Source organism: Panthera pardus, unplaced genomic scaffold, assembly GCF_024362965.1.
Source record: "Panthera pardus isolate Hobbes unplaced genomic scaffold, ASM2436296v1 HiC_scaffold_22, whole genome shotgun sequence".
NCBI classification, from domain to species: Eukaryota; Metazoa; Chordata; class Mammalia; order Carnivora; family Felidae; genus Panthera; species Panthera pardus.
The window spans coordinates 39373281-39517459 of record NW_026526788.1 but is presented as its reverse complement, the minus strand read 5'-3'; the positions used below and the strand labels follow the sequence as shown (position 1 = coordinate 39517459).

The 144179-nt window shown below is 46.4% G+C and overlaps 1 protein-coding gene across 1 annotated transcript; it reads right to left on the bottom strand.

The window, feature by feature from the left end:
* Positions 1 to 43064: 43064 nt before the first annotated feature.
* Positions 43065 to 108282, bottom strand: SH2D4B (SH2 domain containing 4B). The gene is made up of 7 exons (XM_053909645.1): positions 105228 to 108282; positions 103708 to 103855; positions 89324 to 89471; positions 75969 to 76185; positions 73799 to 73923; positions 49906 to 50126; positions 43065 to 45691 (listed from the first exon to the last, which is right to left on the bottom strand). The coding sequence occupies exons 1-7, from the start codon at positions 105326 to 105328 to the stop codon at positions 45599 to 45601; spliced, it is 1053 nt and encodes a 350-aa protein (XP_053765620.1). The 5' UTR covers positions 105329 to 108282; the 3' UTR covers positions 43065 to 45598.
* Positions 108283 to 144179: the final 35897 nt, after the last annotated feature.

Here is a 144179-nt window from a genome sequence, read left to right as displayed (position 1 = left end):
GGCATCCTGGTTTAGAATTTCTGGGGGACGGGTGCCTGGGTGCCTCAGTTGGTTAAGCATCTGACTCTCACTTTTGGCTCAGGTCATGATCTCACAGTTTCATGAGTTCGAGCCCCCCGTTGGGCTCTGCACTGACAGCTTAGGATTCTCTGTCTCTCCCTCTCTCTCTGGCCCTCCCCCACTCATGCTGTCTCTGTCTGTCTCAAAATAAATAAACTTAGAAAAAAAAAAAAAAAAAGAACTTCCAGGAGAGAGTCCTGATATTCCAATAGTTATTTTTTTTTTCATGTTTGTTTATTTTGAGAGAGAGACAGGGAGGCAGAGAGACAGGGAGAGAGGGAGAATCCCAAGCAGGTTCCATGCTGTCAGCGCAGAGCCCAGCATAGGGCTCGATCTCAGGTACTGCAAGATCATGGCCTGAGTCAAAATCAAGAGTCCGACGCTTAACTTACCGAGTCACTCAGGGACCCCTCCAGTAATTCTTGTCATCAAGGAAGTTTGAAAAACTTTGCAGAGGCAATTGGGAGTCATTGAAGGTTTTGGAGCAGGGTCATAACATAAATAGTCATGCTTCTGCAAGATTAATTAGGTGGCTCTGTGGAAATCAGACTGTCCGCATCAAGCTGTAAAGAGCTCTGATAAGGGGTACCTGGGAAGGTATCTCTAAGATCTGAGTGGAGGGGTGAGACGTGTAGGTCCTGCAGCCATTTCTGCCTCTCATGATGCCTCCTTCCTGTCCCCAGTTGAGAGGAACGGCATGCACATATGACACAGCAGGGGGACGATTGGGTTGTCCCTCTAGGGATTTAGCACTGGTGTCTGAAAGAGTCTCTGCCTCATCTCCCTGGTCTACCCCTGCCCAGATCAAAGCCCACCCCTACCCTGATGTCCTGAGCAGAGCACATCTCCTCCTCCTTTGAGTACTCGTGTCACCTGTCCTTGACCTCTCCTCCAACCCTAGTTAATTCCTTCCATCCTAAATCAGGGAGGTACGTGTCTACTTCACCACTAGACTATAAAGTCTGTTAGGAATTGAGACTCCAGCTCATTCATTTTTGTTTCTACCCAAGATTCCTTGGACATAGACTACAACACATTGGTCTGGGCATCCAAATGTATTTCTCTAACTACAACTCCACTTGTTCCACGGAAACTCTGAATCCTCTAAACTTTCTTCCAGCCAATTCTCTAAGTGGCCAGGAGGTTTCTTATATGAGCTTTGAGAATGAGACCTCTTAGCTACCATGGGACACCTGCAACTTACCTCTTGTCTTCTGTCTTCCAAGAGCTGTTACAATATCTCTTTCCTTTACCTACTCAAAGAGTGGGGCAAGGCCCAGTGCCCTGCATGGCCCAGTTGCTGCTCGTTAGGCACTGAAGCTCAATGGCAAGTACATGGGAAGTCAATGTCACTGCCACCCCCAGTTCTAAATCTATCCATGCCTTGTCTTTTCTGTGTCCCACAAAGACACAGTCAACACGTTTATTCATTCGGTATAGGTGACTGTGCATCTGCTTGGTGCCAGGGCCATTAAGATACAACCCATTCAGACTCACTTAAGACATCTGTCAGAAGTGCCTGGAATGAAGGCCTGTCTTCCTTGGAATCCCACATCAACCCTCAAAAGGACCCTCTTGGCCTGAAGCCATACATATGCATGATGATGCTCTCTTCCTCCATCAAAATGTCAAGAGAGACCCAATATCTTCCTGTGAATTAACTCTAGGGTCAAATCCCACCTCCATACAGTCCTCCAGACCATGCTAACTCCCAGAATAAACATACCTTAGGCCCACACTAACAAATGTCTCTTGAATATTAAATGAATGTCTTTCCCACACAAATTCTAAACAAAGACATCCTCTCTGCTCTCCTCCTTGACCCTTCATACACATTCTCCTAAACACACTAAGAAGGCTTCATGGCTCTTAAAGGACTTTCAGCACTATGGTTGAGGGCCTCATAGCATCAGGGAGAAGTAATTAGAGAGTACAATTATATTAATCCTCTTTTACAAATGAGGCAAGTGAGACTCAGAGAAGTTAAGAGCTTCTCAGAACTGGGAGAATTGGATGTGGTATTTGAATCCAGGTTCTTTGCTCCTCGTTGCTGTGTTTTTTTTCATTCCACCTTCTCTAGGGGTGAGGAAAAGGCCCCTTGATCAAGGACCTACTCTGGTCCAGGTGTCTTATATGCTTCATCTCATCTAATCCTTGCAGTGGCCCCATGAGACAGATGTCATCACCCCCATTTTATAAATGGGGTGACTGAGATACAGGGTGGTCAAGTAACTTGCCAAGATCATCCAGCAAATAGGTGATGGGAGCAGGATTCCTATTTAGGTCACCTGGATCTGAAACCCATGACTTTGCCCCTCACCACATTGCCCTGCCATGTAGAAAACTCTATATCCTATGACTTTCTCATTAGAAAACCAGCCCTCATGCTACTACAATCCTCATAAATAAGTTACCCACCCCCCAGTCAATTAAGACATGAGCAGAAAGGGATACTGTAATTCCCAGACTGCTAACCAGCTGAGTAGAGCACGCTGTGTAGCTGGTCTGTGCTGTCCCTGTGTGATATCATACAAATTCCCAGCAACCACCAATCTTAAAAGTTAACAAGTGCATTAGCCCAGAGATCTCGCTGTAGGACTCAATGCCCTTCCACATCATAAAAGCACCTAAAAGGGGCACCTGGGTGGCTCAGTTGGTTGAGGGACCAGCTCTTGGTTTAGGCTCAGGTCATGATCTCACCATTTGTGAGATCAGGCCCCACCTCGGGCTCTACACCAACAGCACAGAGCCTCCTTGGGATTCTCTCTCCCTCTCTCTCTGCCCCTCCTTCCCCTCCTTGCACCCTCTCTCTCTCTTTCTCAAAATAAACAAGTAAACATTAAAAACAATTTTTAAGTATCTAAAATCACCAAACTTCTAGGAGTTTAACTGGAAATTGAAAGGGTTGTTGTAAAATCATATTTGTAGAAGCTTTATTATGATGTAAATTATACCCACTACAAACTCAGATTTTAGCTCATTTTTCAGACAGGCAGTGGTATAGACTTTCTTAGGTCTTCCCTCCTACAGTTTTACTTTCCACTGGGAAGTAGAAAGAGAGAAAAGGAAGTGGTAGGTGAGGTGGACTTGAGATCACGGTGGGGGCAAAGCATCTGGGTCACAGGGCAGAATGCACGAGGACCTCATTTGGGGACCACAGGAACCCCTCCAGGGTGATTTCCAACAGACACTGCCTTGCCTTTCTCACTTTTCCACCTCTCATTCTTCCCACCCCTGTCATTGTCCTGTGCACCGAGTGGGGCAATGAAGGGTGTTGAGGACACCAGCCCACCTGACTGCTATTCCAGAGAAATCCTCATGCTTCCAGGGCCAGCCTCCTCCAGGTGCTGAGCACAGGCCGGAGTACTTCCACTATTTCACAATCCTCTGGATGAGGGACCATAAGGCAAGCTGAAGGCCAAGCACAAACTAGTACCCCACCCCCCCCCCACCCCCACCCCTGCCACCTAGGGTAGGATATGTGTTATATTCCTCAGGCACTCCTGGCTGCCCAATGATAAAGGAAAGGGAAGGAAAACCGATGGTTAACTGATGAGTCTCCATCAGTTTACAAATATCTCATCAATAGCCTAATCTCTAGGAATTCCCTACTGTCTTAAAGATAATGCTTTGCTAGAAGGAAAAACCACTTTAGCTTGACAATTGCCAGGCCTCCAGTAATCTATGAGTCTTCTTTAGCATATGGAAATCCCTTCAAGAAACTTCCTCTTGACTTTTCTCCCCCAATTCCACAGTATATAAGCAGTCACTCTTCACAACCCCAGTGCAGCTCTTTCTGCCCACAGGGCCATGCTTTACTAAAATCACTTTTTTGCACCAAAGACATCTTCAAGAATTCTTTCTTGGCCATCAGCTCCGAACCCCCTTCGCCTCCACACCCCCTCACTCTCGTGCATGGGTTTGCCCATGCTTCCTCCTCCATCCCTTCTAACATGCTTTCCATAATTCGGAGATTCTTCGTGTTTTGTCTCCTGCGAGTTCATTTACTTTTCCTGTAAGGCGTTCCCCTAGGATTTGAGCACAGACTCAAAATGCGCTGCGTCTGCCTTCTTGAGCTCCTACGCCGTTTCTCCAACACTGCCCTGACTCCAGCTTTCTCCCGGGTGTACCAAGTACTTTTCCTAAAACACTGCATGTTTGAAACCAAGCTACTGTTATGTGCCCACAATAGAGGCGGGTAAAAGACAGCTGGCTTCAAGAAGCACCCTATAAGAATCAGGACCAGAGTTGAGTGGCACGGAGAGGTTTCTGAAAAGGCAGCATCATCTCATCGTGCCCCACATTGGGCTTCCTTGTCTTCCTCCACTGCCTTCTCCTTACAGATGCTCTGTTCTGGTTAATGGACTCATCATTCGTTCAGTCACTCAGTCCAGAGAGTGGGGGACAGCCCTGAACTCTTACAACCAATCAGCAGTCAAGTGCTGTCAATTTTGTCCCTTTGATATGTCTCAAACATGCCCTCTTCTTTCTATCCCTAGATGATATTACCTGATTCCAGCCCTTCTCCTCTCCCTCGTGGATGATTGCAGTGGCTTCCTCACTGGGCTGCCTGCTGTGGTTTTCCCCTGAATAATCCAATCCTCCCTCAACTCTGCTGCCTCAGGGGTCTTGAGAAAATGCAAACTCTAACCTCTAAAAGCATTGTATTTGCTAGCGCCCTCCTGCAGCTTTCTGTCCCTCCAGCCCCAGGACTGTGCAGACTCTAAGCATTTTCCTTCTTGCACCTGGCAATATACAGCCATTCCCAGGTGCAGAGACAGACCGTGCTAGTTCCTACCCATATCCCTCAGTGCGGTCTGGTCTCTTCATCTATATTTGCCCTGCCCAGGGCTCCCAAAACGTTGCCAATCACCTGCCAGGGAAATCCCTATTGTTCTTCAAAGTCCTCTTCAGGTATGGTCTGATGAACCAACACTTACCTAACACATCTAATCTCCCCTTAGCACTAACTAGTCCTTCCTCTATATGCTCTATATACTTGAGCAAACGTGTTTACCTCCTGTCTGTCTCCCTGGACTACTCAAAAACAGACGTCTTGCTTTCTTTGTCACACATCCAGAGGTCCTGTCCCCCTGAATGAACAGAACTCAATTCAACCAACCAACTCATTGCAGAAAACCTGAAGTTCATCACTTTGTGAAAAGAGTCTGAGTACGTACTTCTCTATCATCCTTGAAAATGATATTTAAAAGTAAAAGATGACGACACATTTCAAGGTAAGGTAAAATTACTCACTCTCATCCTAGGTACTGGCAAATGGCACAAGGTGCCCCGAGATTAACAGGGAAAGAAGATCAAGCTACTGAGTGGGGCAGCGACCATAGGACAAGTCACTGGGTTCCAACATACAATGAATTTTATGGGAAAGATTTGGGAATATTATTCTGTGGCACAGGATATGATTCCCCAACATGGAGAGTAAAGAGGACAATGAACCCCAAAAATGCATCAAGAGGCTATTATAGGACTAGCATTTTGTTAAACATTTTATAAACATTGGATCCCTCAACAGTCATGTAAGATACATGTTATTAGTGATTTGCAAATAAAGAATTGGGTTAAATACAGAAAATAGTCCTAGTTTTATGCTAATAAACGAGAAAATAAGAATTTAAACTCAAATCTGACTAGTTCAAAGACTTCCCAGACTAAATGTCAAATCAAAATAAAGAACATAAAAGTCATAATATAAAATGATGGGCAATAAGAAAGGAACACCCCAAAATCATAACTATAGTGGTTAGGATTAAGGTCAGCTTCAGTTAACAGTGACATAAAATGACAGTGGCTTAAAGCGGGTTTATGTTTGTCTTATTTCAAAGTCTGAAGGCGGGCAGGCCAGGGCCAGGTTAGTGTCTGCAGCATCATCAGTCACTACCATTCCCAGGGGACAGCCCTCCTGCTCATGTCCCATCATGAAGCTCCAGCCATCACATCCATATTCCAAGAAGCAAGGACAGAAGGAGAGGAAGAAGGGGCAAAGCACTCCGGAAGCTATTATACAACAATGCCATTTACCCTTATTGCCTGGAACCTAATTACGCGCCTTCATCTGAATGCAGAGGAGGATGGGAAATGTAGTCTTATTCAATGCAGCCATGTGCCCTGGTAAAAAATCAAAACTTATGTGAAACGGAAAATGGAAATTAGGGTAAACAAGTAACTGCCTCTGCCACAGGCACTTAATACTAAATGTATTATAAATATTGTTTCAAAATTATTGTATTAATATGCCACTGTTCCTACAAAAGAAAATGCATCCATTTGTATATTAATGTGGGCTCACTCAGAAAGACTCCAACCTTTATTTGCAAACCTGGCAAGTCAGAAAGTATGAAAGTAAATGATGATTACTTTCCTCATGGCTTGGGTTCAAGTGAGGAGGGGGAAAGTGAGTTTTATCATTAATTATGATAATAGAGAAAATGTGGTTACTCGGAGCACACATCACATTTAATGGGGGATTGCTGAAGGCATTTGCTCTACTGTTAGATACAAGGCAAGGATGCCATTTTCACAACTCTTAACACTACGAGAGATAATAGCCAATCAGTTAGATAAGAGGAGGAAATCACAGTAAGAGCAAAATAGAACGTATGGCTTTTATATCAACAGAGAAAAACTCAATCTACCCAACGAAACACAGAAAAGAGGAAAAACAAACAAAACAAATGGAAAATATGACCTAAGATGGCAAATAAGTTCTAATCTGATAATAGTAAACCCAAATGGGTTAAACTTACCAATTTAAAATGAGACTCTCCACATTGGATTAAAGAAAACAATATCTACCAACATGTTGTCTTAGATACATTTCAAACCAAGAAATAGAGAAAAGCTAAAAAGTATTTAAATGAGGAGAGATATACCAGGCAAATATGAAACCAAAAAAAGGCTGGGAGAGCAGTTTCAATACCTGACAAAATGGAATTCAAAGACCAAAGAGTAATGTTACATATATATTGATCAAAAGAAATAGTAGGGTAAAAAAATATAATGATGAATATTTATATATCTTACAATATAATTGTAATAATAATTCAAAATATACAAAGCAATAACCTCCAGGATTGTGGGAAGAGATTTATAAATCAACAATTACAGTTAAGAATTTAATATCCCCTTCTCAGAAACTGATAAATAAAGCCATAAAAATTGAGCAAAAGTAGAGACTATCTGGATAATGCAATTATTGAAGATAGAGGACTTCATACCCAATAAGTACAGAGTATGCATTCTTTCTAATTACATATTTAACCTGCACCAAGAAATGACCATCTATAACACCATGGAAGTGTCAATAAATTCTAAAAGGTATATTCTACTATGACAAAGGTATGTATGTTCTCTACTCAGATTCCAATAGAGACTACTAACAAAACATTAAGTTCAAAATTCTATGTATCAGGAAATAGGATTAGATATGACTAATAACTTTTGGTCTAACAAATCATAACTGAAATTAATAAATGCTCTAAGACTCAGTAACAATTAAGACACTCCATTTCAAAATCTGTGGGAATAGAAGAACTTTCCAGATACTCATAAATTCATCTAAACAGTAAAAACAGAAATTGAAAAGCTCCAATTCAAGAAATTGCAAAAAGGCAAAAATAAATGAAATTGGTAACTAAAAAATAGACATTGTACAAAACCAAAAGCTAGTTCTTTGAAGAAATTAACAACATAGAACTTTGGCAACACTGATCAGAACAAAACGGGGAAAATTAAAAAGTGGAATGATAGGAAACACCTACAGGCACAATATAAATAAAATAATAAATAAAACAACTACACATGAATAAATCTTAAAACCTGAGATAAAGTAAGAGATTTCTTGACAATACTTCTGGGAGGAGCAGAACGTGGGTCTGACCCAGTGAGAAGCAATAGCCCACAGCCCCAGATCCCTGCCCCACCGACTAAGGGTCTGAGCCCAGATGCCAGAAGTCCACCTGCCATTCTTCATACCCCAAGGCTCATCTCTGAGAAGACACCCACCTTCCATCACTCTAGTCTCAGAATTTTCTGAAACTCAGATGTGACCAGATAGCACCCTTTGGTGGTTCTGAGACACTCACAGCCAAGGGGAGGCTAAGGACACATGACACCTGAATATGACATGGTATCTCTGATGCAATCCTGAAACTGAAAGGCCCCTTAGGTAAAAACTCAAAAAAGCTGAATAAAGTATGGACTTCAGTTAAAAATAATATATCAATAGGGGCACCTGGGTAGCTTAGTTGACTGAGCGTCTGACTTTGGCTCAGGTCATGATCTCACAGTTCATGAGTTCAATCCCCACATTGGGCTCTGTGCTGACAGTTCAGAGCCTGGAGCCTGCTTCGGATTCTGTGCCTCCCACTCTCTCTCTGCCCCTCCCCTGCTTGTGCTCTGTCTGTCTGTCTATCTCTCTCTCTCAAATATAAACAGCAAAAAAAATTTTTTTTAATAATAATAATATATCAATATTGGTTCATACATTGTAATCAATGTATCCAGTTATTATAAGATATTAATAATAGGGGAAACTGGGTGTGGGATACATGGGAATTCTCTGTTCTCTCTTGGCAATTTTTCTGTAAATCTAAAAACTATTGTAAAATGAACAGTTATTAAATTAAAAAGAAACTAGTAGAGGGGGAAAAAAACTTTCAATAATTTCCCAACACTTCTTTTCTTTTTTTAAATTTTTTTAAATGTTTCATTTATTTTTGAGACAGAGACAGGGCATGAGCAGGGGAGGGGCAGAGAGAGAGGGAGACACAGAATCCGAAGCAGGCTCCAGGCTCTGAGATGTCAGCACAGAGCCCGACGCAGGGCTCAAACCACGAGATCATGGCCTGAGCCGAAGTCAGACACTTAACCGACTAAGCCACCCAGGCGCCCCCCTCCCCCAACACTTCTAAATTCCAGTCCCTTATCTTGGGAAATGTAGCCCTTTGTGTGATGACATTCCTAGGGGACAGAGATCAGTAATCAGGGCTGCAAGAGAGAGATGGAAAGAAATGGAAAGCCTGCTTCTTGTCACTTATCCAGGCTACAGGACAGAAAGTGGGTGGAACACTTTAAAAAAATTTTTTTTAATGTTTATATATATTTGAGAGAGAGACAGAGACACAGCGTGAGTCAGGGAGGGGCAGACAGAAACAGAGTCTGAAGCAAGCTCCAGGCTCTGAGCTGTCAGCACAGAGCCTGACGTGGGGCTCGAACTCACAAGCCATGAGATCATGACCTGAGCCAAAGTCAGATGCTTAACCGACTGAGCCACACAGGTGCCCCTGGGTAGAACACTTTAAAGACAGAGCCTGGGAAAGAAAGAAAAAAGAAATAGCTTAGGCTTGGGAAGCGTCCTAATTTTGATCAGCAAAACGTTCCCCAAAAGGAGCCCTGGCATGCCTTGAGAACACGTAGTCACAGCTATAGGGACATCTGCTACTCTGCACCCTAAGCTTGAGACCTACGGAGTTGCAGCAGCCCAGGCTAGAACCCCAACAGTGGCCCAGTAGGGGGTCCTTCCACCATCCAAAGCATTAAGACATGATCAATCATGGTTCAGTCATCTCTAAAGAGCCTACCTGGCTCACAGGCTGCTCTCCATGGCCGCAGCCCCAGATCATTTTCAGATCATCCTCAACCCTTGGCTGGCCATACCAAACACTAGACAACCGCCATGGGTCCTTGCCCAAGCTTGCCCCTTTCAGGTCAAGTTCCCAGGGCTCAGTCCAAACTCACTCACAGATTGCCACAATTTTATGAGAGAGTGCTAGAACAGAATAGATGAGTTCTATACTTCCAGCTCTAAAAAATTTTCTGAATTTCTCCATGAACTCTACAAAACTGGACTGTTAAATCTCCTTCTTCCTACTTCAGACTCCTCATCTTCAATTCCTCTGTAGCTCTGCTGGAAATGAATGAAACCCCCTAAGAGCCTCCAGTTTTCTTTCTACCCAGACCCCATGAAAAGAGAATTCTGTGCTTGAAAATGGGTGGGCTGCAGGAGAAATGCCAGGTGGCCACACAGAGAAGCTACTTTGCAAGTTACATTTCCACCTACATCCCCCTCATTCATCTTTTGGCAAAGAGCAGAGAGAGGATTAAGAATGAGGAGGATTCCATCAAGTCAGGCAAAATTAATTAGCTGCAATTTCACTGCTGAGCTGCCAGGTAAATTTCACAGTGTAATCACTCCAAGTTCCTGCATTAACACGACAATAACACCTTATAAGCATTCAATATCCCATTTCCCTCCATGCATGGTCAAGCCTAAGAATTAGGTACTAGCCCAGCCGCCATGCTTGGTTTAGATCTGGGAAGAATCAAATTTTGTAGAATGGTTCTCGTAAAGAAACACAATAGCTGCTATCTCCATTTTCCCTCCTCTCCACTCACCTCTCCACTCTGGAAAGAGGTTGGACTCCTCTCTCTGGGCCTGCGAGCGAGGCTGGCTAGCAGTGTGGTAGAGTAGAAAGCACGCGGGTGTTGGCCATTAACCCACTATGTCACTTTAGGCATTTTGCTCAGACTCGCTGGATCTTAGTTTCCTCACCTGTAAAACAGGAACAATAGCATAGTCTTGTGTGCCTCCAGGCCCATTAGGAGAATCACATTAGATTATGGAATATTGTTTACACTTTGCTAATGGAACAGTGGTTCAGTCACTAAGGAGAAAGAAGGAAGGAAGGAAGGAAGGAAGGAAGGAAGGAAGGAAGGAAGGAAGGAAGGAAAAGAAAGAAAAGAAAGAAAGAAAGAAAGAAAGAAAGAAAGAAAGAAAGAAAGAAGAAAAAGCATGAGGGGAAGACTCAGTTATTTAGAAATGAGCACTCACACACCCACACTGCACATTCACCTCCCAGCCTAAGATCTGGCTAAGTGTCAAGGTCAGCATGAATACTGGTGGCTACAGATGTGGGTGGGGTGTCTATTCCCCACTTCCCAGAGCTGATGTTCAAGCAAAATACACATTATTCCTCAGCTAATATTCCTTAGCTGTTATTCTTCTGAAAAAGCTGACATTTCTGCTGTTGGACCTTCCCCAAAACATCAATAGCTAGTTATTTATCTCTAATGGCTCAAGGGAAGAAACACAGCAATCCCATAATTAACCAATGAGGTTGACAAGACAGCTTGCACTGTAGCCTGGACGGCCACAAGGAACGTCACCCAGGGTCTGGCCAATGATACACAGCCACGTGGACAAGCTTTGGGGCCAGGCCAGCTGGAGTTAGAATGCAGGCTCTGCAACTACACCTTTCTGAAGTTTCCTCACCTTTATGAGGGAATGATAGTACCTATGTTATTGGATTATTGAGATGCACCTAATACAGCACCTGACACAAAATTAGTGCCCAGTATAGCCCTCCATGGCAACAACCATGTGGCACCCACCCAATTGCAGCTTACTGACTGGCTGATTTCCATTTAAGGAAACTGAAGATACGGGAAGAAAAACTTGAGGGGATTGGAGGCTTGTGGTATTTGGATTACACTTAATGGCCCAGAAAGCATAGAGGGGAAGCAAAGCTTGGACCCCAGTAGCAGCTTCCCACATACGAGAAGAAGCAAAGTGAACTGGAAGAAGGACATCCATCCACCCTGACCATGACTCACCAGTCTGAACACCTTCTACACCACCTGCGCCTGTCTCAGAGAACACTAGCCACTGGGAAGTTTTCTTTGTGTCAAATGAAACCTTGTCAGTAGACCAGTGTAGGCTCGAGGTCTGCCCTCTGCTGCTACATAGAGCAGTTCTACATCTGCTTCCAAATGGTGGCCCTACAAAAGCACCTCCTAATGTTTATTTATTTGGGGGGGGGGGGGGGCAGAGCACGAAAGGGGAGGGACAGATAGAGAGGGAGACACAGAATCTAAAGCAGGCTCCAGGCTCCAAGCTGTCAGCACAGAGCCCCATGCGAGGCTTGAACCCACCAACCGTGAGATCATGACCTGAGCCAAAATTGAGAGCCACTTAACTGAGTCACCCCGACACCCCTACGAAAGCACCTCTTGTCTCCACTAAGGACTCCCCATTCCTTCCTCAGTCCCCAAAGACCAAACAGAAACTCTGTTGCCCACTACTTAATCGCAAGGGCTCTGAAGTCAGATGGATGTGGAGTGAATCTAGTTGGGGCCCGATCCGGCTATTTGACCTTCCTAAGACTTAACGCCTCTTCTGTAATACAGAGAATTTAATAGAGAAGACACCTGATAGAGTCCGGTGCACAATGTGAACACTGGTCTTAACTCATATTCAGCACTTAATACATGTTGGGAATTTTGATAAAATGGAGAATTTACAGGAGAAGATATAGCTAATAGAGTTTTATGCACAATGCCAGCATAAGTCCTAATGCATATTAAGTATTCCATTAAATACTAGTATTATTCTTCCTTCAAACTCTTATATATTTATGATTCTGACACCTTTAACTGTTCAACTACATATATATATGGCTCCCTGTAAGTGTCTAGTTTCCTCCTACCTCACTGGCTGATACCACTCAGTGTCCTTTGTTAATTCAGGTTGTTTGTATGCCTCCAAATGGTAGGGTGCCTGGGCTTTGTCCTAGCCCCTCAAACCTCCTCTTTCTACCCCTGGCTTCTAATAACATCCTTATGTCTAGGACTGCCCCAACTGTGTTAACTCTAGCTCATACCTTTCCATTGAGCTCTACACTTACATATCCAATTATTTACTAGACATTTCCATTCGGATATTGTGTAGTAAAAAAGTTAACCTTGCCCCCCCAAAAAATATCTAGTCTTTGCCATTCACTTCTGGGAGCTTATCTGTAAGTCCTTGGAATATCCTGACTGATAGGAGTGTCTTTATTTTCCTGAGAGCTTTGGATGGCACCAAATAGTCTAACAACGTGATTTAGGTTACATAGTATCAGCATAACCAAAGAGACTGGAAATTAAGATCAGCCCCATGAGTACTCATTCATGCCTATGTGATGAGCCCTCTGAATGCCAAGGCCCAGGTGAGCCCCCTGGTTGGCAATACTCCATGCATATTGTCACACATTGATATTGGGAGAGAAATACTATCCTGACTTCACAGGGAAAGGACACGGAAGTTCCATATTTGGTACTTCTGGACTCTGCTATGAGCTTCTTCCATTGACTGATTCTAATCTGTATCCTTGCCTTGTAATAGCCCATAAACATGAGTAAAACAGCTTTCCGTGAACTCCAAGAGTCCTTCTAGTGAATTATCAAATATGAAGGTGGTTTTAAAAGTCCCCAAGCTTGAGCACCTGGGTGGCTCAGTCGGTAGAGCGTCCGACTTTGGCTCGGGTCATGATCTCACAGTTTGTGAGTTCGAGCCCCGTGTCAGGCTCTGTGCTGACAGCTCAGAGCCTGGAGCCTGCTTCGGATTCTGTGTCTCCCTCTCTCTCTGCTCCTCCCCTGCTCATGCTCTCTCTCTCTCTCTCTCTCTCTCTCTGTGTCTCTCTCTCTCCTTCAAAAAAATAAATAAAAACATTTTTAAAAATTTTTTTAAAAAGTCCCCAAGCTTACAGCTGGTGTCAGAAGTGTGGGTGATCTGATATGCACCCACTTCAGAGTGGGCAAACTCCTATGGGTTCTAACTAGCATCTCAAACCTAATGTAACCAAAACAAGAACCTTGATCTTTCCTTCCAAAAAATAAACTAACAATATTTTTTTTAATCTTCAGAACACGACTCCTAATATCTTGCTCATCTCCAGAAGACCAGCAGAAGAAAATGGGACGTGGGAAATAGGCATTGGGGGCGCTTCTTACAGGCCAAGACTGGAAGCAGGACCTATCACCAAACGCACATGCCACAGGTTGAAACTTAATCAGAGTCATACCCAGCATCAAGGGTGGCTAGGAAATATACAAGCCTTGGGTTCCTAGAAGAAGAAAGGGCTTAGTTAGCCATCCCTGCCATACATCCCATCAATTTAGGACTAGTACTCAATCCCTTATCTCTGTTCTTCAAACACCTAGGTCTATTCCACCTCAGGCTGCCCACCACTGTTCTCTTTGCCTGGCTCTCTGCGTGGCTGGCTCCTTCTTATCATCTCGACCTTAGCTTAAATGTCAGATCCTCAAAGAGGGCTTTCCTGGCCACTCGATCTAAAGGCGCCTCCACTCACCGGGGACTTTCTGACATACCCCACTGTTTCAATTTTGTATTGCCCTTATATCAGCATCTGAATCTGCCTTGTTATTTCCACACTTGTTTATTACCATGTCTACATTAGATTAAGAAATTCATGAGTGCCTGGCCCTGGCAGATGCTAATGAATATTTTTGAATAAAAGAATGAACGAATGAATGCTTTTCTTCCACTCTTCTCTCCAGTCCAGTGAATACCATTATGATCATTACTCTAAACTCTTTATCGGGCCTATTGCTTATCTCTGTTTCATTTAGTTCTTTTCCTGAGGTTTTGTCTTCTTCTTTTATTTGGACCATATTCCTTGTCTCTTCATTTTGCTTGACTTTCTGTATTTGTTTCTATATTGAGGTGGAACAGCTACTTCTCCTCGACTTGAAAGAATGTTCTTGTGTATGGTCATGCCTCGGATAGACTGTGTATGGCTGGTGACTTTGGCTGGCCTGGGCTGGGGGTCCTGCGCACTCTATCCTGGAGTCACCCAGGCAGGATGGCATGGGGGTGAAGTGGGCATGGGCCAGGGTGTCCCAAGGCTCTCTGCATAGAGGGCACCCTGCCAGGTGGCTGGAGTCAAGGTGAGATGCAGGCTGAGGGGTCCCAGGGTGCCCTGCGCAAGAGGTGCTCTGACAGGGTGGCTGGGGAATCCCAAAATGCTCTGTGCAAGGAGCAACTTGGCAGAACAGCTGTAGCTGAAGTGGGTGTAAGTTGAGGTGTCCCAGGGGACGCCCTGGCCAGGTGGCTGGAAGCAGGTGTGAACCAGGAAGTCCCACAGTGCTCTGTGCCAGGGGTGCCCCAGAAAGCCATCTGGACCTTAAGTAGTATGGGCCTGGAGTATCCTGGGGTGCTTTGTACCTGCGTCGCCTTGGCACAATGGCCTGAGCTGTAATGAGTGCTGACCAGGAGTGTCCTAGGGGCCGCTTTGGTGGGATGGCTGGGGCTGGTGGGCCTGGCAGCCCGGAGCTCACTGAGGCAGCAGGCAGGCTATGGTGCCTGGACCTTGCTCCTGTCAGTGCTATCAAGGCCAAGGGGAAATATAAACTGTGGTGCTTGCCAACTCCTCCAACCCATCACCTGGCGGGGTTCTAGAACTGGATCTTTAATACACTAGTTGTTCTTTTACTTTTTAGGTTTTTTTTTTAAGTTTATTTATTTATTTTGAGAGAGAGGCAAGGAGGGACAGAGAGGGGGGAGGGAGAGAGAGAATATCCCAATATCCCAAGCAGGCTCCGCACTGTCAGTGCAGAGCCCAATGCAGGGCTTGAACTCACAAACTGTAAAGATCATGACTGGAACTGCAAAACCAAGAGTCAGATGCTTAACCCACTGAGATACCCAGGTGCCCCCTTGTTGTTCTTTTAAATCATGGCTTTTTTCCTGTGCCTCGGGGTAGATGAATGTGCTCCCTCCCTCTGTGCTGTCCCTCCCCACTGCAGTCCCCGGTGTCGGAGGTAGGGGTCCCTTCATATCTCCTTCTCTCCTGCCATTCTAGCTTTTGCTGTATAGAAGCTGTCCAGTCAGCCCTCAGTTCTTCTTGAGGAAGAATCACTTTATGAATAGATGTAGCTTTGGTGCGCCCATGGAGGAGGTGAGTTCAAGGTCTTCCTACATTGCCATCTTGGACTAGAATCTGAATGAATGCTTTTCTGTGCATGCTTCAATTTCCCAAACATCATGTGAAGAGTGCAGCCCAGTCCACAGGATGAGATCTCTGTACAGCAAGAACACCCATCTTTTCTCTGGTTCTGCTATCTCTCTCGTAGCAGAGCCCACGTTCCCGAAGCAGACCCTTCAGCCTTTTTTGGGGTGAGCCTAAATTCTGCCTCTTCTGACTGACCTGTACCTGACTAGTTGATGTTAAGGGCCAAATAGTGAACTTGGGATGCATTCATGCTAAAATTTATTTTATTTTATCTAAATGATACAGTTTGTCTCTGAAGGTCTATTCAATGGCCCATTGTATTGGTTCTTCCATCCAAACTGGGTCAGTACATGAAGTGGTGCCCCACCCCCCACAGAAAGAGAAAGCAAAATAGCATTCTTTCACTCCACCTATCAACCTTGCCCCCAAACAGCAGGCAGACCCTGTCCTTGTTCAATTAACTCCAGACAGAATTAAATAGGACCTTGAGTGCACCTGCCGTTGGCATTCACTGTGAGTCTCAGATTCTCAAGGTTTTGTTCACCCTGACGCTGCCTGGGTGAACTCCCATTCACCTGTGTCCCTCCTCCCACCTTTCCTATATGTACCCTCTGGAGTCTCAGGAATTTCTGCAGGGGTCTCTGCTGTCAGTCACTGGGCCATCAAACAGGCCAAGATTTTAAACACGACTCCTTCTAGCTGTATGGCTCTGGGTCACAGTGTCCTCCTCTGTTAAGATGGGGCAATCATGCTCATTTGGAGGGCTGTTGTAAGATCAAAGATGGTGAAATGAGGAGTGTCGGGGTGGCTCGTCAGTTGAGGGTCCGATTCTTGATTTCGGCTCAGGTCATGATCCCAGGGTCATGGGATTGAGCCCCATGTTGGGCTCCATGCTGAGCCCGGAGCCTGCTTAAGATTCTCTCTCTATCCCTGTCCCTCCCTCCAACTTGTGCTCACTCTCTCTCTCTCTCTAATAAAATAAAAACTTTTTTTTTAATTTAAAGAAGATGAAATGTATAAAGCATATAGAGCCTGACACAGAGCAGGACCCCAAAGGAAAGTTCACATCCTTGAAACAATACACGCTTTATGGGTTCACCGCTTCCTTTACGGCGCTGGCATCCAGCGCTGCCTGGGATGAGGGAGGACAGCTGACTGCCCCTACTTAGAAAGGTTCAAAATGGCCAAACCTCAACCGTCACCTCAAACAGGGGCAGAGCACTGACTCTCCTCCAAGGATGGGTTTCCAGTTTATGATGGTGCCTAACAGTTCATGATAGGGTTTGGTGGGCTCAAGCCCTGCCGAGGCAAGGGTCAGGGGTCAGAAGTGAGAGCTGATCAGGGTGTAGAACGCACCTGCTGACCCTGGGTTCTTACTGAATTCTTGGCCCCTCTGTAGGCTATAGGCCTATAGGTCTGGTCTATAGGCCCGACCGATGTCAGGTTCTGAGAGCTTCCGTAGGGCAAGCAAGAGAACCTGCAAGCCACCCGAGATACCGTTCTACAGACAGGCCTGGGTCCCGTGTCCCCAGCAGAAGGCAGACTGTGCCGCAGGGACATGGGCTGCTCTCTCCTTACTTAGAGACAGGTGAGAAGCCCATAGGACTGCATGCTGCTCGGGCACAGCTAGAATGAAGCCACGTCGGCACAGGAGTCAACCACAGCCACCTCACACCCTCCCATCGCCACCCACCAGCTCAGAGGTGTCTCTGCCCCGAGGGACCCCTTCTGCACAGGTTGCAGAGAAGGCCTTCACAATGATGGTATAAAAGGCAGCCCAAAGGTATTTCCTCCAGGAAGAAAGGTAGCCAGGAAAGAAGGAAAGAAAGAAATCTTAGTCTTTTCACTGTAGCATTTTCTTTTTTCCTCTCGTATAAATCGTAGCTGAAAGGTCACTCTGAGATTGATGGCTTTCTTAGAAATGTGCTTTCTTTCCGCTCCTCAGTCGTGGGGTCTGCATGTCACAAGATAGAGAGGCTAATGCGGTGACTACTCTTATGAGAGCTTAAATTGCAACAACATAAATAGCTAAAATAAAACTTCCCAGGACTCGGAGGCTCTGGCCTTTCGAAAAATCGAATTTCTAGGTTGTTCCGCTTTCAGATGTCCTTCTAATTCTGACTTTTGAAAAGAACCCTAAACCCTGAGTGAGGGGCTGGTTTTCCCACAGCCTCTCAGGAGGCTGTGGTTCCAGTTCTTCCATCCACATAGCCATCATATACCCACCCACCCATCCGTCCGTCCATCCGTCCATCCACTCAGGCATTCATCTGTTCTCCCAACGACTGGCTGGTTACCAGGCTCTGTCCTGTAAAGTAGGGACATAGCAGTAAACTCACAGATCTGGTCCCCAGTCCCGTGGAACTGCCTCTCCAGACAAATACAGACAAGTCCACTAGCATAGCAGCATGATTCATTAGAAATATGCTATAACCAGGGCGCCTGGGTGGCTCAGTCAGTTAAGTGTCCAACTTCAAGCTCAGGTCATGATCTCACAGTCCGTGAGTTCGAGCCCCACGTCGGGCTCTGTGCTGACAGCCCGGAGCCTGAAGCCTGCTTCGGATTCTGTGTCTCCCTCTCTCTCTGCCCCTTCCCTGCTCACTCTGTTTCTCTCTCTTTCAAAAAAATTATTTAAAAAAAAAAAAGAAAGAAATATGCTATAACCCAGTTTAGAAATAGCTGTGTCTTATTGCCCCAAAGAGATAGCCAGGGCTTTCAGTCTGAAGGCTTGGGCCTCCTTTACCCGTGGGATGAGTGCATGAGTAAGCTTTTGTGTTCAAAAATCTGGGCAAGTGATCTCACACCGGTCACTGAGGGCCGCCCTATAGCCACTGTCTTCAGCCTGCACAAAACTTGAAAAGACATTGGACCTGGGTGGGTGGGAGACTTGGTGTGTGGTGTTGATGTTAACCACTCGCCCTCTGCAGCTGGGTTTGTGAACCTTCTCTATGCTCAATGAAGACGGGTTGGGCTGGCGGTAGCTCTCAATCTTGACTACAGGGTAGAATCACCTGGAAGTTTTAAGTCACTATGGCCAGAGTACATCTAAGCCAATTAAGTCAGAAAATCTGGAGGTGAGAGCCAATGATCAGTAGTGTCCCAAGTTCCCCAGGAGACTCCAGTGAGAACTAGTCTAAGGGGGCCCTTTGGAACCACCAAGGGAACTGGCCCCTTTGGACATTAGGGGTTGAATACAGTGTTGTTCCAGCCCTTCAGGATCAGCTGCATAAGGGGAAGGGCTTGGGTTTCCACTCCTATTGAGACTAGAACATCTTCACAGCAGACTTCCCAGGGAAGCAGTGGCATCATTAGCCGATAAAGCAAAGAAAAGGAAACTGGCAACAACCATGGATGTAAAAAGCCTCTGGTACTTGTCTAGGGAAAGCCCAGAAATGACTGGGCCTGTTTATGAGTGAATCTCAGAGCTGGATTTTATATGATTTAGAAAAAATAGGAAATATGTCACTTTTTGTACCTCAAGTATCATGTAAGTCATTCATTTCTCTCTTTTTTTTAATGTTTATTTTAGAGAGAGAGAGAGACAGAGTGTGAGTGAGGGAGGGGCAGAGAGAGAGGGAGACAGAATCTGAAGCAGGCTCCAGGCTCTGAGCTGTCAGCACAGAGCCTGACGTGGGGCTCGAACTCATCAACCGTGAGATCATGACCTGATGCTTAACCCATTGAGCCACCCTGGCGCCCCAGTCATTCATTTCTTTTATCCACTCAGTGGTCATACAGGGTAGCAAGTGCTGAGAGGGAGGGAGACCCCTAATGTGGCAGCACAGAAGGGGGTCACCAAGCTGGTTAGCACTTCCTTTACCAACATCCTTCAGCCACCTGCATGTGCCCCGCTCAGCTCCCAGCCATGCCCCACCAGGTCACATCCATTTGGCAAGAACTGGCAATGGTATAGAGGGGTATCAGGGCCCTCAGAGAGCTGGATACTTTAACCCTCTCCCTGGACCTTGGGCTCCAGGCAGCTGAGTCCCCCTCGGATTGTTAGAGTTCTTCCTCTGAGGACAGATCCCAGGGTAGACGCTCTTCCTCACTCTCCCCTTCCTCCTGCCCTCTTGCCCACTGTCCTCACCCCATGCTCCAGCCTCCTTCCCAGGACAAGGAACTATAAAACATCTGAAATGATTGCTCAGTCCCTTCTTTTTGGCAAAGAGACTTCCATCCCATTCTTCTGAATTTCTCCTCTTGGCAGCTAAGCCCAGACCCCAATTTTTTCCTGCAGCATATGGCTTTAAGAACCCTCCCTTGTTTACTGTTGGGACTATTGGCTGTATTTTATAGAAATAAAAAACTATAAGCTTGTTCTCTCTGTTGGCACAGCCAACACGGAACAGCTGGCAGCTTTGTAAATGACTCCAGTAAATCCCAGCTCTGTAGTGGGGCAAAGATTCCCACAGCCCAGTGCTTTGCAGCCTCAGCTGCAAATGGGATCACCTGGATGGTTTTTTTTATAAATAAGATGCCTGGGTCTCCACCCCACCCCCAGAGATTTTGTTTTAATTAGTCTGCAAGAGGTGAGGAGGGCCATGTGTAAGGATTGCCTTTCCCCCCATCCTATGTGATTCTAACATATGACCGGGGTTGAGAAGCAGCCGTGAAACAGATCAACACCTTCTCTGCCAGGAGTCTTGCCTCATCATTGAGGAGAGCACCTCTGAAGTGCCATGATCAGGGGTGAGACAGGATGAAATAAAGCCACATTACTCACTATCCTCCGGGGTATGTGCAGGTCCCCACCTGGTGTTCTCGCTGCCTCCAAACCCACTGTGAGTTGGTAGAGGCATTGCCGGGGCCAACCCTATCTCAATGCAAGTGCATTTTCCAGGATAAATTATCTTTGCCTGGTGTGCTTCTCAGTCAGCAAACCTTTTCTAAGCATGCACGCTAGGAGAGATACACACACATCAGACCCAGCCCTTGCCTTTCCTCAAAAAACCCAATGTCCAGCAGGGCCTGGGTGGCTCAGTCAGTTGAGCGTCTGACTCTTGATTTTGGCTCAGGGCATGGTCTTGCAGTTTGTGGGTTCGAGTCCCGTGTTAGCCTCTACACTGGTGGTCTGGAGCCTGCTTGGGATTCTCTGTCTCTCTCTCTCTCTCTTTCAAAATAAATAAATAAACTTAAAAAAAAAAAAACCCTTGTCCAACTGGGTAGATGAGCACGTGACCAAGAGCTGATTTGTATGCCAATGCCCATGAATTCCGTGGGCATACAGTGGGCTTTCAGAGAAGGGCCAACAGTGTGTGCTACAGTAGAGGATGCTCCCTGGAGGAGGCAGGCCGAAGGTAGGCTGGGTGGAAGGTAGAGAAAAGAAGCTAAAGAAAAGGCTTCTAAGAAGGGGCAACCCAGTAAGCAAAGCCCAAGGACAAGAAAAGGCATGATAGTATGGGGAGGAGACAATGGGTGAAACGGAAAGAGAAAATGGCTCTGGGGTTTATTCCTTCCCACTAACCCTAGGGCCGCCCCCTTGTCCGAGCCGCCGCCATCTCCCCTCTGGATTTGTGCATCTGCCTCCTCCCTCCCTACACACCCTCTACTGCTGGGGGGCGTAGGTAGTAGCGGGTGACCCTGCGCTGACCCATAATTTAAACTATCGGGGAGGGAGCCAAGATGGCAGAACAGCATGGAAGTTTTTTGAGTGTCTCGCATTCATGAAATACAGCCAGACCAACACTAAACCATCCTGCCCACCTAGAAAACTGATCTGAGGATTCACACAACAATCTGCACAACCTGAACCACAGAATTCAGCAGGTGCGCGGTGCAAGGAGGTGAACCGGGGGAGAGAGAGGCCACGGCGGGCAGGGAGGTGCTCTTGCGTGTGGAGAGAGGACAGAGACCGGGGTGGGGAGGGTGGAGAATATGGGAAAAGCAGCTGGAGAGAAAGCAGAAAATTGGAAACAGCTGCAGGGACTAAACTGAAAAGGCAGAAAGGAGAAAGGAGAGGGTTTAATCTCCATTAAAACTGTAAACAGGGCGAGCACAGAGTCTGCAACTCCACAGCTCCATACCTGGCGGTGCTCTGGTGGGAAGGGCGAATCCCCAGAAGCAGAGTGGGGTCCGGGAGGTTCTCGGGCCACACGGGGAAAAGCGGTTCCACTGCTAGAAGGACATTTGGTAGAGGCTTGAGGCAACCTGGTCCCAGCAGACCCCAGAGAACGACCGCATTCGCTGGTGCTAGAACAAGGTCATTAAGGGTGAAGCCTGGTGCCAGTTGTGTGTTGTGATTTTCCATAATCCCTGAAACGCTGCTGTTACACTGTCTCGCGAACTTTTTTATGGGGCCGGCTGGCACCTGGCCGCAGTCTGTGGGCTTCGGCAGCAGCACGGTCCTGCGAACATTCCTGGGTGCGGCCGGCATTCGGCCATTGCTCCGTGAGACCCTCCACAGAGGGGCGGAACGGGTCAAAGCCACAGTCCTTCGGAAGTAAGGGGCCGGGGAAAACAGCTGCATCTGAGACAAAACTCGGGAGAGAGGTACTGCCTGGGGCTTGCTAACAGACAGTGAAAAAGCGGGGAGTGGACGAAAGCTCCAGACAGAGGACGGGTGCACGATTGCTGATCAGGAGAACAGAGTTCCGATACTAGAGACTGGGTAACTGGGTGACGCCATTTTCACTGCTCCCGCGCATGCACATTCGCACCTACGAGCACCACAACAATCCATCCCAGTAGGCTAGCAGCGCCATCTAGTGGAGAATGGAGCCATTACACTGAGCCCCACCCAATTGGGCCAGCCTCACTCTTCAAGAATACAAGTCTCACCGCCTGCTTAGTTTATGGACTATAAAGAGCTTCGTAGTCTGACTTCTAGCGGAAAACGAAGTAATTTCAATCATATTTGAATCTGTTAGCAGGTCCATCTATTCCATTTTTTTTCTCTTTTTCACTTTTTTCTTGAATACAGAAAGAGAAAAAATTCATTTTTATTTTCAATTTTTATTAAAAATGTTTTTCTTTAATTTTTATTACTATATTTTTTACTTTTGCACAAATATTTTCAAATTCTATTTTATTTCCATCATTTTATTTTAATCTACTTCAGTGTATTCACTTTTTCAAATTTTCAAACGATTTCCTTTTTTTTCTTTTTCTTTTTTTCTCTTTTTCATTTCTTTTCTTTTTCTTGAATACAGAAAGAGAAAAAATTCATTTTTATTTTCAATTTTTATTAAAAATATTTTATTTAATTTTTTCTACTATATTCTTTACTTTTGTGTAAATTTTTTCAAATTCTATCTTACTTCCATCATTTCACTTTAGTCTACTGCAGTGTATTCGTTTTTTCAAATTTTCAAACGATTTCCTTTTCTGTTCTTCTTCTCTTTCCTTTTTCCTCCGTTTTTTCTTTAGTCGATCAAGCCACTTTCAACACCCAGACCAAAACACACCTAGGATCTAGCATTATTTATTTGATTTTGTGTGTGTGTTTTTAGTTTTTTAACTTTAATATTATTTAATTTTAATTTTTTTAATTTTAATTTCTTCTACCTCATTAACTCCTTTTCTCCATTCAAAATGATGAACGATTCACCCCCAAAAGAAAGAGCAGGAAGAAACAACAGCCAGGGATTTAACCAACACAGATACAAGCAACATGTCTGAATCAGAATTTAGAATCACAATAATAAGAAAACTAGCTGCAGTTGAAAATAGATTAGAATCCCTTTCTGAGGAGACAAAATAAGTAAAAACTAGTCAGGATGAAATAAAAAATGCTATAACTGAGCTACAATCATGACGGTTGCTGCAGCGGCAAGGATGGATGAGGCAGAACAGAGAATCAGCGATATAGAGGACAAACTTATAGAAAATAATGAAGCAGAAAAAAAGAGGGAGATTAAGGCAAAAGAACACGATTTAAGAATTAGAGAAATCAGTGACTCATTAAAAAGGAACAACATCAGAATCATAGGGGTCCCAGAAGAGGAAGAGAGAGAATTAGGGGTAGAAGGTTTATGTGAGCAAATCATAGCGGACAACGTTCCTAACCTGGGGAAAGACACAGACATCAAAATCCAGGAAGCACAGTGGACCCCCATTAGATTCAACAAAAACCGACCATCAACAAGGCATATCATAGGCAAATTCACAAAATACTCAGTCAAGGAGAGAATCATGAAAGCAGCAAGGGAACAAAAGTCCCTAATATACAAGGGAAGACAGATCAGGTTTGCAGCAGACCTATCCACAGAAACATTGCAGGCCCGAAAGGAGTGGCGGGATATATTCAGTGTGCTGAATCAGAAAAATATGCAGCCAAGAATTCTTTCCCCAGCAAAGCTGTCATTCAAAATAGGAGAGATAAAAAGTTTCCCAGACAAACAAAAATTAAAGGAGTTTGGTGACCACTAAACCAGCCCTGTAAGAAATTTTAAGGGTGACTCTCTGAGGGGAGAAAAGATGAAAATATATAAATAAATAAATAAATAAATAAATAAATAAATAAATAAATACCAAAAGCAACAAAGATTAGAAAGGACCAGAGAACGCCACCAGAAACTCCAACTATACAAGCAACATAATGGCAATAAATATATTTCAGTACTCACTCTAAACATCAATGGACTCAATGCTTCAATCAAAAGACATAGGGTGACAGAATGGATAAGAAAACAAGATCCATCTATATGCTGTTTACAAGAGACCCACTTTAGACCTAAAGACACCTTCAGATTGAAAGTAAGGGGATGGAGAACCATCTATCATGCTAATGGTCAACAAAAGAAAGCCAGAGTAGCCATACTTATATCAGACAATCTACACTTTAAAATAAAGACTGTATCAAGAGATGCAGAAGGGCATTATATCATAATCAAGGGGTCTATCCACCAAGAAGACCTAACAATTGTAAACATTTGTGTGCCAAATGTAGAAGCACCCAAATATATAAATCAATTAATCACAAACATAAAGAAACTCATCAATAGTAATACCATAATAGTAGGAGACTTCAACACCCCACTCACAGCAATGGACAGATCACCTAATCAAAAAATCAACAAGGAAACAATGGCTTTGAATAACACATTGGACCGGATGGACTTAACAGATATATTCAGAACATTTCATCCTAAAGCAGCAGAATATACATTCTTCTCCGGTTAACATGGAACGTTCTCCAGAATAGACCATATACTGGGACACAAATCAGCCCTCAGCAAGTACAAAAAGATCGAGATCATACTGTGTATATTTTCAGACCACAACACTATGCAACTCGAAATCAACCACAAGAAAAAATTTGGAAAGGTAACAAATACTTGGAGACTGAAGAACATCCTACTAAAGAATGAATGGGCTAACCAAGAAGTTAAAGAGGAAATTAAAAGGTATATGGAAGCCAATGAAAATGATAACACCACAACCCAAAACCTCTGGGATGCAGCAAAGCGGTCATAAGAGGAAAGTATATACCAATCCAGGCCTTCCTAAAGAAGGAAGAAAGGTCTCAGATACACAACCTGACCTTATACCTTAAAGAACTGAAAAAAGAACAGCAAATAAAACCCCAAACCAGCAGAAGACAGGAAAAAATAAAGATTAGAGCAGAAATTAATGCCATCAAAACCAAAAAAACAGTAGAATAGATCAATGAAACCAGAAGCTGGTTCTTTGAAAGAATTAACAAAATTGATAAACCACTAGCCAGTTTGATCAAGAAGAAAAAGGAAAGGACCCAAATAAATAAAATCAAGAATGAAAGAGGAGAGATCACAACCAACACAGCAGAAATAAAAACAATAATAAGAGAATATTATGAGCAATTATATGCCAATAAAATGGGCAATCTGGAAGAAATGGACAAATTCCTAGAAACATATACACTACCAAAACTGAAACAGGAAGAAGGAAATCGAATTAGTAATCAAAAATCTCCCAAAAAACAAGAGTCCAGGGCCAGATGGCTTTCCAGGGGAATTCTACCAAACATTTAAGGAAGAGTTAACACCTATTCTCTTGAAGCTGTTCCAAAAAATGGAAATGGAAGGAAAACTTCCAAACTCATTCTATGAAGCCAGCATTACCTTGATTCCAAAATCAGACAGAGACCCCGCTAAAAAGGAGAACTACAGACCAATTTCCCTGATGAACCTGGATGCAAAAATCCTTAACAAGATATTAGCCAACTGGCTCCAACAATACATTAAAAAGAATTATTCACCACAACCAAGTGGGATTTATACCTGGGATGCAGGGCTCCAACAATACCTTAAATAAAATTATTCATCACACCCAAGTGGGATTTATACCTGGGATGCAGGGCTGATTCAATATCTGCAAAACAATTAATGTGATTCATCACATCAATAAAAGAAAGGACAAGAACCATATGATCCTCTCAATAGATGCAGAGAAAGCATTTGACAAGATACAGCATTCTTTCTTGATAAAAACCCTCAAGAAAGTAGGGATAGAAGGATCATACCTTGAGATCACAAAAGCCATATATGAATGACCCAACACTAATATCATCCTCAATGGGGAAAAACTGAGAGCTTTTCCCCTAAGGTCAGGAACAAGACAGGGATGTCCACTCTCACCACTGTTATTCAACATAGCATTGGAAGTCTTAGCCTCTGCAATCAGACAACACAAAGAAATAAAAGGCATCCAAATCAGCCAGGAGGAGGTCAAACTTTCACTCTTCGCAGATGACATGATACTCTATATGGAAAACCCTAAAGATTCCACCAAAAAACTGCTAGAACTGATTCATGAATTCAGCAAAGTTGCAGGATATAAAATCAACACACAGAAATCGGTTGCATTCCTATACACTAACAATGAAGCGACAGAAAGAGAAATCAAGGAAATCGATCCCATTTACAGTTGCACCAAAAACCATAAAATACCTAGGAATAAATCTAACCAAAGAGGTGAAAAATCTATACACTGAAAACTATAGAAAGCTTATGAAAGAAATTGAAGAAGACACAAAAAAATGGAAAAAGATTCCATGCTCCTGGATAGGAAGAACAAATATTGTTAAAATGTCGATACTACCCAAAGCAATCTACATATTCAATGCAAATACTATCAAAATAACACCAGCATTCTTCACAGAGCTAGAACAAATAATCCTAAAATTTGTATGGAACCAGAAAAGACCCCGAATAGCCAAAGCGATCTTGAAAAAGAAAACCAAAGCAGGAGGCATCACAATCCCGGGCTTCAAGCTATACTACAAAGCTGTAATCATCAAGACAGTATGGTACTGCCACAAGAACAGACATTCAGATCAATGGAACAGAATAGAGAACCCAGAAATGGACCCACAAGTGTATGGCCAGCTAATCTTTGACAAAGCAGGAAAGAATATCCAATGGAATAAAGACAGTCTCTTCAGCAAGTGATGCTGGGAAAACTGGATGGCAACATGCAGAAGAATGAACCTGGACCACTTTCTTGCACCATACACAAAAATAAACTCAAAATGGATGAAAGACCTAAATTTAAGACAGGAAGCCATCAAAATTCTCAAGGAGAAAGCAGGCAAAAACCTCTTTGATCTTGGCCGCAGCAACTTCTTACTCAACATGTCTCCGGAGGCAAGGGAAACAAAAGCAAAAATGAACTACTGGGACCTCATCAAAATAAAAAGCCTCTGCACAGCAAAGGAAACAATCAGCAAAACTAAAAGGCAACCGACAGAATGGGAGAAGATATTTGCAAATGACATATCAGATAAAGGGTTAGTATCCAAAATCTATAAAGAACTTATCAAACTCAACACCCAAAGAACAAATAATCCAGTGAAGAAATGGGCAAAAGACATGAATAGACACTTCTCCAAAGAAGACATCCAGATGGCCAATCGACACATGAAAAAATGCTCAACATCACTCATCATCAGTGAAATACAAATCAAAACCACAATGAGATACCACCTCACACCTGTCAGAATGGCTAACATGAACAACTCAGGCAACAACAGATGTTGGCGAGGATGCAGAGAAAGAGGATCTCTTTTGCATTGGTGGGAATGCAAGCTGGTGCGGCCACTCTGGAGAACAGTATGGAGGTTCCTCAAAAAATTAAAAATAGATCTACCCTATGACCCAGTAATTGCACTACTAGGTATTTATCCAAGGGATACAGGTGTGCTGTTTCAAAGGGACACATGCACCCCCATGTTTATAGCAGCACTATCAACAATAGCCAAAGTATGGAAAGAGCCCAAATGTCCACTGATGGATGAATGGATAAAGATGTAGTATATATATACAATGGAGTATTACTTGGCAATCAAAAAGAATGAAATCTTGCCATTTGCAACTACATGGGTAGAACTGGAGGGTATTATGCTAAGTGAAATTAGTCAGAGAAAGACAAATATCGTATGACTTCACTCATATGAGGACTTTAAGAGACAAAACAGATGAACATAAGGGAAGGGAAACAAAAATAATATAAAAACAGGGAGGGGAACAAAGCATAATAGACTCACAAATATGGAGAACAAACAGAGGGTTACTAGAGGGGTGTGGGAAGGGGGATGGGCTAAATGGGTAAGGGGCATTAAGGAATCTACTCCTGAAATCATTGTTGCACTATTTGCTAACTAATTTGGATGTAAATTTTAAAAAAATAAAATTAATTAAAAAAAAGAAACTAATAACAGGGGGGAAATAAGTAAATAAATAAACAAACAATCAGCACAGCACATCCGGCCAAACTAACAAAAATTCCTTAGCATCAGCTGATTTCTAGACCATGTTCAAACATCCCACGTCTTTCACAGACATCCTTTTTATAGGCAATCTGTTCAGCTCAGGATTCAAACAGTGTCCACACATTACATTGGGTTGATCTGTCTCTTAAGTTTCTTCTCATCTACAACTTACTGCCCCGCCCCCACTTTTTTATGCCATTTCTTTTTTGAAGAAGTCAGGTCATTTGTCCTATAGGATTTCTCTCATTCTGAATTTGGCTTACTACATCCTCATATGAGGCTTAATTAAAAAAAAAAAAAAAGGCAAAGAATTACCAGCACAGGTGAGAAGCAGGAGACCTGACTGGGAAATGTTCTCTAAAGGCACAGAACATCCAAAACATTAGCTTCCTTTTATTTTTTTTTTAAATCTTAATGTTTTTATTTATTTTTGAAAGAGAAAGAGACAGCGCGTGGGCAGGGGAGGGGCAGAGAGAGGGGGAGACACAGAGTCCACAGCAGGCTCCAGGCTCTGAGCTGCCAGCACAGAGCCCGACAATGGGCTTGAACCCATGAACCACAAGATCATGACCTGAGCCAAAGTCAGATCCCTAACTGACTGAGCCACCCAGGTGCCCCTTGCTTCCTTTTTTACTTACCCTTCAAGTTGTGGTTTGGAGCGAGAGGGAAAGTAGGGTGCAACTATTTCCATCCCAAGTCCACCCACAGTTTCAGGCTTTGGGCATATGGTGAGAAAAATACTTAATGGAAAGAAAGGACACATCATATAGGAGGAAATGGCATTGAGGTTTGAACTTGCTCAGAGGAGGTGAAATTAAAGCATTAGAAGAAGCTTTTCCGGTGGCCTCATCTTCCACTGGCACCTTCCCTGAGGAAGATCAAAGCCCGGCTCAATCATAGCCAGTGGCCTGCATTGCCCCCTGAGGTGAACTTCCCTCAGCAGCAATGATGGAATCTCAGCCCAAATTCTGTCCAGATCTCTGAAGAAGGCAAGAGTGCAGGAATGGCTTCCAGAATACTCTACATGATGACATATCCACATCCTCTCATGAAGGTATAGGACCACCAGTTCCATTACCCGGTGAACACGTCCTACTGCACCTGGCCCCAGAAATAAATGGAGAACAGAGAAGGAGAAACATGGTCTGACGTGTACTGAGCCAGAAGTCAATCTGTGAGAAAGTTCTCAAGCCATCATATGTGTACAATTGACAGTGGAAGCCAGAATTCTCACTGCCGATTAGCCAAAATGGAAGTGCTCTCCTTTCAAAAACATACTCAAGGATGCAGTGTATAGAGTTATAAATGTACCCTATACCTTCTCAGTGTTGATGAAAATTGAGTGAAACACAATTTTTTTCAGACTTCCTATTTGAAAAGCACAATCCTGTAGCAAGGCTATAAACAAATGAGTATGTATGTGTGTGTCTGAAGTCACGTGGTACATATACATCCCAAATGCCTTAAATTTTGATCAACTTTGTTAGAAGAAACAGGAGATTATCCTTTTAATTCTTTGCATGGAAAATGACAGTTCTTGGGCAAGATGATCAAAGAATATGAAGCCAAGAAAAAGGTAGGAAGGTGTAAGTACTCTAGACGAGTGGTAGGCACTTGTTTAGCAAACATTATTCCACCTTGAATTTGAAGATGTTTGTGGTGTTTGGCAACTTATTCAAATTTGTGTTTTGTTGGGATTTCTTTTCACATCTTAAATATTCACTTTTGTACCAGAAAAAAAAAAAAGGCGGGAAAAAAAAAAAGGAAAGCTATAAAATAAATGAATTAAGGAGTGATAATTAGCTTTGCACAGTTTCATTTAACAAAAAAATCCTTTAAATAGACAATGTGTTCTCCCAGGGCATTTTAATTACTACTTCATAGACTGTTACAGCTTGAAAAGACCTTCATCCTTAGTCCTGCACCTTAGTCCTCAGACAGCTGGGGAAACTAAGGTGGAGAAAAGAACCAGGAACCAAAATCGCACTGTGAGGTCGCGGCAGAGGTAGAGTTAGAACCCAGGCCCCTTGCCCTTGACCACAAGCTCCCGCCTCCATGTGCTTGCTGGCTTGCAACTTGCAGAGAAGTGTGCAGGCTCTTCCAGGGGGGTTTGTAGCATGGCTTACTCGGAAACACACACACTGACAAAGCCCCCTGCATTTCTGCGCCACAGCACTGCGGGATCATGGGCCCCGGTCCAAGAAATCAGACGGCAAGAGTTTTTCACCTAGGCATGGTCTCCCCTACACTCACCATGTTGGGGGGTCTGCAGCTAGAGAGGTCGGCAGATGCAGCAGGTGCCCCTGCTGGACAAACAGAGTATCACAGTCCTGCCCGCCCTCCCTATTACTGCCCGCCCATCCCCAGCAGTTGGAAACCTATACATAAGCTATGGGGCCAAAGTGAAACAACCGTCCACATAGAGGGGAAATGAAATATTCCATGAGACATTGTTCATGTTCATGTTCAATTGAAACTATGGCCATCAGAATTCCATCCACGAGATCCTGAAAGGATGAAACCCAGGTAGCCTAGTCCAGAGCAGTGCCTTGAAATTTAATGTGAGCGTGGGGCACCTGGGTGGCTCAGTCGGTTAAGCATCCGTCTTTGGCTCAGGTGGCGATCTGGTGGCTCGTGGGTTTGAGCTCCACGTCGGGCTCTGTGCTGACAGCTCAGAGCCTGGAGCCTGCTTCAGATTCTGTGTCTCCTCCTCTCTCTGCCCCTCCCCCACTCATGCTCTGTCTCTCTGTCTCATTAAACATTAAAAGAGCTTTTTTAAGAAATTTAAGGTGAACAGATTTGTTCACCTGGGGATCTTGTGGAAATGCAAATTTTGATTAGCTGGGCTCCAGGTGGAGCCTGGGACCCTGCATCACTAAACAAGGTCACCAGCGATACGATTGCTGGCTCAAGGGCCACACTCTGAGTAGCAAGATTGTAGACGAAAGTGCATAAACTTTGGAGTCAGATGGAATGGTCTGAACCCCAATTTTCCCACTTACCAGCTGTGTGATCTCAGACAAATGACTTAACCGTCTTGAACCTTGAAGTCCCTGTCTGTAAAATGGGCGTGTCCATACCTTCCTCACCGCATTTTGCCTGGATTGTGTGGCTACCATATATAAGTACCCAGGATGGTCTCCAGTGTGTAATGGGCGTGCAGTGAAAGGCGAGTATTACCAGCACCACTATGCGAATTTTCTCCCAATAGGCTCATGTCCTCAGCAGCTCACTGCTCGTGGATGCTAGTAAAAGGCTTTGATTTACACAAACATGGAAATCATAGCATCTCACACTTATGGACGTCAGAGTCATTTATTAGCCCCCTCATTGCCAAGGCGAGATCCACCTATAACTGTGAACGCCGAGGCTTTTGTTCAGTTAGAGCTGAATTCTTAACAGGGGTCTTAGGCGTCCCTGATGAATGTACATCTTCTCTCACATCCAAACTGGAAAGACACAGAAGAAATAAGATTGATGCCTCATCGCCACACTGGAAGTGAGCCGTATTTCACCTGTGCTCCAGGCAGACACTGAAACGTGACCTGCAAATAAAATCTTCAGTGAGCCCAGAGGGAAGGACTCAATGCTATGGAGCTAGAAGGTCTGGGTTCATATACCAGCATCAATGTTTTGTCATTGGGTCACCTCAAACAACCTTTAAGTCACAGGAGCCTCAGTTTTCTTACCTGTAAGGAGTTGACAAACAGAACGCATAAGTTAGACAGAGAATGGGAACTGCTTTGAAAAGGACCATCCCCACTGCCTTGGCTCCTCTTGTGTCAGAGGGGTTGGAAGTCCAGAAAAACCAGGACCCTTTCTTCATGGTTAGTTCTGGGTCCCAGGTTCCAGGAAGTTAGAGGCAGGAGATGTTACAGAAACGTTCATTTGAAAATAAAATATACTACAATTTATCATATGGCCAAAGAGTTTCAGTCACTGAGCATCGAAGGCCCATCTCCCCATCTGGGTTACATCTGGAAGAAAAAGCAACAGAAACACAGGCCCATCTCCATCGCAGAACCCATGAGATCCTTCTGCTCTGGCCTCTCCAGCTCATCCCTGACTCTGTGTCCAATAAATGTCAAACTTCCTTAGCTCCTGGTGCCCCTTCCACCTCCGTGGCTTTTCACATGCCCCTTCCCCTTGCCCTTTCCCTCCATCCTCCCCAGACTTTTGACCCAAGGCCAGTCAGCCCTCTTGGCTACAACAGAATCTGCCTCCAGGTGACTTCAGCACTAAAGTAGCCTGCCAGAGGAGCTCCCAGCATCACTGAGAAGCCTAGGCAGGTGGTTGGGAATGATGGAAAATCACAGTCAGAACCGCGGCCAAGACCGCAGTGCAAAACAGTTCAGGGCCGACCCCTCCACTGCCAAGCACCAGAAGCCATAGGTGTGGGCCTCACCGTCACCACCTGCAGTGGGCTGACTGCCCCCACACTGCCACCATCACCAGTCCAATAAGAAATGTGACTCAGCAGCTGCAAAGCCAAGTTCAGACCGATCTGTCCAAATGGGCAAGTCTGGGGGACTTTGCCCTTCTTATAAGGAGGGGCAGAGAACAGGAAAATTGGGCTTTTCAACTTCCGTGGTGGGCCACACAGCCTGCATTGCAGCCAGACTCGCTCAGGTAAAGGGCTCAGATGCCAGGCAGCCAGAAACAGAATAGACACGACGACTCTACACGAGCATCCCTGTGGCGCCAAAACTCCCCAGACACGCTTTTCTGTGTGTGTCACACGCACACATTCACTCACCCACAGTCCCTGACCTGTGTTCCCAGCACCCCTTAAGCTTAATCATATGGTTCTGTATTTTTCTGACTAGGTTGCTGTGACTTAGGATACACTCCCCCCAAAGCAGACCTTCAGAAGAGGAATCACAGAGCAGGGATTTATGAAGGCAATTCCTGGGGGAAGATCGGTGTGGGGAGAAGGGAGGACAGGACAGGAAGCGGAGAAAGCTGAGCCAGGAGGAGATCTCAGACGGAAGTGAAGCAGAGGGTGGCTTCGGGCTGACCCCTCGGGAATTCACGAGGGTCATCTGCACCTCAGAAGTGTCCCACCCCCAGACAAGGGGCTGGGCTCCCACACTTCATGCCCAACAGGCATTGATTAGTGGCAGCCAGGGTGGGAGAGGGAAATTAATGTAAACCCCAAGGCACATCCTTGCAAAGTGGCTCCAGTCACCCTAGTAGAGTCCTTCGAGAAGAGCAGCAGACACAAGCTATTAAAAACATGATGTTGACAGCAGCGATGGTAAAGTGGGGTCCAAGGAGGTGGGAGAGAGCTCTGCCACTCTCCGCTCCAAGGGGCCCACTGGACTGGGAGCCCCCTTGAAAGCACTGCCTGTGGCTGATTTGTCCCTACGTTCCCAGCACCCCACATAGGGCAGGAGCTTAGCAGCATCCTGGAAATGTCAAAAAGTGAATAAATGCTGGCTATAATCGGCACATTTGCTGCTGGGATGCAAAATGAAGCAACAGAGATGAGCACAGACCCGACCGGAGGCAAGCAAGTGCAGGTCAGGGATTCCAATCTGGATTTACACTCCATTCTCGTGCAAGTCCTGAGCACACTGTCTCTGCCAAAGGGAAAAAAACTCTTGGAGTTTCCAAGGTGAAAGGACCCCTGCCATTAGAAAGGATCCAGTGTGGAGTGTGCATTTGTCTGTAGAAGGTGAACAAGCATATGGAGTTCTCAGACACAGCCAGTCTACAACTATCCATCCTCTTCGGAGGAGGATAGAAGCTGGAGCTAATGCAGATGGCTTTCAGAAGTCACATAAAATACCCAAAGGACACGGGCGATTTGCTACAGCAGGTCACTTCTCTTCACCTGCTAGCAAGTGGAAGGCAGGACTGGACAGGCTCATAAGCCCCTGACAGATGTGCTTTCACTGGAGAGCCCCCCAAGGAATTCATCCAGGCTGACTCTGGAAGGAGGGCTATTTTTAATCCTATGTCTTTGAATTGGCAACCTCAGAGAAAGAGCAGAGCCTGGAGGCAATCTCTCTCTCCCATTTTAGGCTGAAGAAGCAGCAGGGAGCGATTTAGCAAAGGCTTTGATCTGGGAGGCTAGAGAGAGCTGGGTCCTCCTAGTCTGAGGCATAGGTGTGGCAGAACACCAAGAGAGGGGACCAACAAGTAAGGCCCTCCTTAGGGACACCATGGCCCAAGTCTTGTCATCAGGAAGTCAATGCTTTTTAACATCGCCATTGGCTTCTAGAGTTAAGGGCCACTGTGATGGTTATTTTTATGTCATCTGGCTGAGCCACAGTGCCAGATATGTCACCAAAGACTACTCTGGATCTTTCTGTGAGGGTGTTTTTAGATGGGATTAACATTTAAATGAGTGGACTTTGAATAAAGCAGATTGCTTTCTGTATTGAGGGTGGGCCTCATCCAATCAGTTGGAGGCCTAAATAGAACAAAAGACTGACCTCCCCTGAGCAAGCGGAAAATCTGCAGTAGTCTTTGGACTGAACTGTAACTTCAGGTTCATTTCTCCAAAGACAAACCCTGCAGATAGATATACATCCGTGTGTGTGTGTGTGTGTGTGTGTGTGTGTGTGTGTGTGTGTGTGTGTATTTGTCTTGGGACTGTCTTATTTGTGGCCCTAACTTGTCAATAAAAGTGATGTTTCTATTTAAATATATATATGAATGTACCTAGAAGGATAGTCCCAGGAGGTTGCACAGTCTCCACACATCTGGATAGAGAGAGCTCAGAAAGCAGACAGATCTTTTCCTGTGTGCCTTTCACAGAGGGTGGACCTACTGGGGCTTTGAAGCCAGACCAGGACTATCAGTAGTGGCAGTGTGAATGTCATGGCTGGGAACAAGATGGGAACGTCCACCAACACCCAGCAGGAAAGCAGGACAGACCCCAACATCACATAGGGCTACGTCCAGTGGACGTTGACTCTGAAGGAACAGTTCCTGAAAGGAAGACCCCGAGCCAGCCCCATCCCACCCAGGAGTAGTCACAAACCCCCCGCCCCCAGTGCTTTAAATCCACGCAGGGAAGAAGACAGGATTGTGAATTGACTGAGTTTAACCTGAAATAACCAATTTTATTTCAGCAGAATGAGAATTTGACATAAATTAGTTTTAGTTACAGAAAATTAAAGGTTCATTTCTTGCACAGTTACCTGAAGTTATGAAGGTTATAAATGTCATCATCCCCACAAATGCAGTATGTCCACACTATCCTGTGCCCCACAGAGGGCAAATTTAGCCTCTGACACACAGAGTCCCCCATGTCCTTCAAATATATTGATACAGAGACCCCAGCTCAGACCAACAGTGTCCACATAACTAGGGCAGGCATTGCTTGCTCATTTGTTTGTTTGTTTTAAAGATCCCTGGATTATTCTCATGTACCACTGGAAACTACTTTAGATCTTCCTGTTCATGCCCGGTATGTGATCCTGTGTCTAGACAATTTACTGGCTGGACAGACAGAAGCAGACAATTGCGGATCTTTCCCCTCATTGCTAGTGTGTTTTCCGTCCTGTTGTGGCCAAATTTCAAATATGGCCATATCAGACTCAGCCAGAAGTCTCAACTATAGTTGAATTTCACTTCTTCCTCCTAATTTGCTAGAAATCACACTAGTGGTTCATCCCATGCTCAGATGAACCAGTGAGGAAACGACAACAGCCATTTTGAATGGCCACCCCCTCATCCTGCCAACACTGTAGAACTACTGCGTGGAGACTCTGGACAGAGCTTCCTGAGGGGCGGGACCCAGGCTTCATGTTCCTCCAGCAGTAGGGGCTTGAGGGACCTGCGCGGGAGCCCTGAGCCTCCAGAGATGCTCAGAGTGTACTGACTCCAGTTGTGTGTTTCTCTGATGACCCTCACAAATCTCCCATGGTTACTTTGTCTTTGGAGACCCACAAAAGGATCAAACGGTCACAGTCAGGACCGAAATATCCCAAGAATGGGTTCCTTGCTAAACATGAAACTAAATAGAAAATCCATCAAAATGGGCACATCAGAGTATAGAGGATGAGGCAGTCTGCCATCCCGGGGTCCAGTGACCACTGCCATGCTGTCTGTCTCCTCAGGTAAGGAGGGAAAGGTGAGCGTCACCTGGTGGTGGTGGCAGGCACCGAAACACTAGAGCCAAGTTGAAAAGCTGGAAGTTAGGTAATGAGATAATGGTGTCTGCCTTCAAAGCAAGATGAAGAGGCCCATTCACAGACTTTCCGAGGGGGACTGGAAAGGTGACAGGGGTGGATGGAACAGGAAAGCAGGCAGGGATATACCTCTGGATGTGTGAGAGGACTCAGGGTTGGCAAAGAATGCTGGGACACCATCAGACTAACTTTGCCCCCCAGATACACCTTTGGCCCCCTCTACCTTGGAGACTGACCTGGGTAGATTTCACCCAGAGTTTCAGACCTTCTGGCTTTAGGCGGTGCAGCCACTGGGGCACGCTGCAGAGATTAGAAGGAAGGAGGAGGGTGAGGTCAGGGTATTTATTTATTGCCCCAGGGACCTGCCTGCAAGGTCACCTGAGTCCAGCTCTGTCTCTGGTCACCTGCATGTGGATCTCCTTCCTCATATGGCACCTGCTTCCTCCCCTGTCATTGGGGGTGAGCTAGGGAGGGAGACAGCTGGAAAGCTACTAAGCCATAGGTCACTGCACTTTCCAGTTGGCTCCCCTACACCCCCACCTTTGGGAATGAAGCCTCATCAGATGGCCCTGTATTGGGCTCCCTCTTCTTTCCTATTAAGGGATCTGACTAATATAGACACCAACAGCCCCTAGGTCTGCTTCTGGCCACTCTCAGATGTCTGTGGCAAAAGACAGAATACATATTCAATGGTATTGAAAAATGATTCTATCTGAAGAAGTAACAGGGACACAAGAAAAAGCTTGTAAGAGCCCATGAAATGTATCTCTAACTTTTTCTCCTTTTTGAGCCACCATCGTACTTTTCAGTACAATTGGCTAAAAAATTAGTGCTCAGGGCTTTTTAAATTGCTGGGAGAAATGGTACCTCCCTTAAACCAATAATTGAATTGCTTAATTGAGAACATAAATCTCTATTGTGAATACTGACAGTTTCTCTTTAAGGGCCATGTGTGGTACACCTATCAGCCCAGGCTCTATTGTTTTATAGATGTGTCAGGTAAGTGCTTTTAACACAAAGTATTCCTTCCTTGGTATGCACTAAGTAATAAAAGTTAAGTTGTTCCTAAAATGATTTTGTGTTTCTGTTTCAACTATGAGTTAACGTCTGCTTTTTAAGGTTAAGAACGTGTCTAATGCAGAGCGTCATTAATTAGTTTCCCGATGGCCCATTTGTTCAGGGATTCCATGCCTCTTGAACAAATTGCTAAGCTGTTAATGGAAAACGATGTTTTGTTAGGCAGACTTGGGGAAGTGTCAGATTTGTTCCTAAAACACTGTGCTAGAGTCAGACTTTGGGCTACTAGCTCACAGATGTTTTTTATGGATGTAGTTATTTATTAGAATACTAATTTTTGTGTTTCATTGTAATATTTTGGCTGTTCTGTTTGTTTTATCGGCTTATATGTGTGTCATACTTTTCATAAATCCTTAGAAACCAAAAATGAGGGGGGAGGTTTGATTATCCCAAAGAAATGTCTATAGCTCTGTTCAACAACAAACAACCAGTAGAAACATGATGCTGCAAAGAATACCCAGGCCACATATAAGGGGGTGGGTTCCCTCCTCTCATCGAATTGCCTGGCAGCTGCCCAGGGCAGAAAGAACCATCAGAAAATGGTGAAATGAAAGGCAATAATGACAGCCAATCAGAAAAAAACAAATGGAAAACCCACCAAAAATCCATGAAGATATGAGAATAAAAGAGAAATTGCCCAGAGACGTTCCAGCAGAGGACATAAAAGGTAGTCAGCAATACTGATTAAAGCAATATTGATTAAAGGATTCAGGAAAAGACGTATAAGGAACAAACCAAGTTATGGAAGGTTATGCTGAATTTTTGGTCAACACCCAAGTTATATGCACAAATTGCTGTTGCCCCATAGGCTTGCAGAAGTGTCCAAGGCACCTGGCCAATGGCTGAGAATCTGGGCAGAATGTGTCCCCAGTGATGAATTTGGTCATGCAAATGTTTAGTTGGTATGATAAGGGAGGAGTAGAGAATAGTATCCTAGAGAGCGGCCCTCAGGCCTTCGTTCACACACACACACACACACACACACACACACACACACACACACACACACAGCCCATGTTTGGGTCTGAATGACCCCTTTGGATCATATTTAAGGCTTTTGACCCTCAAACACACATGCACAGACACTTATGCACCTTCATGCCTCCGAACCTTTGCTTATGACACTTGTTTCCTCTTCCTGGCAGCCTCTCCTCCTCCTCCTCCTCCCCCTCCTCCTCCTCCTCCTCCTCCTCCTCCTCCTCCTCCTCCTCCTCCTCCTCCTCCTCCCCCCCCCCTCCTCCTCCCCTTCCTCCTCCTCCTCCTCCTCTTTTTATTTGAGAGAAAGAGCACATGCATGAACACACACACATGATTGAGGAGGGGCAAAGGGATTCTTTCTTAAGAAAGAATCTTAAGTAGGCTCCACACCCATTGCAGGGCTCAATCTCATAACTATAGTGAAATCATGACCTGAGCGAAAATCAAGAGTCAGACGCTTAACCAACTGAGCCACCCAGGTGCCCCCTGGCAGCCTCTTCTATTCTTCTGCCATTTAAATTTAGGTTTATATTGATAGCCCCAAAGAATTACTCTCCCCAGTATCCTCCGCTGTCTCCTCCTGTCTGCAGAGGAGGCGAGGGGGGAGTAGGATAGGTGTCCATGGAGGGTAGAAGCCCCTTAGCAAATGGGTTAAGGGTCCACCATAAACAAGCTCCACTGCCCCCCCCCACTCTACAGGACGCGGGTGTTCCTGAGGCCTCCTCCTTCAGCCTCCCTTGAGGGGGTCCCTCTGAACACTGGGCCTCTGACATTGGGTGCCCCCGGGATAAGAAATTTCCCTTCAGAAAAGCAGCCGGCGCACCATTTTTGAATCTGCCTCTGGCTCTGCAAAGACCGCTTTACACAGTCTTCTGGGGGATGAGCTCGTAGCCCAGCCAGTCCAGAAGCTCATTCTCTGAGACGAGGGTGTAAGTGCACACACTGCGACTCATGACACGGACTTGCACAGCTGCTCTTAGCGTGGTCAAGGGGGAGAAGACATTCAGCTCTTATTAAGTGCTTCTCATGGACCCCATGCTTCACAGATATCATCGTTTTAAAGCCCACCAGCTAAAGCCCACCTAGAGCATACGTGTAACCCAAGTTAGGTTTATTAGCTTATTGCGACAAGAAAGAGCATAGACCAGAGGAACCATGAACTTCTCGTAAGGCGGGAGTTAGGCAAGGTTTCTTATTGAGATTGGGAACGGCTTGGGCAGGGATTGGTCAGAATCTGTAAACCAGGGAGTTTTCCTAGCGGGATGATTTTCACAATGGCCAGAAGGCAGAAGCAGCCCAAATGTCCACGGATGGATCAATGAATAAGCACAACGTGATACATACATACAAGGGGATACTACTCAGCCTTCAAAAGGAAGACAATACTTACACATGCTACAACACGGACGAACCTTGGAGAAATCATGCCAAGTGACAAAAAGCCAAATACAGAATGATTCCACTTATATAAGCTACCTAGAGTTATCCAATTAAAACAGACAGAAAGTAGAAGGCTGATTCCCAGGGGCCAGAGGGAGAGGAGAATGGGGAGTTATTGTTTAATGGGTACCGAGCATCAGTTTTACAAGATGAAGTGTTCCGTGCACGGGCAGGGTGCCGAGTGCATTCAAATGGTAAATTTTATGTTACGTATATTTTACCATAATAAAAAAAAGTCACGCAGAGTGACCGCTAGATCAGCGCATCCGACGTCCTGTGAGAACACACGAGTCTGCACAAACAAGCTAAAAGAGTTTGGGCTCAGGCAGTTCTCTGGCCTGCTGTGGCTGAGTTCAGTCTACATTTGGCAAGTCACAGAACAGCTTGGCCAAGATGTGATTTCTGTTTTAATTCTCAGTTTGCCCATCCCACCCTAGCTATTAGATGGGCTGTCTCTGACCTTTTCAGTCTCGTTGGTTGGTTGGTTCGTTCCTCTCGACAACTGAAAATAGTGGGTTCGAGATTCCAACCCAAGGAAGCCATCATTTAGCTCAGCCTGTGATTTTCGACTCTAGGGCTCCTGTCAAGGATAAAGCAAGGCTTTGAGATCTGCATAGTCCGTTTGTCCCGAATCTATAACACACACAACCCAACAACATCCACTGTTCCACGCATGATAAAACATACCAGTAAATATGACATTGTCGGACCTCGGTGACCGCACAGACAGGAGGGCAAAACAGACATAGGCACAGTTAAGTGTAAGAAAGGATGATAAATTTAGAGGCAAATGATTCGATGTCCACGTGAAGCATCTATATAACTGTGATAGTTACTGGCTTACATTTGGTTAAAACCCTTTGTCAAAGAAATGAGCCTCCTTTCTGGTTACCAGAGAGGGGGTGAGATGTATTGTATTTCAAATAGGAACGCTGTCGGAAAATGTAACACATTTTGTTCAGGGTATAAATATAGTGTGAGAATCGCTCCTAAGAGTAGATTTAGATAAAGCAGACCAAAAGAGCAAAATAATTCGTGACATATGCACGTAATTTAAAGCCAGGGTCAGCAAGCATTCTCTGTAAAGGGCCAGACGGTAACTATTTCAGGCTTTCCAGGCCCTACACAGCCAAAGACGCGATGTCAACAAATGAGCATGGCTCTCTTCCAATAAAACTTTCTTTATGAGTGCTGAAATTTGAATGTAATAAAATTTTCACAGGTCATAAAATGTTATTCTTCTTTTTAACTTTTTTTCCAACCACTTGAAAATGTACAAACCACTCTTGGCTCTTACTTAGGCTGTAGAAACATAGGGCCTCAGGCCAAATTTGGGCTGTAGCAATGGTTTGCAAAGCCCTGCTTTCAAAGCTGGTTTCTCAAAGTGTGGCAGACAGTTCAGCAACATCAGCAGCACCCAAGGGCTCATTAGAAATACAGAACCTCAAGCCCCACCCCAGATGCACGCAAGGAGAATCTGCATTTTAAGAACATCCCTTTGTGTCTGATTTGCACACCCGAGTTTGAGAAGCACTGGTTTAAGGTCTACGCGGACTCTGAAGCCAGATTGGCAAATCCCAGCTCTAAAATACGAATTCCCAGAAAGGTAACGCTGGGGAGGTCCTAAACTTCTCTGTGCTTCAGTTTCCCCATGCGCAAGGTGGAGATGATAGTATTGTCTGCCTCAGCATGATTGTGAGTACACACACACACACACACACACACACACACACAGCTGAAACAGAATTTGTCATTACTATTACAAAATCTCATATCATGTGACAGTTGATGCTTGAACCACATGGGTTTGAACTACACGGGTACACTTACACATGTTTTTTTTTCCCCAATAAATACAGTGCTCTAAATGTATTTTCTCTTCAGTATGATTTTCTTCTTTTTCTATTTTTTTTATTATTATCTTTTTTATTTTAGAGATGGAGGGGGAGCATGAGCATGGGAAAGGGCCAAAGGGAGAGGGAGAGAGAGAGAGAGAGAGAGAGAGAGAGAGAGAGAGAGAACCTCAAGCAGGTTCCATGCTCAGCACAGAGCCCGACATAGGACTCAATCCCACAACCCTAGGATCATGACCTGAGCCACAATCAAGAGTCAGACACTCAACCAACTGAACCATCCAGGTGCCCCCAGTATGATTTTCTTAATAACATTTTCTTTTCTCTAGGTTCTTTATTGTAAAAAATACAGTATATGATACATATAAAAAGTAGGTGTTTCATTGGCTGTTTATGTTATTGGTAAGGCTTCTGTGAACAACAGGCTATTAGTAGTTAAGTCTGAGGTTACTCAAAAGCTATATGTGGATTTTTGAGCGTGTGGGAGGCCGGTACCCCTCACCCCCACATTATTCAAGGGTCGACTACATTTTCACAGGCCACCATCTGAGACAGTCACCATTTACCCCATTTCACAGAGGAAACTATGGCCCAGAGAATTGGAAACATTTGTCTAGGGTCACCGAACAGAGGTCTTTCTGGCTCCAGATTTGGTCCTCAGGCTAAGGAAGGGTTCGAGGGTATAAAAAAGGGCCGCACTCCCCAGGTACCCGGGTCTTCATGTCCAGGGCTCCATTCCCACTCCCAGAAGCCACTTGCAGCCTATGCTCCCCAGACCCCTGCACCCCAGGTGTCCAGCTCCCCAGCTCAGCCACGTAGGGCTCTCCCTGACCGGGACTCCAAGTCACCCTTCCATTCGTCGACGTTTATCTTCCGATAAGTTGCCTAGTGTTTTTTACAACTTCTCTTTCTAGTTCCAGACTGTAAATTTTCTCTCTGCGGAATCTTGTAGCTGACTGACTGTTTTTCATTATATTTGCAGGGCTCGGGGAGGGAAAAAAAAAAAAAAAAAAAAAAAAAAAAGCCAATCCCTTTATTTGAGAATCCTGACATTTATTAGCATAATAAAACTCTCAAGATGAAATTGCAGTTTTCCAGACAGTAATTTCATTTGCAGGACAACTTACGAGGAATTTATTTTAAGGCCAGGTAAAACCTAAAATATATGAGATGTGCAGAAAGTGCAGGCCCCAAACAGAATGAAATAAATGTGTTAGGCATGGAAAACCCAGCTGTTGTCTCTCACATATTAATTAGGAGCGACAGAAACAACAGCTCAGGGGTTCAGGTTCTCAACCCTTGGTCTGCTTTCAGAGCTGCTGCTAGTTCTTGGAATAAGAAGCTCCCTCTAACACCTTGAAAATCAACACCATGTTCCCCTGACACATCGCTGCTGAGCCCAGAATAATTGTTGCTGTTAGTGGGGTTGTTATTAGCAATGCCTTCCATTTAGATGAAGCTTTCCTACTGCGCATGTAACTGACCCTCCAAAAAAACCAGTGACGGCCACACAAAAAGCTCTCTTCTCAGTATACTGAGAAGCTTTCATGGGGTTAACTGACTTGAACAAAGTCACATAGTTTGTAAGTAGCATGGCCAAAACTAAAATTCAGCTCGTCTGAGGCCACTCGACATCTAATAGAAGAAAATCGAACCATAATCGGTAATAGTTTTAAAGCACTTCCGTATTCAGGAAGCCAGCTTCCTGCCTTCTCTTGGTTTTATTCATTCAGGGGCCCTGTGAGATGGCAGAAGGGCGCCAGGTTGCAAAGCTGACATTATCGAACACATCTGTACGATGGGGCCTTCCCTGGCTTTCCCTAAGAGGCAGAGCCTGCAGCAAATGCCTCTGTGGTGTCATTCAGCTCAAGAGTGCCATCCTGGGGGGGAGCAGGAGAGCGAGGCAGGGAAGGAGGGGGGCCACACAGGAGGGGGTGGGCCTCATCCGGCCGCTCCTTGGTTCCATCGGGACTAGTTGCTCAGTCTTGCAGGACTGTTTTCCCAGAGGTCATAGGAAGAGCTGCCGGTCCAAACAGCACCCCCGGAGGAGGAAGACAGAAGAACTAATCCTCAAGCTGCTGTCTCCCATTGATGCAAGCTTCACCACATGGGGAGTTAACTGCCCTGCTCCTGCTGGTTTTCTGGTGTCTTCTGCGTCTGCAGCCATAGGGGATGAGAGGCCCAGAGCCCCACGTGGGGCCAGGTGGCATTGGCTCATCTCAAATGAAGCTGATGGGCCCAGTGGCGAAAAACAGAGTCCACGCAGAACTGATTGCAGTGATGGTGACCAGGGCATAATAAGCAGCCAAGGATGTGACGAGTAGAAGAGGCAAGAGAGGAAATGGAGTATAAGAGATAACATGACGGAAGAGACGCATGATGTGAGAGGTGACGTAAGATATGTGTGACGTGACCATCAAGTAATGTATGCCCGTCCACCGACAAGGCACAAAGTCCATCCATCCTCCCACTCCCGCCAAATACAGGGCTTCTAGCATTACAATACTAGTAAGGTCCAGGGTGGGGAGTTGAACGCAAGTCTGCTTGATGCCACTATAATATTCCCATCACAACATGCTGTCTCTACGCATATGTCCATAAACGTGAAGGCAGAGTGTGGGCAAAGACACTGCCCCTGAGAGTTATTCAGGGGTCACTGGAAGAATCCTGTCGATATGAAAAACATAGCGAGAGTAAGTGAACACAAGGATCAATGTCCAAAGGACCGTAAAGGCAGAAGTAATCATTTGAATAACCTGCATAAAGAGGGGTAAATCCTAGAGAGCAAAGGCTTTTTTGGATTTATAATTCACCCCAGGTTTTGGGCACATTTATTGGGAGTGCATGAAACCACTGCCTCAATATTGTAAAACCAGGGTCAAGATAAGCTTCCAAGACCAAGCAGGGGTGGCAAATAAGGAAGGCAGGGCAGTATCCGTCACCTATTCTGGAAGCTGGGTCTCAGAAGCCTTGGGTAATTCCAACGATAAAATCAATGAGGGCAATAACATACACCATTAAAGACGCAGCGTCTATATTTTCCATATAAATTCTTTGCAACGTTTCTTCCATCCTCTCCATGACTTTATAAACAGAACAGGTAGGAAATAACTTACTAGAAATGACTGCTGATTAGTGTTGGAAAACTTTCAGAAGAACTGCATTCATTCAAACAAATATTTATTGAATGTCTACCATATGTTAAAATTAGAGTTCGGCACTGGAATTATTTTCGATTATTAAAACATGGTCCGTGTGCTCTAGGAGCTCGATTTAGGGCAGATAGGCTTCTCTTCTGAAGTCATAACTAAACTCTTCGTGAAAGAGTTGCAGCAGCTATTTGCAATTTCTGTCCTGGGCATCGGGACAGGGACCGATAGCACATATGCCATATATTTCATATCCCTTGAGGCATACTAATCTACTTAATCCACTGGATGGTGGTGGATATTCCAGAAGGCCATAAGGAAGGATTTGAGCTGGGAAATTCTTAAGTTGAGTTCAAAAACTGGATGCCCAAAGAAGTCCAATTGGTAAGGGGGAAAAAAATCATTCAAACAACAGATGGTAGTCTGGCGGGCTGTCCCTCTGTCCACAGGGTTCCTGCAGCAGCTCTCCCCCTGAAACAGTGATAATTTCCTCCTAAAAGGGAAAACAAAAAGGAAAGAGCACTTATAATCAAGCAAGGGAAATAAACATCCGCCAGAGAGAGACCAGTTCAAGATAGAAAGTCTATGAATATGTATCTGCCTTCTCCTCACTCAAATTTATAGAAATGACAGGAAAAAAAATCTGCTTTTAAAAAGAAGTAAATCCATATTGGGAAAATGGAAAGAAATCCAACACGGGAAAATAAGAAGGAAGGCCATCCACAAAGCTAAATGTTAAAGAGTACTGAAAAACCAAAAGACCTACAGGATGAGATTGTCAGAGGAGGTAACGTAGGGCAGGGGCTGGGGAACCCCAGACAGCAAAGGTCTTTGCCTTGGGCAGATCAGAAGTGAGGAGAGACCACCAAAGCTCCTACACTCCCATGCCCAAAAGATGAGCTAGCTACTCACTATCAACTCCAACCCTTACAGCACGGAGAGAACAGATTTGGGAAATAGGGACTACATCCATTGATGGATAAACAGGAAATTTCAAGTTCAGACACCACCTCATAGCTCAAAATCTATAAATATTTAAGGAAAAATCACACCTATAAAAGAAAGATGCCAAACTCAACAACAGAATGGACACTGAAGAGAAGGTCAAGTTTATAAAACAAACAGAAGGAGCTTTTAAGGGATGGGTATTAATCTCCTCAGGAGAACATAAGAACATAAATCATCCATGAAATAAGAATGGGCTATATTTTTTTCAAAATTAAAGAACCTGGAAATGAAAAGAATGCCCGTTTAAATAAAAATTTCCATAGAAGACCTAAGGGGCAGGATGGACATAACTAAAGAGCGATTCTGTTGCTGGAAGAATTGACACATCAGTAAGAAAGGAGATGTCTAAGTAGAAAATGGACAGAAGACAGGAACAGACAATCCCCAGCAGAAATCCAAGTGGCCAGTAAACATATGAAAAGATCCTCTGTGCCAGCAGGAATCAGAGAAATGCAAGCTAATCAACAAGGAGATACAGCATCTGCCCATCTAATGGGAAAAAATTAAAATGACTGATAATCCCCAGGGCTGGCAGCAGTGTGGGGAAACAGCCTCATCTCGCTTTGGCAGAAGCATGAATTGGCGCTATGTTTTTGGAGGGCAATCTGGCAGATCTTTTCAAATTAAAATGTGCATACTCTTCTATCCAGCAATCCCAGTTCGAGGGATCCATCCAGAGAAATCCTTGCACATGCGCCCTAAGTGACATAGACACAGACAAGCAAATCTCTGCAGCCCCATTTGTGATTGTGGGAGCCTGGAAGCTGACTAAGTGGCCATTGCGGAACACCATGGGGCACGTACAAGGATGTGGTGCGTGGACTGAATAGAAACGTTTCAGTAACAGCCAACGTCCTGATCACTTACAAATGTCAGGTATACTGTTTCGGCAATTTACACAGTGCTCTCTCAGTGAAACCTGCCAGTGACCCTAAGGAGGCGAGTGCTATTTTGAAACCCATTTTACTGAGGAGGAAACTAAAGCATCAAATCATCAGTAGTTGCCCGCAATCACACACAGTAATGAAGTTGGGATTTAAAACTTAGCAGCCTGCTTCCAGGGACCATGCTTTCAAAAAATATACCGTATGATATATTGTGTTAAACAAAACAATCATATTGCTGAGCTATTAAGTAAAGAATTGTCCAGTTTATGTGAAAATTAACACAACTATGTATTTCCTTATGTACATAAATTTCTATGTTAATACCCAGGAAATACTCGGATAGATACATGGCAAACTAATAATTCAAGGTGGAGGATGAAAGTGGGGATTTTAATATTTATTTTTGAGGGACAGAGACAAAGTGTGAGTGGGAGAGGGGCAGAGAGAGAGAAGCAGAATCCGAAGCAGGCTCCAAGCTCTGAACTGTCAGCACAGAGCCCCACGTGGGGTTTAAACCCACGAACCGTGAGATCATGACCTGAGCCAAAGTCAGCCGCTTAACCGACTGAGCCACCCAGGGGAAGTGGGGATATTAAATGAACAAGGCACAGGGCGCCTGGGTGGCTCAGTCAGTTAAGTGGCGGACTTCACCTTAGGTCATATCTCATGGTTTGTCAGTTTGAGCCCCGCATCAAGGTCTGTGCTGACGGTGCGGGGCCTGCTTCGGATTCTCGCTCTCTCCCTCTCTCTCTCTGCCCCTCCCCTGCTTGCGCTCTCTCTCTCAAAATAAATAAATAAACTTAAAAAAATATTTAAAGAACAAGGCTTTCACCTTGTACTGTATCTGATTTTTCTTAGAATGTAATCATAAATTAGTTGTGTAATTAAAATTTTAATTTACACACGCTGGCCATCAGATTGCCACATGGGCATAGATGAGCTCTCCCTTTTGTGAAAGAAACAAAATTGGATTGGCAGTCTCCAACCCCAGATTCGGAAGAGAATAAAGACCTTCAAAGATACTGTTCAAGCCTTCCCGTGCAGGAACCATAGCATAGCACCTCCGAGAGACGGACCTTTTCCCTTTGCCTAAACACTTCCAGGGGCAAGAAGTTCATCGCTGCTCAAAGCACATTATATTTGATAGGGGAAACCAAGCAGTTGTGGTACAGAGGGAAAAGGCACAAGCTTTAGAGGCAGACAGCCTGAGGATTAACTGCTGGACCTAGTGGTACCAGCCACGAAAACTTAGGGAGGCTACCCAAGCTCCCTGGCTTTGGTTTCCTGATCTGTGAAATATGCCTCCCTCACAGAGCTGCCATGAAGATTACGTGAGACCATGATGTACAGCAACAGGCACAATGCCGGATACAGAGAAGGTGCCAACATCCACACATGCCCTCGCTCTCTCTTTCCTAGAATTGTTAGAAGACTGTTCCCAACACAGGTAGAAATCTGCCTTCAGGGGCACCTGGGTGGCTCAGTCGGTTAAGCGTCCGACTTCGGCTCAGGTCACGATCTCGCGGTCCGTGAGTTCGAGCCCCGTGTCGGGCTCTGTGCTGACAGCTCAGAGCCTGGAGCTTATTTCAGATTCTGTGTCTCCCTCTCTCTCTGACCCTCCCCCGTTCATGCTCTGTCTCTCTCTGTCTCAAAAATAAATAAACGTTAAAAAAAAAAATTTAAAAAAAAAAAAAGAAATCTGCCTTCAACCTGGTGAGTCCAGTTTTCCAGCCGTACTCTCCAGCCAATGTCTAGGTATTTGTAAACGGGTGACTGTCTACGTGCTTGACTTATAAGGTCAAGTCAGGAGCTGTCCTCAGAGCCCTGGGAACATCCATGAAGAGAAAACAATACAAATCCAAGACTCCCTATTACAGCAAAACCCCAGTGAGATGGTCAAGTAACCCTGAGAACCTTTCCACAGGTGCAAAGCTCAGGGAGATGGTGAGCTCCCACCACTCTGTCCCTCGGAATCCCTCCCCCACCCTTCTGGGCCATCGAGTTCCATCTTAGGCTTTCTCCCAGCTACCAGTTACCACCGTGCCAACAGCCACATCAACACAAAAGTTGCTCCTGTCTAAATATATTGTTCGGACGGCAACATCTTTCCCAATGAGAGGTCTACAGCAGGGGACAAATAACAAGAAAGGGTTCTGGAAAACAAGAACTTCCATACCGCTTCCCAGTTACAGAGCACTGTTATGTACACTGCCTTATCTAATGGTCACAGGATCTGAACTAAGTACTATTTACATCCATTTGCCTGGTTAGGAAACTCAGGTTCAGGGAGGGCTAAGGAACCTACCCAAGGTCATACACATACCAAGTGGTAAAGCTGTAGTTGGAACAAGAGACATGGTAACTCTACTAGAAAAGCTTCTCAAACCACGGGGCTGACAGCTAGGCTTCAGCTAACTCTACAGAGCTGCCAGAGACCTGCCTAGAACGTTCTCAAGCAGGACATCCTAGGGATGAGTTGTAGGTGAGATGCAGGCTTGGACTGAAGGTGAGTCAACCAGCTCCTAAGTGTTGACAGTAGGAAGCCCTCAGCTACTCGAGGTGAGAAGACGCTAGGGACCAGGTGCCTGTATCAGTCAGGGGGGAAGCCGGAGAGAAGAACAGAAGGTCCCAGAGCCTGTCTAGACAACTGTACTCTCTTCCACCCCAATGTCCCATGTTCCTGTGATCCTACAGACCTTCGGGGGCTGCCCGCTCCCTCTCCACCTCCTCTCTTAACACCTACAACCTGGCTCTCCTTCAGCTCAAGTTTCTACCAGTCCCATCTCTCAACCAGCACCCCTACGAGGGATACCTTGTGGAAATCAATGAGATCAGTGAGCGTCGCATGGCGATTGGGGTCCACTCCCAGGAAGCTGTAAAAATCTCCAGAGGCATCCACAAGAAAGTGCTTGAACCCTTTCTGCAGGCGATAGGAGAGGGTATAACCCCAGATTTTCTCACTGACCCGGACCAAAAATGCTCCCTCTGTCATGTTCTCAAGGAGATCTTCTGCATCTTCTCGGCTAATAATTCCTGGTTTAAAAAAGGGGGGAGAAAAGGCCATAGGTTCAGCAAACCTTCCCCTGCCACTCTCCTCCACTCATCCCTGCCCCTCATCCTCCTTCAAGGGTGTCAGGAAGGGAGGCTGCGGGGGGCTCAGGTACTTGCCTCATTCCACAGTGGGCTCATCTTGGCCCAGAACAAGCTGTCTGGGCAGAATTCCTACTAGGACCTGAGTTTAGCATTCTTTCCTCCAAATTATGCCACACTAACTTGGATTAACTGGGTAAGCAAAGAATTAGCAATGAGCCAGGATTATAGCATCTATCAATTACAAATAAGAGTCCTGCTTTGATAACAACACTGGAGGGACTTACGATTACTACCCCAGTTACCTTTCCTGTACCCGTGAATGAGCGCCTGAACACAGCACGTCCTCTGAAGAAGAAAGAGGGCTTCCTCCATCCACCTGCGGACACCAGGCAAACAGCTCAAAGGACAAAATTTTCTACAGTCCTTCACAATGTGCTTTCACCACAGTATGAAAGGCGGTCTGGCCCTGGAGTCAAGTATTCACCAGTGGCTATCTCCAGCAGGGCTTTTAGGGAGCTGCGCTCATCTGGATAGAGCACAGGAAGCCATGCGTGCAGTGGGTCCGCCTCTGAGGGCAGGGCAGTGGGAAGAGGGCAGGAGCCAGCAAACCTAGATTACCTACTGACCCCTGCCTTCATCCGGGCTACGGGATGTTCAGCCAACCCCTCAACTTCTGCGGTGTCCTTCGACGTTTAAGTGATCATCTTAATCCATCTACTTCGAGGGCACCTCACAACTTTCAAGTCAGATAAAGTTCGTGAAAGCCTTTCATAAATTGAGAACAACTGGGGGACATGTTGGCTGCTGTTGTCCTCTGTTATTTCGGGGGAGAGGAGGAGCACACTGTCTTGTTCACACACCCACCTGTTCACCCGCTGCATACATTCAGTGGGATCATTTACGGCAGTGACATAGCCAAGGGGTAGAAGGCAGCTGAGCTGTTCATCCCTGTGACCCAGGGACTTGTGATTTGTCCCACGCTGCACCCTGGTACTGCTTTCAATATTGTACTTTCCTGTAGTGTTCCCCTCCCCCCCACACACACACCACCATCACTCTCCTACTTATAGGTCATCTGGCCAGACTTTCCTTGTGCCCAAAGCAGAGGACATAGAGGCAATCACACTGTCACCTGTCCCCCTTTTAAAGACAGCCAACACAAATGGGGGCCACCTCTTTCCTCCTTGCCCAGGACTTATCAAGAGGCAATCAAGTGAGCCACCCTCTCCCCAACCAGGCTATTAGTAGGAAATTAGGAAGAGAGAGAGGAAGGGAAGGAAGTAGGGACCCCTTCTGCCACAGGACACCTGAAGAATCGCACACAAACCCCTCGTAGGCAGGAGGGTGCACTCTGGGGCTGTCCCCTACCCCCAGGGAAAGCATTAGTGCCTTCGGCCAGGGAAGCAGTGACAGCCAAAAGAGGGCCAAAATGGCCCACCTGGAATCTGTCACAAGACTCAGCACAGTCCCTCACCCACCTCCCTGCCCCAATATCAGAGGACCTAGATCCTAAAGGTAGCTGGGGTGGGGAAGAAAGTGAGACAGTGTAGAGCCAGCTCAGGAGGAAGAGGGACCAGCAAATGTCACCCCCAACCCCATTCCCCACACCTCAAGCTAAAGTCCAGCCCAGACTGGAAATTGGGAGAGGAGAGAAGTGTTACATGGGGTAGGAGACTGAACAATCAAACTTGAATAGGACTCGACTTTTTACCGCCCGAAAGTGACCAGTAAGACCAAAAGGACAATGTCATGTCTCTCTGCCATCTAAAACCTTTGAATAGCCCCCCTGAAATCCAGCAGAGTCCAGGCTCAGCAATGACAGGCACTGGGCTCTGGGACCCCATCTCACCCACCTCTCTAGGCTCATTCACTCACTCCCTCATGAGCCATTACTGGCTGCTGACCTCAAGCCCCCCTTGTGCAGAAGCCTCAGCCCCAGCCCAGCCCCCTTTGTCCCAGCTGACCCCAAATCCTCAATGAAGGATGTCTCTTCTCTCCTGGGAAGCACAGGCTGCTGATCACTTACACTCCGCCTTTGTGCAAGTTAGAAAAAGATGTCCTTCTGAGTGGTAGAATTTGAAAAGGGTACCCGTCTGGACCCAAATGGCCAAGCTCTCGTTTCTGCATTTCAGTCCCTCCTGCCCACAACTAGCCCTCTTGGCAAGTTCGCTTTACTCGGTGCGCAATCTGCTCAACCCTGTCAGGAAATCATTTCTACACCAGGAGGCTGCACGGGATACCCACCTTCGAGCTTTCATAACGCCCTGCCCAGAGGCTACAGTACACTAGGAAACAGGCGGTGAACGGCTCAAGGATAGAGCCTGTGGCAACTGTGGGACCCTCAGGACGGACGGACTCCGCTGCAAACGGTGTCTGGACTGACAGCCTCCAGCTGCTGCTCAGGACGCACCGCTGAAGCATATTCTCCCCAGGCTGCTTCTGGCACAGAGGGTACAAGACCGAGTGCCCTTGGGGCATCTGGGTGGCTCAGTCAGTTAAGCGTCCTAGTTTCAGCCCAGGTCATGATCCCACAGTTCGTGAGTTCGAGCCCTGCACTGGGCTCTCTGCTGTCAGCGCAGAGCCCGCTTCAGGTCCTCTGTCCCTCTCTCTCTCTGCCCCTCCCCTGCTCTCTCTCTCTCTCTCTCTCAAAAGTAAAATAAACATCAAAAAAAAAAAAAAAAAAAGACTGGGCGCCCTTGCCTCAGAGCACAAAGGTTTCTATGACTGAGCACAAGGGTACTGGAGCCACCGTGCCCACCCAGTGCAGGACTTCTGAGTGAGCAGTCCTTGCTCTGGGGTTTCCCATCAGCCTGAGCAAGACTTGACCTGAGCTGCGCTCCACTAGCAGGCTCCTCCCACAACCGCCCCTCCTTCCCTCGCTCCCTCCCCCCCTCCCTGCACCACTGTCTGAAGACTCCCCACCTTCTCCTGCTCCCTCTCCCCTTTATCCTTCATGGGCATTTCTTCCAGTAAATCCCTTGCACTTCTGGTTCCCAGAAGCCCCACACTGACACAGAAGCTGATGTCTGTGCCCCAAGGACCTGGAATTACCGAAGCAGTAATCCAGAGCATGGACTAAAACCACAGCTCAGGGACTTGTTCAACAGGTGGCCTTGGGCAGGTTACTTAAGCTTCTGAAACCCAGGGCGGTGTCCTCATCTATTAAGCAGTCGCACTAATACTATCTACGTCATAAGGTTGCTCGAGCCTACATTAAATTAATGTGTGAACGTGCTTACCACAGTGCCTGAGAACACAATGGCCATCTAATTTTTTTTTTTATATAAAAAAAGAATGCATGCAAGCAGGGGAGGGGCAGAGGGAGAGGCAGAGAAAATCCCAAGCAGGCTCCATGCTCCTTGTAGAGCACAACGCGGGGCTCGATCTCACACCGAACGGGCTGAGCCGAAATGAAGAGTCAGACACTCAACCACTTAACCGCCTGAGCCACCAGGCACCTCCACAGTGGCCGTCTAATACACGTAACTAGTTTGTCCTGGCCACACCAAGGGTGCTGCTCGTGTGCCAAGACTGGATGTCACCTTGTTCTGGTAGCAGCCTTGGTCATCGTGCTGCCAGGCTGTGCTGCCCAAGCACCCAATCCCCCCAGACTGAGGCTGCTGAGGAGGACTTCTTCTGGTGGGGACTGTACTGCCATCACCACCTCCCCCCCTCCCCCCGCAGACTCCTCCGGGTGTCTGGAATAGTAAACATGTGTGAGATCTGCCCCGCTCTTGGATACTTAACCTAGAAATCAAAATTGTAACTGGGCCCAAGACCAAAAGGAGTACAGCTTCATCGTTTAGGACAGCACCGGCCATTTCACAGCAAACCTGACCCCCAAGAGAATTAGTGGCTGGGAGCCCCGAGGGACACTTACAAGGAGAAGCTGTCACATTTTCCTGCCCCGTTCACCCTGCCCTCCCCATCTCCCTCTCTCTCTCCCTGGATGGCCTCTAAGCCAAGTGTACTGAGCCTAAGCACTAACCATACCCCAACCCATCCCACCTCTGCCCCTTCTAAACACTCCACAACCTCTTGGCTGAGGAAGAAGGGAGAGCTTCAAGTTACCCCTTCTGACTGGGGAGCAAGCACACTGCTCCCCAGGGATCATGGGAACTTTCTGCCTCAGCAATGACCAGGGCTGGCTGAGGGACATGGCCGAGGCCCCACAGCACCTGTTCTGGAATGGTCACTGGAGACTGCAACTGTAGATCCCTTCTGAGCCAATTCTCACCCACCAACGATGGGAAATGTAGCATTTCCTGTAATTTCTCTCCTTCCTCCCTTTAATAAGTATGTATTAAGCACTCTCTAGGAGCCAAGCCCCATGCTCAGCACCTGGGAGTCAGCACTGAATGAGAAACAGTTCCTGCCTCCCAGAAGTTTTGACTCTGGACAGAAGTAGAGATTGGCAGAATTTTTCTATTTTATTTTATTTTTTTTTTTTTTTTTTTAAAGAAAAGGCTCACCATAACCAGTGGTGATCAAGGCCACGGGTGCTATGGGAGCACCCAGGGGAAGCACCCCACCCAGCTCTGGTGCCAGGGGCAGAAGTGACACTTAGACTAAGACCAGAAGGGTTAAAACAGAGGGGTGAGGCAAGTATCTGTTTTGCAAAAGGGATTAGCACATGAGTCTTCATGGCAGGAGGGGAGGCCAACGTAGGAGATGGGTGGTGACAACATACACAGAGGTCGGCAGGGGCCAAGCTCCCATGCGCTCCCCAGACCATTAGAAGGATTCTGGACCTAATTCTGAGGGCAATGAGAAATGACTGGTGTTCCCTAAGCAGAAGAAGAATATGAGAATGTTCAAGGATAAAAAAATGGCCTCAGGAAGTATGAATTATAGTAGGCACACAAGCTAGCGATCTCAATGCAATGGGGGCTCCTTCATCTAAGCATTGCTTCATAGCTACATTTCCATAGCTACAGCACTGGAATCCAGCTCCCAGACCACTAGTCTGCCAGAAATGGCTTCTATATTGAAGCAGGGGGGCAAAAGGACACATTGGGGGTTACATGAAAAGCCTCATGTCACAGCCAGCATGGGACACCATCTGGGGCCTCAGTGGGCCTCATCTCCTTCAGTCTTCCTACCATCCCAATTATCATCACTTCATAACTGAGGACACTGAGGGTCAGCAAGAAAAGGGACTTCCCCAAGGTCACAGAGCTATTAAATGGTGGAGTCAGAATTTGAACTCAGGTCCTCAGACTCCAAGTCTAGTACTCTTTGCTCTACACCACGTTATCTCATGCAGAGGACAGTAAGGGCTGTGAAAGGCGCAAGAAGGAGGAGACTAATGTGGCCTGTAGAAAAGTCAGGGCAGGCCTCAAAGAGGCAACGAAGGGGGATGAGAAGCAGGCCTTGGGGGCTGCGTAGATTCCGTGGCCGTAAGCCGAGGTGGTGAGGTAAAAGGGGAGAAGGAGGGATAAAATGAGTGAAGAGTCACAGCGAAGACTAAGAAGAACGAGTCCATGGCACGTTTATAAAAATGCAACCTAAGAGAAGCCTAATTTAAGTCTCAGGACAGGAAGAGACACAGCACATGGACGGAAAGATCTAGCACGTGTATGATCTGGATCCCAGAGAAGACCGGTGAGGAGAATGGAGAGGAGGCAATATTTAAGAGTGATTCATCACAGACACATCACAGGGAAACTGCACAAAGCCACTTAACGTCTCATTTTTGTCAACCAGAGAAAAAGGCTGATTGTCTACAAAGAATGAACAATTAGACTGCTGGTTAACTCCTCAGTTGCAACAGTAGAAGCCAGAGGACAATGGGATAATATTTTCAGTGCGCTGAGAAAAAAAATAACAGTGTTTAATGAAACTATCTTTCAAGGAGGACGAAATAAAGGCATCTTCAGAAAAAAAAAAAAAAAGTTGAGAAAATTGACAATTAGGGATATTCTAAAGGACGTACTTCAGGTAGAAGAAATTGGATCCTGGATAGACCATCTGAGAGGCTAGAAGGCATGATGAGCACAGATATCGCAGGTTAAGTTAAAAGTATATGTGGACTTACAAAATAATACTAATAATTGATAGTGGAGGGTTTAAAAAAGATAGAACTTGTAATGTTGACAACATCTGATCAGTTGAGAGTAGAAATGCTGGACTTCAAAAAATCTATGTGTTTAGGGGGTACCTGGCTGGCCCAGTCGGAAGAGCACGCGACTCCTGATCTTGGGGTCGTGAGTTCAAACTCCATGTTGAGTATACAGGTTACCTAAATTTTTTTTTTTTTAATTTTTTTTTTCAACGTTTTTTATTTATTTTTGGGACAGAGAGAGACAGAGCATGAACGGGGGAGGGGCAGAGAGAGAGGGAGACACAGAATCGGAAACAGGCTCCAGGCTCCGAGCCATCAGCCCAGAGCCTGACGCGGGGCTCGAACTCACAGACCGCGAGATCGTGACCTGGCTGAAGTCGGACGCTTAACCGACTGCGCCACCCAGGCGCCCCCAGATTACCTAAATTAATAAAACTTCAAAAAATAATAAAAAACAAAAATAGGGGCAGCTGGGTGGCTCAGTTAGTTAAGCTTCCAACTCTTGATTTCGGCTCAGGTCATGATCGCACGGTTCATGATCGAGCCCCGAGTTGGGCTCTGCGCTGACAGCACGGGATTCTCTGTCTCTCCCTCTCTCTCCACCCCTCCCCCACTCACGCCGTCTCTCGTGTGCCCACTCTCTCTCAAAATGGATAAACATTAAAAATAAATAAAAATTCTGTGTGTTTAGGAAGAGGGTGACGATATACATCAACTTTAGGATACGTGAAATATGAATGTTAAATCCTCTAAACCAACCACTGAAAGACGAGCACTGAGAGCGGTATAACCTCCAAACAACGGAGATGGAAAAATGCAATGAGAGAAAAGTTTTTTTCAATGAAGCGTGAAACAAGCTAATAACTAAAAAATAACACCACTATAGTTCCGTTTATATTAAATGGAAAAGCTCACAAAGCTAAACACTACAGTGTTTAGAGATTAACATAGAAATAAGAAATGAAGCAAAGAGCTGATGGAGAAAATATTCAGGCGACAGATCACATCTGGTGGAAGGAGCAGGGGCTGCCCTGGGGACGAGCACACAGGTGCTTCCAGGATTGGTCGTGTCCCCGCTGCTGAAGCTCCCTTCATGCCCTTCACATCTGCACGTGCACACACCACGTATATTCAACATTGAATATTTTAAGTATTTAAATATCATTGCTCTGTACCTCCCCACACATTATGCTATGACATTCATTCAAAGTCGGTCAATGTCCTTTGAGGGATGGGGAGGTTATCACCTAGGAAAAAAAGGATCGCTAATGAGCTTTAAATGTCAGTGTTGGCTGTTTTGAGTCTCTAGAGCATGGTTCTCAACCCTGGCCCACTCTGACTGAGTCTTGTGTCAGTCACTTTGGGAACAACAAGCATCAGTCATGTTTACAATCTTCTCAGGTAATTCCAACTGGCAGCCAGGTTTGAGACTCGCCGAGCTAGAGTGTAAACAGTCTTGCAAGCCAGGATTGGCAAAAAGGTAAAAAGTGATTTTCACATTCTAGAAACTTCCTCTGTATTTAAAGTAATACTTGGAGGTCTGAACACAATTTAACTGACCTACTCTAGAGAGGATATGGGATAGGTCCTATGAGAAGTCTCTGCCAGATGGGAAAGAGCTTTTCCTAGGCTGGGGTGGGACAGAGGGGATGAAGGACTAAAGGGAGGGGCCCCACTCATGTTCCTGAACCCCACAGATATTGAGAAAGTAGAATATCCCCCCCGTACCGCAATTTTGCCCACACAATAGAGCCACAATTAGGGCAGAATGATGTATTTGGAGACAGAAGAGCCTGATGATGATGTCTGCCAGCCTCCCCAAGTTCCTGTGAATCGTGGAGGGGACCAAGGACCTCTACCGCGTTCTGGTGTGGGATCTGGAACATGGGGCTAGAGCAACTCTCCCATTTGGCTGCTGGCAATAGGGGCCGGATCAGCCTTCTGGAGAGCCACTGGTACCCCTAGTCAAATTAACTGCATGTATACCCTCTGGCCCAACAATTCCATTACTGAGATATATTCTAAAGAAATCGTCACACGGGTCCATAAGCATCTGGTGCAAGAGATGTAATTGGTTCTTAGACTGATCTGTGGTGCTGGTAAGTTGGGGCAATCAGGGTGTCTGTGACTCAGAGTGGATGAGCAAAACCAGGTAGATTCACCCTGAGGAATACTGTGCAGCAATTAGAAATAATAGGCCAGAGACAGGAACAGCATGGCTCTCATAACAGATGCTCAGTGAGACAGAGTGAGGAACAAGAATGATTTACCTCAGCTTTCAGGTAAATGTACTTAAGCACAGGGTAGGACAAGGTAGAATCTGTGATGGCAGCAACATCATTTTCCAATCTGTCCAAATCCCCAAATAAGAAGAAGCAGGACAAGTAAAGACGAAACCAAAAGGCCATGGGCTATGGTTACAACAGAACTAGGTAGCAAGGTGGTCCCATGAACCCCACATACAAACAGTGGTGGGAACAAATAATCAACACAAGACCTTCATGATACCAGGTGTTTCCACAGGAAGAAGAAAGAAGCAAGAGTGACCAATGGACCCGAGAGCAGTCAACAGGAACTCACTGGAAAGCAGGAGGCTAACTTTAAGAACAGCAGTCAAAACTTGGGAAGGATTTGCCTTCTGCAATCCTGGGGAAGTGCAAGAGGCCCATGGTGACACCCTCCAGAGCCACCTTCAACCACTGGGAGTGGCATAAAAATTGAGCCGGGTAGGACAAAAGAAAAGAAAGAAGGAGAAGGTCCAGACCCACGTGGGGGGAGGGGAACAGAGCCGAGCTACTCCGGAGAGGCAAGCTGCCCTGTTTGTGAGCACTTCACAAAAATAATAGAACAGGAGGCTCTGGAAAGTCCAAAACAACTCTCCAGGCTCTTGTTTCACTTGAAATGTTCAGGCAAACTAATTTCACATAAAAACTTGCCACAGAAAAGCACCAAGGTCAACACTACCATGAGAAAAAAAGAAAATAAAGAGCAGAGTAACCCCCCTCGGGTGATATATATATACAATATATATACAAGAACCGTTTGAACAGATACACAGTATTATCAGAGAGGCTGCTTATTGAGGAGGAATGGGAATGTGAGTGAAAAATAAAGGAGAGTAAGAAAATAAAACAATAAGAGACAGCCTTGTTCCTTTCCATAATGATCATAAACTGTGAGGACAAGAGACGGAAGAGGGAGCCAGTGAAATGAACCTTTAGGACTTAGGGTTTTTTGAAAAATAATCGTCATTAACAGTGTAGCCCAGGGGCGCCTGGGTGGCTCAGTCCATTAAGCATCAGACTTCAGCTCAGGTCATGATCTCCGGGTTGGTGAGCTCCAGCCCACAGTCAGGCTGTGCACTGACAGTGCAGAGTCTGCTTGGGATTGCCTCTCTCTCCCTCTCTCTCTGCCCCTCCCCAACTTGCACATGCACGCTCGCTCGCTCTCTCTCTCTCCCTCCCTCCCTCTCTCAAAATAAATCAACTTAAAAAAAAAAAAAAAAGAGCAGAGCCCAGAAAAGAGGCAAGGTAACCCCCAAACTTAGGCTTTGGGGTGGACGGTCTTCACTAACAGCTAATTGATGTCAGTTGTTAAAATTCAGAAGGCCCAGCAAGAGTCAAGGTACAGGCAAGTCAAGTTTAGGGGATAATCAGCGCGGGGAAGGGGACCCCTAAAAGCTGAGAACAAAGTCCAGAGATGAGCAACCAACCACGGCCTTTCTTTGGCTTCCTCCCAAGCCACAAGCTGCCCTTACACTCAGACACTACTTGGGGGGAAGGAGTGATGTTGGAGAGACCCCATGAGAAGGGAGAAGCAGAACTTTGAGTTTAAAATTAAGGTTGAATAGTTGCTAGAGAGTAACCGAGGTAAACTGAAAGAGACTCTTAAACCAGAGGAACGGGAAATTTTAAGGGTTTTTTTTCAGGCATTAGCAGAGTAGAGGTCCTGACGAGGTAAGATCATTTCTAAAAAGAAGTAGGGGCGCCTGGGTGGCTCAGTCTGTTGGGCGTCAGACAGCGGCTCAGGTCATGATCTCGCAGGTTGGTGAGTTTGAGCCCCGCATCCGGCTCTCTGCTGACAGCTCAGAGCCTGGAGCCTGCTTTGGATTCTGTGTCTCTCCCTCTCTCCGCCCCTCCCCTGCTTGCACTCTGCCTCTCTATCTCCCAAAAATAAATAAACATTAAAAAAAATTTTTTTTTTAAAGTAAACAAGAAGTTACACTTGTAGGTCTTTCCAGCAACAATTAAAAAGCTTGGTGGAGAGGTAGACATAAATCTACAGGTAGACCAGGGTTTCTCAACCTGGCACTGTTGACATTTTGAGCCAGATGAGGGTCTGCAGAATGCATTGTAGGATGTATAACAGCATCCCTGACCTCTACCCGCTAGATGCCAACAGCACCTTGCAGTTGTGACAACCAAATATGCCTTTAGACACTATCAGCTCTTCCCTGGGGCACAATCACCCCTGGTAAGTTGAGAACCACTCACATGGAGATAGACCCGACAGATCTCTCATTGACAATAACAACAAAAGTTAGAGCAAAATAGTCCAGGGCTCCTCTGGACTTTGGGCGTCAAAGGCAACTACAGCGCCCTCTGCTGGGCCTCTGCAGAAAAAGCCAGGGCCAAGGTCAGGGAACCTAAGCCTTCCAGGGCAGCTGCCCCCTGACGGTTGAGAAGCTAGAAACGCAGGACGGGAGGATGGCCAGGCAAGAAGTCAAGGCTTAAGGCAAGGCTTGCTATCCCTGTCCCAATACCCATTAATATCACAGGTAGGCAGGCGTCTGCACCCAGCACCCCCGCGAGGTGCAGCCAGCAGCTCCCGACTCCCTTCTTACTGCACAGAGCACGAATCCCCATGCATCCCTGTGCCTTCTTCCCCACGCCACCTAATCATCTCCCTGCATCCCATGCAGATGCTCTCAAACCTGCCAACAACTTCAAGTTGCTATCAAAATATTTATCCCACCGGTGCTAACTGTGGCAGCCCCAGGAAAGGGAAGGCACAGCTTCAAAAGACGCTCAGCTATAAGGGACCCAAAAATCCACATGTTAGCAAATTCTAAGGCCAGCCCGGGATTCAGTTCCCAGCCCCTCCTCTACCTCCATGCCCATTCCCTGAAATCATTAGCTCTGAATTGCACCTGGGTAACCAAATGAGCTCCTTTTATTTCTCTGTTAGGGTTTCTCTCTGGAAAGAAAGAAATGCAGGAGGGCCAGACACGACGGGTTTACTTTTTATGGGTCTCAATTTATCTGACGTGCATATTTCTTACAGCTCTCACTATAGCTACGCCTCACCGGCCGGCAACTCCTCCATGACGGGTTAGCTATTTCTCACTCATTTTTGTGACTTTCCTTTCTTATTGCCATACTTTCCAGACGGTATCATTAAAGAGGCTGGAATTGTTAAGCTCTTCATTCTCAACAGTTTCTTAAAGCATCCTAAAGCCACAGAGATTGTGATAAAGGAGCTCGCATGCCTTCATTTTTTATACCTCCAAATGAAATTTAACCATAGCGAACTGCTGAGACAAGGGTTTCAGCAGATGAGCTTCTTGGTTCCAGATACAGCCATACACAAGAGGCAGTATCCCACACCCATGACTGCCTGCTCCAAGCTGACATGCCAGGTTCAAATCACTAATGCCACTGTTGGTGACAGAGGGTTGCAACCACCCAGCAAAATGACCTCCCAACCTGGCTACCCAAGGATCCTGTGTAGCACTAACTTCAACTGGAAGCGTAAATCTATTATTTGATTCATGCCGGTCTTGCTGACTGGATGGACAGTTTCACTAGGACAGAGGACAGGTTTTTTTTCCTCTCTCTGATAGACATCCATCAGTCTTGCCCACTCAGGACCAGTTGCCCTTCTTCTGGCAAGGGATCCTGGACCTTCTTTTAGAAAGCCACACCCTCTCATTCATGTCTATGCAGTTGCAGTGGGATGGACTCTCTCCCATGCCAGGTATGGTCATGTGACTCAGGCCTAGCCAATCAGAGGTCTCATGCCTCTGACCATAGGGACTGGAGTCAGGAGTGAGCATGTGACCAAAGCAGACCCAACAAGGCAGGATATGGGGACTAGTATTCAGAGTATTGAGAGAAAACCATGCCCTGTGTCTCCTGGATGTCAAACTCAGCAAAAGCGAGCATGCAACCACAGGCTGATGCATTGCTTGGGAATGAAAACAACATGTAGAGCAACAGAGCTGAGAGATGGAGAAAGGCCAGGCCAACCTAAGCTCCCTGGATCAAGCAAAGCCTGAAGCTAGACATACCTTTGGATTTTTCAGTCATATAAGCAAATAAATCCTCTCTTTGATTCTATCAGTTTGATTTTTTTTCTGTTACTTGCAAATGAATGTAAGTTCTGTGAGGGCAGGGAAGTTGTCAGTTTCATTCACCGCCACATGCTCTGTACTTAGCATGTGCCTAGCACACAACAGCAGCGTAATATTAACAATCAGTAAATTAATTATGCAAATGCCTTACGCAGGGAGCCTGCCTCCTCGTGCCCCTGCCCAGGTAATTGGGTAATTCCAAACACTGACAATTCCCAGTTTCGCTCTATTTATTGCGTGAGGACTTTGCAGACTGTAGGAGACTTGGAGGGTACCCTTCAAGAATCCTGTGGGAGGGAGGCCTAGGAAACAGCAGACACTTGCCTCGGCCAAGAATAAGGTATGGCAGCTGAAACAGCTCACCCCACGACCCAGAGACGCTGGTGTCTCCTAACGGAAGAACCATCTCTCCCTGCTCAAGGAGACATTCTGGACTGGGCAGGAACTAGCTCCCTGAGTACTGCATGCCCCACGGCAGTTACTTAACTGTGAAATGGCAACAAGGCTGTTTTGCATCACAGATCCGAGCATGGACCACTGGGATTTGAACCCCACTGCCCCCCCTTACAAACAGTGGGCCTCATGCACATGGCCTCCGTTCTCTGTGCCTTAGCTTCCTCGTCTGCGAAACGAGGCTAATGCTAGCGGAAGCACACATGCGATGTTATAAGGATTAAATAAATTAACGAATGTGAGCGAGAAGCCAGCACACTTTAAACACTGTGCACCTGCCTCACGGCCAGTATTACTAGTTCTTCCAGAGAGTTGTGGGAGGACTAAATGAAACACCGGCTGTTCCATGCTTACCTGCCATAGCCAGCACAAAGCAAAAACTTAATAAATGATCTGTTACAACATAAAAGCCAGCGTGACGCCACAGGGGAGGCTAACCAACCACACCCCTGTGGATAGCAACCAGTGCACGCACACCTGAGGACCAGTACAAGGTGAAGTGCCCCCTCTCCAGGGGCGCCTGGGGGCTCAGTCGGCTAAGCACTGACTCTTGGTTTCGGCTCAGGTCATGATCTCACGGTTCGTGAGTTCGAGCCCTGTGTCAGGCTCTGTGCTAACAGTGCAGAACCTGCTTGGGAATTCTCTCTCTCCCTGCCCCCCCCCCCCCAAAATAAATAAACTTAAAAAAAAAAAAGTGCCTCCTTTCCGGGGGTGCCACCAATCCAAGCGGGACTTTGGTGCACTCCAGATGGACACAGCCCCATACGGCATACAGGGCTCAGAAGCAGACACCCAGGTTTCTGCCTCTCTGGCCGCCTCAGCCACATACCCTCATGCAAGACGATGTCTGAACATCTGCCCTGCAGCCCTGCCCCTGACCACCTCCTCACCCTGGAGAGAAGCCCCAAACACCCCAATGCCCTCTTGCAGAGCAGCAAGGGGGTGGGGAGAGAAAACCCCAAAGACCTCGTCTCCCCCAGAAGGCAGTTTAACTAAAAAAGACTACTCCACTGAGTAGGACAAAGTTAACCAAAAATGGACTAGAGTTTATTTTTTCCCTACTACCCAGAAAGGAAAAGGAGGTGATGAGAAGTTCAGGATATGGGAGAAAATGTAGAAAAGCAAGGGAACTGCATTTTCTCTGGACACTGACACCTACATCCCGACTGCACAAATGTTGGCAATGCCCCACTGTCTGCAGGGGCAGCACATTTGTGTCGATTACAGGAGAAACCATACGTTGATTGCGTATGCAAGCCATGCTGTTCTCCTCCAGGAAGCATTTCTAGGCTGTGGCAGGGGTAGGGGCCACCCTCCTGCCCTGTGCACCCCTGGAGGCTGGTGAGACGGAGTGTGAATCACAACACCCAAAAGCAGCATCCTGGTTTGAAATGAAACCTGTAAGCAAATGCTCGGGCATGTAAATCCATAAAGAACTTAATTACTAGACAGAAGGTAATTTGAGTCCAATCAACTTTTAATAATTAAGCATAAATATTAATGAATCTTCATTTCCAGAAAGTCTTCTCAACTACTATTGTAGTTGAGACTAGACCTGATTCTCCAGCAAATGCCAAAGCCACCGTATTTGTTTCTCTGGTAAGCAGAGACAGAATAACTAACAGTGGGCAGGTTAGGGGGGAAATGTCATGTGATCAGACCTAATCCCCATCAGACTGGACAATCCACAGGCTCGCTGTTTTGACCGAAGGGCTGTCTGGCCTCTGTTTACACACCCCAGCACTGGGTGCTCGCGACTCCCAGAGACAGCTTATTCCGTCTCCGGACAGCTAAGTGCTGCAAAGTTCACCAGACTGAATCAAAGTCAGCACCTTGTGCCTTTCACCGTGTACTTCACATCCTGACCTTGAGGCCTTCAACAGGTTAGGGGACGTTAGTGGTTTCAAGACAGCAGCTGTGCCCCTCGCTCTAAATTTTCCTTCTCAACCCCACGCCTGCCCTCAGGAAAATGCACAGCTGATGCTCTGGGCTGAGCAGTGGCCGTGGGTGCCAGGGCTGGGATGAACTTGGGGCTGGAAACAGGTGAGAAACTAGATAGACTACAGAGCCTAGAGCAAAGAAAGTCCCAAAAGAGCTTGCTGGAGTTGAAGAAGGGTCTAACCTATGATAGGCACTTCCCAGAGTTAGGAAGGTAGGAGGGATCTTTTGGGAACACCAGAAATACGACGGGACCGTCAGAAGAATATTAAATCAATTACATCAACAGAAATCATGGTTTATTGTTACTCTGTGCTTTTTTTAAATCCAGAAAGAAAACAAAAATTCAGTCCTCTCAAATCCAACTAGATCCCCTAGCCCTGTCCCTGCCCACACATTTTAGTCACCCCCACCTGTGGATCAAAAAGTAAAGATGGGGGGCGCCTGGGTGGCTCAGTCGGTTAAGCAGCCGACTTTGGCTCAGGTCATGATCTCGCGGTCCGTGAGTTCGAGCCCCGCGTCGGGCTCCGCGCTGACAGCTCAGAGCCTGGAGCCTGTTTCGGGTTCTGTGTCTCCCTCTCTCTGACCCTCCCCCGTTCATGCTCTGTGTCTCTCTGTCTCAAAAAATGAATAAACGTTAAAAAAAAAAAAATTTAAATGGCAGCAAAAGAGCCAAAATAAACGTGTGAGGTAGACAAGACACAAAAGGCTGAAATCAAAAACACAGAACGACAGACGGCCGAAAGGAAAGAGTTAAGACCTTGAAAATGCCATTTACAATCTACGCTTTCCCAAAGCAAAAATTAGCATTGCTCTTCTTTGTAATTATTTTTTTCCTTTTTTGAACCTTTACAGCCAGCGCCCAACCTTTTTTTTGAAAGAAGGAAAAAGATCCCTTTATTTCTTAGTTGGAACAGCTTAAGCAAGAACTTAAGAGGAAAGTAGGTCAACTGACCTACTTTTCTCCTCTTTGGAAATGTTTGCATTTGGGATCCAAGTTGGTGGAAAATTTCCATTCCACATTCTGCTGGGCAGAGGAGAACTAGCAATCTAACTTTGACATGATGGATCTGTGACAAGCCAACCATCCTTCCAAATGACCCCGTGTGTTACCCTCACAGCTTTCAAAAAACATTGCAAGAGGGGGATCATGTTCATAACGTAAGAAAATCCAGACTTTCGCTTTTTGGGGGTGGGAAGGCTAAACAGGTATCATCTTCCTTTTAAGCACAGTCATTTGATGTCATCTTTTTCTTTACTTCCATGACAGCAGAAGCATCGCCTCAGGGTGTGAGGCCACCATTTACATATTCAAATCATGATATGCATCTCCAAAGGCTACCGTGTTTATTTATTCCAGGTAACAAATGGAAGCATTTCTCCTATGCCAGGAATGTTCTAAACACTTTATAAATATTATAACTTAATCCTCATAACACAACTACAAAGTGGCTATTACTACTTTCTGCACCTGCCGGTGTCTTCGGCTATTCCAGGCTTAGCATGGATTTCGTGTCTGGGTCCACAGCTGCCCAAGTACCTCATTCTGGCTGCAGGTTCCAAACCTCACCACGGTTCCCTGTCCTCCCACGGATCTTGGACAGCAAGGACGGGGCCTGAGCTGGTTCACTCTCTCCATCTCGGCCCCAGAAAAGCTAGCTTCTGAGAGTGAACCCAAAGGCCAAACAGGGCATTGCCAGATTTCCCTCCAGCCGGGCCAGGAGACCAGTGGCATCTCCACTCCACAAGGTCACAGAATGAGCAGGGGTGAGATTTAAAAATAGAACCCGGGCAGCATCTAAAAGAGGTTCAAATGAATATACAGTAAGGGATAGTAAATCCAGAGGCAACACTTCTAGGCCCCGATCTCCCTCCCTGGGTAACAGTATATTTAAGGGACTGCCAAAATGCAGTAGGAAAGGCCAGGATCCAGAAGCCCTACAGCTCCTGTGATTCCTGCTGGGTGACAGAGGTTGGTTTCTCAAGCTCTCTGGGCCTCAGTATGGTCACCTGTAAAAAGTGAACCATGACTGGGTCAAGAGCAGTTGAGAGCCCCTGTGAGACGGTGCACATCCACCCCCCCCCCCCCATATGTCTAAACAGCCACATGCAACCATCATGCTGGAGGGATCGCCGATGATCAGCGCTGGTCAGCCAACCAAGTCCTTCCATGCAGCTGAGAGAAGAAGGGACCTCCCAGCGCATGCAGTTGGAGGAACTGAGTCTACGCTCCATTCCCACTCGGCCTCTGCCTTCCAGGCACAATCCTTCCCACCTCACAGAGGGCTGCCTCCCTGCAGGACGCCTGGTGGGTCCGCCTTTCAGCTGCAGGACTCCTGAAAACCATCCAGAAGGGGTCACCACTGCCTGTGCCTCGGCTCCTGGACCAGTAACGCCACCAGCAATAGAGAAATGAGGAAGGTGAAGAAGCCAACAGTCTTGGGAAGAACACCCTTCATCCTCAGCCCGCAGACTCCCAAGCGCCCACTGGTGGCCAGCCCCGTGCCCTGGCCATAGTTTCCAATTCTCCCAACCACCAGAGAAAGCTCTGGAGCCTCAGCAGGAGCAGAGCCCATGGTCCTCGAGTGATGCCAGCGAAACATGCGCTCAGAATCACACTGTATCCCAGACACAAAGGACAGAAAGCGTAAAGGTCCCCATTCTCCCATTCGGTGAGTCCACTAGCCATCCAGACTGCCCGGTGGTAAGCTGTAGCCACCAAAAAGTTCTTTCTTGTACCGAAGTGAAACGTATCTCTTCCAAACGCTTAGCCCCCAGCTCCGGTCGCATCCCCTTTAATAATCTCCTCCTCTCAAGACAGAACTTGAGATCAAGAAGTGGCGGCTCTGTTCCCCCATCCATCCCACACCACAGGTTCTCTTTTCCAAGACCGACATTCCCCCAGGTAATCGCTACATATGACAATGACTTCTATTTCCTTCCCTTCCTTCAAATACATTTGGAAGCGTTGTAATCAAGAGCAAGGTAGGGGCGCCTGGATGGCTCCGTTGGCTAAGCGTCTGACTTCAGCTCAGGTCATGATCTCACAGCTCATGAGTTCAAGCCACGAGTTGGGCTCTGCGCTGACAGCTCCAAGCCTGGAGCCTGCTTGGGATTCTGTGTCTTCCTCTCTCTCTGCCCCTCCTCCACTGCTAGCTCGCTCTCTCTCTCTCTCTCAAAAAATAAACATTAAAAAAAAAAAAAAATCAAGGTGAACAAGGAGTCTAAAGGTTTGGGCTCATCCTAGAACCCTGCAGCCCTGGGAGTCACAGTGTGGAAAAGTAGGAAGCAGTGCCCGTTCCACTGGGTAGCTCAAGTTTTGCATGGAAAGCCACCCCCAACTGCTGGGCACCCTGCAGACTGCACCGTCTGTCCACGTGGGTGGGGAATACCTCCTCCCCAGTGAAGGTCAGAAAAGCCATGACAGTAACACCCCACCCGCATGCAGGTGAGGCTGTGTTCAAGGTCCGCCACGAGGCCCTGAGAAGGGTCTTATGGGAGTAGTTTACCAAACCAACTACATCAGCCACTGCTGATTCCCCACCAAGTCCTAAGGTCAACCTGCAAGACGGCCAGCGGGAGGCCGCCAAGACAATACATCGTGGCTCACGTTGTGACTGTTTTCCTACAAGTAAAGCACAGAAAGAGAAATGGGGTCTGACTGAGCCAATGTTCAGACAGAGGATGTTCTTAATAATTTTAGATACATGTTGAAGTCCAAAAATAGATTTTTCTCCTCCAAGCCAAGCTCATATGCAGTAGCTTTCCTCAGGAGTATTTTTGTATAACTACAAGGCTCTCTTACAACCCTGGAACATAACAATGAACGAAGGAGAACCAAGGAATAACTTTACCACTTTCTCTTTTTAACAGAGGAGACTATTGAGAACCCCTTGGTCCCAACAGAAAGCCAGTTCTCCTCCCCTCCCCTTCTTGTTCTGAGTCCTCTCCCAACCCCCCAGCTCCATATACACTCTGTTTCCCAGAGGGGGTGGGGTCTCTGGTGGCCCACCTCAGACTCGGAGAGACATCAGCACTCACACCAAAAATCCCAATTTCATAGATGGGCATTTAAAGGACACACCCAGGGGCTGTTGGGTGGCTCAGTCGGTTAAGCGTCCAACTTCAGCTCAGGTCGTGATCTCACGGTTGGTGAGTTCCAGCCCCGCGTCAGGCTCTGTGCTGACAGCTCAGAGCCTGGAGCCTGCTTCAGATTCTGTGTCTCCCTCTCTCTCTGCCCCTCTTCCTTTCGTGCTTTGTCTCTCTTTCTTTCTCAAAAATAAACATTTAAAAAATAATAAATAAATAAATAAATAAATAAATAAATAAATAAATAAAGGACATGCCCAAGGTCACAGAGCTGCTAGGTTCTAGAGTGGGCCCCATAGCTTCAGACTCCTTGTCCACATTGCTCTTTGGAGTGTATACCCCACAACACATCCAGATGTGTTTGAGGGAAGGGAAGGAACTAGAAATCACAGTGGTCATTTTTAACCTGCATCTAAAATCCAGCTAAATTAACTAGGACTGTTTTACCCAGAAAAGAAAAGACTTATATTGGGATTGTAACAGATGACATTATTGACTCAAATTCTCCTCCCCTCCTTGTCTTCCTCACAGGAAAGAAGTAGAATATATTTTTCCACCCCTGAACCCTGGGACATAACGTGGCCAATGGTGTGAGATGAGGGCAATAGCGTCCTGCTTCAAAGACTGGATTCACAAGCCAAGAATGCCACTTGGTCTCTGGTCCCTGAGAAGAGCGTGCGTGGGCCAGCCTGCCGGTCCCCAGGAGGAGCATGGGAGATACAGGGAGCAGAGCCGTCCCCACTAAGATGTCTGCCAAGACCAGTTGAAGGCAGAGCCCCCAGCCAACCTGGGGCAAAGCCTCCCTAACAATTAAATGGGTGCAGGCTGTCTGGGCACATTATGGTCAGCAGCTCCATCTCTGGAAGGTTTGGTACGGGGGAGGCTCTCAGAGATGCTGTCAGGAAATGCCTACGTTGGGGCAGAAGCTGGACCATACCAGTCGTTCCAGACTTTGGGATTTTAGGTATGAGCAAAGGTACTCTCAAGAGTTTGGAAACCAGCATGGGGCTGCTACATTTTTTACTCTTCTGAGCAAAGGCACTATATAAAAATAACTACTGTTTACTGTCACCACCAATTCATAAAAGATGATGGAACATCTGAACACTGAAACTGAGGAAAGGCTATCATCTTAGAATATGACTCAGTCCTCTCCAAGCAAAGACGGTCGGCCACCCTCCATACATGAGTCTTTTTCTTTCATTCTGTCACAGATCAATAAAAACTCTGTCACTAAATAGCTCCGGTCTGTGTATTAGCAACTTTCTCACATACTTTATGATAGAACTGTCAAAAGAACATGAAATCAGTTACATAAATTACGAGACCTAAATCATGGCTCTGTTTGTCGTGTGACAATATAAAAATTACGTTTTTTCCATCAGGAGAGAAAATAAAGCTAGAGATCAATTGGGAGTCCCTGTGTCATGCCTTCTCTGCTGGCTGCCACAAGCATGCAGGGCCCCTGCAAAGCCCCATCTCCACAGAACTCCTGAGCTGCACTACACAGGTGCCTGAGACGCTACCGTTGTGTTTCCATGATCCCAATGGATAAATGAAAAGGAAAACAATGATTCAAGCTCTCCTAGGGCTACAGGGACACAAAACTGGGAGTGACAGGCAGGGCATCCCCCAGGACCGGCTTCGAGGACGTGTCGCTCAGTCACCTGTGAATGTTGACTCCCTTCTTTCTGGGCCATAAAGAGCCTCTCCATCCTTCTGTTGGATAAGTGGAGGCCTGGAGAAGGAAGGCGTCTACAAGCAGATGGCTCTAGCTTAACCTCACTCATCAGACCCTGAGGGGACCCACACACCCACCAGGGCCCAGTGCACAGAAGCAATGGCTGTTCATGGGGACCAGAAAGACTGGGATCTAAACTGACACTTCACTTCCACCTTCTATTCTTTCTATGGACACTTACTATGGCAGGCATCCAGGGAAAATGAATAAGGTCCTTAGTTTCACAGGCTTTTGTTAAGGGAGGAGAATTCACAAAAGCAAACAACAAGATAAATATCAATTGGGTGAGCACTCTTTTTTTTTTTAATGTTTATTTATTTTTCTGAAAGAGAGACAGAGAGGGGGAAAGGGAGACCGAGAATCTGTGCCAACAAAGCAGAGCCCGACATGGGGCTCAAACTCACAAATAGTGAGATCATGACCTAACCTGAAATCAAGAGTCAGATGCTTAACTGACTAAGCCACCCAGGAGTCCCGAGTGAGCACTCTTAAAGAGATAAGTGTAGTAAAGTGAGAGAAATTGACAAAGGCTGCTCTAGGTAAGGATTCAGGAAAGGGCCTCTTGGGAAAAGGGGATATTTGAGATGAGAAATAAGAATGCATCATCCATGCAAAAAAAGCTAGGAAACGAGCAATACCAAATAGATTAAAAGCAAGTGCAAAGGGCCTGGGGTAGAAAATGGCTTGTCTGAAGAAGAAAAATGCCAGAGCTGTGGAAGCAAGGTGGACAAGGGGAGAATTGTGGTATAAGGCTGAAGCAGGAAGTAAGACCCATCATCTGGGGACCTGCAGGCCCCAGCATGAAGTTTGAAGTTCATTGCAAGTATAAAGGGAAGTAAGCGATGGGTATTAAGCAGGGGAGTGACAGGATCTGACTTATATTTAAAATATTCTCAGGACGCTGTGTGAATGATAAATTGTAGAGGGGTCAGAGTGAAACAGGCAGACCACTGACGATACTCTTGCATGAACTGGATGGTGCCTCTGTGACCTTTATGACCTGGGACAGTCCCTGAAAAATGCTACAGTTCACCCCATCTGTAATGTTGTGACTGCCTATACTTAGGAGTTCACAAGCTCTTTAGGCTCTTGAAGATGGGGATGAAGGCGTACGTGGCCTCGCTCGCCCCTGCATGATGTCTGCATGATTTCACTCCAGCTGCCTTTCCTGGAGCTGGAGCCATGCCCACAGCTTGCCTGTGAGGGCCTCCCTAGTAGCCCTTGAGATCCCACGGTCTCTAGTGCCCATCGTGACACTGGGGTCATCTCTACATCCGGATGGAATTGAGAACACATGGAAGCTGGCCAGGAAGCAGGTTGGCAATTCACACCGCAAGAGGGCACACAGGCCAAGGGGAGGTTGGCCAAGCTCCCAGGAAGCAGGCAGAAGTGCAACAAAGGCAGGTAAGGGTCTGATGGATGCTAACTGTGGCAGGTGAGATCAATTCTGACCAGAGGAGCCCTTCGGCAAACCTCGGCTCAGTGCTGACAAGGGAGGGAAGACTCGGGGAGCAAGGCCAGGAGACAACTCATCCAGAGAAACCTGACAGTCTGGCCAGGCTGCTGGAGAATATGAGACCACATGGAGCAGAGAGGAGATGTCTCGGTCAAGTCTATCCCGGATAAGCCAGCACCCAGGAGACCAGCCTGCTGTCTGGGGACACACAAGCAAGCTGAGCTCAGATCATCTGAGCCTGGCCCATTCCAGAAGAACTGCCTAGTTGATTCAGAAACTTATGAATAAATTGGGGTGCCTGGGTGGCTCATTCGGTTAAGCATCCGACTTCAGCTCAGGTCATGATCTCATGGCTTACGGGTTCCAGCCCAGCATCGGGCTCTGTGTTGACAGTTCAGAGGCTGGAGCCTGCTTCAGATTCTGTCTCCCGATCTCTCTCTATCCCTTCACCACTCGTGCACTCTCTCTCTCAAAAATAAACAAACATTAAAAAAAAAAAGTATGAATAAATAATAAATGCTTATTTGTTTTCAGCTACTGAGTTTTGGGGTGATTTGTTATGTAGCAACAGCTAACGGATACAGAAGAGTCTGATGGCCAGTAGCCACTCTTATTTCACTGTAGCAAGTCTCTGCTGAAATCACAATCCTGTTTCCCTGTTTGAGGCCTCTACAGGTTCAGATCACTGGACGGGGTCATGAGCTTGAGATGTGTTCTTGAACCTTACAAGTCTGTTGGTGACATTATGAAAATGTCCTCCCTGACCTGGACCTGTCTCCTTATCTGTAAAATGAGGAATGAGACACTTCCAGGGAGGCTTCCAGCTCTCGTGTTCTATGCTTGGGTGACCCTGACCTCTTCATTCAGCCATTCTGTCATCTCAGCAACAAGTACTTGTTCAGAGCCTGCCGTGTGCCAGCCTATGGCCGGGATCTGGGATGCAGGCTTAGACAACGAGATGTGGGCCCTGCCTACCAGGAGCTCACGGTGCAGTGAGAGCTCACGGAGAGCTCACGCTTGGGTGTGTAGAGAAGACACCTCTGAGGAGGCCCCGATGGTCAAGGAGTCTGTGAGTGAAAGCAGTGAGCAAGATCGTGGTCATCCCTCCCCAGCAGAGAGAGGGGAATGCACATTAGAAATCCCTGGTGCCTTCCGTGTCCTGGACCCCTGCTCGTACACGTCTGCCTTGGTCCCTGAGGGCCTTGATGGAGGCCACTCAGTAATTCAGCTCAGGCCCTGGGGAAATCACAACCTGTGGCTTGAACGCGGCACATTCAATGAGCAAACAGAGGACAGCCACGGGACCTCTCTCCACTCCACTCTCACCCAAGCGACGCAGGACAGCCAATCCTTAACCCTGGGAGACCGGCCAGTCTTCGTGGGGGTAGCGTGAAAGCAGCAGAGTCCAAAGTCCTCCACTAGCCCTGATGACCGTAGTCCTTTAGGACCTCCTGCCAACCCCAGAGAGAGGTGGACACGTGGAAATTATCCACCCCAGGGGCCCGGAAAGCCATCCTACCATGGAACCAGGGGGCGATGGATTTGGTGTTCCTCTCAAAGCCGGCTCGGCGAGGCAGCTGTTCCTCCTTAAACCAGCGGACTATGACTTCCCTGGAGACAGGTCTCCGTGGGCGCTCCCAAGTCCTGCTGAGAAGACAGCAGGGATGTGGAAAGTCAGGGAGGGAGGGGGAGGGGACCAGAAGAGTGGGGAGAAGGAGGAGGAGGGGGGAGGAGGGGGGAGGAGGGGAGAGGAGGGGAGAGGAGGGGAGAGGAGGGGAGCGGAGGGGGGCCGCTATGAGATGAATAAGCACGATGCCCACACTCACGCCTGTGGAGACAATTAAATGAGTCCAGGTGCTTGAAGGCACTTTGCAGATTATAACGTACCAGGTGTTATTACTTTTCCCCAAAGAGAACTGTTATCACTTGCTTCGAAAAAAAGCCGCACAGGTGGGAATGGAAAAGAGGACAGGAGGAGATGTCTGACAGAAAGAAAAGGCATTTTCCCGGCCACTCATAGGCCTCCCGCCTGTGGCCGCCGTGTGTCAGATGAGTGTCTACAAGGCGATTCTTTAAGGGCACTGTTGGTAATAACCAAAGATTTCAAACACCTCTACTGTCCACCAGTTTTTGATAATTAACTTCTAGCACATCTATGGAGTAGAATATGACGTAACTATAAAAAAGGAAACTAGGAGCACCTGGGTGGCTGAGTGGGTTAAGGGTCTGACTCTCGCTTCTGGCTCAGATCATGATCCCAGGGTCACAGGATCAAGCCCTACATCGGATCTGCACTGACAGAATGGAGCCTACTTGGGATTCTCTCCCTCCCTCTCTCTGTGTCCCTCCCTCATCATGCTCGCTCTCTCTCTCTCTCTCTCTCTCACTGAAAGAAAGAAAGAAAGAAAGAAAGAAAGAAAGAAAGAAAGAAAGAAAGAAAGAAAGAAAACTAAATAGGGGCACTGGATGGCTCAGTCAGGGGAGCATGTGACTCTTCATCTCCAGGTTGTGAGTTTGAGCCCCATGTTGGGTGTAGAGATTACTTAAAAATATTTTTTAAAAAAGAAAACTAAATAAAAATAAATGAATAGCTAAGAATTGATATGAAAAGCAGAGCCATGTGTACAGCATGCAACATTTTCTTATAAAAAAAAAAGAGAGAGAGACTGGGCTAGGACTTTTTACGACTTTTCACGTCAGCAACTACATGACAGAAGTGGGCAGGCACACATAAACTAAGAACAGTGCTCCCACCCACGGGGCACGGGAAAACCAAGTAGGTGGAGGCAGGAATGGAAGTCTGTCTTTCTCCATATTTCTTTTTAAACTTGCTGGTTTGTGAATCATAAATGACAAGGGAGGGAGGGAGGAAGGAAAGGAGAAATGCAGACGTGGTCAGCTCTCCCTAGACGGCGGGGAGAAGGAGAAGGGGGTTATGAATAATCCTAAATCCCAATTAAAGCAAGACTCAGACAAGCCACCGTCATTTGGGAGTGAATGGACTGCCCTGCAGATTAACTGTGGTTCGGGGAAGCAGCAAACACTCACTGTCCACCCTCACCGGGGCAGGAGCTGCTCAGCAGTGATGGACGTGCGGGGACCAACCTTGGGGCTGGTCTAAGGAGATGCTCCAGGCAACCTCTTGACCGTGGGTCTGGCGAGCATGGGCAGTCACTTAAGTGTCCCTGCCAAAGCACTCCTGAGATGACCCCCCTGCACTCAAGCACACTCACCTGCAAACCCGGTATCAGAACCCAGGATGCACCAGCGCCACCTGCGGTTAGAAACAGCAGCCAACACTGGTTTCCAAGCTGCTGCACCATATTTAACCCATTTGAGGTCTTATATTACAAGTTCTTAACCCAGTATCTGTAGACCCTGAAGAGCTTGAAATTATATGCAGACATTTTGGGGTATGTTCATATGCACATTTTGGAAGCAAGACTGTACGCAGCTTTCTTTAGATTCTCAAAGGCATCCTAGACCCAAAATGTTAAGACTCCCAGAACTCCAGGGCTACTAGAAATCTCCGACCAGACTCCTCACTGTCCCCTCCTGCCCCATTATGCAGACTGAGACACTGAGGCCCATAGCGGGGAAATGACTAGCTCCAAATTTCACAGCAGTTGGAGCAGAGACAGGACTGGATCCTCCAGCCACACTGCATTTGCAGAGTCCCCCAGACCCACCTGACAGGTACGGCAAGGGGTGGCGGTGGCCCTGCGCCGGGAAGGTGGTGGTCAAGTCTGGCCTCCTGCTCCTGGCTCTGGCCAAGCTCTCGGAACATGGAGCTGAGGCCAGCGACGGTGCCCTTCTGGATGGCACGGAGTGAGTGGCGCCGGTACTCGTCCCTGGCGCGCTGGGCTCTGCGACTCCTCTCTTCATCAGCAGCCTTGGACCGGCGCACTGCAAAGGGGTAGAGAGTATGTTTACCCAGACCCGCAGCCCAGGCTGTACACTGAGCAAGTCAGGACTGGGCCCAGAGCCCTGGGAGTCACCCAGAGTCCCACGATTCACCTGGATTCACCCACATGGGCTGCATGGAGGTTCAGAGCTTGGAAACGGCAGGGCAGGCCCAGCCCTGGCCAGCAGCCCGGGGCTTGCCTGTCCCTGTGGAGGTAGAAACACTCGTGACACTTCAGGGTCATCTGCCTGTTCCTATGGCTCTGTTCCAGAATGAGCAAGCAAACTTTGGATGGAAATATACATCTCTCTATGTATTTCCTTCCGGGAGTACCCTGCTTAGAGCAGCTTCTCAAACCATGTGCCTACCTGCCCAGCCTCAAGGGCACCTGTCAAGGTGGTCAGCATCTCCAAATAGCACTACCATCACCCACATTGATTGTAGCTTTCTCTGTGCCAAGCCCTGGGTTCTATGCTTTGCCTGTGATATCTCATTATAGACACTTCCCCCAACCACCCAGGGAAGGGGGCCCATCACAATTTCTACACCAGAAACCCAGCCTCCACGGCACCTGGGTGGCTCAGCCAGTGAAGCAGCCGACTTCAGCTCAGGTCGTGATCTCACGGTTCATGAGCTTAAGCCCCACGTCAGGCTCTGTGCTGCCAGCTCAGAGCCTGGAGCCTGCTTGGGATTCTGTGTCTCCCTCTCTCTCTGCCCCTCCCCGGCTCATGCTAGGACAGTAACTTGCCGGGCTGGGTCAATGGCCAAGCCAGGAACCATCCTCTCTGCTACCACAGGGTGAGTTGTTAGAAACACTGGCGTCCCGGTCCTGGTGCCCCTTCTCTGGTTTGCAGTGGCCTTGACAGCTGATGAGTGTGTTGGCGAGAGGATCCTTTGGGAGCTCTGTCACTCCCAGAGGCCCCTCTCTCCAGCCTTCCAGGCTTTTGTGTTCCTCCAGGCAGGGCCCTGTCTCAGCCAAGTGGCCTTGGAAAGACATCTGTGTGTTGCTGCTTCTAACACTCACAAGGGAGTCCTAGAGCTGGGAAAATGCCAAGAGAGGGAACAAAACCGGTTGGAGGCAAGGTCTAGAATTCAAGCTAATTCTTTTGTAGTCTGAATGCATCCTGTCAGGTCCCTATCTGCCTCTAAAATCTAGTTCTTTCTGCAGAGAACTCTTAGGGCTGGCCGTGTCCTAATTGTGCATGACTGGTAACTGAGTGGGCCCGAGAAGGTCACCTTCCCCTCCTAGAGTAAAATCTTACCCATAATCTACTTCTATTCCAATCATTCCATGCATGTGTAGCCAACACCTACAACCTGCCAACGTCAGAGATCTGTGTTCTGTTAGTGCCTGGAGGACACAAGACAAATAAGCCCTTGTCCTGAGAGGCAGCACTTCTAAAGTTGTCTCTCAACTTGTCAAAGACCCTTTCTTGAAATAAAACGTTACCCCAGGGGCGCCTGGGTGGCTCAGTCTGTTGAGCGTCCGACTTCAGCTCGGGTCACGATCTCGCGGTTTGTGAGTTCGAGCCCCACGTCGGGCTCTGGGCTGACGGCTCAGAGCCTGGAGCCTGCTTCGGATTCTGTGTCTCCCCCTCTCTCTGCCCCTCCCCTGCTCGCACTCTGTCTCTGTCTATCAGAAATAAATAAATGTCAAAAAAAAAAACACAAAAAAACACAAAAAACAACGTTGCCCCAGATCCGAAGAAGGGCACATCAAGTCTGTCCCTCAGAAGGTATTTATGGAAGTGGAGGTCACATGCAGAGGATCCAGTAGGCAGAGTCCCACAAGGTCAGGTGGGGAATTTCTTCTGCTCTACTCATGGCTATCGTCCAGTGCCTACAATACATACGTGCCAGCCAACAGACAATGCCTATTCTTGGCCGACTGTGTCCAGTTAAGGATTTAACTCTGAGCTGGGTGCAGACATAACAGAGACCGGACCCTCAAGGTGCTACCTGGGAAAATAAGATAAATATCTCTAACACAATGAAGTCTGGGACAAATAAAGCATTGTCAGGGTTTAGGGACAGCAGCTCTCATATTCTGCGAGGAAGCCAACAGCCATCACAGGAGAGGAAGCATCTGGGAAGATCAACAGGAGTTTTCCAGAAAAAGAAGCCATCCCAGGGAGAATCCTAGGTTTGGTGCCCAGCTGGCTCATCTGTACGTTCCGGATACCAGGAACACCATGATGCCTGCCTTGCATTGCCGTGGGAGGGTCAAACAAGGCCAGGGTGCCCAGGCGTGGGCTTTGCAGCCACTAGCCAGCAAAAGAAACACAGACAGTGGTGCCCTACAAAAGCCAGCGACCTTTGAGAGCTTACAGCCCCACACAGACAGCGACACTCAGTGACAGACAAGTTGCAGAAGGAAGTCATAGGCAACCTAGGAAGATGGGCTTTTGGGACTCAGCCAGGTGAGGCCCAGAGCCATTCGACACACAGAGACTAAACTCAGCCTCCTAAGGGCCAGCTCAAGCCTGCCATTCTCTTCCTCAAAGCCTTCAGGGGCTCCCACTGGACACAGGATAAAGGACAAATTCCCCTCCCCAGCCCTTAAGAAGTGTCCCGCCTGCCCCACTTTCTTTCCCAGCCTAATGGTTTCTGAGCTCCTCCCCATTATTCACTGGGCTCCACTGGGCTTCCCATGCTCTGCAGACTCTGTCTTGCTCGGCTGTGCTCAGCCAGCTCAGACCAACTGTGATGAACACACAGCCAGGGCAGCGCAGAAAGGCCAAGGCACTGACAGCTCTCTGGGTGAGGACATGGCCAAAGCCACAAGCAGGAAGCAAGCGGGAGCTCTGCCTTGGCCTTGGCAAAGCCAACCCTGGGCAGCAAGAAAAGGGATTATGGAAAAGGGACCGGAGTGGAGTCACACGGGGTCAAGGGCAGCTCCAAAACAACTTTCTTGGTTTGTTTTATTTTTTCTCTCCTTACGTTCCTGTTTTGTCTTTGAGATATAATTGACCTATAACAATGCATATGTTTAAGGCATACAACATGCTGATTTGACACATTTATATATTGTAATTGTAATGATGGCCACGATACCATTAGCTAACCCCTCCAACACCTCTCATAATCATTTCTTTCTTGTGGTAAGAACATTCCAGATCTAGTCTCTTAGCAGCTCTCACGTGTATAACACAGCACTGTTCGTTGCAGCTGCTGTGCTGTGCACTAGATCTCCAGAACTTACTCATCTTCTAGGTGCCAGTTTGTGCCCTTTGACCATCATCTCCCCCAGTCCTTGCCCCCTCCCAGCCAGCCCCTGGTAACCATCATTCTAGTTGTTTCTAGGAGTTTCGCTTTTTTTGATTCAACACATAAGCGATATCATCATATAGTATTTGTCTTTCTCTGTCTGACTAATCTCTCTTAGCATATTATCCTCAAGGTCCAACCATGTTGTTGCAAATGGCAAGATTTCCTTCTTTCTTATGGATAGTATTTCTGCGTGTGTGTGTGTGTGTGTGTGTGTGTGTGCATACACACAGAGAGTGTGTATACATATTGTGTCTACACACACACACACACACACACACACACACACGTTCTTTATCCACTCTTCCATTGATAGACACTTGGGTTGTTTCCATATCTTGGCTATTGTGAGTAATGATGCAATAAACATGGGAGTGCAGGTATCTCTTCAACAGCTTGTTTTCATTTCCTTTGGATGTATACCCAGAAGTGGGATTGCTGGATCATGGGGTATTTCTATTTTTAAGTGTCTGAGGAAGTTCACTGTTCTCCACAGTGGCTGCACCAATTTACGTTCCCACCAACGGCATACACCGGTTCCCTTTTCTGCACATCCTTGGCACGCACCACCTGGCTTCCCTAAGAAAATTCCAGAACGGCCCTGGGCCTCAGTTTCCACCTCTGTCAAAATGAGAACGACACGAACGTCTGCCTCACGGAGTTGTCATGGAGAGTAAATGAAACATATAAAAACACTATAAACTATGAAGTGTCCTGGAAAAGCGATGTCTGACTAAATCAGGCCCCTGGCTTTGATCCTTTCTTCAAATCTCTCGAAGCCTGAGTCTGGAGCCAGGGTGCCTAGATTCAGATCCCAGCTTCACTTACCAGCTGTGTGACACGGGACCAGTTACTTAATCGCCCTGGGCCTGCATTCCCTCATAAGTTAAACGGAGATAATAACAGTCCCTACCTCATCACGTTGTCATGAGGATCCAGAGAGCTCATAAGGTAAGCCACTTAAAACCATGTCAGGTACATATTAAGCACTATGGTTAAGTATTAGCTAAAATGTTTTTTTTCATCAGCCCCGGAATTGCCAGGTCCAAAACCGAGTTCCTGGCCAGTCCAGGAGGGGGCACCCTTGCTGGCCGATCATGGGGAATCCTCTCTGGGTCAAGCAGCTTACCCTAAATTCCACTTTGAACTCCTGAGGGATTGCTTCAGTTCCTTCTCAGAATCAGGAATGAATTCAGACTGTATCCCAGGAATCTGCCACAGAAAACCCTCAGCCAGAACCCATGGGGTATTTTTCTTCTAACCCAGTGAAAATAACTCAAACTCACATGAGGAGCCACAGGCATTTTCTGCCCTGAGCCAGCAAGTATCAAACTCTCCCCGTGGCCTGGCAGACCCACTGCAGAGGTGAGGACCCACACCAAGACACCTGCTTCTTCCTCCCACAGCCCATGTCCCAGCCCAAGGTGACGCCCCATGGGCCTGGCCAACAGGCACTGCGAGGCCTGCTCAACACACAGAACAAAGGGTGACCATGGCCATTCTTACTTCCAAGGTAAGATCCGTGGTCTTCTTTCTCCTTCTGCTAATGGGAAACTGAGGCTCATGTCACAGTAACACTGTATGGATGTCTGGAACAGTGTGAAAACACTGAGGACTTCAGGAGAAAGGCTGAATTGAGATATCAAACAATAGACTAACCACAATAAGACACCACTTCACACGCATCAGGGTAGCTCTTTTGTTTGTAATTTTTTTAATTAGAAAAAGACCGTAAACAAGTGTTGGCAAGGATATGGAGAGAGTGGAACCTTTGTGCATTGTTGGTGGAAATGAAAAATGGTGCAGCTGCTGTGGAAAATGGTATAGCAGGTCCAGAAAAATTAAACGTACAATTGCCATACAATCTTCCGGATATATACCCAAAAGAATTGAAAGTAGGGGTTGAAACAAATTTTTGTACAGCAATATTCATAGAAGCATGATTCACAATAGCCAGAAGGTGGAAACAATCCAAATGTTCATCAAAGGACAAAGAGATAACCGAAGTATGGTATGTGTGTGTTTGTGTGTATGTGTGTATATACATATATGCATATATATATACGGAATATATATTCCAGTGGAATATTATTCAGCCTTTAAAAAGAAGCAAATTCCTTGGGACGCCTGAGTGTCTGACTTCGGGTCAGGTAATGATCTCATGGTTTGTGAGTTTGAGCCCCACATCAGGCTCTGTGCTGACAGCTCAGAGCCTGGAGCCTGCTTCTAGTTCTGTGTCTCCTCTCTCTGCCCCTCCCCTGCTCACACTCTGTCTCTCTCTCTCTCTCTCTCTCTCTCAAAAATAAATAATAAAACATTTTTTAAAAAAATTTTTTAAAAGAAGGGAATTCCAATACCTGCTACAATGTGGACAAATCTTTAAGACATTATGCTAAGTGAATAAGCCAGACACAAAAGGACATCATATGATTCCACTGATATTCCACGCACGGTACTTACAATAGTTAAATACACAGCAAAAAGGAGAATGTTGGTTTCCAGGGGTTGGGGACTGGGTGGGACAGGGAGTGATTGTTTAATGGGGACGGAGTTTCAGTTTGGGAAGATGAGAAAGGAGCAGTGGGCATGGGGTTCTGGAAGATTACTAGTTGCTGCTCGTCATGAGACGTCTCTCTGGAGAACTTGCCCATGGTTCTTTGGGCCCTCTCTACCTTTGCCCAGATAGAAAAGACTCAGGGTAAGGGCACCTGGGTGGCTCAGTTGGTTGGGTGTCTGACTTCGGCTCAGATCACGATCTCACAGTTTGTGGGTTCGAGCCCCGCATTGGGCTCTGTGCTGACAGCTTGTCCAGAGCCTGGAGGCTGCTCTGGATTCTGCCTCCCTTTCCCTCTGCCCCTCCCCCACTCACACTCTGTCTCTGTCTCTCTCAAAAATAAATAAACATTTAAAAAAATTTAAAAAAAAAAAGAAAGAAAAGAGTCAGTGTTTTATAGAATTCAGATGATCTGGTTGGTTACCTCCACAGAGAAACCAAATCCTTCAAAGCAGTATCTATTTGTAGCAACCCCTTGGGTGTAATATAATGTCCCGGAAAAATAGTGAATAATTGTATACATATATAATTTAAATCTTTATGGGTGCTTTTGCGTATATTATATATATGAGATATATTATGAAATTATAGTATATGAAATTATACGTATATGTGAAATCATATATATATGAAAAATATATGAAAAAGCACTCATAAAGATTTAAATTATATATGTGGGTAGTTGTGTTTAACTTCTCCATTTTCTGTTCCACGTGACATTGGACAACTTGATTACCATATCTACACCTTACTTCCTCACCTGTAAAATGGGGACGTCCTGGGATTGCTTTGTAAATGAGGTACACGAGATACTACACAGAAGGGTCTTGGACAGCTCCTGTCACACGGTACAAGTTCATTAAATATTACATATTTATTGTTATTGCTGCCTTCAGTAAGGGGACTGGAATGCCTCCTTCAGAAAGGGTCTATCCCACTTAAGGCAACGGGGTGGAGGTGGGGAATTGGTGTAGGGTTGGGGGCTGGGTAGTCAGGAGCTCTTGTCGGGCAAATGGGGAAAATGAAATCTTTGTGGAACAGGGAGTTTCCCTGACCCCTGGGAAAGGACAACAGGCACTCCAGAGAGTGAAGGATATGCACACAGGCCCCTGGGCACTCAATGTGCTGGAGCAGCCATCACCTGCAGAACAGATGGATTTGGCACCAAGATGATGAACCCTGAGAGATGAGCCTCAGGGAAAGAAAGTGAGGCTCACCCCCAGCTAAACGTGGCCAAGGGAAGAAGACCTCTCTCCACCCTGACTCAAGTCTTCTGAGGTCACCACCCACCATGTCCTGCTGACGATTCTTGATGGCTGCCAACAGTGACCCCCTGTGGCCACCAGAAGTAATTTCAGGGGTTCCTTAAGGCCAGGGTAAACCTGGGGATGACTCTGCTTTGGGACAAAAGAAAGCCCCCAGGGATTCTTGAGCAATTCAAGAGAAGAGAGAACCCCAAGCAGGATATGAATCAGGCATGTGGAGACTCAGGCTGGCACTATTCTAAGTTGTAAAACCAAAACCATTTGGCACTCAGAACATGAAGAACAGCTCTAACTGGTTACATCCAAAGAGACATTGCATAATTTCCCATCCCATGAGTAGATAGGACAGGCCCTTCTTCTGTGTTATCTTTTCCTTTCAGCCCCACCCCATCTCCAGACCGCACTGCGTCTCCTCAAACCCCTGCGGGTTCTGCCTGTCTCAAGCACACAGCATTTTAGAATCACCCACATGAAACCCAGACTCCAGAGCAGTCTCCTTTCTATGGGCAAAGAGAAGGGAACCAACGTAATTGGACTCCATACTGGGCCTGAGCACACAGTTTCTCCCTCAGTTCTGACCACACCCTGGCAAGGGGGGAGCCAAGCAGAGCACAGATCGTGTGTTAAGGGTCACACCAGAATCACACGGTTCAAGGAGGGAGGAGAGGGGTGAAGAAGAACACAGCTCCAATTTTTGGAAAGTGTATCATTTACCAAGTCATGCTGGCTTGTCTCCAAATCTCTGGGCAGCTAGACATCACCTAACTCCACATGCCTGCAAGTTCACAGTTGAGACATAATTAAATGAATTTCTGCCTGGAATATTCAGTGCTTCTCAGAAGCCAGAGCCTGCTCTGCTATTTGAACTGAACAACTAACTTCGTATTCTAGTGATACTAAAGGAAACAATGCCCTTTTTCCTCTAACTTGGAGAATTTAATTTAGGTGTTTTATCAAAAACCGCTGCTCCCAGGAGATGAATGGCCCACTATAATCTCTCATATTAAATTAATTGAGTGCAGAACGACTTTGCTGGTTTTGAATGACAGGCTCCAGAGTTTAGCGCATCATTCTTCAAGAAAGCATAAAATAGGGAACCAAAATCAGGGGACCTGAATTATCCTTTCCTCTGTCTTTTGGAGGGTTTTCCATTTTCTGCTGCCACGCTGTACATTAATTCGCAATCAGGCAGCACTTGAGCCAGAGAATCTCCTGTCTCCGTCCCCAAGGAAACACCAGCCCAGCCCATAACGGTCCACCTCATCGTGTCACTACCAGAAGAGAAACGCTCCTGAGTGACACATCCTCCCTCTCCCTTTACCCTCCCAACAAGCCTCAACTCAACACGGATGCCCCCACTGTACAAAACAGAAACTGAGCAACTGAGCACGAACTTGGTCCATAGTCACACGAGCCAGTGGCAGAGCTGGGGCGGGGCTCCCAGTCCAGGGCTCCTTCCCCTCCCACACTAGAGTAGCCTCATGTGACTTCACCTTGTACCTGTTCACCATATTTTCAGTATAAACCTTTGTCCCACCTTCTTGTTTCTCCCCTCTCTTCTTCCATTCTGAATCTAAATGAATTGTTCTTTAGCTCTTGCCTATCTTCCCTTTCTAGCCTCATTCTCGTCATTGTTCACCAGGAACCCCAGGCTGCAGCTGATTCAGAACATGTGCCGTGCCCTATGCACACGATGATGACCTTGCTTTTGCTCAGTGCTGCTCGCTCTGCTGTGATGCCCTTCCCTGCCTTCTTTACCTCTCCATTTTTCCCAAACCAAATGCCATTTCCTCCATGGAGGCCTTTCCAAATGCTCTATACACCGCGATCAAGTGGGATGTATTCTGGGATGCAAGGATGGCTCAACAGCGGCAAATCAATAACTCTGACACACCACAGTAACAAAAAGAAGAATAAAAATCACATGATCATCTCAGTAGATGCAGAAAATTCATTTCACAAAACTCAGCATCTTTTCATGATAAACACTCTCAAGAAATTGGGGATAGAAAGAATGTACCTCATAATAAAAGCCATATATGACAAGCCCATAACTAACCTCATAAGCCCCAGTGTGTGGTTGAAAGCTTTTGCTCTAAGGTCAGAAGCAAGACAAGAATGCCCACTGTCACCACTTTTATTCACCATAATGCTGGAAGTTCTAGCCAGAATAATTAGGCAAGAAAAAGATAATAAAAGGCATCCAAATCAGAAAGGAAGAAGTAAAACTATCTGTTTGCAGGCGGCATGACCTTGCACATAGAAAACCCTAATAATTTTACCCAAAAATTGTTAGAACTAATAAACAAATTAAAATGGCAGGATACAAAATCAACATACAAATGTCAGTTGAGTTTCTATGCACTAACAGTGAATCAGCAAAAAAATAATAATAAAACAACCCCATTTACAATAGCATCAGGGTGCATGAAACAGGCAATAGGGATTAAGAAGGGCACTTGTTGGGATGAGCACTGGGTGTTGTATGTAAGTGATGAGTCACTAAATTCTACACCTGAAACTAATATTACACTATATGTTAACTAACTGGAATTTAAATAAAAGCTTGGAAAGAAAAAAAAAAAGAACAAAATACTAGAAATAAATTTAACCAAGGAGGCAAAAGACCTGTACACTAAAAACTATACAACATTGAAGAAAGAAATTGAAGAAGACACAAACAAATGGAAAGACTTACCTTGTGTTCATAGACTGGAAGAATTAATATTGTTAAAATAAATATACTACTCAAAGCAATGTACAGATTCAAAACAATCCCTATTAAAATTCCAATGGCATTTTTCACAGAAATAGAAAAAATAATCCTGAAATTTGTATGGAACCACAAAAGATTTCAATAGCTAAAGCAATCTTTAGCAAGAAGAACAAAGCCAGAAGTATCTCACTTCATGATTTCAAATTATATTACAAAGCTATGGTAATCAAAACAGTATAGTACTGACACAAAAAGACACAAAGGCCAATGGAAAAGAATGTAGAGTTCACAAATAAACTTATGCATATATACTCAACTAATTTTCAACAAAGGCACTAAGAACCCATAATGGGCAAGGATAGTCTCTTTAATAAAAGGTGCAGGGAAAAGTGGACAGCTACTAGAAAAGAATGAAATTGAACTTTTATCTCAGCATACACAAAAATCACCTCAAAATGGATTAAAAGCTTAAATGTAAGACCTGAAACTGTAAAACACCTGGAAGAAAACCTAGGAAAAAAGTTCCTTGACATTGGTCTCGGCGATGATATTTTGGATATGACACCAAAGGCAAAATTAAACAGGTGGGATTACATCCATTCGAAAAGCTTCTGCACAGCAAAGGAAGCCATCAACAAAATTAAAAGGCAGCCTGTGGAATAGGCAAAAATCTTTGTAAACCACATATCTAATAAGGGGTTAATATCCAAGATATATAGGAACCCATGCAACTCAATTAGCCAAAACAAATAACCCAATTTAAAAATAGGCAAAGGACCTGAACAGATATTTTTTCTTCAAAAAGACATTCAGATGGCCACCAGGTACGTGAAAAAGTGCTCAACATCATTAATCACCAGGGAAATGCAAATCAAATGACACAATGAGGTGTCACCTCACACCTGTTAGAATGTGTATTATCCAAAAGACCAGGGGTGCCTAGGTGGCTCAGTTAAGCAGGTGACTTCGTCTCAGGTCATGATCTCATGGTTTGTGAGTTCGAGCCCCGCGTCAGGCTCTGCATTGACCGCTCAGAGCCTGGAGCCTGCTTCAGATTCAGTGTCTCCCTCTCTCTCTGCCCCCCACCCTGCCCTATTCATGCTCTGTCTCTCAAAAAACAAATAAACGGGGACATCTGGCTGGCTCACTCGGTTAAGCGTCCGACTTTGGCTCAGGTCATGATCTCGTAGTTTGTGAGTTCAAGTCCCACATCGGGCTCTGGGCTGACAGCCTGGAGCCTGGACCCTGCTTCGGATTCTGTGTCTCCCTCTCTCTATGCCCTTCCCCAGCACTCACTCTCTCTCAAAAATAAATAAACATTAAAAATAAAAAAAAATGAATAAACGTTTAAAAAATTAAAGAAAAAAGACAAAAGATACCAAGCATTGGCAAAGATGGGAAGAAACTAGCACCCTCATATACTGCTTGTGGAAATGTAAAACGGTACAGTCACTTTGGAAAACAGTATGGCAGTTACTCTAAATGCTAAACATAGTTACCATATGACCTAGAAATTCCACTCCCAAGAGAACGGAAAAATACGTGCACACAAAAACCCACCAATGTTCACAGCAACATTATTCATAATAGCCAAAAAGTAGAAACAACCCAAAGGTCCATCAGCTAACAAATGGATAAACAACATGGTGGCACATGCCTACATTCAAATTTTATTCAACCACAAAAAGGAATGAAGTACTGACCCAAACTACAACATGGCTGGACTTGAAAGCATGCTGAATGAAAGAGGTCTGACACAAAAGGCCACGTAACGCATGATTCAATTTATAAGAAATATCTGTAATAGGCGAATGCATAAGGACAGAAATTACATCAGTGGTTTCCAGAGGCATGGCAAGAGAAGGAATAACCAATGTGTACAGAGTTTCTCTTTGCAGTGACGAAATGTTCTGGAACTAATAGTGGTGAAGGCTGCACAACATAGCGAGTATACTAAAAGCCACTGAATTGCACACCTTAGAACGGTGAATTTTATGTCATGTGAATTGTATTTCAATTTTTCTAAGGTCTGTTTGAGGACTCTGGCATGTGGTTGAGAAAAGCTCAAGGACCAGAGGGCTGGCGAGTAGAAGTCACCCCACATCTCCGCTCTCCCTGCTATGGGCCTGGTTCCAATCATCTCTAATGTGTACCTTGGCAACAGCCGCCTCCTCCCTCTCACTCCCAAGCCCACTTCTGGATGCTTCCCACTGTCCACCTGCATGAACCATGCCTTTTTATTTTCCATAGTTTTTGATGTTTTCACACCTGAACCCAGAGAGACTGCCCCTCCCAGAGTTAGCCAAGTCCCAAAGATACTAAAGGGCTCGTGTGCAAGTGTGCCTTTCATTTGTAAACCAGCCAATCAAAAACCTACATCCCAACCATTTCCTTTATCTAGTTCTTATACTCTGGGTCACTATCCACATGCCCCCATCACCCCAGAGCCAGGTGTCAGGCAACCAGAGACGGCCCCTATGCCCCAGAGACTGCAGAAATTATTCAAGCCCGGCCAATTCTAAACCTGCTTACCCTGCCTGGCCCTCCCTTTCCCAAGCAAACCACAGCGAAGACTCTGGCCCACACTGTCCCCTGGCTCCCACCGCCTCCTGACTGGCCCCAGGCCTTCCCCCACGTAGCCCCGCCCCCTCGAGTAAAAACTGCCTCCTGCAAGATCCACATCTCCACATCTGCATGTGACACCAGACCTGATTCAAACGAACCCCGAGCACATATTGAAACACCACCTTGCAAATCTGGTCCCGCCTTCCCTCTCCCACCTAACTTCTCGCCACCGACAGCCTCCAAGCCTTTTCGCCACCCCCGTACATCTCCACCCTCCTGAGCACCCCACACTCTGGTCACCATGCCTTTACACCTGCTGGGGTCTCCATCTCCTACGCCCTCTCCCTCCTCCACTTGTTTGCCTCAGTTGTTCCTGTGCCCCCCATCAAGCTCCACTCCGTAATGCTGCGTCTGGAAGCCCGCCAGGATCGCCACTCTCTGTTCCAGCAGTACGTGCTACTTTCCCCCTCCAAGCCCGTCGCCTGTGAGTCTGGCCCATGAGTCCCTCCAAGATAAGCACCATGAACCCTCATTTCTGGATGCCTAGGGGTTGGCCAGTGAAGTACTGGTAAATGTAGGGTTTCGTTTTTTTAGTGTAAGAAATCTCCCCCCTAGGCTGAGAGCCCTTACCCTCTGGGTCCTCGGCAGGGCCGCGCGCGTGGGTGGCCCCGACTAAAGGCGTGTGGGCCGCGCGCAAGAGCAAACCGGAAGGAGGACAGAGCACAGACACAAGTGGGAGGAGGGTGGGCGGGGAGGCAGGCCCGAGTACTCACGCTGCTCCTCCCACTCGCGCTCCTCCTTCTCGCTGGCGTGGCTCTGCAGCTGGGCCTGCTTCAGGGTCCAGTAGAGTTCCTTCGCCCTCTGCTCTTCCTGGAGGCGAATCTGCTCCTCTCCCCGCTTCCGCTCCTCTTCCTCTTTCCTCTAAAATATCATGGGGACAGAAGGGCGTGAGGTCACGAGAGAGAAGCGCCCCTGTGCGGCTGAGCAGGGCTGAGCCGATGCGCGGCAGGGGCGGGGTGGGCCGGCCCGGGAGGTGGCGGCGGCTCAATTTCCGGTTCTGAAGCATGAAATGGCAACAGTTCGTTAGGCCTAATCCAGGCAGCCGGAAGGATCAAATGGGTAAAAACACATGGAACAATGTGTAGACTCTAAAGCTTTCTGCAAAGAAAAGGGGGCGCTGGGCCATCTTGCATTGTGGGGGGAAGGCGGGTAAGTACCCGTCTTCCTGGGGGTCAGTGAAGCAGGATAGGACCATGTCCTAACCTTATGTCCGAATAAGGTATTTCAGAGACAAGCAGGGTTGCCCCACTTCTGCAATTGTTGTCCCTCTTTTAATCTCCAAAAGGGTTGTGTGTGTGTTGTGTGTGTGTGTGTTTTCCTCTACCTTTGGTCAAACGTGCATTATATGCCAAAGGCTCATTTAAAAAACCAGCCAGTCTATGGGGTGCCTGGGTGGCTCAGTCGGTTAAGCAACTGACTTCCACTAGGGTCATGATGTCACAGTTTCTGAGTTCAATCCCCACCTTAGTCTCTGTGCTGACAGCTCAGAGCCTGGAGCCTGCTTTGAAGTCTATGTCTCCCTCTCTCTCTCTCCCCTCCTCTGCTCACGCTCTATCTCTCTCTGTCTTTCAAAAATAAACATACATACATACGTAAATGGAAAAAAAAAAACACCAAGTCTCAGGGTGCCTGAGGGTGGCTCAGTTGGTTAAGCATATGACTTCGGCTCAGGTCATGATCCCATTGCTTGTGGGTTCGAGTCCTGCATCCGGCTCTGTGCTGATAGCTCACAGCTACGAGCCTGGAGCCTGCTCCAGATTCTGTCTCCGTCTCTTTGCCCCTCCCCCTCTCAAGCTGTCTTTGTCCTCTCTCTCTCTCTCTCTCTCTCTCACATAGACATTAAAAAAAAAATTTTTTTAATACAATAAAAACCAGCAAGTCTCCAAACCACTTCACCCCAACCTACCCCACCCTTCTCCAGTGTCCAGAGGCCACCATTCTCCCTTATTTTGGCTGCTCCTTCGTGTGGTTACATCTCCGTTTGCCTAATGCGGCTAATATTTTGATGTATCAATTCTAGGTATTAAACTTCTGCCTTTCATTTTTGCTTCATGACTATTTAGCACTAATGTTTCTCACACAGGTACACACCCAAATTTTCCCTCTCTTCATCCTCACAATGTCGACATCGCTCTCTGTGGTGAAATCAATGAGTCAGACTACATATGGCTCACCGCAAAGCCAGAGTGGGGCGCTGTGATGTTCTTTAGCCTTCTAACACAATCTCTGAAACGTGGGTATATGTCTCACAACCTACAATCTGCCTTTTTCATGGGCAACGGTTTTTTTCTTTCTTTTTAAAATGATGATTGACAAGTCGTTACTTAACTAATAATGGCATCTTATATTTAGTAAAACATGGTCGTATGATGGCTGTTTCTTTCCTGAGTTTATAATTGTTTTATCCTGAAGTTGAATATTGAGTTTTCCCAAACTTCTCTAAGACCTGTGGTAGATCTTTCTCTGTGTTTATTATTTCTTAAAGATTTTTAAAATGTTTATTTATTTGAGACAGAGAGAGAGAGAGAGCACTAGTTGGGGAGGGGCAGAGAGAGAGAGAGAGAGAGAGAGAGGGACAGAGGATCTGAAGCAGGCTCTTTGCTGACAGCAGAGGGCCCGATGCGGGGCTTGAACTCACGAACCGTGAGATCATGACCTGAGCCGAAGCCGGACGTTTATCCAACTGAGCCACCCAGGTGCCCCACTGTGTTTATTATGATAACAGATAAACAGCAGTTACTGTTTTTCCAGGATCATCACTGCCCCCAGATGCCAGCCTCCCTTTTTCTCCCAACTCAACTGGTTGTTACCGGAGTCTCCTGTCTGTCCACCCACCAGGGACTCATTTCTCAGCCCTCCCTGAGTTGAAGCTCTTGTTTCTTTGTTCCTTGTTCTTTTTCTGGCCCCTTCGTCATTTGGCAGCAACAGGACTTCTCAGCTATGGACGCACAGAGAGACACTCACTGAGTCTTAGCTGAAAACATCTATATGCTGCCCTCAGATATAACAGCTCATTTGGCTGAGCATAGAATTTAATTAAAAATCATTTTCCTAAAGCAGAATTTAGAAGACTTTACCTCCTAGCATCCAGTACTGCCACTCGGATTCTCAATCTTCTGCATGAGATATTAATTTTTCTCTTTATCGCTGACATTCTGAACGTAGTTACATGATGTGCCTTGGTGGCGATTTTCTTTCATTGACTGTGCCAGGCACTCAGGTAACTTTCTGCCTGAAGTCTCAGATCTTTCCAGTCTAATATACCTTGGCTTAGAATTTCTTGGATAATTTCTTCTCCTCTCACTGTTTTTCTTTCTAGAACTCCTGTTTGTCAAATGCTGGACTCCTTGACTTGATCCTCTTGGTGCCTTATCATTTCTCTCTTATTTTCTGTCTCCTGTCTGCTGTTCTACTTCCTGGTTGATTTCACTGACTTTCTTGTCTAAATCTGCTACTACATTTTTTATTTCAAGCACTGCATTTGTAATCCCCAAGCCCTCCTTCTTATTCTTTGGTCGTTCTTTTTGGCTTCATTGCACCCTGTTCTGGTTTCATCCCTGTTATGAGTGTAATGTTTCATCTCTGAGGATGTTAGAGCTTTTTCTCCCCTATATTCTGATTTAGATCTATTTCCTCTGTTTTTTGTTTTTTATTTTCTTTAAAGTGTGTTTTATGTGATGCTTGTCATTCATGTTGGAGGCTTTCCTCAGATGTCTGATGTTTCCTGGCTGTCTATTCATATTCAAGAGAGAAAATAACTACACAGAGGCTCAGTATATAGACAGGACTTCTTTTAGAGGTGGGCTCCACTCTAGGATGAATGGACAAGGAATCAGCCATTTTGCTGGGGAACGCTCAAGTATCTAGAAGTCCTTTCTCGGAGATTATCCTTCCTGAGTGATGTCTGACCACCAGCATACCAGAAGTCTGTGGGGGAGGCAGGCTGCAGGCAGGACAGCCCTTAGACCCTAGCAAGCAGAACCCATGGCCACACCTCATATTTCATAGGAACACCATGCTTTGAAATGTCTTCTTTGCAAACATCCCTCTCAGGTCCCCCCCAGGAATGGCCACAGAGTCCTCCCAGGATTGGCAGGGGCAGCAGTGGAATCCAGGTAAGGTACTCCAAGTCCAGACCAGCTCCTGCATGAGCCCTAGTCTCCGTTTCTCCCCCTCGGTGCTCTCTGACCCTTCCTTCGTGAAAGGTGTTAACCATATGCCCCATAGGGGCTCCAGGATTCATTTATGGAGTCATCCTGGAGCCTGACAGCCAGGCCATGGTTCCTGGCCTGCAGGAGGGTGACCTGGCAAGCAGATGAAACCTGCCAGCTAGCATGGTATTTTCTTTTTTTTTTTTTTAATGTTTATTTTTTTTGAGAGAGAGAATAAGAGAGAAGGAGGGGCAGAGAGAGAGGAGAATTCCAAGCAGGCTCTGCACTGTCAGTACAGAGCCGGATGTGGGGCTTGATCCCGCGAACTGTGAGGTCATGACTTTAGCCAAAATCAAGAGTTGGACGCTTAATTGACTGAGCCACCCAGGTGCCCGCAGCACCATATTTTCATCACAGGATCGCATGCGATTAGGTCACCAGAACAGAGCTAACAGGCTGATTTTATGTGGCTCAAGTTAATAATTTATTATAAACAAAGACACCACGCAGAAATACCTGCGGCCCTGTGCATCCTAGGGGAATCCTGGCTGCAGGTCCCACTGCATGTGTTCAGACCTTTACTGTTTCCCATCTGCCCCTGGCCTGCTCTCGCCACTCTGCCTGACACACTGAGCTCTGGACCCCTGCCAGCGCCCCATCTCCTTCCGCTTGGAGGGAGGGATGTAGCAGCCTGGAAGAAATGGATGAAAATGGGGACATGGGGGTCCAGCCACACCACAGAGAAACTGAGCCAGTCTGAGCTCCCCTCGCCATAGTCCCTGGTGCCTCCGGGTCCTGAGCCCGTGTGGATCCAGACCAATACAGCTCACCTACTCACCCTCTTCCTGCAGGCACCCCACGGAACCCCTCCCCACTCCCCCTCCCGGCAACCAAACTCTGGTGAATATTTTCTCATCTGTTCTCTCTTCTCGTCTTCTATCTCCTTGTGCTTTAGAACTTTCTCGGTCCTTTGCTACTATTTTAATGGATCAACAAGAGAAAAAAAAAAAGATAACTGAGTTTTAATCCCTCATTTAATAAAGACAAAGTTTTTTGTTTCTTCTGAAATGGTATAAATTAAGGTTTTTCCACTAATTCAAATCCATTTTTTAATCCTAAAGAATAAAATTTCCACTTCCAAATGAGCCACTCTCAAGAGTTGGGAATTAGGGCTAAAGAAGGCAAGTGGCTTCATGTAGTCACTCACCAAACACAAAGCACCTAGAGGCTCAGGCCTGCATCGGGCTGTGGGCTCTGGGGACACAGCCATGGGCATGACGCACACAGGCCCCACCCTCAGAGCTCACCTTCCAGTGCGTGAAACACACCAGACAAATAAAAATCAGGAAATGCCAGAGAGTAATAAACAGTGTGCAAAGAATTAAAACGGGGTAAGTGACAGAATTTAGGAAGCTACTTTAGGCTGTGTGACCAGAAGCCCTCCTAGGAGGGACAATGTGATCTGATAACCAAACAATAAGGAAGAATATTGGTACGTAAGTACTGGGGAAAAGAAATTTCCGGGCAGAGAAAAACCACACACACAATAGGGCCAGCATTGCAAATGGGTTTGCCATGTTTGAGTACAGAATCATCTACCGTGTTTGAAAGAAGAAAAGTGAAAATGCTATCTTTGATGAGTTCAAGAAGCCATCTGACGTCCCCAGAGGCCTGCTATTAGCAGCAGGATGCGTGTGCCTGGGCTTCAGGGCAAGTTCAGCTGAAGATACTGGCTGAGAAGCCATCTGCAGAGGGATGAAGTGTCTCAGCCACAGGACCTAATGCTATCCCTGAGAGAAAGAATGCAGATCAAAAGAAAACAACCAGAGATAAATCACAGAGATGAAAGTACAGCATAGGGAATATAGTCAATAAAACCGTAATAATGTTGCATGGTGACGGATGGTGACCACGCTGATCGAGGTGAGCGTTGCGTAATGCATAAGAATGGTCGAATCAATATGTTGCACACCTGAAACTAACACTGTACCTCAATTACACTTCAATAATAACAGTCAAAAAGAGCGAGAGGGAGAGAGAACAACCAGAGTGTCTTGGGCCACTCCACCATTTAAAACTTGAGAGAAAGAGCTGGCGCCAGGAAAGGAGGCTGAGAAGGAAGGCCAACAGATAAGCTAAAAACCCAGAAGGGGTGATGTCTGTTGGAGAAGCCAATAGAAGAGAACATTTCAAGTAAAAGGGAGTGGTAAACTGAGCTGCAGGCCCAGAGACATCGAGACAGCGCAGAAGATAAGGACAGAGAAGCGACAAGGGAAGGCGACAAGGGAAGGCGGGTGGTGGCCACAGGATGTGATGGGAGAGCGAAAGTGGCCAAGGTAAGGGGAGGGGAAGGCAGCCATCCAGGCGACTGAGGGGAGGGAGTGGAATGACCGCAGGCAGCCCTTTAAGGACATCTGCAGACAAGCAGAGACAGGGATCAACAGGTGGAGGGGAGTGTGGGGTCAGGAGGGAAATAGCCTCAGGTGAGAAATGCTAGAGTCAAGACCAAAGTCGGCCTGGCTCCAAAGCAGAACAAGCGGGGTTTTAGCTCAAAGCCGTGAAAAAAACTCACCTTCGGCAATCACCAGCATGTCAGCAGAGCAAAAATCAGCCCCACGTGGGCACAGCATTACGGTGTACACAGCAGGTTTCCTGTGCCCCCACAGGGCCCCCCCATCTCTGACCAAGGAGGTCACATCACCCAACACACAGAGCGCCAGCCAAAATGGCGTCCACCCAGACACTTCAGATCCAGCACCTGCCCACGTCAGGTCTTCCAGGCGGGAAGGTCTTAGGGAAAATACGGTCAGCCAAGACCTGTCAGAGTCAGAGGGGCTTCAGCCTCCTGGTCCTACTTTCTGATACAGACAAGGAGTGAATTGGCTTGCTGGGGTCCCATAGCAAAGTACTACAAACCAGGAGGCTTAAACAACAGACACTTACGAGCTATAGAGGCCATAACTCATCAATTAGAACACCCATTCGTCCAAGATCAAGGCGTGGGCAGGGCTGGTTTCTTCTGAGGCTTCTCTCCTTGCCTTCTAGATGGACCATCTTCTCCCTGTGTCTCCCTGTGTCTTCTCCCTGTCTTCTGTGGGCACACATGTCTGTGTCCAAATTTCCTCTTCTTATAAGGGCACCAGTCATACTGGATTAGGGCCCACCCTGAAGACCTCATCTTAACTTATGACCTTTCTAAAGACCTTACCTCTACATACACTTACATTCTGTGATGGTGGAAGTTAGGCCGTTAACATATGAGGCCCATAACAAAGAGTGCACCCCAGAGAAGGGTCATGACTGATGCTTGGCCTGACGTCCTCCAAATTCATCCATGTTGTCACAAATGGCAGGGTTTCCTTCTTTATTAAGACTGAATAATATCCCATCATATATATATATATATATAATATATATATATATATATATATAATATATATATATATTATATATATATACACACATTACATACACATATATATGTACACATATACATTATGTATATATATCACATTTTATTTATCCATTCATTGATCAACAGACACTTAGATTGTGTTTGGTGAAAAGCTACAAAGTTTCAGTGATGCAGGATGAATAAATTCTGGAAATACAATGTACAGCATGGTACCTATAGTTAATATTATACTGTGTACTTGAAATCTGCTAAGAGAGCAGATGTTAAGTGTTCTCACCACACACGAAAACGGTAACCAGGTAAGGTGAGAGATGCGTTCATTATCTTGATTATGGTAATCATTTCACAATGTATGCATACACCAAAACATTGCACATCTCAAATATATACAATTTTTCTTTGTACATTGTAGCTCAGTAAAGGGGGGGGTGATAATTACCAGCAAATAAATAAATACATAAATAAACGGCAGTGCCACTGTTCACTCAATCCTCTGCACCCACGAATGAACAACAACAGACTGGGAGTCGGAAAACAGCTTCCATCTCCAAGGAAAATAACTGGCCACTTACTGTGACAAAGACAAGCTTCTCACAGGGATGGGGACAACAAAAGGAAACATTTTTCACCTACAGATAAAGAGCACTGCATCCTTCCCTCCAGGGTCTTGCTGAAATGACTCACCCCTCACAGCTGAAATTGTCTGAAAAGCTCTCCCTGTTTGGGGCTGCTTTCAGAATCCTTCGTCTCCTCCATGAGCCCCAGTGAAAAGTCTATCTTTAAATTTAGCAGCCACAGGCCAAGGCAGCCAAAAGGCGACTATGAAAACACTCCCTTCCACATTAGGAATGGATGCCTTTTTCTGGCAGGCCCAAAGCCCTCTGAGCCGTCCGGCTTATTCAATCCCCCTTCTCCTGATAACCCATCAGTAACAGCACACCACAGGAGCCCCCAGAGGCCCGGGTCCGCCCCACCCCGATGGAAAATGTCACCGAGACAGATGCTTTTCTGGAAGGCATAGTCGCTTTTGTTGTGTTGGGGAGCAAGCAGTCCTGTCCCCTTCAAGGATCCCCTTCAAGATCCTTCCTGCGGCACTAAGAATCAGACTGACGTGAGACAGATTAACAGGAGGAAATCAGATTTAATAACAGATATACAAGGAAAGCACACGGATATGGAAATTCCAAAGACCATCAGGCAAAATGAGGGATCTGTGTCATCCTGAGCTTAGGAGAGGCGATAGGGGTCTGGAACTTCAAAAGAAAAGAATGCACCTCACAGGGTGATAAAGAGATGAGCAGCTGTTTGGTAATTAGATGTCTGCCCTTCCATACAGATGGGTCACTCAGATAAAATTTATCACTGTTAATAACCCTCATTCTGGAAAACAGCCCCCACTGAGATTCTTCTATGTGGTTGGAGGGAGGGGTGATAGTTTCTCCTGAGACCTCAGGGTCTCAATTGCCTTCAGCTCAAAACAGTCCACATGCCAAAGTGGCACATTCCAGGGGCGGGAGGGCTGTCCCAAACCCTTCAGTTGTTCATCTGGCCCAAATAATACCATCATGCTTTTCGAGATGAGGTACACCAAAAGGGCAGGGCCAGGCCTGTATCATTTATTCCCCCATCGACAGCCCCCAGCACAGAGCCTGGCAGATAGCAGGTGCTCCATAAACACTGACTGGAGAAGCAAGTGAACAAGTGAAGGTAAGACAGGGCTTGTGATGATTGTCGAAAGGCGAAGCGTAAACTATATCATGTCGTCCTGTCGATGCCAGCCTTGTCCAAGAGAAACTCAGATAAAGTCTACAACTTTCTAGAGAAAATTGAAAAGTGGAAAGTGTCCCCACCATTTATATAATCCTTTTGGAAATAAGGTGGGGATAGTTTCTGTAGTCATACAAGATGTCACGAAGGGCCAAAATGAACTACAACCTTAAAGGAGAAAGAAAAAACAAAGAGCGTGGTGGCCTTTCCCATTTCCAGAAAATGGGAAAAAAAATTAAAGGGCAGTCTAACTCTATCAACCCATGCCTGTTCCTTATCAGGAACACTGGCAGGAGGTGGGAGGGGAGGGAGACTAAGACAGAGTGAGAGAGAAGGAGCCTTATTGTCCGTGTTCTGCGGTCTTAAGCAGAGACAGAAGTAGCCAAAAACAGTTTTATGAGTTAAGAAAGCAGAGAAAATATGCAAATTATATCTGGCCTCCTGATCCCCTTTTTTACTAAAGGAACATTTTCATATGCATTGTAAATTGCATTCCAATGGTGCCAGCCACAACAGAATGGTTTTTAAAAACAGGTTTCCAGCTGTCTGTATCTTCTATTTTGAAGTTCCCTCTTTAACCTGACACAAGATTCTGGGATTTTTTTTCCTCCCCATTTTCTCAAAGGAATTTTCACTATTATCTGTCCTATAAGCAGGAGGACTTCAAGAACCTGCCTGCATCCTCCACACCGGTAGCCGGAAGTGAGCCCAGCCAGCCCCCCTCCACCAGCAGGCTTCCCATCCAGCGTCTCCCCTCTCCTCCAGCCCCCACCCCAAATTCCCCTTCTAGAGAACCACATTGGCCCAGCCAGCCCAAGCACATTCTCTTCCCCCCAAGCCTACTCTGCCTTCCCAGATCTCCATAGCAACAGGGTGGCACCCTGTCCCTACTCCTCAGCCTGGGGCTCTGATGTCTTTGCTCTTTGGGTTCCCCCCATCCCGGCATCTAACTGATGCCAAGCCTTGCCGATTTCACCTCCATTTCTCTGTGTCCATCCCCCTGAATCTCACCATAGTCACACTCAGCAGTTCCCACTTTGACCACTGGCCTCTCCCTCTCACCATGCCTTCAGCACTTGAATCATAACCATCACCACCAGTTACTCTCACTGAACTTGATCTGGCCATGTCCCTCTGCTTCAAGATCCTCACAGCTCCGCTCTGCCCGCAGGGAACTGTCTGCTTCTTTATGGTAGCACCCAAGGGCTCCACAGCCTACCTTGCCAGATCCCTGTCTGGCTTCCCCCATCACTTTTTCCTCTCCCACCAGCAGACCATTCAGGATTCCACATACCTCCTGTCCATTTCCCATCTCTGCTCACACCCGGACGCGTACAGGTGCTCCATTGAGCTCCATCATAGTCCCCCAGGCATGGTGGGGGCTGAAGGATACTCCCAGAGTTATCTGTTTCTCTCCCCTGGCACCCTCTATGCTTGAGGAGAGGAGGGAGTTTATAACTACCACCATCACTTCCCCCAAACAACCTGCACTCAGGTTCTCAGGGAAAGGGGGAAAAATGTATGAAATTAAACGAACGTTGTTGGCGTATGCCTGCATGCGAGCCTCACGTCAGGTTAGAGTCTTGGTTGTTGAAAGACACAATAAAAATTATCTAAGCCAATCTCTAATCCAGTGCGGAAATCCCTTTGGCGAAACTGATCCGGTTTGTCTATTACCAAGTAACAAACTACCAGAAAACATAATGGCTTAAAACAACAACAATCTTATTTGCCTGTGGTTCCATAGGTTAATCTGAGGCATCCGAGGCCAATCACTTGGTTGGGGTCATTCACTGGAAGAACCAAGAAGATTCCACTCACGTGTCTGGTGCCTCAGTGCTCCCCCCCACAGCCCCTTTCTCTCTGCCTGGCTTGCCTGGGTTTCCTTACAGAGTGATGGGCTAAGGTCATAGGGCTTCTCATGGGGGCAGCTTCCAAAAGTGAGCATCGCAAGAGGGGCCGAAGCTACAAATCTCCTGTATCCTGTCCCCAAATGTTACACAGAGTCATTTCTACTGCACTCTACCGATCAAAGCTAGTCACAAGGCCAGAGCAGACTCAAGGGAAGAGCAGTCTCAAAGAGAGACATGGCAAAGAACTTGCCACCGGCCGTATTTAATCCACCACAGAAACTTTTCAGATACCTTTTCAGCCCATGGTAAGCGGTTCCTGCAATGAAGATCTCATCACAATACAAGGGTAGCTCACTTACAGACAGCTCTGACAGGAAATATCCTAGTTCATAAACCTGGCCCTTCCCACTCCAGAGTCCATGTGCTGGTGTTCCTGTCAGACATTGCCCTGATGAGCCCCACCAGAGCCTCACAGATACAACCTGCAAGTCTGAGGCTTTTCAAAATCAGATATGCCAAATCAGAATCGGAATGTGAGTACTGACGTGTAAACATTCACATTCAGCAAGTTAATTCTTAAAACAAAAACAGACATATAATTACCATGGCCTTCTTGGGAAATAACACCAAAAGTCTGCGTTTGGGTTCCTTAGTGAACCTCATGGCTTTACCGAGCCCTCCATGAACGTCCACACAGAGCGCCCCACAACGTATCACCTCTCTCTCTCTCTCACTGAAGTTCTCAAGGAGGAGTTCAACCCGAAAATCTCTGAGAACTCATTCCCTCTGGAATCTCCTTGTGAAATAAATGAACCCCAGGACCCCAGCTCTAAGGAGCCACCCTCCCAGTATCTGGGACTCAGCCCACCTCTGGGAAGGAGGGGGGCCAGAGACTAGAACATGTGATTCTTGCTGTTAGAGCTACACAGAAAGTGTTGGTTTTCTTCCCCAGCAGACTTGAACAACCATAAGCAAAATCCAACGATACAAACTGAACATCTCTCCACTATGGATTGACTGGATTATGGATACTATCATGGAATTACTGTTCATTTCAACAGGTGCAATCAGGATTGTCCTGGCTACCCAGGGGCAAAGGTACTCTGTCGTGGGAGAGGCACGCTGAAGTACATAGTGTGTGATCAGCAGTCAGCAGACTAAGGCTCCCAGATCTGCCCCCTGTTATTTAAAATAAAGTCTTGTTAAAGGACAGTCACCCCCATTTGCTTACATATTGTCTGTAGCCGTGTTTGTGCTACAATGGCCTGGTTGAGGAGTTGTGACAGAGACGGTGTGGCTGACAAAGCCTAAAATATTAGCTATCTGCACCTTTACCGAAAATAGTTTGCTAACCCCTGGGCTGGAGGATATGATGTCTACAGCTTCCATTCAAATTGTTTAGCGAAACAATTTAGCAGTAGCAACAAAAATGTACATATGTAGATATGTGTGTGTATATATACGTCTGCGTATAGATAGACGCAGATATAGAGGAAGAGGAGGAAAGAGAATGAAAATTGGACAAGGTATCAATAACTGGTGAATTTCAGAGGAGAACACACAAACATTTGTTTTTTTCTCTCATTGTTGCTGCAAGTCTGAAATTGCTTTTAAATCGTATGTTTTGAGAGTAAATGAATCTCCTAAAAATGTATATATTATGCAAGGGAAAATTAAATATGATCAATACCAATGTAAATATATAAGCAGCAATTGCAATAGGTTTTAAAGTAATGAGAACAATCTTCACGATAGCAACAAAAAATATTCAACCTAAGGTTTACGTAGAAAAGAAACGTGGAGCATTTAAATAAAACAATAAACTTCGCCCAGTTCCAAAAGACGGAGGCACCATGCGTATATATAAGTTATTGTGCATGTTTGGGATTGGGTGGATGGTGCATATAGAGGTGTTTCAAAAATTTTTATCAAAGACAAAAAGAAGCTTTGAGTAACAGGAAGAATACACCACACCCTGAAAAAGAAGACTGAACGAGAAATACATCTCTAACGAGGATGTAATTCCAATGAAAATCACCGTGTGTTTTTTTGTTGTTTCGGGGAGGAGGACGGCGACATGATGATTCAGATGTATCTCTAGTGGGCCAAGAATGACTAAAATTAGCCAAGGACATTTGGAAAATGAAGAGCAAGGATAGGTTCTTCCCTGATAGCAGATGTTAAACTTCATTTTAAATGCGACAATAATTAAATAAGCGAATCTGGTTCAGGAATAATCAATGAAGAAGAACCCATGAAGAGATCCAAAGGTAGGTAAGAAGAATCAAGGCAGCGAGTGCACTAAGAGAAGGGAGATGATATAATAAATGATGATGGGACAATTTGCTAACTATTTGGAAGAAAAACAAAGTTATAGCCCTATATCATACCACACTCTAAGGTGGAGGGAAATTGGGGCGCCTGGGTGGCTCAGCCGGTTAAGCGTCTGACTTTGGCTTAGCTCATGATCTCGAGGTTTGTGGGTTCAAGCTCCGCGTCGGGCTCTGTGCTGACAGCTCAGAGCCTGGAGCCTGCTTCTGATTCTGTCTCCCTCTCTCTCTCTGCCCCTCCCCCGCTCAAGTTCTGTCTCTGTCTCTGAGAAATGAACAAACCTTAAAAGAAAAAAATTGAAGTGGAGGGAAATTAAGTGCAAAGAAATAAAATCATGAAAGACATAGAAAACAACGTAGATTAGTGTTTTATAAGCTTGTAGTGGCACAGATCTTTCTTAGCATGTAACAATAATTTTTAAAAGATTGATATAGGGGCGCCTGGGTGGCTCAGTCAGTTGAGTGTCTGGCTTCGGCTCAGGTCACGATCTCACGGTTTATGAGTTCGAGCCCCACATCGGACTCTGTGCTGACGGCTCAGAGCCTGGAGCCTGCTTCGGATTCTGTGTCTCCCTCTCTCTGTACTCCTTCCCCACTCGTGCTCTCTCTCTCTCTCTCTCTCAAAAATAAATAAACATTTTAAAAAAAGATTGATATAGTTGGCTAATAAAACTTGTAATCTTTTGTACGTCCGAAAGCACTATAACCACAATTAAGAAAAAATAACACTGAGAAGAATATTTGCAACATAAATGATCTTAAGGGGCCATTGTTCTATCTAATCATTATAGGAAAAAATACTTTTAAAATGTTTAAATGTGCACATTCCATGAATATACAACTTATAAAATAATATCATTAATAGGATTCAGCAGATTATTATTTTCTTCTTTTCACTTATATGTATTTTTGAGTTTTCTACCCTCACCCCCAAAATGTGTTATTCCTGTAGGGGGAAAAAAACGCAAAATAGGGACCAGGAAAAAAAATTTTTTTCAGGCAATCTTAACTTCTTACTAGAGCAGTGTAAATCTCCTTTACCAGCACTGAACTTTCCCAGCATGAATAGGTATGCAAGGTTCCCAACAATTTTCTGTCCGGGGCCAGAAAATGTGCATTTTTCATCTCCTTACATCCTCCAAAAATCTCAAATTGGGTGTTGTTATTACCCTAATATTATAAACAAGAACGTGAAGGCTCAGAGAAGTTCAGCAAGCTTCCCAAGGTCACGCAGCACTAACAAGTAGAACTGGAACTGGATGCCAGGCTGGTCTGACCACAAACTCAACACTTTCTAGGTCCCTTTGCAGGACCCTTCATTTGGGAGGCAGAAGGTCTGAGTTCTGATCCTGGCTCAGTCCCCAGCTACTTGTCCTTGGCAAATCTCTTCCTCTGTCTAACCCTCAGTTTCCTCATCTGTCCAGTGAGAAGTGAATTGGCCCAACTGGTGTGTCAAATTCCTTCCTGCTCAGACATGTGAGATTTCTGCTCAGTGCCAACCAATGCTCAAACCAGAGGTGGGCGCCAGTAGCCTGGGAGCCTGCATAGGTGGCCACACACACGTTCCATGCACGGCCTCACCTTGAATTCCTCGTGGATGCGCTCCTCCAAGACTTTGGCAGCCTTACGGTCTTCCGTCTCCACTTTCCACTTCTCCGCCAGGATCCGGGCTTTCTCATTGGCCAGCGCATCCCGAAACTTCTTGGTGATTTCTGCCTCCTTCTGTCTCCTTCCAATAAAACACCAGCAGATATAAGCTCATGCAGGAGACTGAAGGACCACGTAACCACAGAGCTTCAAATAAAAACTATGAGCAACATTTCTGGGTCCATCAGAATGACAACTATCCAAGGTCAGCAAAACTCAATGTTGCCAAGTTGGAGAGAAACAGTCACCCTCCTGTAAGGGAGTGTAAATCAACAGAAGTGTCAGGAAGCCAGGGATAAAAAAAAAAAAAAAAAAAAAAAAAAAAAAAAAGACTCAGAAATCCTATATCTCACTCAAGTTTACAAAGATGTAGGTAGAAGATGTTCATCAGAGAATTTTTATAACATAACAAATGGCGAACAACCTAAATGTCCATCAACAGGGCCAATAAATTGGGTTTCTCATGTAATAGGATACTATATAGTAGTCTTAAATAACACTGTGAATCTATATTAATCAATTTATCAAGGTGTGAATAAAGCAGTTTATAAAGCACGTGCTGCCTAAATGCTCACCGTGATTATCTCAGGCGGTGGGCGTTGAGTTGTTGTTACAATTTTACAACTAAAATATTGTTATTAAGGGGCGCCTGGGTGACTCAGTTGGTTAAGCGTCTGCTTTCGGCTCCGGTCACGATCTCACGGTTCGTGAGTTCGAGCCCCACACCGGGCTCTCTACTGTGTGCACAGAGCCCGCTTCAGATCCTCTGACCCCCTCTCTCTCTGCCCTCCCCCGCTTGTGCTTGTGTGCACTCTCTCTCTCTCTCTCAAAAATAAGTACATACATACATTAAATAAATGAATGAATAAATAAATACTTAAAAAATAAAATAAAATATTGTCACTTATTTTATAGGGGGGGTAGGGGAATGTTGAAGTCAACTTCATACGGATTTCCGATAAAAAAAAAAAGGTAAAAAAGTTGTTTATGAAAGAAGTCTGACTCCAAATCTCACTGGGGGCTCAACTATGCACCTTGTGTGAGAAAGGCAGGTACGGTGAAGAGGAACAAGCAGCCACAAAGGTGAACCCAAACTCCTCTGCTGTCCCAGGGACAGCTCCGCGAGGAATAGAGGAAAAGCATGCCATCTGTATCATCGCAGTGAATCCAATCTATGTCCAGACGGAAAGGGTGTTGTTATGCCCGCACCACAGATGTGAAAACTGAGACCCCAGATCAGCTTACAAGTAACTGGTGGAGCCGGGATTTGAACCCACCAGACCTACCTGATGGAAGACTGGTGCTTTGGTCCCCTAATCTTAGCTGAGCTAAGAAAACGGCCAGCCAGCTGCCTGGCACCTCCCCCCTCCCACCCACAACCTAGCGTCCTGCGGCTTGGACCCACCGTAGGCTCTGTGTTCAGACCCGACCCGGTACCCGTCTGCACCTCTCACCAGAGCTCCTCGGCCTCCCTCTGTGCCTGCAGCCGCGCCCTCTCCGCAATCAGCTCCTCAGAGATCTCTTCATAGGGCTTGTCGCCAGGGCCTTCTCCCATGATCCAGACCCAGACTTCACCATCTGCCCCCAGGAGCCACTGGATGTGCTTGTCACTCGCTGCCTCACAGCAGAAGGAGGCACCAGGAAGGAAGAAGAAACAGGTCTGAGTCCCAATTAGTACGGGAGGAGCTAGGTTGGCTGAAGGAGCACAACCTTCACACCTCTCTACAGAGCAGTGTCATCGACAAAGGCATTCCAGAGAGATACCGGCCGGCCCGAGTGCAAGGCCACCTCCCTCTCTCCCTCCCGCCCCTTCTGGGGAGCATCACAGCTGCCAAAGCCGGTGCCCAAGGCCGGAACTGGTGTTGGAGGCCGAGCCCCTCTGAGATCTTCAGCAGACAGCGCACCAGTCCTTCCTCTCTCTCCCTCCCGTCCACTGGCTGGAAACGGGGAACGGAGATAGTGTTGCAAGATGAAGACGCTAGGCCCCTGACCCACATCAGCCTGTAACGTGAGGAAGAAATAAACCCGTGTTGTTTTAAGCCACTGAGATTTCTTGGTTTGCCGGCGGCAACAGACCCCAACGATTCCCGTGACTAAAATGCAAATCTGTCCCCAAAGCGGGGTAGTGCTGACACAGAAATGTAAACTATGTAATGCCATTGCCTTAGCAGGTTGCTGGCATTCAGCAGCAGGCTGAATGGATGGCCAGAGATCCATGCTATGCAAGGGCAAAACACTTGATCAAATTGTCAGATGCTGTAACTGGAAAGGCAGACCCTCGTACCTTCTGACCTTGCCACTCTAAGGAAGACGCTAGAAAACAGAACATTGAGAGCGGGTGTTGGTTGCTAGCAGCTGTGTTCAGCAAGGTGTTAAGAGAAAGAAAGGAGTTCAAGAAAGGATTGAGTGCTTAGCAAATCAAAATGAAAGAAAATAGAGAGAATATAGAAATTTGGGACTTTGTAGGATTGGAAAAGCCACCTCTTTCTAGGGCCCAAATTACAAGAGATGGGATTTTTTTTTTTTTTTAAGTTTTGCATGACAGAGCCTAATAAAACTTCTAAGGTGAATAAAGTGACCTAAGGTACAGGTGGCCATGAGAATGTGCTCCGCAGACATCCAACTACAGACAGCATAACTGAGCAAACAGTACAGTCCCTGTGCTCTTGTGTTTGCCCATGGCCGTGCTTCCCAGAGGTGGCCCCAGTCTTTGACTCAGCATGGTGGGCCCATTCCTAGGGGACACCAGACCCTTCGGATGGGCAGCTTCCATGCGGCCTGGACAAGCTTCCCTTGGGCTGCATGGCTGTCTAGAACACCTCGTCCCCTCATCTGCCTTCCCTGCCTCCTTCACTCAAGGTCAGACTTGTGCTGCAGGGTGATGGCTCTCCCACACTCCTCCAGCACTCTTCCCCTTTCCCCCCACAGGCGTTTCCTGAATAAAACCCTTGTGTGTGTAACCCCATCCCTGTCTCTAACTCCTCGGAGGAGCCAGGCTAACACAAGCGCATGAAGAGTGCAATCCTTCCCACTTTTCAAAGAGCCTAAGATAGATGCCCTTCGGTTGCAAGTAGAGGTATAGGGGAAAAGAGGCAGAGAATTACAGCCAGCTTACAAAATATGTCTAGAAAAGAATTTTAGATGTTGTTCCCGGGACATGGAAGCAAACAGATCAGAAGCCTACTAAGTTTTTGAGCCTGAACTAAAACAAAAAAGCCTTCAATTATTCAAGACTTCAGCAACCTTTGGGTACCCAACCTCCATGAATGAATGGGAGGCAGATTTCAAAGGGTATCCTGATCCAAGGAGGGCGTGGTCCTCAACACTCATTCAGATGAAGCCAAGGGGGACAATGAACAAGGAGGAGCCTCCTCTAGGGCACAGTCCTACCCTCATTCAAGGCTGTCCCCTCACTGCCAGGACAGGAGAACTTCACAGTGCCTGACTAGCAGGACTTCAGGAATGCTATCAACTAGTGACTGAGTGAGGCTCACATTCTCTTCTTTTCCATAGTGGACCTGCTCTACTGCTGTGCACTGTGTCATATGGGGTGGGGGTGGGGGTGGGGTTGTTTAGGTAACATGTCTTTTCAGCCACATCCAGACATTCTAGAGATTAATGCAGAATCCATGCAGACTGTGGACTTTGGGCTGGATTCAGTGACTGCCTGCGACTTGAGGGTGTCCCCATTAAGGAGATGGTGAGTGTATTTACATGGAAGAGGAGAACACAACGTGTGAGGGACCAGAATGACAAACTATGACAACGGCCGTGCTGTCTGGCACCCTATTTCCCTTCCCTGAACCCACCAGATGACTACTTTTCTCAGCTCCCCTTCAGCTCCATGTGGCCATGTGAAGGAATTCTAGTCTATGAATGTCAGGGGATCTGATTTGTATGCTCTCAGGCTGTGGCTTTTGCAACTGGTATGTCTTTTCCTCATTGTCTCTCATCCACCCATTTCATCCAAGATGGTGGCATCGCGAGAAAAAAGCAGCCTGATCCACGAGTCCATGTTTGAAAGCCAATGACACAGAAGAGTTACCTCATCCACATCAAGAAATAAAGCTTCCTCACTTAATTCGCTGAAATTTCAGCGTTTATCTATTACCGAGGGCAGCATTAATTCCCTGATACAGGAGGGCACTGTCATTTTTCTGCACGTTGAAAGAAATATTGTAATAGAGAAACACAGGCTTAATTATGACTGGTAGAAACAGGGAGGCAACCGCTATTAAAATTATAAATCTTCTTAAATTTTTTTTAATGTTTATTTATTTGGGGGAGAGAGAGAGAGAGAGCGTGAGCATGGGCAGGGCAGAGAGAGAAGGAGACACAGAATCCGAAGCAGGCTCCAGGCTCTGAGCTGTTGGCACAGAGCCCGAAGCGGGGCTCAAACTCACAAACTGTGAGATCATGACCTGAGCCGAAGTCCGACGCCTAACCAACTGCGCCACTCAGGCGCCCCATACATCTTCTAAATTAATAGTGGGGGGAAATAAATGACAAGAGGCCTACCGATCTTACGAAAATATGTAAAGGGACAAGAGAAAACAACAAAAACTATGCAGCTGTTACAGCAGGCACCGTCAGTTCCTGACCACCGCCCACCCCACCCCCACCTTCCTCCCTGCATCAGAAAACCCCGATCTGCTCAGGGTGTTACAGACATCTCTCAGCTTTGGGAGAGGCATGTTTCTACGCCGGCCTCAAAGGGCAAGTAAAACTGGAGAGCGATCGATCTAGAAGAGAGCAAATGTCCCTGTCTCTGGCAAAGTGGACGTAAGTGGAAGTCTGAGCAAAGGGCTTTCCCCCTCGGAACAAAAGGGGAAGACTCCTTGGAAGAAACCCCTTCACCCTTTCCTCCCTCCTCCTCCCTGGAATGAAGAGGTGAGGCCAGGGACAGCTGGAAGACTTTTGTCTCTAGGAGGAAGAAAGCCACAAGCTAAGGGCAAGCAAGGAGAAAGAGAGGATTCGGGGCCTTCATGATTCTGTTGAGCAGATACACCAATACTAACCCGTGCAGCACATCTCCAGCCTGGCCACTGCAGGCAAGTAAGGAACTTCAAAGAATACAGTTCTATCATTATCAAATGAAATGTGACCATATAAACAAGAAATAGTTATTTAATGAAGCAACTATTTGCTAGGTGCTCCATTAGGTAAAGTCAAGCACATGATTAACTGATATAGGTAACAAACACAAAATAACACTGAAACCCTAAACCCTAAGTATGTTTGTTAACACAAAAAACATGAACAGAATTCCCCTGCTGAAAATCTGAGGCTTCCAGACGTGGTCAAAAAATAAAATCTAGGGGCAGCTGGATGGCTTAGTCGGTTTAGCATCTGACTATTGATCTCAGCTCAGGTCTGGATCTCAGGGTCATGAGTTCAAGCCCCACGTTGAGCTGCACGCTGGGCATGAAGTCTACTTAAAAAAATAATAACAATATAAAAAGAATAAAAGAATAAAATCTAACTGTGGATTATTTAAATAAAACATACATTTTTTTTTACAAGAAAAAGGTTAAAAATAAAGAGCTAGCTAACAATAGACTGTGAAAAGGTGAGCAAAAAGAAAGCAAGAGTGGCAATGTCAAACAAAGCAAATTCAAGGACAACTGTGTTCAACAAGACAAAGAAGAATACTGTGTGGTAATAAAAGATGCACTCCACAGAGAAGATGTAACAGTCATAAAACTTGACACAATATGTGATACAGCAGACAACTTGCATCAAACAAAATTCCTAACTTTTTAAATTTTTAAAAAAAAATTTTTTAATCTTTATTTTTGAGAAAGAGACAGAGTGTGAGCAGGAGGAGGAACAGAGAGAGAGAGGGAGACACAGAATCCAAAGCAGGGTCCAGGCTCCGAGGTGTCAGCACAGAGCCCGACACGGGGCTCGAACCCACAAACTGTAAGATCATGACCTGAGCCGAAGTTGGATGCCCAACCGACTGAGCCACCCAGGCACTCCCTAACTTTTTAAATTTTTAAAAAATATGTATTTATTTTGAGAGACAGAGATAGAGAGCACGTAGGGGAGGGGCAGAGAGAGAGGGAGACAGAGAATCCCCAGCAGGATCTCCACCGTCATTGCAGAGCCCGTCGCAGGGCTCAAACTCACAAACCTCGTGTTCATGACCTGAGCCAAAATCAAGAGTTGGACACTCAACCCACTGACCCACCCTGGTGCCCTCAGAAAACTCCTAACAAGGCAAGAAGAATTTGAAAATGTATATATATGATGAAAGTTTTACTACATTTATTTCAGAAGTTGATGGATCAAATAGATTTTTTTAATTATTTAAATATTTAAAAATTTTTTAATTATTTAAAAATAATATAGAGGATTTGAATAATGTGTCAACAAAATTTTAGTTAATAATTACAGAACTTTATTCCTTAGCTTTTGACATTATACTTTTTTCATTTTGAGCTTGCAAATATGAGGAGAACTTTATAGGCCATAATCTCTAATAATAATACAAAAACTAGAAATCGATGGGAAAAATAGCCATTTTTAAAAGTCATTAATAAATTTGGGTCACCTGGTGGCTCAGTCTGTTAAGCATCCAACTCTTGATTTTGGCTCAAGTTATGATCCCAGGCTCTTGGGATTGAGCCCCGCCTCAGGCTCCACATTGGGTGTGGGACCTGTTTAAGATCCTCTCCCTCTCCCTCTGCCCCTATCCCTGCTCGCACTCTCTTTCTCTAAAAAAATAAAAATTAAAAAATAAAAATAAAAGCCATTAATAAATTCATAATTAACAAGATATCTCCTAGGTCTTCTATGAAATCTTAGAAAAAAATCAAAATTGAAATTATGCATTATGTAAAAGGAAAATGTAGCCCAAAACTATCGACACATAAAAGAAAAATTATAGACTTAAAGGCTTTCCTTTTTGATGTCCCCATGAAGATGCACCTCTCTTCTCCAAGCACGTAACAATAATAAATACAAAATAATAGGGGAAAAAATGCATAGGAATACAAGAAACACCTCCATGGAATCTATTCCAAACAGGAATGTGGAAACAGTGAACACTGTGGAAGCCTTGGACTCCACATGGGTCCCCTGGCAAATCGTGGTCACCAGGAATGTAACTCTTACAGAGAAAAGGGGAACAAAAGTTCTCCAGGCAAAGCAGGGGCCTGAAAGGATCGTTATTGAAGCCAAGTGCTTGGCAAGTGCAAGAAACAGCAAGGAGGCCATTGTGGCTGCAGTAGAGTGGACAAGAAGGAGAGTGGGCAAGAAGGTGGAGAGGCAGCAGCAGCCCCAGCCCTGGTGGACACGGATGGCACAGGTAAGGACTCTGGATTTCATCCTGAGTGAGATGGAAGCCACAAGAAGCAGAGGGCGGGGAAAGTGACATATCTCATTTACATTTCACAATGCACGCTACCTGTTGTGGGGAAAACCGTGGGTCCATTAGCATTTGTGAACGGTCCCTGTGAAAGGAAATCATTTCTTGGGCTAAGGATGGAGGAGTCATAAAGTGGTTAAGATTTAGGATATATTCTGAAGAAAAAAAGCAATATTTGCTTAAATTCCGGATACAAATTGTGAAAGAAAGGGAACAAGAGAACTCCAATGTTTCAAGCTCAAATGATAGAACGAATGGTCACGTGACTGAGACTGGTAACATGAAAGAAACAACTTGGCGAAATCAATGATTCCATCTGGGCCAAATTAAGTTTGACATGCTTATTCGGTGTCCAATAGGCAGTTGAATAAAATAGGGGTGAGAGGAGAGGCTAGAAAGAAGACAAAAAGTTTGGCAGTCATCAGTGTGTAGATATCTAAAACCACAAAACTGGATGACAACAGGGACAGAGTATAGCACAGAGGCCCAGGACACTTCAACAGTTAGACAGCAGGAGGACCCCCAAAGGAGACAAGGACAAAGAACCCTGTGAGGCAGGGGAACAACCCTAAAAGAGCGATATCCCAGAAGCCAAGGGGAGAAAGAATTTCTGGAATTAAGGAGGCATCAACTGCAGTCAAGAGGATGAAGACAGAGAACTGACCACTGAATTTGGCAACATGGAGGTCATGGTTATCTTAATAAGAGTGGTTTCATGAGTTGATGAAAAGGAATACTTGGAAACTTCTAGAGGGAAGTATAAAAGCACATCATGATAACTTTGGGGAAGGGAAGAATTTCTTCTACAAGACATAAAAGGAATAAACTGTAAGAGACAATGTTGATGAATTTGAATACAGATTAAAGCTTAAAATTTCTACACAAAAACACACACCATAAAGACAATTAAAAACCAAGCCACCAACTGAGAGAAGATATTTGAATACACATAACTGTCAAATGATTGCAACAATTAATTAAAGCAATAATAACAGCTAACTTCTACAGAGGGCTTATCTGCTAATCATGGTTCAACATATTTTACATCTATTAAACTTATTAATGTCTAGAACAATCTTTCCCTACTGGGGTCTTGTGAGAAAAATAAGCCCTATAAAACGTAATTTGAATGATGATTTTCCTCAGTTCTCCCAAAGATGGTATATAGATAGTACTAGCCTGATGCACTGTAGAAAAATTAACTCATTACATACAGTGAATCCTTTAGGGAACCATTCTCAAATAACTTGCTCTCAGGATGCCTTTACAGTCTTTAAAGATACTGAGTATCTCAAATGCTTTAATTTATTTGAGTTATATCTACTAATATTTACCATATTCAAAACTAAAATCGGAAAAAAAATGAATGTTTATTTAAAATAATGGCAAATCCATGACATGCTAACACAGCTAGCATTTTTATGAAAAGTGGCTGCATATTCTAGAACAAAACTATCTAATTGGAAGAGTGGCCTTGTTCCGCATTTTTGCAAATCTATTTGATGTCCACCTTAATAGAAAACATCTGGATTCTCATATCTGCTTCTACGTTCATTCTGTTACAATATGTAATTTTAGTTGAGGTTTATGAAAAATTTTTGACTTCACACAGATACATAGTTAGAAAGGAGAAGAAAATAGAAAAATTGATAGTTTTTTCAGATATGTATTGATAATCTTTGATACTACAATGAAACTTAAACAAATCGTAGTTTCTTAAAGGTATATTGTGATGTGAAACCTGAAAAAATATCAATGAATTTATTGTACTTTGTTATGTTAGAACTCATTGCATGTTAATTTCTTACTTTTGATCAATATACCATGATAATATAAAATGTTTCCATTTGGGGAAGCCGGGTGAAAGCTATATGGGAATTCTCTGGGTCACCTTGCAACTCTGAAGTCTCTAAAGTTATTTCAAAATAAAAAGCTTAAAATTCTAAAAAGCAAAATAAATATCAGTTGGTTTATTTTGTGCTTTGAATGGGTCTTTCACTAATGCATGATCTTGCAACATTATTCATCGGTCCTTTGGAAAATACTGGTTCACTAGGTCAAGTAGATATTCCCAATGTGGACACATTTTATTTTACAATATTAGAAAAGTGTTTGTTAACATCACCATGAGTCTCATGATTCTGGTGACAGAGTTTTCCAAAAATTCTAAATTTTGCTTGTAAGCTGGGATTTTATCTTTGGCATATATTGTATCAGTTGTTTTTCAAGTGACAGGTTCACTTTATTCATTTTCAAATACCCGAGTCTTTGTTTTTGTCTTTTTTTTTTTTTTTTTTTTTTTTTTTTTTTGAGAGAGAGAGAATGAGAGCACGCGGCGGGAGGGGTAGAGGGAGAGAGAGAATCTTAAGCAGCTTCCACACTCAGTGCAGAGCCCAACGCCAGGCTCGATGTCACAACCCCCAGATCATGACCTGAGCTGAAATCAAGAGTCGGACGCTTAACCAATTCAGCCACCCAGGTGCCTCTCAAATCCCCAAGTCTTAACAAAGCCGTAGTTTATCTTTCAGTCTTCCTTCAAGTAAAAACTTGAAGCATTCTATGAATACTTCAGAATAGAAGGTATTCTATGAATCAAGAGGTGCACCATATGACTCCAGAAATTCCACAGTGCTTTTCCTCAATGCTTTATGCATACTTCTCATTTTATCATACAATATAATAAATAAGGTTTACTGTCTCATCGAGGAGTGAAACCATCAGAAACTTGACTGTAACGACACGATGGTGGAAAAAGACAATGGCTACTGATACCAAGACACCAGCCCATTTACCCACTCTTAGTTTCGCATCGTTAGTACAAGCGCAAATGTGGCAAAAAGGTCAGACAGCACCTTAGTATTATTGTGAAAATAGTTTTACCCTTGTGGACATGCAGAGTCACAGACCTCCAGGAACCCACGGACCATACTGCAAGAATCACTGCTAAAATGTCAGGGCTTAATTTTTTCACAGAATCTTGATTAGGGGGAAAAAATTTATCTGAAATATACAAAGAACACTTATAAACAAATAAGAAAATGATCAGCAGCCCCACAGAAGAAAAGGCAACTGATAATTGTCCCAAATGCCACTAGTTGCCTACCAATTACCCCTCCATCCTCCTTCCACTGTTTCCTTGCTTTTAGTACGCAGAATTTAATCAAACAGCAATATGCTTGCATAAAATTCTCATTTTCTGTCTCCCTTCCAGGGAAGGGTAGTCATGTGACAAAGTTCTGGCCAACTATTATAAGTAAAAGGTAGTGAAAGGGCTGTGTAAAGTGTTTGCTATCCTGATACAAATATCACCCAGTCTTTCTCTCTTTTTTTTTTTAAGTTTATTTATTTATTTTGAGAGAGACAGTGTGAACAGGGAGGGGCAGAGAGAGAGGGAGAGAGAGAATCCCAAGCAGGCTCCGCACTGTCAGCACAGAGCCCCACATAGGGCTCGAACTCACGAAACTGTGAGATCGTGACCTGAGCTGAAACCAAGAGCCAGACGCTTGACTGACTGAGCCACCCATGGAACCCTAACACCCAGTCTTCCTTCCCCCTATTCTTCGTGACTGGAACACAGATGTGGTGTTAAAAAGCCAAATTACTAAGCCACCATCTGAAGATCAAGAAAGAAGTGTAAGCAACATTAATAACATCACAGAGCAAATAACCCGCTTCAGGTCTGCCTACTTCTAGATTTTTTGGTTAGGTGGAAAAGAAACCCTACTTACAAAAGTCCCTGGTGATTAGGTTTTCTGTTGCTTCCAGCTTAACACATTCCTGTCACATTATTGATACGAACAGACATTTCACGGAAGAGGAAACACAAACAGTAAACTAACAAAGATACTTAACTTTATCGCTAATTAGACACAAGCATATAAAAACAAGAATGAACTATCATTTCACTCCTACACGATTGGAAAGAATTTTGTAAAAAGTCTGATGAAGTGGGGCACCTGAGTGGCTCAGTCATTTAAGCATCTGACTTCAGCTCAGGCCAGGATCTCACGGTTCGTGGGTTCGGGCCCCGTGTCAGGCTCTGCACTGAAAGCTCAGAGCCTGGAGCCTGCTTCTGATTCTGTGTCTCCTTCTTTCTGCCCCTCCCCCACTCACACTTGTCTCTCTCTCAGAAATAAATAAACATTTAAAAAAAAATTTTTTTTAAAAGCCTGATGAGGCAAGTGTTGGAAGGGATATGGAGCAACATTAATTGTTACAAATTGCTGATGGTAGGAGGTACCGATACAACCACTTTGAAGATCTTTGATAATGTTAAGTTGAAAATGCTGTACATTAATACTAAGGAATAGCACTTCAGGTGCATAACTTACAGAATCTCTTTCACATGTGCTCAAAGAAAACTGAACCAGAAAATATTGTTCCAATTTAACACTGTTCAGAATATGAAAAATTGGAAATAACATAAATACCCAATAAAGGAAACCAGACAAATAAATCTTGATATGTTTTATAATGTAATACTCTACAGCAAGAAAAATACATTTGAACAACACAGATATGTGTCTTTTAAAAACACAGAACCACAAAATTAAATTAACTTCAGGTTACATACAGTATAATGTCATTCATATAATGATTAAGCAACATAGTGCCTACAAAATATATATTGCGGTATGGAAAAGATATAAGCAGGATATACATTGAATTTAATAAGAGTTGCATATTGGGAGAGAGACAGGGAGTAAAATTTTAGGAAGGCATTAACATAGGTCTCTGCCGTATATGAAGTGTTTAAATAAAAACAAAGAAGGCACTAATATCAACATTTAATAAAGACATTATGGGTCCAAACACAAGAAACAGCAAGTGTTGGAGAAAACATGGAGAACTAGGAAATCTCATGCCCTGTTGGTGGGAATGCAAACTGGTACAGCCACTGCGGAAAACAGTGTGGAGGTTGCGCAAAAAGTTAAAAATAGAACTACCCTGGGGCGCCTGGGTGGCTCAGTTGGTTAAGCCTCCGACTTCAGCTCAGGTCATGATCTCACGGTTCATGTGTTCAAGCCCCGAATCAGGCTCCACGCTGATAGTGAAAACCCTGCTTGGGATTCTCTCTCTCTCTTTCTCTCTCTCTCTTTCAAAAATAAATAAATAAACTTTAAAAAAAAAAATGAAAGAAAGAAAAATGGAACTAACCCTAAGATTCAGGAGCACCTGGGCGGCTCCATCAGTTAAGCACTGGACTTAGGCTCAAGTCATGATGTCACAGATCGTCAGTTTGAGCCCCACATCAGACCCTCTGCTGTCAGCACAGAGCCCACTTCAGATCTCTCTCTCTCTCTCTCTTTCTCTCTCTCTCTGGCCTTTTCCTGCTCATGCATGCATGCACATGCTCTCTCTCTCTCTCTCTCTCTCTCTCTCTCTCTGTGTGTCTCTCTGTCTCAAAAATAAACATTTAAAAAAGTGGGGGGTACCTGGGTGGCTCAATTAGTTAAGCGTCAGACTTAGGCTCGGGTCATGATCTCGTGGTTCATGGGATCGAACCCCACATCGGGCTCCACACTGAGCCTGCAGAACTTGCTTGGGATTCTCTCTCTCTCTCTCTCCCCGACTTGTGCTCTCTCTCTCTCTCTCTCTCTCAAAATGAATAAACTTTAAAAAATAAATAAAAAATAAAAAGTTTAAAAAGTTTTAAAAAAGGAAAACTACCCTGTGATCCAGTAATTCCACTACTGGGTATTTACATAAAAAGTACAAAAACATGTACCCTTAAGTTTCTAACAGCAATATTTACAATAGCCAAATTATGGAAGGAGCCCAGTTGTCCATCTATGGATGGACACATATGGACATACACAATGGAATATCATTCAACCATTTAAAAAAAAAAAAAGAGGGGGCGCCTGGGTGGCGCAGTCGGTTAAGCGTCCGACTTCAGCCAGGTCACGATCTCGCGGTCCGTGAGTTCGAGCCCCGCGTCAGGCTCTGGGCTGATGGCTCGGAGCCTGGAGCCTGTTTCCGGTTCTGTGTCTCCCTCTCTCTCTGCCCCTCCCCCGTTCATGCTCTGTTTCTCTCTGTCCCAAAAATAAATTAAAAAAAAAAAAAAAAAAAAAAAAAAAGAATGAAATCTTGCCGTTTGCAACAATGTGGATGGAGCTACAATGTATTATGCTAAGTGAAATAGGTCAGGCAGAGAAAGACAAATATCATACGATTTCACTCATACGTGGAATTTAAGAAACAAAACAAACAAGCAAAGGAAAAAAAAAAAAAAAAGGAGAGACAGACATACCAAGAAACAGACTCGTAATTATAGAGAACAAACTGATGGTTACCAGAGGGGAGGAGGGTGGGGGCATGGGTGAAAAGATGATTGAGGATTAAAACACTTATTGGGTCACCAGGGTGGCTCAGTAGGGTTGAGCATCTGACTCTGGATTTCAGCTCAGGTCATGATCTCACGATTCTCGGGATGGAGCCCCATGACCGGCTCTGCACTGAATACACGGAGCCTGCTTGGGATTCTCTCTCTCCCTGTCTCTCTGCCCCTCCCCCTGCTCATGTGTGCACTCTCTCTCTCTCTCTCTCAAAATAAATAAACTTAAAAAAAAGAGTACACCTGTCACGATCATGATGAGCACTGAGTAATATATAGAGTTGTTGAATCACTATATTGTACCCCTGAAACTAATATAACACTGTACATTAACTATACTGGAATTGAAATTTTAAAAAACAACTTTAAAACCAGGGGATACCTGGATGGCTCAGTCAGTTGGGCATCCAACTCTTGGTTTCTGGTCAGGTCATGATCTCATGGGTCATGAGTTCAAGCCCCACCTCAGGCTCCACACTATCAGTATGGAGCCTGCTTGGGATTCTCTCTCTTCCCCTCTCTCTCTGCCCCTCCCTCACTCTCTCTCTCCCTCTCTTTCAAAATAAAAAAATAAACTTAAAAAAATTTTTTTTAACTTTTTAAAAAGGCATTATGAGTCCATGAGTATTCATTATATTATTTTCCATTTTGCCTAGATGTTCAAATATTTTATGAGATTTTTTTAAAGCTTTATTTTTAAAAGGTGCACATGAATTAACTACGTTTTAATCTAAAACATTTAAAAAACAAAATAAGATAAAGTAAGAGAAAAGAACTAATGAAGAAAAAAGCCAGGATTAATGAAATGCAAAGCGTATATGAGTCTAAACATTTGTTCTTTGAAAAATGTAGTAAAATAAGAAATCACCTGGAATGACTAATTAAGTAAAAAAGAAATAAGGTAAAAAAAAAGAAAACATTAGGAATTAAAAAGACAATGTAAAACAAGGAGTGATTACAAGAGAATTTCATGTGCTATTCCGTGTTAATAAATTTGAAAACACAGATGCAGATATAGGCATAAATGTTCATGACCTTACTTTTTTTTTTGAGAGAGAGAGAGAGAGAGAGAGCATGTGCACAAGTAGGGGAAGGGCAAAGGGAGCAGGAGTGAGAGAATCATAAGCAGGCTCCATGCTTTATGAAGAGGAATCTAGAAATAGCAGATCAGAGGGAGAAGAAGGGAGAGACAGGAGGAGAGCCCTGAGAAGATAGAATATATCTAGAATACTCAGCATGGAGCCAAGATGCAGGATGGGAGAGAAAGGGCAATGGGAGGCCTGTGTCAATGAAGAGAATGGATCCTGCTGCAAACTTTTTTCTTTTTCTTTTTTCTTTTTGAGAGAGAGGGCATGAGCAGCGGAGGGGCAGAGAGAGAGAGAGAGAACACTGAGAGCCTGACATGGGGCTCAATCTCACAATCGTGAGGTCAGGACCTGAGCCAAGATCAAGAGTCGGATGCTCAACCGACTGAGCCACGCAGGCGCCCCTTCATGACCTTAAATTAGACAATGGTTTCTTAGATATGGTACCAAAAACACAAACAGCAATAACAAGAACTAGATATATATAAATAAAATTAGACTTCATTGAAATTTAAAGCATTCATGTTGCAAAGGACACCACCAATAAAGTAAAAAGGCAACCCAGGAGTGGGAGGAAATATTTTTAAATCTGATAAGGAACTTGTACCTAGAGTGTATAAAAATTCTTGCAACTCAATAGTAAAATCCAACCCAGTCAAAAAATGGGCAAAGTATCTAAACAGACATTCCTTCAAAGAAGATATTGTGGTCAATAAGCACAAGAAAAAATGCTCAATATTGTTACTCATAAAAGAAATCAAACTCAAAATCACAATGACCTATCATTTCATACCCACCAGGACAGCTTTAATAAAAAGACATAGATAATAGCAAGGGTCGTTGAGGATGTGGCGAAATTGGAATTCTCATACGGCTGGTGGGAATGTAAAATGGTGCAACTCTTTTGGAAAACAGGCTGGTAGTTCTTCAGATGGTTAAACATAAGGTTTAACCAGCAATTCCAATCCTAGGTGCACACCTAAGAGAAATGAAAACATATGTGCGCACAAAAACTTGTGCATGAATGTTTATAGAAGTATGATTCATAATAGCAAAAAGGTGAAAACAGCCCAAATGTCCATTAAGAGATGGACAGATTGTTTTTTTAAATGCACATTTGAGCAATGGAATATTATTCAGCCACAAAAAGGAATGCTACAGTATTGATGGACCTTGAAAACATCATGCTAAGTGCAAGATGCACTTAGCATGCACATCATGCCAAGTGCAAGAAGCCAGCCACAAAAGTCCACATATTACATGATTCCATTCATATCAAAATCCAGAACAGAGAAACTATAGAGGCATAAAGTAGATTAGTGATTGCCAAGGACTGGGGAAGGAAGAAAAGGACCTAGGGGAGTAATAGTTAAAGTGTACGGGGCTTTCTTAAGGTAATGAAAATATTCTAAAATTGACAGTGGTGATGGTTGCACATATTGGTGAATTTACTAAAAGTGATTTAATCGGGGGCGCCTGGGTGGCTCAGTCGGTTGGGCATCCGACTTCGGCTCAGGTCATGATCTCGCGGTCCGTGAGTTCGAGCCTCACGTCAGGCTCTGTGCTGACAGCTCGGACCCTGGAGCCTGTTTCAGATTCTGTGTCTCCCTCTCTCTCTGACCTTCCCCCATTCATGCTCTGTCTCTCTCTGTCTCAAAAATGAATAAAGGTTAAAAAAAATTTTTTTAAGTGATTTAATCATACACTTTACATAACTGAGTTGCATGGTGCATGAATTATATCTCAATAAAGTTTTTTAAGAAAAATTCTCTCCTGGTAATTTATAAGATAAGTAGGGGGGAAAAGTCAGGGTAAAGAAGGTCCAAAAAACACTATCAACCAACTTTTAACCTAATTGACATTTATAGAATACTCCACACTACAGCAGAGCTCTTTCTTTTTCAAATGCCCGTAGAACACTCACTAAAGACAGATCATATTCTCACCCATTAAAAAAAAAAAAAAACTCAACAAATTTAAAATGTTTGAAATCATGTATGGTATATACTCTGACCACAGTGGAATCAATCTAGAAATTGATGACAGAAAGATGTCTGGAAAAAAATCCCTTCAAATATTCAGAAATAAAACAATATAGTTCTAGGGGTGCCCAGGTAGCTCAGTCAGTTGAGCATCTGACTCCTGGTTTCAGCTCAGGTCATGATCCCAGGGTCATGGGATCCAGCCCTGTGTCAGGCTCCATGCGGATCTAAGCTCCATGCGCTTAAGATTCTCTCTCCCTCCCTCTGACCCTCTCCCCTGCTTGCATGCTCTCCCTGTCTCTAAAATAATTTTTTTTAATAATAATGAAACAATATAACTCTAAACAAGTCATGGATAAAAAAGGAAATCACGAGGTGAATTAGAAAATATTTTAATTGAAGAAAAATGAAAATACATGTAAAACCCATGGGACATAGCTAAAGCAGTACATTGAGAGAAATCTATAGCACTGAATGTTTATATTTTTAAAAAAAAGAAGCATCTTAAAACAATGGTCTAAGCTTCCACATTAATAAAGTAGAAAATAAAGAACATGCTAAATCCAAAAATAAAAGAAAGAAATAATAAAGATAATAGAAATCAATAAAACAGAAAACAATGAATGAACTAGAAATTGGTTCTTTGAAACCATTAGTAAAATTAATAAATGTTTCACTAGACTGATCAAAATAGCAAGAAAATACACAATTTACCAATATCAGGCATGAAGGAGGGGTCATCACTGCAGATCCTGCAGACAAAAGAATTTATAAAGAACTTAATGCCGATAGTCTGGTAACTTAGATTAAATAAACAAATTCTTTGAGAGACATAAAATATCAAAGTTCACTCAAAAAATATTGTGTCTATTAAAGCCTTTGAATTTGTACTTTAAAATCTGCCCACAACAAAAACGTGGGCCCAGAAGAAATTACTAGAGAGTTCTACCAAATATTTAAGGAAGAAATAATACCAATTCTACACAAACTCTTCCAGAAAATGGAAGAGAGAATATTTTTCAACTCATTTTTATGGGGTCAACATTATCCTAATAATAAACTAAAGATACTTCAAGAAAACTATAGAGCAGGGGCACTTGGGTGGTTCAGTCGGTTAAGCATCCAACTTCAGCTCAGGTCATGATCTCGCAGTTCATGAGTTCAAGCTCTGCATCAGGCTCTGTGCTGACAGCTCAGAACCTGGACCCTGTTTTGGATTCTGTGTCTCCCTCTCTCTCTGCCCCTCCCCCACTCATTCTCTGTCTGTCTGTCTCTCTCTCTCTCTCTCTCAAAAATAAATAAACATTAAAAAAAATTTAAAGAAAAAGAAAACTATGGACCAATATCCCTTACAGAAACAGTTTTTAGATTTTTAACAAAGTATTAGCCAATTGCATCCAGAAATATATAAAAAGGATAATGTATCATGACCATACAGGGTTTATCCCGGAATTCAAGGTCGATTCAACATTCAAAAGTCAATCAAAGTAATTTGTCATATGAGCAGACTGAAAAAGAAGCAGCTATAATTATCTCAACAGATTCACAAAAAACTTTTGATATAACCAATGTCCATTCTTAATAAAAATTCTGAGCAAAATAGTAATAATGGAAAAGTTCTTGACCCTAATAAAGTATATCTAGGAAAAATCTTTGGTTAACATTATATGTAAGGATCAAAGATTGAAATTCCTCCCCTAAGACTGGGAACAAGGCAAGGTTGTCTGCACTCACTACATTTATTCAACATTGTACTAAGAGCCTAACCAATGTAATAAGGCAAGAAAAAGAAAATTTAAATGTAATCAATACACCAAAATGAATTATATTTCTATATCTTATCAACAAACAAGTAAAAATTAAATTTTAAAATACCATGTACCATAGCATCAAAAAACATGAAATAGAGATAAATTTAACAAAATGTGTTCTCCAATCTACAAAACATTGCTGAGAGAAATAGAAGACCTAAATAAATGGAGCACCATACCTTTTTCATGAATTGGAAGACAACTGTATCAATAGGTCAGCTCACCCCAAATTGGTCTACATGTCCAATGCAATCTAAAATTCCTACTAAGCTTTTTATAGAAATTGACAAGCTGATTCTAAAATTTATGTGGAGAAGCAAAAGTCCTGGCATAACCAAAACAATGTTGAGAAAGAACAAAGTGTGACTCAAAACAATTCAGTCTCAAGATTTACTACAAAATTATAGTTTCAAGATTTACTATGAAACTATAGATAGTGTGATATTTGTGTACGGGTAGGTGTGTGCATCAGTGAAACAGAACAGAGTCCAGAAATAGACCCACACATACATGGTCAAATACTTTTCAACAAGAGGGCCAAAGTAACTCAATGGAGAAAGAATTTTCTTCTCAGAAAATAGAACGTGGAACCTTACTTTACCCTCTATATATGCCCATGTTCTACCTGTCAAGGAGTGGGAAAGGTAATATCATATCCCCCTGCCCCTCCAAATAGAAAAGATGTACCAGAGATAGGATGGCCAACAGTCCCAGTTTGCCTGGAACAAAGGAGATTCCCAAGATGCAGAAGTTTCACTTTTAAAACCAATAAAGGCTGGGCCAACCAAGACAAGAAGGTTTACCCTAAGCAGAGACATTACCAGTTTACCCATAATATCCAACTTCCCTTCTAGCTCTGCCTTCCATAGCTCACCACTCTGAAAAGCAGCAGCCTTACCTTCTCCATGACCCCAGCTTCTTAGCTCACAGATGTGAACCAGAGCTGGGCCAATCAGATGCCCACTGAAAGGAATCTAAACTAAGACAAAAAGGGTGGGGTCATTTGATGATAACAGATCTTGGAAGTGGAAGGCCACCTAGAATTCAGACCTGGGATAGCATTAGAAGGGTTGCGTCCGCAGATGAATAGCACTGGGAGGTGGCCTATAGGAGCAAGTGTGCAGAAAAAACACCAAGAACCCAGGAGAAAAACAACTCTGGCTACAGACAGCCTTCTGATTCCAGATCGTACTTGCCATTCTTGGATCCTGAGGGGTAGCTTGCAAGGATCCCCCTTTACCCAGCACGTCCTTACCAAAGTGTCTGGCCACCGCAGCCACATGGAGGACTTCTAGCATCTCTCACAGTAGATGCACACAGTAGGTGTTTACTACATGTGGGTAGAATCAATTATAAGCTGTGATGGTTAATTGTATATGACGACATGGATAGGCCATGTGCCCAACTGTTTGGTCAAGTACTAGTCTAGGTGTTTCTGTGAAGTTTTTTTTGTAGATGTGATTACCATTTACAATTGGTTGACTTAAGTAAAGCAGATTACTCTCCGTATATAATGTGGGTAGACCTCACCCCGTCAGTTTAAAGCCTTAAGAGCAAAAAACAGGTTTCCCCAAGAAGAAGGAATTCTGCCTCAAGACTGGAACATAGAAATCCTGCCTGAGTTTCCAGCCTGTCCGTGTGCCCTACAGGCCTGCCAGTCCCCACAGTCAGTAGCCAATTCCTTAAAATAAATCTAAATAGATAGACAGACTGATAGATATACAGATATCTCCGAAGGGTAGGGCCACTTCTGATGAAATGGTGCCTTTCAATGAATCCTACACGGAGGTGGCTGCTCCAATAGCTGGTGCGTTCTCTTTATACAGGTGCTTTTTATCCTAAGCTGTGAACTTTAATCTTCTGGGAAAAACATACAAACAAACAGAAAAGAGCTCCACGAGGTGAGAAATGTGCTTTTGCTAATGTTTATCAGGTACTGGGAGCAGCTCGTTTCATCTTGCCCACAGATCTCTGATACAGGTCCTATTGCCATCACCCCCAACGTACGTAAAAAGAAACTGAGGCTCAGGAAGGCTTGAATAACTTGCTAAGGTGAAATTAATAAGTGGAAGACACCTGCCGTTAGACATTGGTCAGAGCCGCTGAACTCAGGCCCTGTGGCCGCCGTACCACTTCCGGCACAAGTGACGTGAAAGAAGGTCGGCATGGTGTGGGCATAAGGTACGTTGTCAATAATCAGGCTGCTTTATGCCGTATTCAGAACTGGGTCAGCGACACACTTGGAGTCAGGTCACACTAAACCCACACACACAAACTCGCTTTAAGCTTGTGAGTGTAAAATGGCTCCTGAAGTCGCCCCCACCCCACCCCCACCCCCACCCCCACCCCCACCCCCCGCCCCAGGCTCCAGGCCACATTCTTTCAGAAGGCTTGCCCCCTGCTGTGAGAAGAATAAGGGGCAAATCCAAGAACTTCCACCAAGACCATAATGCCCCATGTATGTTAGGACTTGGTGTCATCGTCACTGGGAAATCCGTAATGCCCCACCTTCAACCCCACCTCCCCTCAGTACTGACACAGCCCAGCCAATGTGCTAGGGAGGTCTCTGGACCCCAGTTACTTCTGTTCCTTGTCAGCCACGAATTTTTATCTAGAACAACATCTGAGGCACAAAATAACTTAATTTGTAAAAGGAAGGGGGTGCACAAGTACCGGGGGCACGGACCCGACGTCCAAAATGTTTAGCATCTCACACAGCCCAGCTGCAAGAACCCAACCCTGGTGGCCAGAAAATAAACACATCTGTGAAATGATAGGATAAAAATAACTAAGGTCAGGTAATTTTACAAGAACATGGGAGAAATAGGTATGAAAATGCCCTCAAGGAATTTAGACCCCAAAGTCGAATGCAAAATCTGGTTCCAAGTGAGAAAACCCTAAGAAGCTTTGTTAATTTTTATGTGAGAAAAACCTGGAAAGCAGTAATGCTAGCCGCCCGGAGAGATTAGCTGAGGGACAGGCAGCCGTCTGCAACCTGTTACTCTGAGCTGGAGCTGAGACCTGGGGTCGGGTTACAGGGAGTCGGGAGATAAGCAGCTGGTGGCCTTTCTCAGAAACTGTCCCTGCTGACCTCCAACCCGGAAGGGGAAGCAGGGAGGTGGCAAGCATGGTCGCCCCTGATGCAAGGGGAGAGAAATTAAACCTGAGCAGCTCGCCAGGCATCCCCCTTTCAACAGGCAGGACAGGGGCTTCCCTCCATCCAGAGCGGAGACAAACTCCGTCTGCTCAAAGCCCCTGAGTTTTGGCAGCAGCCAGGAAAGGGCAGGGAGCTACCCAGAAAGCCAAGTTCTCTGCTGGGCCACTGACTGCTGGCCGGCTGCATGGCTCCAGGCATTGGTCTTCGTTATCTGTCCCATCCCAGTGGGCCCAAGCTCCTCGGGAACCAACAGAAATAATAGAAAAGGACAGGCACTCTGTCCCTCTTTATACGTCCCTTCAGCCATGTAAGAGAGAATATCTCTTTTCCTGGATCCTCATCAACATTACCACTGTCAAACCTCTTTGACATTCGCCCATCTCAGTGTTACAATTTGCACTGGCATGATTTACTCGTGATGTCGGGCTTTTCCCTTTCTAAAAGTGCTACCACTAGAGACGGGAGGGCCATGGACCCCGGCGCCATTTGCCAGATGGAGCTGCCTCAGTCAGCACCGTATCTCCAGGCTTGGGGAAAGGCAGGGGCCAAGGCGGGGAGCTGCAAAGGAACCGGAGGCCCCCAGCCAGTGCTGTGCAAGCAGAGTTGGCTCGTAACTTTGCACGGTGGCTCCGGCATCCTCGTGGCCACTCGGAAACCCCCTCCCCCATTGCAGATGAGGAACTGAGCTGCAGGGAGGCAGTGTGGCATCTCCACTAGGAGCTCACTCACCAGCACAGCTGTCCCACCTTTCTGTCTGCCGCGTGCCGGCAGGACCTGGGACTAGCAAGCCAGAAAGTGGGGCCCCGTTAGTCAAGTCCACAAGCCTGGATAGAGCACCTACCGGTGGAAGGCCCGTGCTGGGTGTCACCGTTCAGGCAGGTGGAACAGAAAAGCCTGGCCCCAGCGCTCCCCCACCCCAAAGTACCAGCAACATGAATACCATTCCCACACCCACACACATGCACACACGGCTCTCAGAGACCCCTAGCTTTTTTTCCCACTGCCTTGCCCAGGACAAGGCCCCATGCCCAGCCACACAGTCACAGCCGGGATGGTCCCAGGCCACACAATGCTGTGCCTCCAGCTATCAGCAGACAACAGCGATTCCCCGCAGACTAGTCCCGCATGCACTATAATACGACGTCTGAGGTCTTTGCCTGATCCGTAGGAAAGGTGTTTATTAGCATCCCAAGAACCAAGAATAAAATAACTGCATTTCCTCTCATTTATCCCGCAAAATAAAACCACACAAGGGGTGATGATTTGACAGGCACAGCCAAGGCAGCACCTCCCTATGGCTGAGACTCCAGAAAAACTGAGGTTGGCCGGGCCGTGAGGCAGCTGGTCCCTAGCCTAGGTCTAGTGGTGGAGCACCAGGAAAAGGCTGAGCCAGTTCCAAGAGGAGCTGCCATTGGAGCCGGGGGGGGGGGGGGGGGGGGGGGGCTGAAAGGGGAGGAAAGGAAGGCGAGGAGTATAATTAGGTGCCCGACATGGCAGCAGAAGCTTTTCTCACTTGTCGAAGAAGCTTTGTGAATCCTCCCAACGACTGTTGAGAAAAGGTTGTTATTCCCCTGGCGCAGGTGACTTTCAAAGGTCAAAAGAGAACCAAGATGAAAACCCAGTTGACCTGGTTCCATTCTACCATGCTAGAGGCATTTTGAAAATATCGTCAACCCAACCAAAGTGGGAAGAACTGACTGGTGACTGTTGTTCCCGCCCCACCCCCCCCCACCCCCCCCCCCCCCCCGGGCACCGCAGAAAACGAACTAATGGAGTGTCCCTTCAAGGGTGAAAATCTAGAAGAATGAACATGGTCCGCCTGCCCCCAAATATACCCCGAGGGCTGCAGGTGCCAACCTTACAGGTCATGGGTGCTAAGACGCCTTTCCGGGCTCAGGTGGACAGCTCTGGGTCACCATACACACGCTTCTCATGACGTTCCTCTTGCCTGACTTCAGGGCTCCCTAAGAGGCTTGTAGCACCCCCACTGCTCATCTGCTACCCGAACTGACCCCTCAGACTCACACTCGGCCCCAATTTACCAATTATCTTGGCACAAGGGACTTTCTGCCTCTTGTTTACATGGCACTAACTAGTGTCCCCCGCAGGCTGGACACCCTGCCCCACCCCCAGACACCTCTTCTCTCCTCATCACATATATTCAACCAAAAAAAACCATCAAACATTCCCCTCCCCAGAACTGTTCCTTGAAAATTTACATATCGACGGGAAACATTTTCTTAACAAAAGGAATGGGCACAAACGGCAGGTAATCTGGTGCTGGGAGATCCAAAGGGGAGAGCCTGTCAATGGTCTCCCCAACGCCCTCTTCCCACAGCGCTGCCCTAGACGCTCTGTCCCTGGTACCCAGGAAAGAGGCCATGAGCAACAGCTCCGACTACAGTTCAGAAACCCGGGGCACCCTCTCTCCAGTGATCCTATGTGGTCATCGCCTCCCACGTCAACTGAAAAACTGTTGGACCTAACAGAAAAATTCAAGAAAGAAGTTGAAGGAAGTCAGCATGCCAAGATCAATGGGGTCCCACCACATTATGTGAGCAAGAACAGGATGCAGCAGAAGTCAGTGTCAAGCGTGCGTTTCCCTTGATGTTGAGTGACTTTTTTTTTTTAATATGAAATTTATTGTCAAATTGGTTTCCATACAACACCCAGTGCTCATCCCAACAGGTGTCCTCCTCAATGCCCATCACCCACTTTCCCCTCCCTCCCACCCCCCATCAACCCGCAGTTTATTCTCAGTTTTTAAGAGTCTCTTATGCTTTGGCTCTCTCCCTCTCTAACCTTTTTTTTTTTTTCTTCCCCTCCCCCATGGGTTTCTGTGAAGTTTCTCAGGATCCAAATAAGAGTGAAACCATATGGTATCTGTCTTTCTCTGTATGGCTTATTTCACTTAGCATCACACTCTCCAGTTCCACCCACGTTGCTACAAAAGGCCATGTTTCATTTTTTCTCATTGCCACGTAGTATTCCGTTGTGTATATAAACCACAATTTCTTTATCCATTCGTCAGTTGATGGATGTTTAGTGACTTCTGTGTGACGTGCTGAGAATCCCCATGGTTGGGGTGTACTGCTGGCTTGGTCAAATCACTTGTGCCATGGGGCGAAGGGGGAATAAAACATTGATCGCTTTCCCCTCAGAGGGAAAAAACATGTAGGGAGTAATGACACAGCTACCAAGAGGACGTAATGTCCAAATAATTAGTTATTATGATTCGATTAAGAAACTCCTATTGCAAGCCTAAAATGTAAATCGTGAAATAATAAATAAGGCAAATAAAATCCATCTCAAATTCTTGATTAGAGGAGCCTGGGTGGCTCAGTCCATTAAGCATCCAACTCTTGGTTTCAGCTCAGGTCATGGGTCATGATCCCAGGATCGTAGGATCAAGCCCCACGTTGGGCTCTGCACTGAGTGCGGAGCCTGCTTGGGATTCTCTCTCTCTTCCTCATTACCACTCTTCCCCGACCTCTCTCTAAAAACTTTTTCTAAAACTAATAAATAAATAAATAAATAAATAAATAAATAAATAAATAAAATTCTTGATTATACCAAGAAAATCATGAAGAAAAGTATTTTAGGGGCGCCTGGGTGGCGCAGTCGGTTAAGCGTCCGACTTCAGCCAGGTCACGATCTCGCGGTCCGTGAGTTCGAGCCCCGCGTCAGGCTCTGGGCTGATGGCTCGGAGCCTGGAGCCTGTTTCCGATTCTGTGTCTCCCTCTCTCTCTGCCCCTCCCCCGTTCATGCTCTGTCTCTCTCTGTCCCAAAAATAAATAAAAAACGTTGAAAAAAAAATTAAAAAAAAAAAAAAGTATTTTAAAGTCCTTATATTTCTCATCTTCAGGACAAAATGCTTTAGCCCTGATAAAGATAGATAAAATGGGTTCAAGTACATTTTTTAAAATAAGTTTTTTTTATATGTATTGATTTAAAATAAATAAAATTTTATTTATTTATTTATTTAAATAATATTTAATATTTAATATTTATTTATTTAAATAATAAATATTTATTTGTTTTAAAAAATAAATATTTATTTATTTATTTATTTTAGTAATCTCTATGCCAAACCTTGAGATCAAGAGTCACATGCTCCACCAACTGAGCCAGCCAAGCACTCTCCAAAAATAAGTTTTGAGATGGCATATGCTATTTCATATACATTTTCCAATAGGCTCTCTTAAAACAAAATGGTACCAAAAGGCTGGAGGGGAAAAAAAACAACAGATGGAGGCAAATACACACTAAGAAGATGCAAAGACAGAAAAGGTCATATTGGTCAAACTAAAATCTAAGTCAAAAACCTAAAACAAGGAACGAAACTAAAATGAGTTCTAAGTCTGAGAAAAGGTGACAGAATTGCCATTACTTCTATGTTATTATAGATCATATTTCAGCTCCTATGTTATTATAGATCATATTTCAGTCACACAAATATATTGTGACTTTCATACTTGCACTGAAGATTCTTGACTTCTAGAGGAGAGGTCACACCGCAGAGCGCACAGGTTTCCATTCAAAAAAGAGACCCTTTAGCACCTGTCCATCTGGTCCAGCTCTTGTTGACACAGCACATGTGCAAGCTATGCGCCCACGTCCCCAGCCGCGTCCAGATGCCGGCACCAAAGCCGGCAACGTCCGTGGCCTCACGGCGCTTTCAGGCTAACGGAGGAGACAGACCATGAACAAGCAAACGGAAACGTAAGGAAGAAAAAGAAGGCAGCAAATCCACAGAGAGAGAAAGCCGACCAGGGGGTGCCAAGGGCTGAGGGGAGGAGGGGATGGGGGGGTGAGGGCCTCATCCATCGATAAAGGGTTTCCGTTCTGGGATGAAAACGTTCTGGAGCTCGATGAAGGCGGTGGTTGCACAACATTTTGAATGTACTGTCACTGAAACGGACACGTTAAAATGGTACATTTTATGTTGTGTGTAATTCACCACAATTAAAAACAAAACAAAACAAAACGATATCTGTAGATGCGGCAGGTTCTGTAGAGAAAATTAGGCAGGGTGTCGTAAGAGAGAGAGAGATAGGGATGGGACTCGTGGAGAGTGGGTGATCGGGGAAGCACTCAGCCTCGTGAGGATCTGGGGAGAGAGCATTCTCCGAAGAGGGACACAGATGCGTGGAGATTAGGTTGGAGAGGGGGCAGAGGCCAGCAAGAAGCATTCTATTTTCTTTGTATTGGAAGCCACTGCGGCGGGAAGATGAATGAGCTAATCAGGTATTGCAAAATTTCTTTGGCTGCTGTGCGGAGAAAGGGTTGCCGGGAGTGAGCGTGAAGCAAGGGGACCACCCGGAACATGGCCATTCGGGGAACGTCTGCAGGAAAGTACAGGGTTCCAGGCAGGGATGGTTTTCAAGGTCGACATTTCCATGGGGGTCAGGGGGGAGGGAACTCACTGAGGCTAGGAGGGCCCAGGCCTAGCAGGCGAGGTTGCCATGGTTACCAGATGGTTCCCAGGAAACAGGGAGAAGGCAGATGTCCCATGAAAAGGAGCGTGTCACACAGCTGTCATCGGGGCCTGGACCAGACCCACGTGGGCCACCGAGGCCGGGGCAGATGTGCAGCAGGAGTGGCTTAATTCTGAGACACAGGGAGGATGCTGAGGAGGGTGTTCTAGAGCTGCTCCTGGTTGCTGCCCAGGCTAAGCCAACAGAGAGAGGTGGGCCTAGGACCATCCCAGTGGCGGGGGATGAGGCAGAGGGGGCTGGAGCAGACCAGTGAGCCGACACAGGAAGATGTGGGGCTCTCTGGCACGGAGCTGGCCATGTGGTGAGAACTGCCCCTTCCATGAGCACGCAGGCTCAGTTCCCAGGGTGGCCAGGGTCGGCCACATTCAAGAAGCAGGCAGGAAGGGGGGGGGGGGGTGGGGAAGACATCTGGCTCCCAGACAAAGGACATCCAGATGGCTATGGAGGAAGCACTTGAACCCGACACAAACTGTCGGTCACGGCAGAACGGACAGGTCCAGGTGGGGAAGCTTCCTGGGTCATGGCGGCGGTGCGACCACGTGTCTCCTGAGTCCTCGTCCCAGGCAACACCCAGCTTCAAGCCTAAGAAACGGGGTGACCAAGCAAGCACAGAAGGGGCCAGAGGTTGTGAGGCTCTACAACCCCTGACGTGTGGCATGGGCTTTTGTGGAGAAAGGGCCCTCAACAGGGGAAGAGAGGGTGAAGGTCATGGTAACATCGGATGGGCTTGGTTTAAATCTAACAGGCACCTAGTGTTACAGCATGCCTTGCCAGAGTCCTGTCAGACTTCGGATTTTCTCAGAAATGGGACAAAACAGCAAACGTGATGGTATAAAGGATCGAAGCTGAGGGTCTGTATCTTCCACAACGGGGCAGAACATGGGAAGATTCTCACCAAAGTATGAAGTGAAAACCAACAAACAAAAAAACGTGCCTGCGTGGTCAGGGGAGTGATGTGTGCACAGCCATGACCGTCACTGTTACCCCAGCTCATTTCCGTGTGGTCCCCAAAGGTGTGTTCAAGGATCACACCCCCCGAGGGTGTGTTCAAGGATAAAACCCCCAAGGTTCTGTAAACTAGAATGATCCGTATCACCAGTGTTTACTACCCCCTCTCCAGCCACAACCAGATAGTGGCAAAGTTCTCAGGGACAGGGAGCACCACGCCCGGCCCCGCCCTACAGGGCCTGAGCCCTACAAACAGCAAAGTCAGGTCTGCTAGGAGCTGGGAAGTATCCCCAGAAAAGAGATGGTGGGAGGGAGGCCTTAGGGGACAAGACAGGACTGGGGCAATGGGCAGGAGCAGGCAAGGCATCATCTAGACTCATCAGGTACCGGGTAAGTTGTGCTCAGGGATCCCCAAGGGGCACGCACCTCGATGCAGCATAGCAGATCCTTCCCTCAGGACATGTGGGGGCGGGGAGTGGAGGTAAGGAAAAGATCCAGCCAGTGGAACACGTCCCCACTTACTCCTGCCCTGAGCCACCATGAGGCTGCTGTGCCCCAGGCCTCACTCCTGGCACACCAGTCTGCTGTGTTCCCTGTGATCTGTCCACCCCCAGTCTCAAGGGCCAAAGCTCTATGCGGTTCGCCAAAGTCAGCACTTAGTCGCGTTGCACAAGTGAATGAATAAGTATTCACTTATTCACTTACATGAATGAACAAATGAATGCATGCACAGATCATTTGTTGAATTAAAGTCTGAGTTCAGAAGCAAATGAATGGAGGGGGCACCTGGGTGGCTCAGTCCGTTGAGCATCCGACTTCGACCCAGGTCATGATCTCACAATTCGTGAGTTCGAGCCCCACGTCCGGGTCTGTGCTGACAGCTCAGAGCTTGGAGCCTGCTTCAGATTCTGTGTCCTGCCCCCCGCCCGCCCCTCCCCCATGCTCGCTCACTCTCTCTCTCTCAATAAATAAACATTTTTTAAAAATTAAAATTAAAAAAACAAAAAGGAAGTGAATGAATGGACATCAGTCCCCAGACCCAAGGCCAAAGTCAAGGGATGTTCTTCTCAACCCCACTTCTTAGCATTTCGGTGACTATGGATGGATTGAGTCACTTCTGTGAGCCGTGGCTTTCCCATCTGAAACGGGGTCACAGGGCTAGGGGAGCATTCAGTGAGGGCAGGCATCTGATAAATGTATGATACTCACAGATCAGATGGGGGTTTGTTGAACCCTTCATCATGATCCCAGAACAGGAAGCAGACACTGTGTGTCCCAGTCCCTGCAGAAAGCTCTGTGACCTTCCAAGGCAAAGTCAGCCCCCCAGAGCCTCGACACGGTCCACCCAGGCCCTTCTGCAGGCAGGACTGAAGCAAAGAGCTGAGATTTGAACGAGATCCTGACCTGGAATACACACAGTCCTCAGTGTGTTTCCTCCTCTTCTCCATTCTTTATAAATCAGAAAATTAATTACCCGGAAAAGAGTCTTCTGCACCAGAAACCCAAATGAGTTTAATGTATAATTTACACACGAAAATGTAGATGTCAGTGTGTGACAAATTGCCATAAAAATGTTTTTGCAGTTAAATTTTTAGGCATCTGTCTTCCTCCCAGAAGAGCCAGCCTGCAGACGGTGTGAGGCCCCAGGGCTCAGGCCGGGTGGGGCTGGAAAGGCAGCCTGTCCTCGTCACCAGCTCGTGATGGCAGCTGCCAGCGCAGCCCGGTCCGGAAGGCCCGGGCCTGGGTACCAGCCAGGCACAGCCAACTCAGAGCTCTCCTCCTTGGGGTCCAAAACAGGGATTTAACTGCGTGCCAGCTCTCTGTTAGACCCAAGGATGGAAGACAGAATGCAGCCTGCTCTCATGCTCCAGTGGCTTTGGGACCCCTGGGAGAGCCAGGCAAGCAGATGATAAAGGATAGACAGTGTGTCGAGTTCTTGAGCAGGGGCGGGCGCTACACTCCTGCAGAGGAACAAGTTCTTCCCTGCACAAGGAGCATCCCCTAAAGACTCCAGTGGGTGGGGACTCGTCCTGGAGGAATTTGTCCGGAGGCTGAAGGTAGGGGGGCATTTCTAACAGGAAGAACTCCTTGTGCTAAGACAGAGGCTCGGAAGAGCAAGCATGTCCCCATGGGTATGAGCGTGGCCTGTGGCACGTGGCAAGGACTGTCCAGCAGGGAGCCCGGAGTGGAGAGAAGGAGCCAGGCCACCAAGGGGCCTGCATGCCCAGTCCAGATGCTGGACTTGGTCCTGGATTGAAAACTTTAAACAGATCAAGTCTACGTTTCACTCTGCTGAACAGTATGGAGGTCAAGGGGAGGGTTTGGGGGTGGGGAGCGAATGAGAGAGGAGATGAAGGGGCTTGGCAAACCACAAAGTGCGGCGTCCACAGAGAGTACTGTCCCCAGCAGGACCCCCGAGCCCTGTCCCGAGGCTCAGCAACCCGACAACCTCACATGTATCTTCATCACGGGGGCACCGGTCCACGGGCGCATGACCACATAGAAGCCACGCGAAAGGCAGGTTGGGCTCCTATTTCTTCTCTGCCGCTGCTACTGCCATTTGGGGCTGGTCATTCTGTGTGCGGGACATTCCCTGACACCCTCTCTCCAGATGCCCAGCAAGGCTCGAGGCACAACCCCGAGCATCCTCTCACGCGAAAATAGGGAGGACAGACAGGGTGTGCTGTGCCGGCCCCAGCTGAGAGCCACCGTGTGCACGCACAAGGGAGGGAGGAACTGTGTGGCCCTCCATCCTAGAACCACTGGGAAGGTCAAGAATATGCCCTCTCCCTCACCAGGCAATTACGGAGCGACGTCTGAGCCCAAACCGAGATCCCAACGGTGTCTTCCCAGAACTTAGGCCTCCCACAACAAGACAGAGCAAGTCCCCACTCCCCAACCCCATCAGGGGCTCCGGAGATCCCCTCTGCAGCCTTGGAGCCTCGCAGACCTCGTCAAAACACAGAGGCCGGGTGAATGGGGCCAGACACTCACAGGACAAGGATTTCAAGTCCCCAGCCCTCAGCACACTAGTGCTCGTTTTAAAGAATGCAGCCTGGCATCAGGAGCTTTTCCACCTCCTGGGAGGCCAGGGGGTGACCCCTCGGTGACTCCCAGCCACATACCTCGCTTGACTTTCGGGGGCCTGAGGTCCTCTGCCTCCGCCAGGGCCTCCCAAGCCTCGCGCTCCCTCCAGCGCCTCAGCTGCTCCTCTCGCATTTTGTAGAAAAGGATGTGCTTCTGCACATCGCTGAGCTCGGCGAGGAGTTCAGGGTCGATGTACATGTCATGTAGGATCTGCTGCAGCATGGTGTCACCTGGGGTGCACACACCAGAAGGGCGGCCAGCCAGGGAAGCCCTGCCAGGCGGGGTACCCCAGGCTACTCCTCACCCCTGGCTCCTCACTCTGGGGCCACTCGGGGGGCCCCCTTCTCTGTGCAGCATCGTCACTCTGCCTCAGCTCCCAGCCAGTGCCAAACTCATCGCCTCTGCCCAGGACAGCAACAGGGGCCAGGCAGCAGGAAGCCAAGAGGCAGCAGGGAACCTGAAGGGGGGGTGGGACAGGCACCCGGAGCAACCTAGTCCTTCTGATGGGTCACCAACTGCCGCATCCCAGCAGTGCTTGTGTCTCGGGCTCCCCTGGGGTTCAGGGACAATGGGGAGGGTCAAAGCCTCGGCTCTGCAGGGCATCGCCCGGACGGGCCCTGCCTGGGCCGACAGGTGTCCAGTGATCTGTTAGTGGAAGGTAACGATGACACCAGCTGTATCGATGACACTGCCCCGGGCCAGCCAGGAACTGATCTCTCCTCCGCGGGTAAGAGGAGGAGGGGGCAGCTCTGCCTACTAATTCCATGTCTTTTGAGCCAACTTCAAACAGGCCAGAGGGGCCAGCCAGGAGTTTCTAGGCTCCTCAGCCTCTCCCTCTGCCTGCTCCACCTTGCCAACCTTCTTTTCCAGGACATGTGGCATCCTGAGGTAATGCGTTTAAAACTCTGCCTTCTAACTGTGTTAGAGCCCAGCAAGACCAAAAAAAAAAAAAAAAAAAAAAAAAAATCGACAGGGACAAGGAAGGGGCTTTCCCATGGAATTCAAGGACACAAAGGAGGCCAACTTCCTCTCTGCTTCCCTAGGATGAGGTCCTAAAGCCATGCGTGTGCCTCCAGGGGTCAGTTTGGGTTGCTGTCATTGATCTTTTTGTTTGTCGCAGGTGTCTGGAGATCACCGAACAGAATGGTACCGTGTTTTCTCGGAGCCCTGAATCCGAAGCACCCTGGACAGAGTGGGTGTCCTACCACGGGGTAGGACTGGGGCCCCAGACCCTGTATTCCCACAAGGTAGCTGGGCTTCAGAAGGTAAGTAACCTGCCTGTGGCTACCCAATCCACGAGTTGCCACCTTGGGACTCTACCCAATTTTCAAATTTAACATCCACCGGCAACTGTGACTCTTTCGATGGCTTAAAAATGTTACCCCACCAGGAGAAAACAACAGAACAGGGTCTGGCACCGGGGGCTGGTAGGACTGGTGGCCTTCATGTCCCCCCTTTCCTCCCCCCAGAGGACCAAAGGTGGATCAGACACCCAAGGGTGACGGAACGCAGGTGTGAGCGGGTCCTCTTCTCCCTCTGCTAGGTTAACACACAACAGAATAATTAAGCTGTTGGGATGAGCTTCAAGCCACAGGGTCAAAAAAGCAAGTGCGAAGGGCCAGGCTGCCCCGCCCTCAGGTCTAGCCGGCTTGCTGCAGTGTGACCCCGACCTGGCGGCCTCCACACAGAGGCTCTGGCCACGCAGAGCCCTGGGCTCCCACCCTGCCCTCTTCTCTGTGCTCCCGGCTCAGACATTCCGGCCACTCCCCGACCTGTGTCTTGGTTCCCTCGGTGTCTTACACCGACAGCCTTCCCTTGCCTGGGGCACAGCTCTCACCGCCCTAGCCGGCGCTGGGTGGGAGCGCGGAGTCCAGAGCAGGGACAAGGGGGACGGGGCCGCGAAGAGAGTCCAGCCTCCTGCTGGCAGCCTCCTTCTTTCTTCGGGTAGGGGGGAGGGCAGGCGCCTACAACGAGCGGGGGGGCGGGGAGGGGCAGGGGGGGCGGGGGGGGCGGGGAAGTACGCAGAGCAGGAAAGGGCTGGCTGCGAGTGCACCTCCGGCGGGGTGGATCTGATGGCGTCCTCGAGGCGGCCACCCTGCCGGGAGAGGGTGGGTGGCGGCCGGAAGGAATGACCCCCGCTAGAGCCCCGTCTCCTGCCGCAGGGGGGCACGGTGCTCCGAGGCAATCCCGGGTCGGTGGGGCGGCAGGCTGAGCCTCCGAGCGCAGCCCCGGCGCCACGGGATCGGCTTTCTGGAAAGACGCGCTCGCCAGGAGCTGGTGGGAGCCGCTCGGCCCGCTCCGCGCCACCTCTCAAGAGCCCCCTCCCCGGCGGAGGACGCCGCTCGGCCCTGCCTGGAGCGCCCCATGGCGGCCGGTGTGGGCGCCGCGAGCAGCCGGGGAGCCAGCCTGGCTGGGAGCCCAGGGTACCCGGCGCGAGGTGACGCCGGGATCTGGGTGGAGGGGCATCCCTCCCCCACCCCCGACGCCGTGCAGCGGGGACACGGTGGCTGTCAATGGCCGCTACCCCAGGGGCAGGGGCCGCGCAAACGAAAGGAGTACTGGCGACTAAAAACGAGGCGAGGGGCCCCCGGGTCTACAGTTGTCTGACGCTTTTCAACTGCCCTTAGTTTTCCTTGGTCATTGGCCGATGTGATGTGTTTAATATTGCATCCTAACGCAATTCCTTCTGGGGCGGGAGTACACGCAAGCAACGCTGTGCAAGGGACTGGAAACCACCCGAATGTCCCTCTATGGGGTGGGGTCTCCCCAGTACAGAACACTACACCTGTCACAAAGGATGGGTCGAGGATGTCCGCTTTGGCGAGAGAAGATGTCCACGGCAGATAAAACGAAAAGGTGACCCGCAGAACGCTGTGCACAGCGTAAGCCATTGTTTCAATTCTGTATGTGATTACTTTTGTGTAAACAAAGGAAAAATATGGAACACACACGTGGTTTCTTGCTTCTTGGAAGGGGAAGGGAGGCCGCTATAGACCATTCTGTATTGTTTTAAGTAAGATAGATGACTGAAACTAAATGTATTTCAAAAGTCCTAAAATGTGGTTCCAAAACATTGGCCTCCATACCCGCCCCCACCCGCAGGGCGGAGCGGAGGCAAAGCCAGAGCTCCCTGGCCAGGAAGGCTACAGCTTGGGGATTGGTAAACTGATCAAGTCACCAGAGGTTCCCAAGCCCCTAAACCACTTGGAGGCATTTTCTCAGCTCTGGTGCTGGTGCGGAGAGGAGTCTGGAGAGCAGGTGGCAGGGAGGATAGTCAGCGGACTTTGGCCAAAGTCTAGGAGAGAAGTGATAAGGACTGTACGGGAGCTGCCAGTGGGGACTAAGGAGGGAAGACTTGGGAGACATTTCTTGTCCCAGAGCCTATCAGGTTATCTCCGCATCTGCTTAAAGTCCTTTTCAAATTTAAATCAGATTGTGACATTCTCTGCTCAGAGCCTTGCGCTGGCTTCCATTTTACTCAGAGTCCAAGCCCAAGTCCTTATAGGGGCCCACCGGGCCCTCCAGGATCTGCCTCTCCACACCCCACCCCCAGATTAGCCCTCCCACCCCTCTCCCTCCGCTGGCCTCCCCCACCTTCCACAAACACACCAGACATGCCTCTTCCTCAGGGTCTTACCTTCCTTCTGTCCGGAAGCCACAATGGCTCATTCACCTCCTTCACCTCTTTGCTCAAACTTTTAAACTCCTCTATACTCTTGCTCGTCTTTTATTCAACTCAGTTTTTTTTCCCCTTATTACTTACTTTGTAAAATACCATTTTACTTGTGTTTTTATCTCTACCTATTAGATAGCCCTCAGTGCCTCTATTACTGCTTAGCATGCAGCAGGTGCTAGATAAATATCTATTGGAAAAGAGAATGGGGACGCCTGGGTAGCTCAGTCAGTTAAGCATCAACTTCGGCTCAGGTTGCTCAGTTTGTGGGTTCGAGCCCCGCGTCGGGCTCTGTGCCGACAGCTCAGGGCCCCAGAGCCTGCTTCTGATTCTGTGTCTTCCTCTCTCTGCCCCTCCCCTGTTCACGCTCTGTCTCTGTCTCTCAAAAACAAAACGTTTAATTTAATAAAATAAGGAAAAGAGAATGAAGGAAGGAACTTACAAGGTAGAACTGATTACAGCCTGTGCAAATCCTGGGGAGGTGTCCAGAACAGCACTCTGAAGGGAGGTTGCTGGAGACTTGGACGTAGGAGACATGAGCAGATTGGCTAAATCTATGGGATATTAGGTAGACTGATTGCTATAGGCCACCTGCCCTGGCTGTCCCCCCATGCCCTAATCACATGGTCCCTTGAAGGCAGAGTCAAGCGATGGCCAGAGAATCCCATCATCTTAGCCTCGGGAAAGCCTGGGCACAGCCATCACGTAAGGACTGGCTACAGGAGGGTTCTCCTATTCTACTCACCTCCCCTGGCACAGACACTTGGGGAAGCTGCTTCCAAGAGCACACTTAGGATCTCAACTTGGTCTCAGTTTTGCAATCCAAGGGCTCAGTGAAAGTCTACAGTAGTTTCTGCCTTGTCACCAGCTAAGCACCACTGAAAAATTGTGGCCATGAAAACCGACTTTTAACTCCTCTAGTAAAAGTGTCCCTGAGAAGTGCAACAACTACTTAGAAAATACAATGTGAAAAAGATCCCATTCACAGTAAGAACCAGAGATGAGATGCTGGCAATGGATTTTACAAACGGATTTGACATATGGGTGGGGACCCATATGAGGAAAAGTAAAACTCCTCCCTGAGGATATGCCTAAGATTTCTGGGGCTATACTGCCAGAAAATGTCTAATTCATCCGTGTCAGTTGGCCTCCAGTGTGGCTCCCAGTGACTCCCTGCTTCCTGGTATTCGTGACCTTGGATAGCATATGACCCCGTAGCATTTGACATATGACCCCACATATGTCAGCATTGGTCTGTGCCATCACTAGAAACCACCAGAATGGTGATTTGTCACTTTTGACATTAGGGTATAAAGGACATTCTGCTTCCCCTTCGGGTTCTCTTTCTCTCACCACTTTGGGGCAGGCTTGTGAGCCCCACATGGTAAGGAACTGCAATCTCCCACCAGCAGTCACGTGAGCGAGGTTGGCAGGGAGATCTGGGTAGGGGAGGCTGCAGCCAGGTCCTGCACTTTCACTGCGAGCTCACCAGAATCACCCAGCTAAGTTGTTGCTAGATTCCTGACCCTCAGAAAGGGTATGAGATACATACGTGTTGTTTTGAGCTACCCAACTTTGGGGTATTTTGTTATGCAGCAATGTGTAACGAATGCAATTATCAATTTATACATGTCCTACAATTTCAGGCCAGCTCTGAAAATCAATTGCGAAGTGGGGGAGAAGCTTGATACAATAATTCCCAAGTTAGACAAAAGAGTGAATAGATGAGAACAGCCTAGAAGACACAGAGGCATACTGAACTCTGCACTGCCCAGTTCAAACTTATCAAGCAAATATCTCTGTTCTGACGTAGGAACAGGCAGATTGAAGTGGGAAAGCCCAGACACATATCCAAATATATATGTAATTATTTGGTACACAATCGAAATGGCAGCTAATAATGGGGGGAGGGAATAATTAATTAGACCAGGAATAATTAATCAGCTAGATCCTTGTCTGTTACCTGGGATCCTACCAGGACATCCCTCAGTGGTCATGAACTCTGGGGGTTCTGTGGCATACGTAAGAGTAATTACTGCAGCATTAGTCACAAGAGCAAACAGTTCAACGTAATTGATGGGTTCAATATATAAGGTTTGGATTAGCAAATCATGGCAGATCTATAGGACAGAACTGCCACTGAGAATATTTGTTGGCGCACAAGGGTGCTCGTTATGTGTTGCTAAGGCAGAAAGCAGGGTGGTATGGTCTCAGTTTTATGAAGGAGAAAAGAATATTTCAACCCTTACTGCCTTCTAAGAGGAGACTAAGCAGGTCCAGTTGAAAGGAAAGACCCAAGGTGGAAACCTTGCCAGGTCTCGTTCGCCCATTTGGGAGGCCGCGCTGGGGCGAGCCGAGCGGCTGCACGTAACACAGGCCAGACTTCAGGTTCCGCAGGAGCAGAGATGACAGGGGAAGGAAGGAGGCAGACGGCCACACAACCCCAGGCTGTGGACCACCGTGTCTCAAATCATCACCAAAACGACTGAATCCTCAAAAGGCTTGCCGTGAGGGGATTTTTACGGGAAAAACAAAATAATAGACCAAAGAACCCTTAACCTTTATCCAATTCTGTCAGGACAGAGGAGGGACAAAACAGAGACCACTAAGGGGCACAGGAGTTGGAGGCACATGGGAGCGTGGGTCCCTGGCATTAACTGAAATCACGGGGAGGGGCTTAAGGCTTTCTCCACCATGGAATTGGGAGGATCTGAGTACCTCTGAAGGGCAAGGACACCCACGCTGACATTGGGAAACAAAAAGACAACAGTATAGACACAATCACACATTGATAATTACGGCAGGCGAGCCCAGGCTCGCAGCCGGCCAGGCCTGACCTCTGGGGCACTGCCTCTCATTTCCACGACTCATTTTCCTCTTCTGTGTATGTGGAAGTGATCAGGGCACTACACGGGGCTTCTGTCAGCACTAAACACGTAAGGGGAGTCATGTCAGAGTCGGCCAGGCACACAGGAGGTGACCATGTGAGCTCTGTCTCCCCATTCCTTAATCTGGGACCTGATTCTTCACTAAATTGGGGAATCAAAATCTTAGGTGGCTGTGGAGAGTCGTGGCAGCTAATGCTGTCTGCCCAGCGAGCTGCCCCCAGACCCCTTGTGGTGTCAAGGAAAAGTCCTGAGTCCCAGACCCATGTGCGACTCGGGCCTGGGACTGATATACCCACACTGGGAGAAATGGGCTGACTTTCTAGCACAGTTCTGACTCTGGGCCGCTGGTCTTCCTGCTTCCCCACAGGGGAGAAGGTCTGCGTGCAGTAGGAGAGCACGGGGTCAGCATGCGGGGAGAAGCAGAGATGCTGACGGAGGGAACACCCTGGCCATGTGAAGTCCCATCCAGGCCCCCAAGGCCTCACTTCCTCTCTCTCTGTCTGAGAACGTCCCACTGTCCCTCCCTGCCCTGGGCACCAATAAACCCCTCCTTTTGCTTAACCTTGCTTGAGGTGAGGTCCCTGCAACCCATGTGTCCTGACCACCCCAGAGGCTTGGCTGTCTCTGCTTTTGTCTTGCCAAGGATGCTTCAGAGGTGGACAGGACAGGACGTCAGGAAGGGGAGGCACCCGGGGCAGAGCCTCAAGGTCGACTTCTCACAGGAAGTCCTCCCAGACCCCAGCTCCCTCTCTGAATGCAGCCCCAGTCCAACTTCCTCTGTCTCCCTCCAGGAATCTGGTGACGCAGCAGAGAAAGTGGCAGTTTCCAGAGGAGGCCGAGTCCCTCGTGCCCGCACACAGCTAGTGGAGCAGGACACTCTGGGTCCTCGGGGTGGAGAAGGTATCGAGCCAGCTGCTACCTCTGCACCTGCCGTCTGACAGACAGATGACCTACACTCGCCTGCACCCCTGCCCCCTAAATCTCTCCTAAAGCCCCAGTCCTGCTAATTAGAAAATACTCCGCTCCATCCAAATTCCCCTGGAACGAGGCCACTCGGCACAAAAATAACAGATCGGCTAAGTCACGGCCCAGGACTGGCTCTTATTAACTCAAAGGGCAAGAGACAACTCTGGAGCCCCAGATGGCAAACAGACTTACACTTCAGGCAGCTGCCCATGAAGCCCTCCCAAGGTCCCCTGGTGCCTGCTAAAGACCACACAGTCTGTCAGCACTGCCTGGGGCGCCTCTCAGCTGCAGACACAGCCACATCCAAATCACAGGCCCAGCCACACCAGGCCCCGAGACCGCCCTGACCCGTGAAGAGAGGCAGTGTGTGCTTGCCTCGCAAGCAGCTTAGAACTCCAGGTGAGGCTCTCCCCAGGGAACCCTGAGCCCCCACCCCACCCACCCTCAGGCCCCATGCCCTCCTCAGAGAAGGGAAGGGCTGCTAAGATTTCCTACACGCCCACTGGACTGTGCCACGCGCTTTCCTACCCTATCTCCTTTACCTCTCCGAGCAAGATGATGAAGCAGGAAATCGTCTTACCCCAAGGTCAGCTTTCTTGTCTAGGCCAAACAGCTGCCAGCGGATCCAAGACTTAAACCCATCATGCTGAGCCCATAACGTGTTCCTCCCCTCCCGGCCCACACGCCGGGCTCTTGTCCTGAGCTGGACAGTCTTTCGAGGGCCATGCAGCTGTGCCCACACCTCCCCAGGGGTCAACCCGGAGGGCACCAAGAGTTCAGTGTGCCACGTGACCCCCCTGATCTGCTCCCAGGCCACATCTCGGGCCCTGTGGAGCCCACACACCTGCCCAGCATGGTGAGGTGCCCACAGCCTCCAGGCCAATGAGCAGTGAGGTGGCTCAGCAGAGGCGGTGAGCTGGGCAAGGCCCTGGGTTCCTTGCAAAGGGAGATTCTGGAAGTCAGGAAATCCAGTTCTGGTCTTCATTGCCCCAGGCGGTGGGACTTGGGACACAGACCTCCGGTGTCCTTCCTCTTCTTCCTGGGCATGAGGCTAGAGTTTTGCCAGCCCCTTGTTTGTTTCGCTTTAATCTTTTAATTTTTTATTTTAGAGAGAGTGTGTGTGTAAGTGTGAGTGGGGGAGAGGGGCAGAGGAAGGCAGAGAGAAAAATCCCAAGCAGGCTCCATGCTCAGCATGGAGACCGACGTGGGGACTCAATCCCACAACTCTAGGATCATGACCTGAGGAGAAATCAAGAGTCAGATGCTCAACAGACTGAGCCACCCAGGCGCCCCTTTACCAGTCCTTCGTAATTCAATGTGGCACCTGAGTTCTGGCCAATGGCATGTGAACACAGGTGGTGGGCAGGCCACTCGGGCTTCAGTCCTAAGATTCCCCCTCCCTCCCTCCTCACCCTCTTCCCCCCTCCACCCCCCACCAGCTGACCAGAGATACTCCAAAGGATACTTATCTTTCAAAGTCACCAAAGTTCAGGAGATGCTTGCTCTCGTGTTTAGTCTCTTCTGACTCTACCCTCGTGCAATGGTCCTCAAACCTAAGCATGCATTAGCATCACCCAAGAACTGGTTAAAAAGATTACTGGA

What these genes read in the sequence shown, in the direction of transcription:
- SH2D4B (XM_053909645.1), bottom strand. Translation starts at nt 105,328, where the DNA reads ATGGGAGAAGGCCCTGGCGACAAGCCCTATGAAGAGATCTCTGAGGAG. An exon ending in AGGGAGGCCGAGGAGCTCTG is followed by an intron (nt 103,856 to 105,227) that starts GTGAGAGGTGCA and finishes TTTTATTGGAAG; the next exon opens with GAGACAGAAGGAGGCAGAAA. An exon ending in CATCGCCCCCTGGTTCCATG is followed by an intron (nt 50,127 to 73,798) that starts GTAGGATGGCTT and finishes TTTTTAAACCAG; the next exon opens with GAATTATTAGCCGAGAAGAT.